Source organism: Schistocerca americana, chromosome X (assembly GCF_021461395.2).
Source record: "Schistocerca americana isolate TAMUIC-IGC-003095 chromosome X, iqSchAmer2.1, whole genome shotgun sequence".
In the NCBI taxonomy this organism is placed as follows: domain Eukaryota; kingdom Metazoa; phylum Arthropoda; class Insecta; order Orthoptera; family Acrididae; genus Schistocerca; species Schistocerca americana.
This window is the reverse complement of record NC_060130.1, coordinates 194,098,336-194,242,514: the sequence shown is the minus strand read 5'-3', so window position 1 is coordinate 194,242,514 and position 144,179 is coordinate 194,098,336. Positions and strand designations below refer to the sequence as shown.

The window sequence follows — 144,179 nt, the reverse complement described above, 5'->3', positions numbered from 1 at the left end:
TGGTGCTGGGGGAGCTGTAGAGCGAATTCCTACCTAAATGACAGACAGCAGATTGTATCAGTGCAAGGAGTAGACTCAATTGAAAAGAAGTTGAAATGGAGTGCACCATAGGAACCTGTAATAGGGTCTCTGTTGTTCCTGATTTTTGTTAGTGACATAAGCATCAATGGGCACACCTTGCAGTTTGCAGATAATAACATTTGTTCTCAAAAAGGGAGAGTGTCGCTCAGGCTTTTCAACCAGCAGAAGTCCTATTAAGCAAAGCCAAGGCCTAGTTTATTATGAACAAGATGAAAATTAGTGAATACAAAACACAGAATGACATGGAGCCTTATTGAATGAAACTGGAGCCCTGTGTGACACAGCAGCCACGGGCTTTTTCATTGATTCTATGCTAACATGGCAACAGCCAACAAAATGGTATATTCCAAACTTTCCTGGGTCCTGTATCTCCTGGGGAAATTACAAGGTGTAATATCGGACAAGTAGCAACCAACAGTCTACCATGTAATTTTCCAAAGTTGCATGAGACATGGGCTGCTGCTGTGGAGGCACTCTGCAGGCTGCAAGAATATACTTTGTTTTAGCCAATCTTTATTCAACTGCCTTGCTCATATGGAGGTAAATCATGCACGCTACAGAAAGAGAAATAAATTTCATCACCACAGCACTGACAATAGACAGTATAGAAAGCCCTGAATGTTGATTAACAAAAGCACAAAGGGTGTCCATAGGGCGGCTCTCGAACTGTTGAATGCACTACCTAAGGGTATCCTGTCATTACCAATGGACCAATTTAGGACTAAAATTTTGTCTGAACTGTGCACTATGTTCTAGAACTGATTTCATAGTTGTACTGTCATTGTACATTAGATTATAATCAAGTTGTTCTCTTCATTATATATTTTATAGCATCATAGTTTAAACTGCAGTCTTTCATTCATTTTATTGTTGTAATACTACTGTAATCTTGATGCAGTCTGTCCAGCTATGGCTGGTTAACAACACAGAGCTGGTAATAAATGGACAAGATGTCAGACTGGTTTTTGAAGATAATAAGCAATATTATCCTAACCACAGGATTATTCATTAGGCTTTGTGTTATAATACTGCAAATTTCAGTAGGTGTGAGCGGGCAAGGAAAAAGTTATCTTGGGAGCAGCACAAAGCTTGTACAGTGACTGAGTACAGATGGATTGATAAAAGAAGAAAGTTTGTCATCAATGTTTATAAAGGGATTGTTGAATATTTCACATACATTTTTTGATCAGAGGAAACACCATCTTCATTCTTAATGCATGTTATTGATTGACATCTTTCCTTTTCACCACCCGTCTCACTGATGACTTTCCATATAGCTTTCAATTTATTACTTGAATTGAGTATAAACTGCCAGTTGTACATTCTCTTGGCTTCACAACAAACTTGTTCACTTTGAAATAGTTATTGAATAACTTGTTGTATGTAGTTTTACTGTAAGCATAGAGTAGTCTTTTGTTTGTACAAGAGATTTGTGTTCCTGACACCAGCAATTTATTACTAGACATTTTCCATATAGTTTGCTTAGCTCTAAGTTTGGTTGGAAATGCTACATCTTCATGGTTGTACAGAATACTCAAATTCTGGTACCTTACAGTCAACATCACTATCACAATGTACACCCTTCCAGTCAGCTTCATGGAGCACATGTGTGAAGGTGAATAGGCTATATTATTTTCTTCAAACTTTCCTAACGGTCTGTCAACATCTTGAGAGGTCAGGTACAGCCCAAGCCTTTGCAGCACCTGTGCTGAATGTCTATCTTCCAGCTGTTCTTTTTGCCCTCCCTTGGGAAATATGTCTGGGTAGTTTTGGGAATTCGTTCTGAAGCTTTAGTATCCTGACATCAGAACAGTCCCTCAACTGTTTTTCTTTCTTTCTTCATTTGCCATCTCCTGCCCTTCCTCTGCTTCAACATTTGAGGTTCCTCTTTGTTTCTTCTTCCTTCCTGTTTGCTCCTGATGGCTGGCCTGTATGTTTGACATGTAACAGCTGACTGGTAATGTGTTATTCCTAGCCCCGGGTCAACAGGTAGTGTTTGCACGTAACCCCTGCTACAGGCCAGGCACGGGGAGGGATGCTTGCCTGAGCTGTTACCTTCCCCAACTGCCAATATGTCACTCTATCAGGAGTTTGGGAGGTGTGACGTGAGGTGTGAACAATCACGTAAGGCAGGTGAGGCCCCCTTGGTAGGACCCCAGTTGGAAGGAAAGCACCATCGAAGGCACTGTCAATCATGGGGGATTTTCTCACAATGAGCCAATCATCATTTCTGTCTACATCTACTAAATGTAAACAGAGTGAGGCTAAAGATTCAAAGAATCTCCCAGTGGCACCTCAGTCCCTCATGGTATCAAATACTGAAGAAGGTCAGTCCTTTGCTACTGTTAATGTGTTTATTATTCAAAAAGGTTTTGCTGCAATTGCAGGTCCTGTGAAATATTGCTACCATTTATGTAATGGAACTTTGTATTTGGAGTATAATTGTGATTTTCAGGCCCAATCATGTTGAGGCCCACTGAATACTGAATTATTTGTATGGTGTTATTTACACTAGACTGCTTGGAGGTCTGACCGAGGGAGAAATCCAAACTTACCTCTCTGATCAGGACATCACTGCAGTCCATCAGGTAATGAAAAAGGTTGATGCAACTTTAGTGCCTACACACTCTCTTTTTCTCACGTTTGATCAAGCAGTGCTCCCACTGAAGATCAAAGTAGATTATGAAGTGATTACAATCCAACTGTACATTCCAAACTGGATGTGTTGCCATCAGTGGCAACATTACAACCAAATTCACATGTCCTGTTGAAACAAAACCAAATGAGTTATTTGTGGTAGGGTTGCTCACAAGGACAATTGCCACCTCCTCCTCCATGCTGTATCAATTGCAACAGCGACCATGCAGCCTCCAGCAGAAGGTCCACAGCATTAGATCCAAATAGGAGGAATTATGGCTGCTCTTTGAATCATAGCATCCACTCTTTCTCTGCCTCCAAGAAACAAAACTGCATCCTTGAGATTGCTATGACCTCTCATATTTCCTTCTGGTCTGCTTTGACCTTCCTGCAGAAGACAGCATTCCATCTCATGGGGGAGTCATATTGCTCATCTGGGATGACATTCATAGCCAGACCACCTTACTGAAAACTTGGCTGCCAGCTGTTGCAGTTGACATTATCCTTCCTTGCTTAACCTTTGCTCTTTGCAGTGTATACGTCCCTCCATCATTTGGTGTCGCCAGGGCAGGCTTCCTCCAGCTTATTGATCAATTGCCTCACCTCTGCTCAGTGACTTTAATGCACACCATCGCATTTGGGGCTCTTCCAGAACCTGTCAGAGAGGTGCTCTCTTGGCTTACCTCAATCAACTCAACCTCTCTATCTTAATAATGGAGCACCGACATTCCTCTCAGACTCCACATACACCTATTCCCATTTGGACCTCTTGTTCTCCAGTGCCCACTTTTCCTGTCATCCCGAATGGTCCATTCTCTCTGATATGTACTAGAGTGACACTCTGCCATGCGCTATCTGTTTGCTGACTCCTATCCCACCTATGTGTAAAGCCAATTGGAAGCTTTCTGAGGCTGTCTGGAGCCTTCAGTCCTCCCTGGAGACCTTCAAAAAACATTTCCCCAGTTGTGATGACCAGTCATAGTTCCTCACAAACAGTATCCTTACCATCATAGAACATTCCATACCTCACACTTCATCTCTACCATGCTGTGTACTGGTCCCCAGGAGAACTGAGGCATACTGTGATGTGAGTCACATGCGAAGACCTGTTCTCTGCATTTATAACCATCATCCTTTGATGGCAAGCTCTATTTGCTGTAAACAGTTGCAAGTGCAGTGTAATTGCATTCTTCGCTATATCAAAACAGCTAGCTGGATTTCATTTACTAGTTCTTTTAACAGTTCCACTTCCTCTCCCGTCATGTGGGGGGCAACCTCCATCGTCTGTTTGGGACTAAGGTCTATTACCTGATTTCCAGTATGACTGTAGCAGGTGATGTCATTGTGGACCTGGTAGCTATCTCCAACACCTTGGGCTGCTATTCTGTGGAGATTTTGAGCTCCACCCAATATCACCCCACCTTCCTCCCTCGGAAACGAGTGGAGGAGGCTTAGATGATACCCTCCTCCTCTCAGAAGAGTGAATGCTACAATTCTGTCTTTACCATGGGGGAAATAGATCATGTTCTCACTTCATCCTGATCTTCCACCCCAGGGCCAGATAATGGGTCAAATGGCTCTGAGCACTATGGGACTCAACTGCTTAGGTCATTAGTCCCCTAGAACTTAGAACTAGTTAAACCTAACTAACCTAAGGACATCACAAACATCCATGCCCGAGGCAGGATTCGAACCTGCGACCGTAGCGGCCTTGCGGTTCCAGACTGCAGCGCCTTTAACCGCACGGCCACTTCGGCCGGCAGTTTTCCAGTGGGTGTGAACCCTTCACTACCTTGGCATTGCGCGGCGGCCTGTGTTTATCTTGGACTTTATTTACTCCCTAAGTAAACTACTCCCAATTTGATCTATTGCAGTAAGTTTCTCGACCTCCGCACACAACGTAGTGACAGCACCTTTGTGCACAGTAATGGTTCTAAAACTGACTGTGGTGTCTAGTGTGTCTTCGTCATTGACATGGACCATTTCCGGTACTGGATTCCAGAACACCACCCAATATTTACAGCAGAGCTCTTCGCCCTCTATCAGGCTACCTAATACATGCAGCTGGAGAGGCTTCTTAATTGAGTCATATTTTGGTCTCTCAGTGCCCTTCAGAACCTCTGTGTGCTGTACACAGTCCATCCCTTAGTGCAATGGGTCCAAGAAAGCTACCATTTGCTGTCTGTTGAGGGAGACACTGTGATGGTCATGCAGGATTACATGATTGAAGTATGTGTTGCAACGATAACTCCTATCTGTATTTCAGGAAATCTGGTGTTGGAGGGGACGGATCCAGATGACAATGGTTAGGAAACGCTAGTACATTAATAATCAGGTAATCAGGTAATGACCATTCATTCCTCTGGGCTGCTTGTAGGCGATCATGTCAAAATAAAATGCTCTGCAGAAATTGTGGCAGCACTGTGACTGCCAGAAGTAAGATTCCACCTATTTTCTAACTCCTCCACCCACAATCTGTACCATAGTGATTCCCTCCCAGAAGCACAACATAACCTTCAATTCCTACTCAAATTCATATGCCTATCCCAGAGTCTGTTCCCTGAATCCATCTCCCTCCTCCCTCCAACAACCCCCCCCCCCCCCCCCCCCCGCACACACATATTTTACAAGCTTTCTAAAATCTATAAACCCAACAATGCTGGATGTCCAATTGTAGGTGGTTACTATGCTCCCAGTGGAAGATCGCCACTCTTGTTGACCAGCACCTCCAACCAGTTGCCTGTAGCTTAGCCTCTCATATCAAACATACAAGCCACTCCACTTAGCAATTCTCAGCCATCCCCACTCCATAGCCACCTGGATCCTTATTTGTCACAGTTGATGACACCTCCCTACACACCAACATTCCTCAGGCCAATGGCCTGCCATCCAACACTACCACTCTCAATGTCCTTCTGACATCAACCCACTACCTCACTCCTTCTAAACCTTACTGATTACATCCTCCTTTGAGAGGAAGATACATTGCCAGGAAAAAAAAATCACAACGCCAAAAATAATTAATGTGGAGTATTGAAATTTCAGGAATACATTGGTCTAGGTAACATATTTAAATGATTGACATTGCAGGATCACAGGTCAATGTAAGCACAAGATAAACTAATGCAAATGTGAAATGCTGGTACATTAATAATCAGTTTACCTGCCAGAATTCTGAATGCGAGCATGCAGACATGCATGCATTGTGTTGTACAACTGCTGAATGTCTCTTTGTGGGATGGAGCCTCTTGCAACTGATCAGTCAATACAAGGACGGTTAATGCTCTTTGTGGATGACACTGGAGATGTCATCTGATGGTGTCCCATAGTGCTCGATTGAATATAGATCTCATGATTGAGTAGGCCAATGCAACATTTCATCACTCTGTAGAGCTTGTGGGATTACAACAGCAGTACGTGGGCGAGCTTGATCCTGTTCAAAAATACTCCCTGTAATGCTTTTGCAGAATGGCAGCACAACAGGTTGAATCACTAGATTGACATACAAATTTACAGTCAGGATGCGTGGACTAATCCCGTGATTGCTCCTGGTGTCATACAAAATCATATTCCAGACCATAACTCCAGATGTAGGTCCTGTGTGTCTAGCACATGAACTGGTTGGTTGCAGGCCCTCAACTGGCCTCCTTATAACCCACACACAGCCATCACTGGCACTGAGGTAGAACCAGCTTTCATTTAAAAACACAACAGTCGTCGACCCTGGCCTCCAATGACCCACTTGACACCACTGAAGTCACAAATGACAGTGGTTTGGGGTCAGTGGAAGGCACACTACAGGGCATCTGTTTCAGAGCTGCCCTTGAAGCAACCAATTGGTAAAAATTCATTGTGTCACTGTGTGCTAATTGCTACTGCAGATGCAGCACAATTCGCCAGAGCCTCACGCCAGACATGATGGTCTTCCCTCTCAGTAGTGTCATGTGAGTGTCCAGACCCCCCATCTTCTTGTGACTGTACTTTCTCGTGACCACCCCTGCCAATGATCATCTATAGTGGTTACATTTCTGCCAAGTCTTACTGCAATATCACGGAAGGAACATACAGTTTCTCATAGCTCTATTACATGACTTCGCTCAAACTCAGTGAGGTGCTGATAATGGCATTTTTGTTGCCTTAAAGTGATTCTTGACTAATATCAAGTCGTTATGTTCAGTCCCAAATTCAACCAACACTATAGTCGTTACAGCATGTATTTAAAGCAAGCCTCATTTGCATCCTCATAGTGGCGCTACTACCAGCACTCTTATGCGACTAGCATGAAATTTTAATAGACATCAGAAACACACATACCAACTTTCATTTGTTTTGCACAACTCCCTCTTGGTACTGCAATATTTTTTAGTCAGTGTATTTAAGCAAATCCACAGCACAGCCATGGGCACCTGCATGGCACCCTTCTATGCCAATCTCTTTACAGACCTTCTAGAGGAATCCTTCCTAGAACCCCAAAACTCCAAACACCTTGTCTGGTTCTGATTTGTTATCGATATTTTCATGATCAGGACCTAGGGTCAAGATATCCTATCTTCATTCATCCACAACCTTAACGCCTTCTCTCCCATCTTCTTCATCTGGTCCTTCTCAGCCCTATGTATCATCTTCTTGGCATTGTCCTCCATCTCATTGATGGCTTCATCCATATCCAGCTGTGTGGCTGGATTGAAGAGTTGTTAGCAAACAGAACACAGGATGTTGTTCTCAATGGAGAGACATCTACAGACATTAAAGTAACCTCTGGCATGCCACAGAGGAGTGTTATGGGACCATTGCTTTTCACAATATATATAAATGACATAGTAGATAGTGTCAGAAGTTCCTTGTGGATTTTTGCGGGTGATGCTGTAGTATACAGAGAAGTTGCAGCATTAGAAAAATGCAGTGAAATGCAGGAAGATCTGCAGTGGATAGGCACTTGGTGCAGGGAGTGGCAACTGACCCTTAGCATAGACAAATGTAATGTATTGCGAATACATAGAAAGAAGGATCCTTTATTGTATGATTATGTGATAGCAGAACAAACGCTGGTAGCATTTACTTCTGTAAAATAACTGGGAGTAGGCGTATGGAACAATTTGAAGTGGAATGATCATATAAAATTAATTGTTGATAAGGTGGGTGCCAAGTTGAGATTCATTGGGAGAGTCCTTAGAAAATGTAGTCCATCAACAAAGAAGGTGGCTTACAAAACACTTGTTCGACCTATACTTGAGTATTGCTCATCAGTGTGGGATCCATACCAGGTCGGGTTGACAGAGGAGATAGAGAAGGTCCAAAGAAGAGCGGCGTGTTTTGTCACAGTGTTATTTGGTAAGCGTGATAGTGTTACGGAGATGTTTAGCAAACTCAAGTGGCAGACACTGCAAGAGAGGCACATTGTATTGTGATGTAGCTTGCTGTCCAGGTTTTGAGAGGGTGTGTTTTTGAATGAGGTATCGAATATATTGTGTCCCCCTACTTATACCTCCCGAGGAGATCACAAATGTAAAATTGGCGAGATCTGAGCGCGCACAGAGGCTTTCTGGCATTCGTTCTTCCCGCAAACCATACGCGACTGGAACAGGAAAGGGAGGTAATGACAGTGGCACGTAAAGTGCCCTCCGCCACACACTGTTGGGTGGCTTGCGCAGTATAAATGTAGATGTAGATCTCTGTCCATGTCAAACTCACTAATCACCAACAATACCTATTTTTTGAGCACTGTCACCCTTGAGACATCAAAAAATTGTTTCCATTTAGCATGGCTACTTGTGGACAGCATATCTGCTGTGACGATGATTTGTGACATATCCATAACCTGTTGATGCACTTGGCTCCATGTATCTCAAAGTCTCAAATTTCAGGGTTTTGAAATAATATGCTGAATACCAATTCTATAAAGCATAGTGCAAAATTATGTAGACCACACAATAGTTAAATTTCGAAGTGAATTCTCCTACTTTATTTGCACTATAGCATTGTTGATTGTCAGTTCAAGTTTTACATATTACAGTTTAAACAAGTGAGGAGACATGCACCTCCTCCTTCGTAAATGTATCCAGATGAGAATTAATTCAACCACTAATCAGAGTCACAATGTTTATTGAATTTCATGGTGGTATAACATGCAGTGACAGAAATATGTAGTTAACAGTGCACATTATATAACTTGCTACACAATCACCAACATGAATTATACTGTCCAGTAAATAATAGTGATTGAACATTAACACTTTGAGTTTACATATGTGACATATGTGTCATGCAGATGATGTCAAATCACAAATTTTCACATGAGATATTAGGCCTTTGATACTTAGTCTGGGACTTTCACGCAGAATGATATAGCATGTTTCTGAGTGCTAGCGTGTCACAGAACTTTCTGATGCATTGACGTTGTTCGTTTGGTAGTGCACCCATGAGTCTAACTCAACTCGACATAGAGATGTTACCTGGTTGCTGACCATTCACAGACTTTCACTTTAATCGACACTAGTTGGACACAACCCAGTGATTTTGGGGGAGGGGTGGCTATTTAAAGAAAGGCACAAGAACTTTATGTGATTTATGAAATTACTTAATTTTTTAAAATTTGGCTAGGTTAGATTTTACTATTTTGTGTGGACTCAAGGACTTTACTATTATCTAGCTTATGAAAAATGTTTCAGGTTAATGAACCATAAAATCATGTGGAACATCATTATGTTTTCGTAGTCTGAAATCCCATATCTACAAGTAGGGCATCTGTCCTGAAATCCATATACTGTGATCCTCAGTTATCCAAAATCTTAATTAATGACTGAATTAATTAGTGAGAGTTGTTATGTGATTCAGAAAAAAATATAGCAAAAAAATAATTATACCATCACAGGCCAAAATCCCACTGACATTAAAGCAAAATAGATTATTGAAATTATGAGGGTCCAAACTTTTAATGTCACTTATCCCATATGTTAATTAATTTCAGATAATTTAAAATATGGTCATGAAAAATTGGGAATGTCTGTTTTTGAATGAGTGGTAATAATACTTCCTATCCTGCCCATTAGCTCAATATGTTTTCCCATTAAGTGTTGTTGCAGGAAATTTAATTAACCACAACTTTTAATTTCTGAATATTCTAGTAAAACTACATCATTTTAATCAGGAAGATAAATACAGACAATTGAACCACAAATTTAAATAAAATTTCACATAAATAACAAATTTACACATTCCTGTATATCTTACATATTACACTCCTGGAAATTGAAATAAGAACACCGTGAATTCATTGTCCCAGGAAGGGGAAACTTTATTGACACATTCCTGGGGTCAGGTACATCACATGATCACACTGACAGAACCACAGGCACATAGACACAGGCAACAGAGCATGCACAATGTCGGCACTAGTACAGTGTATATCCACATTTCGCAGCAATGTAGGCTGCTATTCTCCCATGGAGACGATCGTAGAGATGCTGGATGTAGTCCTGTGGAACGGCTTGCCATGCCATTTCCACCTGGCACCTCAGTTGGACCAGTGTTCGTGCTGGACGTGCAGACCGCGTGAGACGACGCTTCATCCAGTCCCAAACATGCTCAATGGGGGACAGATCCGGAGATCTTGCTGGCCAGGGTAGTTGACTTACACCTTCTAGAGCACGTTGGGTGGCACGGGATACATGCGGACGTGCATTGTCCTGTTGGAACAGCAAGTTCCCTTTCCAGTCTAGGAATGGTAGAACGATGGGGTCGATGACGGTTTGGATGTACCGTGCACTATTCAGTGTCCCCTCAACGATCACCAGTGGTGTACGGCCAGTGTAGGAGATTGCTCCCCACACCATGATGCCGGGTGTTGGCCCTGTGTGCCTCGGTCGTATGCAGGCCTGATTGTGGCGTTCACCTGCACGGCGCCAAACACGCATACGACCATCATTGGCACCAAGGCAGAAGCGACTCTCATCGCTGAAGACGACACGTCTCCATTCGTCCCTCCATTCACGCCTGTCGCGACACCACTGGAGGTGGGCTGCACGATGTTGGGGCGTGAGCGGAAGACGGCCTAACGGTGTGCGGGACCGTAGCCCAGCTTCATGGAGACGGTTGCGAATGGTCCTCGCCGATACCCCAGGAGCAACAGTGTCCCTAATTTGCTGGGAAGTGGCGGTGCGGTCCCCTACGGCACTGCGTAGGATCCTACGGTCTTGGCGTGCATCCGTGCGTCGCTGCGGTACGGTCCCAGGTCGACGGGCACGTGCACCTTCCGCCGACCACTGGCGACAACATCGATGTACTGTGGAGACCTCACGCTCCACGTGTTGAGCAATTCGGCGGTACGTCCACCCGGCCTCCCGCATGCCCACTATACGCCCTCGCTCAAAGTCCGTCAACTGCACATACGGTTCACGTCCACGCTGTCGCGGCATGCTACCAGTGTTAAGGACTGCGATGGAGCTCCGTATGCCACGGCAAACTGGCTGACACTGACGGCGGCGGTGCACAAATGCTGCGCAGCTAGCGCCATTCGACGGCCAACACCGCGGTTCCTGGTGTGTCCGCTGTGCTGTGCGTGTGATCATTGCTTGTACAGCCCTCTCGCAGTGTCCGAAGCAAGTATGGTGGGTCTGACACACCGGTGTCAATGTGTTCTTTTTTCCATTTCCAGGAGTGTATGTGTGTGATAGCATTAGATACAGGATGAAAAAGTGAAAGAATTTTAGTTATTCATATGAGCAGAAAACACAACAGTTGCAGTAATTTACAACTTCCTATATCTGTTCACCCTCCAACTGAATTAAACAGACACTTATGACAATTAGCTTACTGGATAATTCAGTGTTCTATAAGAGTCTTACATGTATCAAAATACATAAAAAAGAAACAATGTTATCATAATACTTTAAACTAATTTTCAAATCAGGTAACCTAACTAAATGTTACCTAACAGCCTTCCCTGACCATCTTATGACATAAAATTTTAAAAAATTTCGAAACATACAAGCGTGTAACTACAATATTTCAAAACACATTTATGTCAGAGAACTTCATGGGTCATAACTTATTCTTGATATTTCCCAAATTTTTCACCATGTTAACACAGTTCATTACTCATCATTGGCACCACCTTCACAAAAACCACACTCATGGTTTGCTGTAGGTTCTTTCTGGGATTTCTCCTTCAAATTTTCACTCACATCCGATATATTGTATTGTATAGTGTTGTATTGTATTGTATTGTTCCAAAGTGGTGTTCGGCATTTACAAACATGAAAAGACAAACAAATTTTCTAAATTGGTGCACTAATAATTCCTATCTGTATATCTCCAATATGAATGATTACTCATTAATTGGACATTTACGTGTTATAAAATAACACAGCTATCAGTATAATGTCATACAGAGAATTTACAACAAAGATCTCCTCTGACTATGACTTAACTTTCTTGAAATGAAGATTGAGTTAGTGAAATTCATTGCATTTTAAATTTCTGTTAGAAAATGATATGAAATAGGTGGTGAACAGTACAGTATCATAGAAATGAACTTTGTAACAATTTATATTCAACAAGTCATTAAATAAATTAGTACTTCACTTAGCTTCATTAAATAATTTTCAGTATTATTATCATTTTTTTTTTTTTCATGAAAGCATCACTCTGTTTCTGAATACAGTGCTGTAATGTCCAGCAGGTCCTCAACAAGTTATGTCGTATTACTTAGGCATGCCATCACAACAAAAGAATATTATTCTCTTGTGTATCATTTCACTTTCCAGTTTATCAATGCTCATTATACCACTTATTTATTCTGTTTCAGACATGTTGACTGAAGAGGTACTTTTGCAAAAGAAGCTGTTACAAAGGCAGGGTCCCTAATCATTACTGTTTCATATATACTTCAAAGCACTTAATTCAGTTTGCCACTTCATATTCACTTTCTATTTCATCAATTCATTATAATATACTTCTCAATTACATAATACATTGCTACTTCATATACTTCATTCTGTTTGGCTTTATACACAAAAAATGACTCTACTGCATAATTCTCAACAGCAACCACCCATATTAATGACAAGACATTACTCTCTATCACATAGCAGAGAAAAATGTGTTCAAATAATCACTTTATTTTCCTCATATTTGAAGAGCAAGTCTATGACACACTTTGTTCTCACTAAAATTTTGTGTATGCAACAGTTATTATTACTGCAATATTCTTTATTTTGGCCTGAAAGACTTATAATATGGCACATATGCACTGAAAAGATGAACTTTCATACAGACAACTGAACTTAATTAAATTTTACTTTGGGGCAATGACTTTCTGAATTTCATATACTTAGGAAAAGTTGGGTTAACTGATTCTCAAAGCTAATTCAACCATCACATTTATAAACAATTCAAGAGGGAAAATTGTTTTTTCATACCACAAATATGTTCCCTTAGGTGGGCTGTACTGTGTGAGCTAATATGGATGTTGTCTGTTAGCTACATTTGCAGATATAGATTAAAAAAACTGAAATCCATGGGTAAGAGTAATTTATTTTTGCATTTAACAATATCTCCTACAGTTTTACTTTTTTGAGTTAGATTAATTGTTTATTGCTTTATGATACTCCATGAAATATGAACTGTGCATGGAGTCATTTTCCCTTCATGCTGAAGATTGTTGATAAAGTGAAGGTGGGGTTAACTGTACCAGTAAAATTTGTCATTAAGTGGATTGGTGCAGTTAACCCCAGACAGTTGCAAAACATCTAATAAATTACATAAATGTAAGGTTTGCACGTTCAAGTAAAAACCATTTTTCATGCAGTTTCATTTCCTTGCTGTCAGAAATTGCCTGCATTTCCTTGCTGTCAGAAATTGCCTGGAAATTCAACTTTATGTTGACCTCTAAAGGCTCTGATCTCATGAGTAATTTCAAAGAAACACATTCTAGTGCCCAAGAAAAATACCATATATAACACAGCCCTTGTTGGTGTTGCATTTCCTGACATTTGGAAAGGCTTTCATGTTAGTAGTATCAAACGTATCAGTTCTCTCGTATTTTATGCCTACAATTTTTTATCGTCTTACATATTGGGCAGACCTTTCCCAGTCTGACAACAAATAACAAATGATTCACTGGGAGAACATGCAAGCATATCTGCAGATGACAATGTTCAGAATCTTGGACACCAGCCAGAAGATAAGCAAACAGAAATTACACATACATTATAAGTTTGGCCATGTACTAAAGCTGGTACAAGTAAAAAAATGAGACACAGAAGGAAAGGAAAATAAACTGTCCTTAACAGTACAACAGTTAAACAATGGACAGAGGCAGCAGCAAAAGACAGAAGAGCAAAGCTATTGCCAAATAAGCATAAATTAAATTAAGTATGCCAAATACTAGCAGAAAGGAGCAGTAGCTCTGATGATTCTGATCACGTCCAATACACTGATTCATCTGATGCTAACTTGTACACAAGTGTTGAAAATATTGAAACAGTGCAGAAAGGTGACTTTATTGTAGTTAAGGTACAAGGTAAAACTGTCACAAGTAGTCACAATTATTTGCTAGAGTGATTAAAATGTATGGTGATGACTGAAGTAAAAATATATAAGACAGTTGTTTATACTACAAAATTTGCAGCTACAGAAGAAGAAGATAATTTTTTTGCATTAAATGAAATAATTGCCAAACCACTCAATGCACTATGTCTCACTATGCAGGTAATTTGGTGTGACATCTCTAAGGCACTGACTTCTTAATAACAATGTCGGGTATTCACAAGAGCTACAGAAAAAGTTCGCTATTTACATTGTTCAGAGTGGTATTGAGAGTGACAGGTTCAAGTGTTCACACATTGCACAAGTTCGCCGAGTGACTCAGTCGCGGAAGCAGCAGAGCACTCGAACCGACCTCAACGTTTGAGACAATGGAGGTCTGGAGAACATGCACGAGTATGGTACTATCATGACTCGAAAGCGGGTCCGGGAGCTGATACGGACAAGCCGGGCGGTGCGGAGCGCGATATCTGCAGCCCGACGGTGATGCGAATCGGTAAACTGGCACGGATGTCAATCCGGCCTCAACGCCCAATGTGACAGAGGCACAGGGACACAAACGCGCATCCAGGAGCTGCGACAGACACAGGAGGCATTGTCTGGGGTTACCAGCAGAAAGCGTGGTAAGCTGGAGACTAGGTCTCTACAGCAGGTGGCGGCAGGTGCACGCCTGATTCTGACGGGTTCGGCAGCTCGGGCGCTTTTTTTCTGCTGTGGGTGGTGTGGCGCATTGGTGATGCAGCACTGCTGTTTGAATCGGAGACGGTGGCTGGCGAGCGGGACGTAGTCCACTGGCGGCTGTGGTGGGAGCGCCCGGTGCACCAGTGGTGGGCGCGGTCTGAGTGGCCGTGCCAGCTGCCTGGGTGGGGTGGTGTTACGCACACGTGGTGGCGTGATGACAGAAGGCTGCCGCTGTGCATCACCGGCGGCTATGGGTGCGGGCTCCGTCTGGCTACTGGCAGAGGGAGTGTCGTCTGTGATCAGGTCTTCTGCTGGGTCGAAGAAAAGCGTGGCTGCTGGAGTGGGCAAGACGTAGGCTGGCTTGACGCGGTCAATTGACACTGTAGATGGCTTCCCGTTGCATTTGATGACGAGCATTTAGTCACCTCGGCGATCACTTGGTGCAGTCTGCAGTAGGGCGGCCAGAGAGATGATTGTACTGCATTGATACGCAACATGACATGCGTGCAGCACTGTAGGCCAGTGTGCACGAATAGCTTCCTGATGCCTTGCTGCATCGGTGCGTCCGCTCGGAGGCTGGCCGTGTGAGTGCACAGATGTTCTGCCAGAGTGGGTGCCACGGTGTCGTGTGGGAGTGATACTTCGTCAATGAAATCGCCCAGGATCGTCAGACGTTGACCGTAAACGAGGTCGGCAGGTGACGCACCGAACTCCTCTTTCGGCGTTACTTGCAGGCCGAGCAGCACCAGTGGGAGTGCCTTTGGCCATGAGGTGTCGTGGCAAGTTAGGGTGGCTTACAAAGTCCTGTGGAACCATTCGACCATGCCATTCAACGCCGGGTGGTAGCTTGTTGTCCTGTGTAGCCGGATGCCACACAATCTGGTGACGTGCGTGAACAATGCACAGTCAAACTGGCGGCCGCGGACAGTTATCACATGACTGGGACATCTAAAGCATTCCACCCAGCTGTCCACGAATATGGTGGCGATGGTCTCGGTGGTGATGTCCGCAACAGGCATTGCTTCCGGCCAGCGAGTGAAGCGGTCCACCACGTTTAAGAGATACCGCTTGCCTCGAGAGACAGGAAGCGTGCCGATGAGGTCCACGTGAACATGCGCAATTCGGCGTGTCGCATCAGGGAAGGTGCTCACGGGTGCGTGGGTGTGCCTCCCGACTTTGCCGCACCGACATGCCGTGCAGGTGCGCGCCCATTCACGGCAGTCCTTCCAAAGCCCGGGCCAGATGAAACGCGTGGCCACAAACATCGCAGTGGTGTTGGTGCTGGGGTGTGAATGTCTGTGGGCACAGTCGAAGGCACTGCTCCGGAAGGAACGGTCGGTGCATGCCAGTTGAGATGTCACACCAAATCTTCTGTGCAGAGCCGGGGACAGGCACCAGCTCCAGTTGCAGGCCGCTGGAAGTGTCGTGCCGGAAGCGGTGCAGTTCATCACCACTCTCCTGTACTTGGGCGATGTCCTCAAAGTTCAAAGAGGGTGAGATAGCGGCACACGCTCGAGACAAATAATCGGCGACAATATTTTCTATCCCCTAAGTGTGTCGAATGTATGTTGTAAATTGCGACACGAACTCTAATTGCTTGAGTTGGCGCGGTGAACACTTTGTGTGGTTGTTATGGAACGCGTGCATAATCAGTTTATTGCCGGTGAAAATGACAAATTGTCGTGCTCCTAAGGACAATTGGAAGTATTTCACCGCCACATACACCGCAAGCAACTCTCGGTCATAAGTGCTCCAAGCGTGTTGCGATTTGTATAGCTTCTTAGAGAAAAAACCGAGAGGCTGTCAGCTCCCGCCGACGCACTGCTCTAACGCCGCACCAGTGGCGGCCTGGCTGGAGTCCAAGACTACAGCTAAGTATGCGTCATCTACTGGGTGAGCGATCAGTGTCGCTTCTGTGAGATTCTGTTTTGAGTCCGTGTAGCTCTGCTCCATTTCGTTGTCCAATTCACAGGGGTCTTTCCCTTTGAGGTAGGACCGTGTAACGCCTTAGTCAACGGCTCTTGCTCGGCGGCAGCGTTGGGCAGGTGTCAGCGATAAAAGTTCAACTTGCCAAGGTAACGACGTAGTTTTTTGTGTGTCTGCGGTCGCGGCATGATCAGTATCGATTGCACTTTCTCCAGTAGTGGCGTCGATCCGGTGGGGGTAATTAAATGGCCGAGGCACTCGATTTCCGTCACACCGAATTCGCATTTTGCTGCATTAATAACGATGTCGGCTTCACTCAGGCACTGAAAGACAGTCATTATGTGGCGGCAGTGGAGCTCGGTCGTGTTGGAAGACACCAAGATGTCGTCGAGGTACGCGAAACAAAATGGCAAGCCTCACAAGACGCCATCCAGGAACCGCTGCCAAGTCTGGGCAGTATTCCGAAGACCAAAAGTCACAAATAGGCTTTCGGATAGCCCAAAGGGCGTTACAATAGCTGTTTTTTCAATGTCTTCGGGCGCCAACGGAATTTGGGTGTATGCCTTTGCGCACTCTATCTTGCTAAACACCACACAGCCCGCCAAAGCATAACTGAAGTCTTGAAGGTGTGGGACTGGGTATCAGTCCGACACCGTTCGCAAATTAAGGGCGCGGTAGTCCCCACATGCACGCCACGAATTGTCTTTTTTGGGTACCAAATGTAACACCAATGGCCATGGGCTGCTCGATGGTCGAATGAGGCCTTGCTGCAGCATGGCTTGAACTCTGCCTTTGCTGCTGCAAGTCTATCAGGCGCGAGTCGACGTGGGCGCCACAATGTGGGTGGTCCGGGCGTGGTTATTATGTGGTGCACCATCGAATGTTTAATGTCTCTCGGTGCGTTGGCTGGGCGGGTGAGGTCGGGGAATGTTTCAAGGATGTCACCGTAAGGACTGGGGCACTTCACAGGTTTAACACTGTAGAATGCGGCCTGCCGGAGCTGTCCCACTGTCTTTAAATTTGTTGTCACGTCGATGAGCTGGCCATTTGTGATATCGGCTAGCAGCCTGTAGTGGCCGAGAAAGTCCTCACCCAGAATCGGCTCATTGATGCCGGCCACAGTAAAAGTCCATGATAATGTGTGGCATAGACCTAGATCTAAATTGCGGCTGTGTGTGCTGTAACTTTTAATTGCTGAATTGTTTGCCGCTGTGAGGGAGAGTGCCTCGACCCGCCTGCAGTCTCGTATCATAGAACAGGGGAATATCGGAAGGTCCGAACCGGTGTCGACAAGGTACCTCACTCCTGCACCCCGTTCCATGACAAATAGACGCTTCGATATCACACTGCAGCCGGGTGTGCCTAGGTCCGATCGTAGCTGGCATTTGGGTTCGAGCAAGGAGCCTGGCACGTGGTTGCTTCATTGCCGAAACGGGCATGGTACCAGCAGAAGCCGATTTGTGCGTGATCTGACATCTACAGGGTACAGTTGGAGCGGCTGTTGCTGCATTGCCAGCTGCGCCGCCTGTAGCCCGGTCTGCTGCTGCTGCGATGCGTGCTGCCCTCTTGCCGCGAGCGCGGCAACCAGTCGACTTGCGTGGAGAGAGTTGCCACCTAATCGGCCAAGTTTTGCACTTGCTTGTGCAGGTCAGCATCCAATGTGGGTGTGGGAGGCGCATGCCACCACCGAGGTGGCGGGGGCGGTGTCGTAAGCTTCCACACTGTTGTCAGCGCATCGTGCACGTGGATGTCCAAGTTAGCGACAGTGTCCAGCTGCATCTCCATCTGTGCTGTTATCACTGCCTGCACCTCAGCTGGGTGGCTGCGCACCCAGATAGTGCACAACAGCGAATCTGGCACCATGTTGGACTGTGTGAGACTCAGTAAGTGACGCAGGAACTGCGAGGGCCTCTAGTCGCCGCATTCCTCTTGCCGCAGCAGTTGGTGCACTCGTTGTTCTTCAGATGATGAGATCCGCCGGATCAGCTCTTCCTTGAGCCGTCTGTAGGATGACTGCGTCAGCGGGGCATCTTGCACTTCGGCCGCGTAATTCTGGTCGAGCTGGCTCACTACGTGTCCAAATTTTGCCAGGTTGCAGGTTATGTGGTTGCTCATAAAGACTGCCTCCACTTGGCTGAACCACATTACAGGATCGCGCGGCCAAAAGGGAGGCAGCCTGATCAACATCCGACCAGTGCTTTTTGGCGTTCCAGTGATCATAGGAGGCATCACTGTGGCAGGGATTTGCGCGCCAAAATTGTCCTGGGCTGTCTGTGGCTGTGCAGCATTCGCACGTGTAGTCCATGCTTGTAGCTCACTCTCCAGCCCCTTGTTGCATGCGAATGGGTCTTCAACAGACTTTTGCAACTCTTCCAATGTCGCTATCTTAGCTCAGAGTGGAATCCTCACTAAAGAGTAAAGCACACAAAATAACACGACAAAGGAAATCACACAAAAAAGAATAACACTAGACAGCTCACGAACGAAACATATGCGCACAAAAACAATACAAAAAAAGAGTTCATACACAAAAAATGTTTATCACTAAGGAGCACTGTTCAGCCTACTCACGGTTCCACATTACTCATACCGACAAACGTTCGTCACCATGTGTTTTTAGCCTTGGATCACGTCAGGGTCACCAGTGAAGTGGGGACATGTAGTATCACTGTCATGATGTGCAGCAAACCAGCTTTATTGCCATGTCAATGCACTGTGTTCAAGGGAGAGGCTTGGTGACAGAAACAACTAGGGCAGTTTTTGGTCGTGACACATTTATTCTTCACTAGTTTTACCATAAGTAACAAATACCATTCATCAGTAATGTCCATCCATACAGGTGTGTTGAGCTAGCTGTACAGCTTGATCACCAATCCTGGAGGGTGTACACTCCAGTGATGAACCTTGGCGCGACAGTGTGGACTGAATGAGACAAAAGCCGTGTCACCAAAAGTTTAGCTCCTGGCACGACCGGAGGCGCCGTGATATCTGTGATGGGGTGAAAGGCACTGCCAATGGAAGAGTGTACACCACTAAACGGGCGACTACATTTAGGACTGCGCACATGCATTTGCGGTGGAGTCGCTTTCACTCGATGCATGTGGTCCACGGCATGAGAAGTCAGAGACATGTGTTGCGTCGCATTGATAAGCTCGCACTGTCTGTCTGCTTTGTCCTGTATGATCTGGAGTGGGATGCACCAATGCCAAAACTTGGTATAACGGTATAGCTGCACTCGTGAATGCCGAGCGTCGCTTACTTGTGTCGTCTGTGCAATAGTTCAGCCCTTTGCGGTTTTGAATGGTGTGGCCGCCACAAGCCTATCCTCAATTCATCCCAGTGGCTCGGGGAAGTGGTGTAGCCTGCTGGCCTCGGCTGTGGGATGCAACCAGAGATGGCAAATTGCAGCATTGTTTCCTCAACCATTATCTTTGGCTCTGTGATGATCTTGGATGCAGATTTCTAGGGCTACATTATTGAGTGGAAAGTCGTAGGACCCCTGTTGACAGGTCACGGGTGTAATACACAAAGGAAGGAGCTACTCATGTAGCAGGGGTATTTGTGGAGTGCTCAAGGGTTTTTTTAAAGCCTATGTGATACTTTGTATTCATCTCATAACATACATTTACAGATTATCTGATCATGCTGTACAGAATACACGTCAAATTTAGCCTTATGATATACATAATTACATAACAGTATTTTTACCATTACTGGTTGATACTGGACACAGCACTATTATTAAATTGTTTTTCTTATGATGTGACGGTACATTACTTTTATATATGTGTACAATATTATACACAATTCTATAATATTAAACAGTCACACTGTAGAAATGATGGCCATAGTAATTATATAAAATTGTTTTTCTTATGATGTAACAGTACATTATCTTTATATATGTATCCAATAATATACCCAATGCTATAATATTAAACAGTCACACTATTCAAATGACAATTTCATTGTTGATAAATTCCTCAATTGAATAGTAGCATTTTTCCAAGAGGATATTATATAGTTTTCTCTTCAATGAACCTATCTCCATGCTCAGTACATTTCTACCCTTGAGTTTATTGTAAATTTTCATTCCCATGGACTGACGTGTCCGTTGGTAGAGTTTTAAGTGATGTGGAAGCATGAAATTTTCTTTGTGTCTAGTGTTGTACGTATGTTTAAAATGGTTTTCTTCTGTCAGCTCAGGTTTACTATTTAAAAAGATGATAATTTAAAATCTGTACAATGCAGGGATAGGTAATATTTTTAGGTTCTTGAATAATTGTTGGCAGGATGTTCTTGGAGGGGCAGCACAGATTTTTCTAATAATTATTTTTTGAAGTAGCAGGATTCATGACATGTAGCTTGAATCCCCCTCCCCCCAAATTAAACCATATCTAATTACAGGTTCAAAGTAACTGTGGTTCACCGTTTTTCTGCAGCTTATGTCTAGTATACCACTGCAAAGGCAAGGCTGTTTAATTTTGGAGTTAAATAATCTATATGTGCTTGCCAGCTTAGATTTTTGTCCAAGTTTATTTCCAAGAATTTAATGGACAGAGCTTCGACCATAACTTGATTTTTGCGTACAATACTGAAGTCACTGATTTTTTATTGTTTGGTTCTAAATTGTGTAAAGAAGGTCTTTGAAAAGTTAAGTTTACGTCCATTTTCTTGAAACCATGTATCTAGGTTGTTTAGTGTGTTTATAACACCATCTGGAATTTCTCCCACATTTTGTTTTTGAAGGAGTACTGAAGTATCATCAGCAAACATGACTGGCTCAGCAGTGATATTAAGAGGTAAATCATTTATGTAAAAGAGAAACAATATTGGCCCTAAGATTGAGCCTTGATGGACTCATTGTGATAATGTACCCCCATGGCGTTAGTTGTTATGATTAGCATTTGCTACCTGTTTGTCAGAAAACGCCTGAGCCACTGCAGAGCATTTTGCCTGATGCCATATCTGTCTAGTTTATGAAGCAGCATGGAGTGCTTCACAGAATCGAATGCCTTTGTAAGGTCACAGTAGACATGTGACATGTGACCATAATAAACTTTATGTCCTCCTTAGCTGAAGAGCATTTCGTTACCAGCTTGTGGACTGCAATATACAACTACAGAATGGATCGTGTGTTTGACGCTGTGTATGACTGTTTAAGTGGTTTAAACTCTAACAAACATAATTTACAATATGCTCCTCTGTCCTCTCTACCATCTACATCTACATCTACATCCATACTCTGCAAGCCACCTGACGCTGTGTGGCAGAGGGTACATTGAGTACCTCTATTGGTTTCCCTTCTATTCCAGTCTCGTACTGTTCGTGGAAAGAAAGATTGTTGGTGTGCCTCTGTGTGGGCTCTAATCTCTCTGATTTTATCCTCATGGTCTCTTCGTGATATATACGTAGGAGGGAGCAATATACTGCTTGACTTCTCGGTGAAGGTATGTTCTCGAAACTTCAACAAAAGCCCGTACTGAGCTACTGAGCGTCTCTCTTGCAGAGAGTTTATCTATCATCTCCGTAACACTTTCGCAATTACTAAATGATCCTGCAACGAAGTGCGATGCTCTCTGTTGGATCTTCTCTATCTGTTCTATCAACCCTATCTGGTATGGATCCCACACCAGTGAACAGTATACAAGCAGTGGGTGAACAAGTGTACTCCAACCTACTACCTTTGTTTTCGGGCTGCATTTCCTTAGGATTCTTCCAATGAATCTCAGTCTGGCATCTGATTTACCAACAATTAAATTTATTTGGTCATTCCATTTTAAATCACTCCTAATGCACACAATTGCTCTGATAGTCCATATTCTCTTACTTTGTTCATCAAACGCCCATAGGGAACTGTATCAAACGCCTTGCGGAAGTCAAGAAACACGGCATCTGCCTGGGAACCCGTGTCTATGGCCCTCTGAGTCTCGTGGACAAATAGCGCAAGCCGGGTTTCACATGATCGTGTTTTTCGAAACCCATGCTGATTCCTACAGAGTAGATTTCTAGTCTCCAGAAAAGCCATTATACTCAAACATAATACGTGTTCCAGAATTCTACAACTGATCGACGTTAGAGATATATGTCTATAGTTCTGCACATCTCTTCGACGTTCCTTCATGAAAATGGGGATGACTTCTGCCCCTTTCCAATCTTTTGGAATGCTATGCTCTTCTAGAAACCTACGGTACACTGCTGCAAGAAGGGGGGCAAGTTCCTTCGTGTACTCTGTGTAAAATCGAACTGGTATTCTATCAGGTCCAGCGGCCTTTCCTCTTTTGAGCAATTTTAATTGCTTTTCTATCCCTCTGTCATCTATTTCGATATCTACCATTTTGTCATCTGTGCGACAATCTAGAGAAGGAACTACAGTGCAGTCTTCCTCTGTGAAACAGCTTTGGAAAATGACATTTAGTATTTCGGCCTTTAGTCTGTCATCCTCTGTTCAGTACCATTTTGGTCACAGAATGTCTGGACATTTTGTTTTGATCCACCTACCGCTTTGACATAAGACCAAAATTTCTTTCGTAGCAGTTTTCTAACTCGGTTGTTGTACCACGGTGGCTCTTTTCCATCTCTTATGATCTTGCTTGGCACATACTCATCTAAAGCATATTGTACGATGGTTTTGAACGTTGTCCACTAATCCTCAGCACTATCTGTACTTGAGATAAAACTTTTGTGTTGAGCCGTCCAGTACTCTGTAATCTGCTTTTTGTCACTTTTGCTAAACAAAAAAATCTACCTACCTTTTTTAATAATTCTATTTACGGCTGAAATCACCTATGCTGTAACAGCTATATGATCGCATGATCGCTGATTCCCTGTTCTGCGTTAACTGTTTCAAATAGTTCGGGTCTGTTTGTCATCAGAAGGTCTAATATGTTATCGCCACAAGTCGGTTCTCTGTTTAACTGCTCAAGGTAGTTTTCAGATAATGCACTTAAAAAAATTTCACTGGATTCCTTGCCCCTGCCACCCATTATAAACGTTTGAGTCTCCCAATCTATATCTGGTAAATTAAAATCTCCACCAAAAACAATAGCATGGTCGGGAAATCTACTAGAGATATTTTCCAGATTTTCCTTCAGGTGTTCTGCCACAACAGCTGCTGAGCCAGGGACCTATAGAGACATCCAATTACCATGTTTGAGCCTGCTTTAACCGTGACCATCCCTCAAATTATTTCACATTCCAGATCTTCATCAATTTCCTTCAATACTATTGCACTTTTTATCGCTATAAACACGCCTCCCCCTTCACTGTCCAGCCTGTCTCTGCAGTATACATTCCAATCTGAGTTTAGAATTTCATTACTGTTTACATCTGGTTTCAGCCAACTTTCCGTTCCTCGTACCATGTGGGCATTGTGACTGTTTATTAATGAGAGCAGTTGTGGGACCTTTCTATAGATGCTCCTGCAGTTTACTATTACCACACTAATATTGTCATGCACTGTTGCGTTTTGCCTACTGCTACCTTGTCGCGTCCTAGGAGGCGTCTTGTTGGGCCAAGGGAGGGAATTCTCTAACCCAAAAAAACCCACATGCACACTCCACACGTACTCCGCTAACTTGTAGCCGCCTCCTGGGTGTAGCGCATGCATGACCTATTCATGGGGACACTACAATTCTCCACCCGATAGCAGAGCTCGAGAAATTTGCACCCCAGATCTCTGCAGAATCGTCTGAGCCTCTGGTTTAAGCCTCCCACTCGGCTCCAAACCAGAGGCCCGTGATCGGTTCTGGGAATGACATTCAAAATAGTTAGCTCCGTTTCCACCCTGCGATCTAGGCAGTCACCTTCACCAACTCCGCCAACCGTCTGTATGAACTGAGGATGACCTCTGAACCCAGACGGCAGGAGTCATTGGTGCCAACATGAGCAACAATTTGCAGTCGGGTGCACCCAGTGCTCCCTATCGCCGCCGGCAGAGCCTCCTCCACATCTCAGATGAGACCCCATGGCAAGCAGAGTGAACACTGGCCTTCTTCCCTGACCTTTCCGCTATTTCCCTAAGGGGATCCATCACCTGCCTAACATTGGAGCTCCCAATCACTAATAAACCCCTCCCCCCATGTGCCTGCTCGGACCTTGCTGAAGGAGTGGCCACATGTCCACTCACAGGTTGAGCGGGCGATGCCACACGGTCAGCCTCCACATTGACCCTCCGCCTCATGCGACGCGAACATCGTTGAACCCGCCACTCCCCTTGGGAAGAGGGTGGCCCAACTGTGCCCGGTACCCACGAAGATGTCTCGACTGCAGGGACTGTGGGTGAAGCATGTAACACCTGGGGTGTACCATGCGATGCATCAGACTCCCCACTGCCCCTACACTCCGAGGCAGCAGCCTGAAGATGGCTGACTGTGGCCATCAGCATGTTCAGCTGTTCGCAAACAGTGGCCAGCTCCTCCTGCATCCGTACACAGCAGTCACACATCCTGTCCATCCCAAGGAATCAACAATTTACTGTAGAGCATTAAGTAATCAGTTTTGAACTAGACTGCTAATTCAGTAAAGGCGGCTAATAGCTGACTAAACTGTGGTTACTAGACGCTTCTTGTTGGAAACAATGAGACTAAGCACTAACTGTCTCTGGACTGTATTCGAAACAAACACAAAATCTATGGAACACTATTACTAGTGCTCGAAAATTAAAGTTTCCTAAAAGCAAAAACACATGGAAAAAGAAGTGACAAGTAAGATAAACACAGTTAATAGTTAAATTTACGTTGCTTGCTGCACAGGAGATGTGTAGCAGACGGCAGTTACCACTGACAATCATGTGGTGTCAGCTAACAGATACCTTTCAGAACATTTCCAGAATGCTTTTTAACGACATTCTGCAGTATGTCTACTGATATAATAGAGATATATGCAAGTTCACTGCACTACTAGAAAAGAAAACCCTCTGCATCTAAATTGACATTGATCTGTGCTAAAGATGATAAAAAGTAGGTGGATTAATCAGCTGAGAGGGGCTGTAATGAGTTATGATTTAATGGTAGACTGATGATGCATTCTAGAGACAGCGAGAAGTTGTGGCAGGTCATGTATTGCACTTTCAACCATTTTTTTCTGATGTTTTCTCATAGTGTATCAGTTGTGTGGTATAACTTTCATTCAACTCATATATATATAATTGTATGTTCTACATGTGATTTAGAGAGCTATGTACCTGCGATCATTAACAGGAAACCCCTCCATACCACAGCCAGCGGAGCACTTCCAACGCATGTGCGATGAGCCATGTCTACCAAACCGATGGAAAACCTATTTCAGCATCCTCCTCTAAACAAATGAAGATGTATGCAAAGTACTCCATTCCCCTGCCACATCTTGAACATAAATTGAGGCAGGGGTTTGTGAGGTACTGTAATCCCTGCGTATACATTTGCTTCACAGTTATTGTGTTTGGAAGAGATTGTGTTCTGTTCTCATAGATAGTGCAGCATTGGTGTAGTCTGACATGTCAAACACCACTGCTATGCGTTTGTCTTTTTCCTCATAAGATGTGGTAGTTTCATGAATTTTCCATTGCTGACAGTCATTTTATATGACTGATGCGAGCGTAGAATAATTTTTGAACCATATTTGGACATGAACAGTGTGTGCTGTACACCTCCAGAAAGCTATATAGTGCATGTTTCACAAAGAATCTATTTTTTCCTCTTGGTGTAGAAGGTAGTAGTTTTATCATCTTAAAGCTTCTCACCATAGTAAGTAGGATAGAAATCTTAGAGTGTGAGTATATGTCAGGTGTTGGACATATATTTACTCCATTGGAGTATTAATAGCATCGCATTCCATGTGACTAACATATTGGAACCACACTGCTTTTACATTATAGCATGTTTAAGTGTTGAATCGTGTAGTCTTACGAGTGTATGTTCATGTTCTGCGACAATTTATCTTTTTCCAATACTACAGAATTGCTAGCACAAGTGATTTATGTACAATTTTTTAAACTCCTTCCTCCTGGAGTTCCATCATGCATAAACCATACGTTTCTTCTTCTTAATCATCTGTTATATCACCGTAACAGTCTCAAATGTATCAGGCTCGTATTCGCTACACACGAGTAAAGGGTGCTAACCTCCTCAGCATGGATGCATCTAGAGAGATCGTGTGTAATTGGATGAGTGATGTAAGATTGGTATCAAACAGTCTTCACAGAACAGCAGCTACAGTAGTGGAATGTGCATACTGGTCTGTATCGCTAGTACCAGTCGGTTGTGCAAGTTTGGAAGTCGTGTTATGCTCTTTCTGAAAGCACAATATCGAAATATATTGATTACGTGGTCTGGAAGTCAAGTAATTGGGAAAATTGCCTTATGGGAAACCTGGCAAATTTACGAAAATTAATGGAAAATACGTAAAACTGAGGTAAATGCGACAGAAATGTGGAGGAATAAGGGTACTTACATGATCGCCTGGGTGTACAAAAATCATTCCATTCCTCCACCAGTGTAATTGACAACTGATTCTGCATACTATCCATGCTCTATGGGTTTAAGTCCTACAGAATACCCCCATGTTCCACATGTGGTTATGCATTGCAAGCCATAAAAATGAAAGACGCAGTGTCCAAAGATTCAGAGATCATGATGACGACTACCTAGGCCACCAAAACAGTAACCCCACATGTGAGTGCAATAAGCACCACCAGTATGAGGAATAAATGCTTTTGGACTCTTAAAAAATGGAACACTGAGACATCTGCTACCAAATCACTGTGGAACATGAGTTTAAATGCAGACGTCATCACCTTTAGATATCTGTTTGGAAATGCTCTACATTACTGCAAAATTTACCAGTTTCCATATGTTGCAGTCTCATCCACATTTTCGTCAATAAGAAACACCACCTCTGTCTTTTATTTCAACCATCCTGTGTGTTTTGGGAGCAGCTTAGTTTACGCCATGGGATGTCCAAGTTTCTGTGAGAGCTCAAGGATCGAAAAGTGTTAATGTCAGTTTAGCACCTGACACAGACCTCAAAGTCAAGGTAGAAAACCAAAATGTATGGTGGTGTACAAAGCTGTAGCCACACACTGTTTCGATGCATTAAAAAAAATCAGTGTATCAAACTGCTTATGAAACATCAACACAGGAACCCTCTATTGTGACTGATGGTCTGTAGGATATGGTCCTTCCTCCAGCACAGACGAAAAAACTTTGCACTGCTCTGTGCAAGCAACTTTAACCACTGGCCACCTGATTCAGTATGCCAATACCTACATATTTAATAGGATCGCCAGATATGACAGCATGCAGAAAATATTTGTTTTCGACATATTGGAAATGAGAGGCATGTTAAAACCTTACCACCGTTCTCTACCAGGTGGCGTTGGTGAAGTTTTAATAGTTCATTGGATATTATAAAAGCAAATTGTGTGTGTGTGTGTGTGTGTGTGTGTGTGTGTGTGTGAGAGAGAGAGAGAGAGAGAGAAGAATAAGAAAAAGAAGAAGAAGAGAGAGTGGTTGGTTGGTTGTTTGGAGAAGGAGACCAGGCAGCGTGGTCATCGGTCTTATCGGATTAGGGAAGGATGGGAAGGAAGTCGGCCGCGCCCTTTCAGAGGAACCATCCCGGCATTTGCTTGGAGTGATTTAGGGAAATCACGGAAAACCTAAATCAGGATGTCCGGACGCGGGAGAGGAAGAGAGACTTTGCCATTAACAAAGGATCTGACGATCTGACGCTATTACGCTGTTGTATATCTAGCGTAGTAATCATAGGAATATGATAAAGATTAGGACATGTACAGGGGGATATTTATAGACAGTCATTCGATATCGATGAATTGTAGGTGTAGTGCTTCCGAATTTCTTTGTACCATCCATGTATACCCTGCATAGTTGAGAATTTCCTTCTGCATGTTAGTGTTCTATTTTTCTCGTTGCGATATCTCTCTGACCAATCAGTGATGGGTGGAGGAATAGACAGTCTTCTAACTAATAGAATGGTGGTGTCAGGACGTAATGGGATTTCGAGAGAATGAACTGGGATTTGGGACTTGCCAGGGGACATCTCTTTCTCGTCGGAATCAGGTGGATACAAATGCTATACCGTGGAACCTCACTTAACGAGCACTGCTGATAATGTGCAATTTGCATAACGAGCATAACAAATGGTAAAAAATGACTCGATTAACGAGCAATGTTATACATATTGAGTGACGATGGCTAGTGTGATGTCACCAGCCTTTTGTGCATAGCAGGAGAAACGTTCAAGAACATGAACACCTTTCATTGTCTGCAGCTACCATCTTAGTGCAGATTACGATCATACATTTTTCTAAATTTGTGTTCACATAGTGTTTTTCTGTGTGCAAACGTTAATAACTTTCATACAAATGTCCCTTAGATAAAGCCATTAGGAGACGACAATAAGAGAGAGAAAGTGGCCTTAGAAATGAAACGTAAAATCATTGAAAAACGCAAATGTGGTGTGAGTATTGCTGATTTAGCTTCCATGTACACTATGTGATCAAAAGTATTTGGACAGCTGGCTGAAAATCACTTACAAGTTTGCAGCGCCCTCCATCAGTAATGCTGGTTTGCACCATGACAAATGGGGATACTTTCACGAATACCAAACCTTTATTCTTTGCAGAACACATTGAAGACAAGTTTGGTGAAGTGGACTCCCTGAGAAAGATGCGGTGGGGTTCGTTGTTGATCAAAACTGCTTCAGCTGCCCGGTCTGTGGCCCTTCGTGCTTGTAACCATCTTGGCACAATTCCTGATTCCTGTGTCAATTACCCCCCCCCCCCCCCCCAAGTCTCTAAATATGGTTCAAGGTGTGAATTTTCACAGGGGCCTCATCCTTCAAACTGATGAGGAGCATCGGGACAATCTCAGATGGTGGGGTGTTCACTTTGTTCGGCGTGTTCAGAAGGGTCTGAAGTACAATCGCATTGATCCTGATGTCTTTATCCTGGCTTTTGAAGGGGGATTCCCTCCCTGAGAAAGTAAAGATTATGTTTTATCAATGTGATGTGATGCCGTATATCCCACCTCCTATGAGGTGTTTTAAGTCTTCCCGCTGTTCACGGGCCCCTCTCTGTGGTGACTGTGCACGTCCACTCCATGAGAGGAGTTCCTGTGTTCCCCATCCTGTGTGTGTTAATTCTCATGCCAATCACTCTCCACGTTCACCAGATTGCCCAGTTTATAAGAAGGAAAAGAAGACACAGGAGTATAAGTCCCTTGATCGTTTAACCTACACTGAGGCTCGTAAGAGGTATGCATGTCTTCCCCTGTGTCCATGACGTCTAGTTATGCTTTAGTTACATTTTCACCCCTTCCTCCCCCTTCCTTACCCCAGTCCCGGACGGCTCTTCTCCCCCCTCCCCTGCGGCTCCCACACCTTCTCCTCCAGGCGCTGCTCCCTCTCCCAAGCCACTTCTTCAGCGTCTGCCAGTCAAGGGCGCCCCTCCCGGGGTGCCCCTTCCTGGCACCTTCCAAGCCAAAGCTCTACTGCCATGCGACGACCGTGAGAACCGTGGTCTGTTGGGCCCCAGGTCACCCGATCTCTTTATGTTCCCAATCTTGTTGCAGCTGGCTCCATTATGCCGCACAGCCCTCCTCGATCTCAAACAGAAAAGAAGAAGAAACATAAGTCCTGGGACAAGGAGCCTCTTGTGTCACCAGAGGTCCCATCCCCAGCTTCACAGCCAGATTCTGACCTGCTGTTCATGGATGTCACCCCTTTCTTGTCGGTGATGGGTGGTGACCCGGTGGTATGACTGGCTTTAGCCTGTTCAACCCCCATTTGAATCATCGTTCTGTGGTTATCCAGTGGAATTCTAATGGTTATTACCGTCACCTTACAGAGTTGAAATCAGTTATTTCGTCTTACTGTGCAGCTTGTGTAGTTCTACAGGAATCTCATTTTACTGATAATCATTCACCGACCCTCTGTGGGTTCAGTGTTTTCTGTCGAAATCGGGTCTGACACCTGCGGGCTTCTGGTGGCGTTTGTACGTTGGTCCGTACAGATGTTGCTTGCACGTGACTTCCTCTTCAAACTACATTGGAAGCGGTTGCTGTTAGGTTCCACCTGGACTCTGAGGTCACGCTTCACAATCTTTATCTCCCTCCTGACAGGACTCTTACACCTGCTGCCGTAACTACCCTTCTTCAGCAGCTTCCTCCTCCCTTCAGCCTTCCCAGGGATTTTAATGCTCATCATTCCTTGTGGGGCAGTGCTTTTCCATCTAGACGAGGTCTTCTCATAGACCAGTTTATTACAGACCTCGACTTCTGCCTTCTTAATGATGGCTCCCCTACTCATTTCTTGCTGGTCATGGTAACTTTTCTGCCATTGATCTTTCTCTTTCTTCTCCCTCCCTCCTCCCTTCATTACACTGGTCGCCACATGACGACCTTTATGATAGTGACCATTTCCCGTTGATTCTCTCGCTCACTTCCCGCTCCCCAATGGACAGGTTACCTCGTTGGTCTTTCCAATGCACCGATTGGCCTCTATATACTACAAAGGTCATGTTTTCTCCCTCTTTGTCGGGTTGTATTGATGACGTCCTACGTGACATGTCTGACGCGATTGTTTGCGCTGCTAGCGTTGCTGTACTGCGCTCATCTGGACCATTTCATCGCCGGCAAGTCCCATGATGGAGTACTGCCATTGCCATTGCCATCCGTGATCGCTGTCAAGCTTTGCAACACCTTAAGAGACACCTATCCGTTGCCAACCATATTACCTTTAAACGCCTTCGCAGTAAAGCCCTTTATTTAATCAAACAGAGCAAACGGATATGTTGGGAGCGCTTTGTTTCTTCCCTCGGTTCTACTGTCCGTATGTCACAGGTATGGGCTACACTTCACTCTCTCCAAGGTTGCCATCGGCAGTCCACCCTCCCAGGCCTTCACCTTTGTACGGACCCGTTGATTCTTGCAGAACATCTTGCGACCCATTTTGCATCAGCATCAGCCTCCTATCCAGCTTCTTTCCTTCACTGGAAACAGCTGGCCGAATCTTCCGCCTTATGTTTTACCCCTTGTCAGTCAGAATCTTAAAACAAACCTCTTACTGAATGGGAATTTCTTTCCACACTTTCTTCTTCTCATTATACGGCCCCTGGCCCAGACTCCATTCATGACCAACTGCTTCAACATCTCAGTGCTCCACAACGGCAACATTTTCTCCGGGTGTTTAACTGTATTTGGCTCCAGAGTGACTTCCCTTCTCAGTGGAGGGATAGCATCATGGTTCCTGGCCTTAAGCCTGGTAAGAACCCCCTATTTGTTGAAAGCTGTCGTCCAATTAGTCTGACAAATGTTGTTTGCAAGTTACTTGAATGGATGCTAGCCTGTAGGCTCAATTGGGTCCTCGAATCTCAGGATCTATTGTCCCCCTACCAGTGTGGCTTTCAAGAGGGACGATCTCCGATCATTTACTTAGCTTGGAATCCGCAGTTTGGCAGGCTTATTCCCAGCGCCCTATTTGGTTGCAGTATTTTTTGACAATCGCTAGGCCTATGACACAGCTTGGCGCCATCACATCTTACTTACACTTCATCAATGGGGTCTTCGGGGCCCACTCCCAATTTTTATCTGCCAGTTCCTGTTCCATCGGTCATTCATGGTTCGGGTTGGTACTGTTTTTAGTTCTCCACGGACCCAGGAGACGGGCATCCCACAGGGTTCTGTATTGAGTGTACTTCTTTTCCTCATTGCTATCGATGGACTTGTGGGTTTGGTGGGTCCTTTGGTCACCCCTGCTCTGTATGTGGATGATTTCTGCATCTGGGTTAGTTCCTTTTTGATGGCCTCTGCAGATTGGCAGCTCCAGAGAGCTATACGGTGTGCCTCTGCATGGTCCCTCTCACACGGTTTTCAATTCTCTCCTTTAAAATCGTGGGTGGTCCACTTCTGTCACCGTACTACGATCCACCCTGATCCAGAGCTCTATCTTGATGCACAACAATTGCCTGTGGTCCCACAGTTTCGTTTCCTGGGTCTTCTTTTCGACAACAAGCTCACTTGGCTGCCTCATATAAGACTTCTGAAGGTAGGATGTTTCCGTAAACTCAATGTCCTTCGCTTCCTTGCCCACACCTCTTGGGGTGTGGACCGCTCCCTCCTTCTTTGCCTTTATCGTGCTTCAGTTCTGTCTTGCTTGGACTATGGTTGTCAAGTTTATGGCTAGGCTGCTCCTTCCATACTGCACGTGCTGGATCCAGTCCACCATCATGGTATCCATTTGGCAACCGGTGCCTTCCCTAGTAGTCCTGTTGATAGTCTCCTGGTTGAAGCAGGGATACCCACCCTTTCTGTTCGGCGGTCCCAGCTTCTGGTGTCTTATGCAATCGCTGTCCGTTCCTCTCCCATACTTCCTATTCTGTCCTGTTCCAAAACCATGGACGCCACCCACCTGATTCCCGCCCTCGGACAGGTTTACCGGTTGGGCTCTGCTTTGCATCTCTTCACCGTGATTTTCAGCTTCCTTCTTTGTCCTGTCTTCCACGCTCCCTCCACCCACCTCCACCCCTGCTTGGTTAGTTCCTCAGCCCTGAATTCAGATGGATCTCCGCCAAGGTCCGAAAGATTCCATTTTATGGGAGTTTCGGGATGCTGCTGTTTTTTACACCGATGGCTCTAAATCTACAGATCATGTGGGATATGCCTTCACATCCTCTGTTGGAATGGAAAATCATCTGCTGCCACCTACATGTGGGGTGTTTATTGCGGAATTGATGGCAATTTCCCAGGCCCTTACCTTTATTAAACAGTGCCAACAAACAGTCCCAACACAACCGCATTATGTTATGTATGGACTCAATGAGTGCCCTTCTGGCTATTGACCCGTGATTTTCGCGCCATCCCTTGGTCTCTGCCATCCATGACCATCTCGCTGATATTCGCCATGCTGCTTGTTCCGTTGACTTCCTTTGTGTCCCTGGCCATGTGGGTATCCCAGGTAATGAGCTTGCTGATCGTTTGGCTGGGGGAGCAGTCACTTACCCCCCATTTTCTGTAACCCCTCCTGTAGCGGATTTACAGCTTGAAATCAAATCCCACTCCGCACAATAAGGGGCAACTCTTGGGAAGCTACCTCCCTGTCTAATAAACTTCATGCGATTAAGGTGACACGAGGCCCATGTCATTCTTTCTTTCGCCTCTCCCGAAAAGACTCGACCACACTGTGTCATCTCCGCATTGGCCATACAAGGCTGACCCAGTTTTCTTTTGCGTGATGAGCCAACCCCACTTTGTGATTGTGGAGCCTTCCAGTCAGTAGCCCACATTTTGGTTGAATGCCCCCTTCTTCTGGCTCTGCGTGCTAAGTACAGACTCCTCTGCACTTTACCTTTGATGTTGGCTGACGATTCCTGGATGGTCGAACTGGTTCTCGGTTTCCTCTGGGAAAGTGGTTTTTATTTTCAGTTTTAAGGTTTTTAATCTTTCTCTGGTGTTGGGGCAGGGCGGTGAGTTGGGGTATCTCCCACTGTAAGCCGTGTTTGGAGATTCCCGACTCCCCTCCCTGGTTGAGATCCTCTTTTCTTCCCCTTTAACTCTGTTTTTATCACTGTTTAGGATTGGTTAGTCTCCTTTTCCCATACGCACTTCTACATTCTAGCGGTTGCACACTTTTAAGTCGCAGGTGGTCTTGCCTCTACCGCTTCAGAGGTGGGATATTTCCTGCCTCTAGCATAGCGTTGGGTTTGCTCTCTTGCTGACTTGCTGTTTTTACCATTGACGACGTGACTGCACTTTTACATTTTTTAGCCTTTTCCCTTTTATCTTTCTGACTTTTCTGAGATGTCACACTATCGGGATCGACCACATTTGAAACAAGGGACTGATGACCTTGCTGTTTGGTCCCACCAACCCCAATCAACCAACCAACCATCCTCCCGGATAAATGGACACAACCTCCACAAAAATTTGGCAAGTCAGGTGTTTGGTATCAACTTGTTTCTAATCCACCATGATTTCAGCTGTCATAGATATGGAGTAACACATAGATGATAGATGTAACAGTGGAGATGGGGTCCAGCAGAGGGTGAACGCCAATCAGGGATACTTCGAACCACAAATAAACAGAAAGTTGAAAGAAACTCAGATTTCGTGAGGTTACACCATAAGAGGTAAAACTAAATGTGCAAATTTTTCAAGTGATCTTCTGCAGAACAAAAAAATGCTTCAAATGGCTCTGAGCACTATGGGACTTAATATCTGAGGTCATCAGTCCCCTAGAACTTAGAACTACTTAAACCTAACCAACCTAAGGACATCACACACATCCATGCCCAAGGAAGGAGTCGAACCTGCGACCGTAGCAGTCGCGCAGTTCCGGACTAAAGTGCCTAGAACCACTCGGCCAAACCAGGCAGTGCTGCAGAGCAGCTCATGACATCATCATCCAGATAATTAAAGCAAACTGGGACAGGCATAGTCAATTGCTCTAAAAATTCTTGGAAAATAGCAGGAATGCTAGCCACACCAATAGGAGGGTGCAAATATTGATATAAACCAAAAGGAGTATTCAATACCAGAACTCACCAAGACACTTTGTCCACAGTAACCAGCAGATATGCTTTTGACAAATCAATTTTAGAAAAGTACTGGTCACCCAATATTTTTGACAACGGTTCCCCCTTGCATGGGAGAGCATATGTATCCACAATCGACTGTGCATTGACAGTAGTACTGAAGTCGCCACAGAGGCGAAGTTTCCCTGACAGCTTCTGAACTACAGTCAGCAGAGATGATCATTCACTATCTATAACACATTGCACCAACCCTAGAGATTGAATTCTATCCAATTCTGCTTTCGCTTGAACTTTCAGGGCAACAGGAATAGGACGCGCATGACAAAAATGAGGCAGATACATGAATTTCAACAAAATATGAGCAGAAAATTTTCAGCATATGCTACACCTTCCAAAAACAAGCCTAAAAACTCCTCACACAGTTTTTCCGATAGAGAACACTGTACCTGATTGGATATAAGGTGAACTGTGCCAGTGATAGAAAATTTAAATGCTTGAAATGTGAAATGTGTCCATCCTGAACAAGTTCTCAACACCAGCATCATCAACCACCAAAAATTTAATGGAACTCCAGTACATTTTGTGGTGCATACTTGTATGTGGGAATGTGTTGTTTTATTAGTTTATGTTGTATGGCAAGTTGTTGATGTATTATTTTTGCTACATTGTCATGTCTTCTGGGGTATTCTGTATTTGCTAGTATTGTACATCCACTTGTGATGTGATCTACTGTTTCTGTTTGTTGTTTGCAAAGTCTGCATTTATCTGCTGTGGTATTGGGATCTTTAATAATATGCTTGCTGTAATATCTGGTGTTTATTGTTTGATCCTGTATTGCTATAATGAATTGTTCCATCTCACTGTGTATATTGCCTTTTGTTAGCCATGTGTTGGATGCGTCTTGATCGATGTGTGGCTGTGTTAGATGATACGGGTGCTTGCCATGTAGTGGTTTCTTTTTCCAATTTACTTTCTTTTTATGTGTTGGTATGCGATCTAAAGGGTTGTAGAAGTGGTTATGAAATTGCAGTGGTGTAGCCAATGTATTCATATGACCGACTGCTTTGTGTATTTTGCTAGTTTCTGCTCGTTCTATAAAGAATTTTCTTAAATTATCTACATGTCCATAATGTAGGTTTTTTTATGTCGATAAATCCACTTCCTCCTTCCTTTCTGCTTAATTCAATCTTTCTATTGCTGAATGTATGTGATGTATTCTATATTTGTGGCATTGTGATCGTGTAAGTGTATTGAGTGCTTCTAGGTCCGTGTTACTCCATTTCGCTATTCCAAATGAGTAGGTCAATATTGGTATAGCATAAGTATTTATAGCTTTCGTCTTGTTTCTTGCTATCAATTCTGTTTTCAGAATTTATGTTAGTCTTTGTCTGTATTCTTCTTTTAGTTCTTCTTTAATATTTGTATTATCTATTCCTATTTTTTGTCTGTATCCTAGATATTTATAGGCATCTGTTTTTTCCATTACTTCTATGCAGTCACTGTGGTTATCCAATATGTAATCTTCTTGTTTAGTGTGTTTCCCCTTGACTATGCTATTTTTTCTTACATTTGTCTGTTCCAAAAGCCATATTTATGTCATTGCTGAATATTTCTGTTATCTTTAGTAATTGGTTGAGTTGTTGATTTGTTGCTGCCAGTAATTTTAGATCATCCACGTATAGCAGATGTGTGATTTTGTGTGGGTATGTTCCAGTAATATTGTATCCATAATTTGTATTATTTAGCATGTTGGATAGTGGGTCCAGAGCGAGGCAGAACCAGAAAGGACTTATTGAATCTCCTTGGTATATTCCACACTTAATCTGTATTGGCTGTGATGTGACATTATTTGAATTTGTTTGGATATTAAGTGTGGTTTTCCAATTTTTCATTTCTATGTTTAGGAACTGTATCAATTTAGGATCTACTTTGTATATTTCCAATATTTGTAGTAACCATGAGTGGGGTGCACTATCAAAAGCTTTTTGGTAATCAATGTATGCGTAGTGTAGTGACCTTTGTTTAGTTTTAGCTTGATATGTCACCTCTGCATCCATTATCAATTACTCTTTACATCCTCGTGCTCCTTTGCAACAGCGTTTTTGTTCTTTATTATTATTATTATTATTTATTTGTATAACATTTTTTATCAAACCCATACCCTGTTTAGCTAAGTAATCCTTGAATGTATAAAATGTATTGCATAACAGGTACTTTTCAGCTGTATTTTTGCAAATTCTTTAATCTCGTTTGGTAATTTATTGTACAGTTTTATTCTTGGGTAGAAAGTGCTGTTTTGAGTTTTATGTTTATTTTTTCTTGGTAAATGTAAGTTGAGTCTATCTCTTGTTGGATGGTCATGGACAGAGCTGTTTGTGCAGTAATTACCAATGTTATTTTTGATGTGTACAACTGACGGCTAAATGTATTCACATGGAGCAGTTAAAATCCCCAATGTTCTGAACAGATCTTCACAATGTGCTTGACTACTATTTTTGGTTATTATTCTTATGGTTCTTTTCTGGGGTTTGAAAATTGTGTTCATATTTTGTGCATTTGTTCCCCAATAAAGAATGTCATAGCTAAGAATTGAGTGTACATATGAATAATATGTAACTAAAAGACACTGCATGTTACACAGTAATGATAGGATTCTAAGGGCATAACATGCTGATGACATTTTGTTTGCAAGTACCTTTGTGTGTTCACACCACTACAACTGAGAATAAATAGCCATTCCCAAAAATTTTGCACTTGTTACACAGCCTAGAGAGGTAAAATCTACATTTAATTTAACATGGTCTTTTTTCCTCTCCAAACTGAAATTCATGACATTAGTTTTCTTCATGTTCAGTGTCACCTTATTGCTTATTGACCAATCATAAACTTCCTTGAGAGTTTCATTTGCTTTCTCAGCAAGGAGTTCTCTTGCTTTCTCAGTGACTATAATATTGCTGTCATCAGGGAAGAGCCCCCCTGCGGGTCCGGGGTAAGAATAGGCCTGAGGTATTCCTGCCTGTCGTAAGAGGTGACTAAAAAGAGTCTCAACCATTTCGGCCTTCAACGTGATGGTCCCTATTGGGGTTTGACCCCCATTTTTCAAAATTCTACAGAAGTACGAGCCTTTTGGGGAAGGACACCTTACGTGGTGTATCACCGGTCCTCAGTGCATTAAGACCTTGACACTCATCATCATAACGGCGTCGTAACTGCACCCACTGTTCATCAATTTGGGCCTAAACACCTGATGGGTTGCACAGGTTATGCCCGTAGTGTGTCCCCATCTGCACCTTCAATCATGATGGACTTTCCATGGCACGCGAAATCCAGCACAGTAGCTAGCCCATTGTGGTGGGGTCGTCATGTACCCTCTAGGTTGTAGCCCCTTGACAACACAGGGATTGTACTACCGGTACCTGAGCTGCACCCTCCCCACGTAAGACAAGGAGTAGATGCCCATCTACCTGGGGCATCAGGAATCCCGGCAATGGTCATCCTGCCAGGTGGCCCTTGCTGAGGCTGGGTGGTGCCTGTGGGGAGAGCCCCTTGTCGGAGTGGATGGTATTGGGGTGGACGTTTCGCAGATGAAACGTCAACATGAATCGGGGCACTCTGCGACCGCGTCTTCTAAGAGGAAAGGTTCTGTCTCTGGGTCTGGTCTTTCTGCCTTTCCCCTCTTGGCCACTCCCTGGGAAGAAGGACAGACCCACCGGCTTGGGGCGAAATACTTCCCCCGCTATTTAGTCTGTTCTCGGACCAATGGGGGATGTTCACCACCTCCAACCCCATGTTCTTTGTACAGCATATCAAGGATATCTTCGGAGAAATTGATGCTCTTAGTAAAATGTGTTCGGGGTCCATTCTCATAAAGACCACCTCCGCTACACAGTCGGTGGCGCTCCAGGCATGTGACCAACTAGGGGACATCCCAGTGTCCATTGTCCCACATCTGGAGCTCAATAGGACGCAGGGGATTATTTTCCATCGGGACCTCCTGCTGCAATCTGATGAGGAGCTCAGGGCCAACCTGGAGCGCCGTAGCATGCATTTCATCTGGCGAGTCCAGCTCGGCCCCAAAGATCATTGCGTCGACATTGGGGCCTTTATGCTCACCTTCGAGGGGGATGTTGTCCCGGAGAAGGTAAAGGTGATGTGCTACCAGTGCGATGTTCGACCTTACGTCCCACCTCCTATGCAATGCTTTCGATGTTTGCGCTTCAGGCACATGTTGTCCCGGTGTGAAGCTGAGCCCCTTTGTGGTGATTGTGGACGTCGTCTTCGCGAGGGACATACATGCACCCCACCACCTCAGTGCGTCAATTGTCCTGGCCTCCACTCGCCTAGGTCTTTCAACTGCCCCGCCTATCAGAAGGAGAAGAAGATACAAGAATTGAAAACCTTGGACCGTCTGTCTTACTCTGAGGCCAGGAAGAAATATGACCGCCTCCATCCCGTGATGTTGATGTCGTTTGTTTCGGTCGTTCCACTCCTTCTGCAGTATCCTCACCCCTATCCTGTCCCCCCTCCACCTCCTCACCCCATCCAGGGTCTATGCCTCCGCCTCCCACATCCCTCCCTTCCAAATCCTCCTCCCTCATGGCCCCTGCCCCCTCTGCCCCAGGGGCCACCCTTCCTCCTCATCCTCATCCTCGTCTTCGTAGTCCTGAGAAGCGATCCTCTTCTCAGGTGTCCATCGGGGAAACGTTACGGACCCCAGCTTCCGAGGTCCGGCGTTCAAAAAAGGACCCGGAGCGTGAGGACTTTCTTCGGGTCCAGACCCCACAGCTCACCATACCTGTGACTCATCGGTCTTCCAGGAAGACCTCCAAGAAGAAGTCTTTATCCCCCTCTCCACCCCGGTACATTTCGTCTGATGTTCCATCTGACAGCCGCTGCTCCCGGCCGTCTTCAGTTTCGCCAGGACGCTCGGCTGCCAGGCGCTTAGCAGGCCTGTTGCCAGCAGACAATGCTGCCCGTCCTGTGCAACCCAATAATGTGGCCGCAGCTGGCGACGACTCGATGGAACAGGATCCGCCTCCCGACGGTTGTAGTGATGTTCCCTCGAAACCTGGCCCTCCGCGGCCATCGAGGTGACCGGCTCTGCCCCCGTTTCGTTGCCCCTTTCTCTGACTTGTGATGGCTCTGTTACATTGGAACATAAGAGGTATTCGATCTAATTGGGAGGAATTAAAACTGCTCCTCCGCCTGCACTGTCCGCTCGTCATTGATCTCCAGGAAACGAAGTTACGCCCAACTGACCGTATTGCTTTTTCCCACTATACCTCCAAACGATCTGACCTAACCCCTGTGGACTGTATTCCAGCTCATTGTGGGGTCATGTTGCTCGTTTGGGACGATGTCTATTACCATCCCATCCCATTGACCACCCCACTCCAAGCAATAGCTGTCTGTATTACTCTTTCTGCCTTTACTTTTTCTGTTTGTACTGTCTACACTCCATCGGCATCCGCAGTTAGTCGGGCTGACATGATGCACCTGTTTGCTCGGCGTCCTCCGCCGTTTTTATCGTTTGCTAACTTCAATGCCCATCATCCTGCCCATCATCCCCTTTGGGGTTCTCCTGCATTCTGTCAGAGAGGCTCCCTCTTGGTGGATGTTTTCAACCATCTCAATCTTGTCTGCCTCAATACTGGCACCCCGACTTTCCTCTCGGACTCTACTCATACCTACTCCCACTTGGACCTCTCGATCTGTTCTACCAATCTTGCCCATCGGTTCGAGTGGTATGTCTTTTCTGACACCTATTTGAGCGACCAATTCCCCTGTGTTGTTTGTCTCCTGCACCACACCCCATCCCCACTTCCCTCGAGCTGGAACATACCAAAAGCTGACTGGGGACTTTACTCCTTCCTGGCGACCTTTCCAAACCAAGATTTTCTCAGCTGTGCCAGTCGGGTTGAATACCTCACGGCTGTTATCATCAATGCTGCCAAACGTTCCATTCCTCGTACTACCGCTCTTCACGTCACGTTTCAGTCCCCTGGTGGAATGAGGCTTACAGAGATGCTATCTATAATCTACGACCTGCTTTACACACTTTTTGCCGCCATCCTACGCTGGCGAATTGTATTAATTACAAACGACTCTAAGCGCAATGTCGTCGAGTCATCAAAGACGGCAAAAAAGCTTGTTGGGCCTCTTTCACAAGCTCCTTTAACAGTTTCACTCCCTCTTCTGTCGTCTGGGGTGGCCTACGCCGGCTGTGGGGCATTAAGGCCCACTCCTTGATACCTGGCCTGACTTCAGGTAATGAGGTACTTGTAGACCCTGTGGATGTCTCCAACGCCTTCGGCCGCTTTTTTGCGGAGGTTTCAAGCTCCGCCCATTACCGCCCTGCCTTCCTTCCCAGGAAAGAGGCAGAAGAGGCTCGGCGACCTTCCTTCCGCTCGCTGAATCTGGAGGATTATAGTTCCCCCTTTACCATGCGGTAACTCGAACGTGCACTTGCACTGTCCCGGTCCTCTGCTCCAGGGCTAGATGCCATTCACGTTCAGATGCTGACACACCTTTCTCTGGCAGGCAAATGCTTTCTTCTTCGTACCTGTAACCGCGTCTGGACCAAAGGTCAGGTCCCCACGCATTGACATGAGGCCGTCGTTCCCATACCCAAGCCCGGGAACGATAGACACCTTCCTTCTAGTTACTGCCCCATTTCTCTTACAAGCTGTGTCTGTAAGGTGATGGAGCGCATGGTTAACGCTCGGTTGGTTTGGATTCTTGAATCTCGACAACTACTTACTAATGTTCAATGCAGCTTTCGTCAACGCCGCTCCGCTGTTGACCACCTTGTGACCTTGTTGACATTCATCATGAACAACGTTTTGCAAAAGCGCCTAATGGTAGCTGTGTTCTTCGATTTGGAGAAGGCTTATGATACCTGTTGGAGAGGAGGTATCCTCCGCACTATGCACAGGTGGGGCCTACGTGGTCACCTGCCCCTTTTTATTGATTCACTTTTAACAGATCGAATGTTTAGGCTACGTGTGGGTTCCATATTGTCCGTCTTCCTCCAGGAGAACGGAGTGCCTCAGGGCCCCGTTTTGAGCATAGCCCTTTTTGCCATAGCGATCAATCCCGTTATGGATTGCATTCCACCGAACGTCTCCGGCTCTCTATTCGTCGATGACTTCGCGATCTACTGCAGTGCCCAGAGAACATGCCTCCTGGAGCACTGCCTTCAGCGTTGTCTTGACAGCCTACATTCATGGAGTGCGGCTAATGGCTTCCGGTTCTCTGAAGAGAAGACGGTTTGCATCAACTTTTGGTGATATAAAGCATTCCTTCCACCATCCTTACATCTCAGTCCTGTTGTTCTCCCCTTCATGGAGTCAACAAAGGTTTTAGGGCTCACACTGGACAGGAAACTTTGTTGGTCTCCGCATGTCTCTTATTTGGCGGCCCGTTGTACATGTTCTCTGAATATCCTACGTGTTCTTAGTGGTTCATCTTGGGGAGTGGATCACACTGTCCTGCTTCACTTATATCGGTCCATAGTCCGATCAAAGCTGGATTATGGGAGCCTCATCTACTCGTCTGCTCGGCCATACCTCTTACGCCGTCTCAACTCCATCCGTCATTGGGGGTTACGTCTTGCAACCGGAGCTCTCTATACCAGTCCCGTCGAGAGTCTTTATGCTGAAGCTGCCGAATTACCATTGACCTACCTGCACGACATACTGCTTTGTTGGTATGCCTGCCACTGTTGTCAATTCCCGACCACCCCTCTTATCAGTCCTTCTTCGACGATTCTCTCGACCGTCAGTGTGGGTTGCATGTGTCTGCCCTGCTGCCCCCTGGAGTCCGCTTTCGTCGCCTGCTTCGACAATTGGATTTCGCCCTCCCTACCACCTTCAGAGAGGGTGAGAGCCCAACACCACCTTGGCTCCAGGCTCCGGTTCACATTCATTTTGACCTCAGCTCACTCCCAAAGGAGGGTACTCCGGATCCAGTGTATTGCTCGGGGTTTGTCGAACTTCATGCGCGACTCACCGGTAACACTTTTATTTACACTGATGGCTCCAAAACTGATGATGCTGTCGGCTGTGCCTTTGTCGTCGGGGACATCACCTTTAAATACCGGCTCTTCGACCAGTTTTCCAGCTTCACGGCTAAGCTTTTTGCTCTCTCTCAGGCCGTTCAGTACGTCCGCCGCCACCGCCATTCTCCATATGTACTTTGCTCTGATTCACTCAGTGCTCTTCAGAGCCTTGGAGCTCCATATCCAGTCCATCCCTTGGTGCATCGGATCCAGCAATCCCTCCATTCTTTGCTGATGATGGCTCTCCTGTTAGCTTTATGTGGGTTCCAGGCCATGTAGGACTGCCTGGGAATGAGGCTGCTGATGCTGTGGCCAAGGCTGCAGTCCTCCTGCCTCGGCCATCCTCCCTTTGTGTCCAATCATCTGACATTAGTGGGGTTGTTAGAAAGAGGTTTGTGTCATTATGGTGGGATACTTGGTAGTCACTTCAAGAAAATAAGCTCTGGGCCATAAAACCGTTCCCAACAGCTTGGACAACCTCCTCCCGACCATCTCGGCGAGAGGAAGTCATTTTGGCCAGGTTTGTGGATTGGGCATTGCCAGTTTAGCCACCGCTACCTGCTATCTGGTGACCCCGCCCTGCAGTGCCCTTGTGGTAATGCATTGACAGTGCGCCATGTTTTATTGTTGTGTCCCCATTTTACTCAATCTCGTGTTGTCCTGTCTCTGCCCTCTACCCTACAGAAAATTTTAGCTGATGACGCTTGAACAGCTGCTCGTGTTCTTTGTTTTATTACTTTGACGGACTTATCCAAAGAAATCTAACTCTTTTAATTATTTTATCTGCGTCTTTGTAAGAACTTTCTTGTGTCCCCCCTCCCCTTGAGTTGTACCGAATTATGTGTGCACTTACATTTGTGACTCGGCACTAATGACCTCAGTAGTTGAACGCCCTAAAACCCTACAAAAAATAAAAAAAAATTAAAAAAAAGATTCAGGGAAGGTGATTTCTTCACCGTGAGTAACACTACTGGAAAAGTCATTGATGTATATCAGGAACAATATTGGTCCTAATATGCTACCTTGCGGAACCCCTATTTTAATGTATTTTGGTTCTGATAAGTGTTTTACTAAATGCTTAGATCTATTTGAAGTATGTGTTATCTCTACTCTTTTTACCGTATCTGTTAGGTATGATCGAAACCAGTCATTAGCTACTCCTCTTATTTCTGATGCTTCTAAATTATTTAATAGAATCTTGTGGTCGACAGTATCAGACACCTTAGAAAGATCCAAAAATATGCCAGTGGCACACTCATCTTTATCAAGGGCTTCAAGTACAACTTTTGTGGATTCTAATGTGGCCGACTCCGTATTTTTTGCCACTTCGGAAACCAAACTGAAAAGATTGTATTTATTCAGGTAATTCATTAATCTGTCTTTCATAATTGCTTCTATTATTTTTGAGAATGCCGACAGCAGGTAAATGGGCTGGTGATTGTCTATGTCTTCTGCATTACCTTTCTTAAGCAAAGGTACATTTCTTGCCTGTTTTAACTGCTCTGGAAATGCCCCTGATGTGAAGGATTCATTCATTATATTTTTTAAGGGGCCTTGTATAATCCCTATCCATTGTTTCAGTACACACATTGGTACTTCATCTAAGCCTACTGACTTTTTATTTTTTAGTTTCTGAATTGTTTTACTGACTTCACTCTCTGTGGTTGGAAGTAACATCGCCGTGTTTAGTGCAACATTATTTACAGGTGTTATGTTTATTTGGGGGAATTTTTGTCTCTGCAATACTTCAAATATGCTAGTTTACATAGTTTGCTAAGTGCTGTCAGTCATTTATTACTTTATCCCCCTCCCTTAGCAGTATGTTATTCTGCATTCCTATTTTTATAACATCCCAGACTGATTTGCGTTTATTCTCTGCATTATATATTATTTTATCATTAAATGACTTTTCTGCAGCAATCAGCCCATTCTTATAGATCTTTTTGTATCTATGACAGAAATTTAAGAATTCTGGATCATTGCGAATCTTTTTCATGGAACTGAGGTGTTTAAGTGTTTGGGAGCACTTCTTTCTTAATACTTGCTGTTATCCATCTGTTTTTGTGAGATGTTGATACAGACATGCATACTTTTGGAAATTCCTTTTCAAAGTTAAATTTAAACAATGTGGAGAATTTAGAGAATTTCATATTCACATTGGTTTCCGTATACACTTCATCCCATCTTTGTTTTTCTAGTTTTTTTGAAAAATCTTTTATTTTTATTTCTGATAGATGTCATTTGTAGGCATGTAGTTTAGGGAATGATTCGATGCCTGACATTACCTAGTAATACATGAAACACATCAAAGTAACACAAATAAATGTTTTATTCATAAACCTCTGAACAGTAACAGAAATAGGCCTCTCACGAATCCACACAATACGAGACACAGAACAATGAATGTAAAAAGTACAACTGGATAAACAGAGAGAGTCAGCTCTGCTCCATGCATAACGCCTCCCAGGGGCAGTCACCAGTCAGTAGTAGATAGACACGATAAAAAAGAAACACACACACACACACACACACACACACACACACAGACACACACACACTCACACTCACACAAATTTCAAGCTTTTGCAACCCAAGGTTGCTTCATCAGGAAAGACGGAAGGAGTGGGAAAGACGAAAGGATGTGGGTTTTAAGGTGAGTGCATACCTGTCCTTTTTTTCCCCCTAAGGTCAGTTTTTTCACTCCCGGGATTGGAATGACTCCTTACCCTCTCCCTTAGAACCCACATCCTTTTGTTTTTCCCTCTCCTTCCGTCTTTCCTGATCAAGCAACCTTGGGTTGCGAAAGCTTGAAATTTGTGTGAGTGTTCATGTGTTTTTTATTGTGTCTATCTACCAGCGCTTGGTAAATCACAGCATCTTTGTTTCTTATATAAAATTTTCCCACGTGGAATGTTTCCCTCTATTATATATGTCACATGCACTGGCAGCAGGATACAGCATTGTCACAGAGCTTCTCTCAGTGAAATCCTGTATCAACAACTAGCTGCTCTTTGTTGTGGTTCTTTACCTGGTTTTGCAAAATGTTATGACTGTTTCTGTATTATAGCTTGAATTTCATTTATTTGTAACTCAGTTAAAATGGCATCTGAAGGTAGGATTTCTTTTCACATTCATTATATTATGCGTGTTCCTGGATGTGAGGTCATATTGATGGCCAGTAATGCAGATGATACCAATTTGTTATTGAAAATTGATTGTTTACAATTTGTTTGCAGGTTAGAGAGAACAATGCTTTAAGGATGGCACAGATAGAATTACTCAAAATGAAACGAAAGTTTGATGCCTTGAGAGTTGTGGAGACAGAGAAAAAAATGATGGTTGCCTTGTTGCAGAGAAAGGATGATGACTTAAAAACTCTGAAAATCTTGCTTGAAAATGAAAGGAAAGAAAAAACGACTATAATTAATGAAAAGGAATATTTTGAAAAAGAAAAGCAGAAGAAGTAGAAAGAATTAATAAAGAAAATCTTAGATTAAAAGCTGAGCTTGACAAATTAAATGAGAGAATAAAATCTAATCAGTTTGGAGCAGCAGGTAAACCAGTAGCACATTAAACATATGTCATTCATAAATACCAAAGTTTCACCAACTTTATTTTACTTTGTTTCTACTTTGATTTATTTATTTAAATTTGAAAGTTATTTGATCAGTTAAATTTTGTAGATCTGTAATATTGACATACAGCTTGCAGATGAGATTACTTACTTGGGATCATCAGCACTTAATACCTCTTTTCTATGGTTTATCTCCTTCATTTGCGCCCCTTTGTTTCCTTCCTCTCTTTTACTTTTTATGCTGTCACTCTGTCCATGCCACTTGCTGTACCCTTCCCCCACCTCCCCACCCACCCCCACCCCCAGGAGGCTCATAACTCTTTCATTATTACATGCATGGTGAGCACGGCCCCCCAATCTATTGTAGTATCTCCATGCTTTCTCGTGCTGCAGTCTCCCATCTCCAACTATACTCATCTTACTTTCTCATGGAGGCAACCTTTAATGTTGACCTGGCTGTTGCCTAGGTTCTGCTTTATTTCCCTGATATCTTAATTTAATTATATTGCACCAATTTTAGTTCCCTTCTAGGTTTAATCTTCATTTTTAATTTTCTTCTGTAATGTGGAATAACTGGAGAACAACACTGTCAGTAGCATCCACTACATACAGTGTTAAAGATAATCTGTGCATAATAACTGCTTAGACTCATACATGTGCTTAAAAGCCAATGTGGTAGCCAATCTGACATGGTGGGGTCATTACATACCCTTTCAGTGGAGCCCTCTGACAACACAGGGATCACACTTCTGATACTAACTTTCCATGCATGCCAAGTAGTAGATTCCCAACTTCATGGGGCATCAAAACTCCCGGCAATAGTCATTGTGCCAGATGGCCTCTGCTGTGGATGAGTTTTGTCCATAGGGAGAGCCCTAGACTGGAGTAGGTGGCATCAGGCAGACACTTTGCACATCAGACATAGAAAATTAAATTGTCACAATGGCTGTTCTGATCTGGTTGTCTCATCAGAGAGGTCTAGAAATTTCAATGCAGACAGTTCCAGTTCCGCTGGCGAGAAATGTACTAAAGCCCATAAATAATAGTCAAAGTAGGTATGGTATCCACTGGAATATAAATGGTTTAAACACTGATGCTTCTAACAACAAAAGCTCCAAAATAGATGAATTGGAAATCATTCGGTCAGAATGTGCAAATGTTACAGATGCTTGTTTAAATGAGCACTGGTTTACAGAGGACGCAATTAAAATTCTAAACAATATAGGAAACTTCAGATTAGCAAGTAACTTTTGCAGAAGAAACAAGTCACGTGGAGGCTCATGTATACTTCTACATAGTGATACAAATTTTATGAGATGAGAAACTGTTTTTAATTATTTAAATGAAGAATGTGTGTTTGAGAGCTGTTTTGTAGAAATAGTGGACTCACTGACAAATATCATAATAATCTCAATATACAGAATTCCAGGGGCACCAACAACAGAACTATTTATATCTAAGCTTAAAATTATGCTAGAAGACCTTTGTAGATGAAAAAAAGAAAAAAATTGTAATATCTGCTGATTTTAGTATTGATATCATGTGTAATGGTAGCCACACTTTGATTCAATGACTTAGTAAAAAAATACGGTTTCAGATTGAATTTCCTTGAATCTACCAGAGACAATTGGAAATCAGCAACATGTATTGACAATGTTCTAACTAATTATGTATATGAAGATGTGTACAAATTTTGTCTAGATCAAGGTATTTCAGATCATTGTGCATTGTTCATTGAGCTGCCAAAGACAGACAGGAACATTTCACGTGTGAGAACCCATACAAGGAGGAACTTTAGCAAAGAAAACTTGCAAACATTTAGTGAGAAGCTAAAAGAGAAAACATGGCCTTTTGATCATTGTAACTCAAGTGATGAAAACTTTGAGAAATTCCTAAATAGCTGTCTTGGTGTGTCTAATGAAACATTTCCACCTAGACTATGCAGCAATAAAATAAAAAAATAAAGTGAATTACCCAGGGCATAAACATTTCCAGTGTAAAGAAAAGGCAACTGCACGGAGAAGATTTCACTAAATATGTTAGATTCTATAAAACCATATTTAGGAGTTGTCAGGGCAGCAAAACAACTGGCAGATAACAGGCTAATATTAAACCATAAAAATAAGACAAAGGCTGTGTGGTCAGTCATTAAATCAGAGTTAGGTGTTTAATCCTGTAACCAAGCAATTTCAAATATTGACATTGAAGGAAATACTATTGTAAAAAAATCCAACTCAAATAGCAGAGTACTGTAATTAATTCCTTATAAATGAAGCAAAGTCTGATGTAGATGTAATATATTGCCACAACAAAGTAAATCCCTTTGTCCTAGGTGAAACCTCTGAAAACTTTACAAAATTCTTAAAAGTTTCTGTGGAGGATGTAGAAAATGCTATTCTAACATTGAGAAAAAAATAAAAAAATATGCAGGTTGGGATGGAATACCCACCAAAGTTATTGAAGTGGTACACAATAAAATTGCAAACCAACTACCTCAAATAATGAATCAATGTTTTGAAGAGGGCTGTTTCCGAGAGGAACTAAAATATGCTGAAGTCAAACCACTCTTCAAGAAGGGATCAAGAGAGATCACAGGAAATTATCATCCTATCTCAATTCTCCCAGTCCTATCTAAAATATTTTATTTGAAAAACTTTCTGTTGAACAAATCCAAAACTTCATTGCAAAATATTCTGTTATTCTAAACAATCAGTTTGGTTTTCAGCAGGGGGAAAATGCTGTAGATGGAGGAAACAGTTTCATTGAGAAAATAAGTACATCATTAGACAAGAGAAATAAGATGGCAGGAATTTTCTGCGACCTCACTAAGGTGTTTGATTCTGTAAACCATACATTGCTTGTTTACAAACTTGAAAAATATGGCATTAGCGGCAGTGCCCTACACTGGCTTAAATCCTACTCATCCAACAGAAAGCAAAGAGTTAGTATTTCTTCAAATGGCATATATTATTTTTCTGACTGGAAAAAAAAAAAAAAAATTTCAGGTTGTTCCACAAGGCTCCATATTATGCTCAGTCCTATTTCTCTTTTATGTTAATCACTTACCATTAAATATCAGCTCCCCATCAGTTCTGTTTGCAGTTGATACTTCTGTCGTAGTTGAAGATCAGGATTCAGAAAAAAATGCCCAAATCTGTGATCAGTACCCTCAGTGCCCTAGAAACTTAGTTTCAGCTAAATGGGTGGAATCTAAACATATCTAAGACTCGCGTGATGCAGTTCAAAACCAAACAGTCAAAATGTGAGCATGCTAAGATTGTACACAACAACCAAGGTATAGAAGAAGTTGACTCAGTCAAATTCTTAGGTTTAAATGTAGATAAAAATTTGAGCTGGCAGGCACACATTGAATACCTGGCAAACAAACTGAGCAGCTTCGCATTTGCAATGCAAATATTATCAACTGCAACTGACATGGACACACAAAAAGTAGCATATACAAGCTACTTCAAATCCATTATTAGGTACAGTATTTTTTTGGGGGGTAACTTGACAAATAGTGCAGATACTAAAAAGACAGGAGAACAAATCATACAAAATATGTGCACTGCAAATCACAAACAACCACAATGACCAGTATTTAGAAAACTTAAAATATTAACTCTGCCATCCTTATACATTTATGAGATTATTATATTTCTGTACACCAGACATGAATTATTTGAGAGAAACCATTATGTCCATTCACGTGATACTAGAAACGAGAAAATTTTATGCTCCCCACTCACCACCTCAGACTGTATGCCCAGGGCCCTCAATACATGGGAATGAAAATTTGTAATAAATTAAAAGGGAACAAGTTAATGCAGATGAATTTAGACTCACTTAAAAGAAAGCCATATGAGGTACTGACACTGAAGTGTTAGTACTCAGTGGATGAATTCATGCAGGACAAACTGGAAATTTTTGAGCTGGACAATGTGTTACACGTTACAAGAAATATCCTTATAGTGTTATTATTTATTATAGTGCTATTATTTATTAATGTAACTGTTTTATAAATTTTTGACATGTCTCCTATATGCAAACCAAATGGATTGCAAATGTACATCATGAGATGAATAAAACACAAAACACAATTCCCCACATTGTCTACCTAATGGGCTAGACAGTTGGGAGCAAAACAATTTATTCAGTACCTGGTATGTACTATAGTAAATGGGAATACTGCTACAGTTAAAACACCATAATTTTTGTGTAGAACAAATTGAAGATAAATTTGTAGTTGACTCCCTCTGAGAAATGCACAATGGATCACTTTTAAGGCCACCTCTGCTGCACAATCTCAAGCTATTTAAACATGTGGACGACTGGGTAGCTTATCAATGACTATTCACTAAGCTGAACTCTGTCCTTGAGCTCTGGCAGGCTCATCAGTACTGACTTACTGCTGTGTCATCCTCAGTCAATGGGACTATTGGATGTGCAAAGGAGGGGTGTCAGGCCAGCACATGGCTGACCCAACTGTCAATTTTCATAACCTGGAACCGCTACTTCTAGGTCAAGTAGCTCCTCAGTTGGCATCACGAGGCTGAGTGAACATTGTTCCAGTCCTCCCACCGAGGAAAAATCCCAGCAGTACCGGAAATTTAACCCAGGTCCACTGCGTGGCAATCAGTACTCCTGACTACTCTCTATAGCCCCATGTAAATCTCTAATCTGGTCCAAGGAAACCTTACACTGTAGATAGTCAAGAAGCTATAGGTTACTCTCAAATGGCACGGTTTCCATTTTTTTGCATGTTCAAAAATGTCCAAAGAATAACCGAACAGATACAGCTGCTTTCATCTTAGTATTTGGAGCAAATCTCCTCCCAGAGGAAGTTAATCATGGTTTACAGGTGTGAAATGAAACATTATGTCCTATCACCCATGAGGTCCTTCCAATGCATATGCTTTGGTCATATGTCATCCCGCCACATACCTTAAAATGTGGCAACTTTAGATGGCCATTCCATGAAGAGCCCTTTAAACAACCACCTTTGTAAAAGGTTTTTAGTTGTGCTGAGTCACAGTCATGCAGTATTTTTTAAAAGGATAAACCGCCATTTGACTGTGTATTACTGTATTTTTCTTCTGTACTATCTATATTTCAGATATTATGCCATTATCAAGTGGAATGCTAAAAGTTCTTAGACAATTAACACATTATATATGGTGAAAAACCAGATATAAATAGATATGTTGACTGATGACCTCAGATGTTAAGTCCCATAGTGCTCAGAGCCATTTGAACTAGATATGATGCGTTAATGGTCTAAGAGCTTTTAGCATTGTACTCAATAATTATGCAAAATGTGAAATATAGGTAGTACAGAAGAAAAATATAGTAATTTACAGTCAAATGGTGGTTTATTCTTTGTGCTTCACGTGAAAAAAAAAAAAAAAAAAAAAAAAAAAAAAAACACTATCCTCCACATTCACTGGCTTGCCCAGATTTAAAAAAGTACAAAATATAAATAAATTGAGCACCAGTCATACATTGATGCTAAAAAAAAAAAAACATGAATACTTACATCCTGCCCTGCCCTTCTCTCATGGTTTCCATGGCCCCATCTTTGGGAACCACATCCTGTTCCCATACAAAGAAGCAGCTCCCTCCTCTAGCAGGGCTCCCTCTTGGGACCCCTTTCCCCAGAAACCCCAACATCAGAGGTTTGACACCAACTATTGGCTGGAGTTGCCACATCCTGGGGGTGCCAGAGTTGTCTGCCCTTCATCCTTATCCACAACTGCTGTGGATAAGTCCTCGTTGGCCGTTGTGGCCAAGCGCTTCTAGGCGCTACAGTCTGGAACCGCTATGGTCACAGGTTCGAATCCTGCCTCGGGCATGGATGTGTGTGATGTCCTTAGGTTAGTTAGGTTTAAGTAGTTATAAGTTCTAGGGGACTGATGACCACAGAAGTTAAGTCTCATAGTGCTCAGAGCCATTTGAACCATTTTTGATAAGTCCTCACAAGATTGTTAGTGACCAACGGTTGTGAAACAGAAGGGAAATATCAGGAGAAGGCCATTCTAGTGACTCCAGAGGCATCAGATCTCTCCACTCATATTGATATGGAGCAAATGTTAATCGATATGATTCCATCCCCACTGGTGACAGATAGTGATTCTGGGGCATAACTGATCATTCTGGCCCTTCTAGCCTAATCAGGACACCCAGCACATGATGATCTAATGAAACTGTAATGGATATTACTGTCACCTGCCAGAACTACATCATCTCATTTACTCATCTTCTGCAATTCGTGTTGCTCTATAACAAACATGCTTCACTGATGACTATTTCCCAATGCTGCATTGTTATCATGCCATCAATGAGTGAATTTCTGTTTGTACTACAGTGGAAGCAATTGCAGTGCATGTGAGAATGACCTCAGCAATCACTACCATCTCCAAGGCAGGCTATTATTTACCTTGAGATGACCAACTTAATCCAATAACTCCCCTCCCCCTCCCACCCTTTCCACCCTAAGGGGCTCATGGTTCTTTTGTGAGTTCGTGTGTGGTGCACATGAGGCCCCGAGCTATTGCAGCTCATTTTTGATTCCCTCGCTGCTTTTCTTTCTCCCTGCCCCCTCCCTCCCTATCACTGCTACTTCCCTGTGGCCACCTCCCTCCCCTCTCTTGGTGTTCTGCTTCATGTTGACCTGGGTGTTCCCCTGGTTTCCTGTATTGGTTGCAATTTTGTTCATTTTGCCTGTTCTTTAACACTTTTGACGTTACAGTCCCCCCTTGAGGTTTGACCCCCACTTCAAAATTTCCTGTTTTTATTGTGAGCATATAGGGAAAAACTCCCTCCCTAGCATCTACGGTGTGGATTCCTCTCCCCTCTCAGTTCCCCTCTCCCTTCCCCACTCTAGCCCCCTTCCACCCTGCTAGGTCACCAATACGTGTAGCCAGTCCGTGTGGTGGGGTTGTAATGTACTCATATGGCTGAGCCCCCTGACATCACAGGGATCACACTGCTGATACCTCAGCTGTTCCCTCCCCATGTGTGCCAAGGAGTAGTTGCTTGTCTTCTTGGAGCATTGGAACTCCTGGCAATGGCCACTGTGCCAGGCGGCCCTTGCTATGGCTGGGTGGCGCCCATGGGGAGAGCCTCTGATCGGAGTGGGTGGTATCAGGGCGGATGCTTGGCGCATGAAGTGTATCAAGCTGCAAAAATCTGGCCATTCTCACACAGCCGTCTCTTCAAATGTTGAAGGATCCTTAAATGCTGTCTTGTATGACCTGGCAACCTTCCTCTACCAGGCTACACCATGGGAGGAGGGCCAGGATCCCCGTCTTGCGCTGAAACCTTTTCCCCGTTACCTCAGCTGTACTAGGACAGATGGGGATACATTCACCACCGCAAAGCCTTTATTTTTGTGGAAAATATAGAGGACAAGTTTGGTGAAGTGGAGTCCATTAGTAATATGTGGTCAGTCTACCTGTTGATCAAAGCAGCTTCATTCATACTGGCTTTTGAGTGGGATACCCTCCCAGAGAAGGTCAAGGTTATGTGCTACAGATGTGATGTGAAGCTGTACATCCCTCCACCTATGCGGGGCTTTTGGGGCATATGCCTTCCCGCTGTACGGCGGACCCCTTGTGTGGTGACTGTGGCCACCTCGTCCATGAGGGAAGCCCTTGTGTTCTGCCGCCTGTTTGTGGTAATTGTGCTGACTGCCACTCCCCTCACTCACCGGATTGCCCGGCCTACAAGAGAGAAAAGACAACACAAAAATATAAGCCCCTGGATCGCATGTCTTACACTGAGACTCGCCAAAAGTATGAGAGACTCCATCCGGTGTCACTATCTTCAACTTTTGCCTCTGTTACTTCCTTTCCTCTTCCTCCTCCTCCTCCTCCTCCTCCTCCTTTCCCCAGCCCTGCCCCACTCTCACCTCCACCTACCCTGCCATTCCCATGACCTCTCGTCAGGGAGTCACCCCCACCACACCACTCCAGCTGAAGAAGTGCCCCCCTTCTTCGGCATCTGCTGGTGATCGGGCTCCCTCCCGGGAACACTCTCCCCGGCATCTCTCAGTCCAGAAGACTGTTACCACCACTCAGCCACAAGGCCCACCATCTGTGGGCCCCAGGGTCTTTTGGTACCTGTACTGCCCCTCTGTTCTGCCCTCCTCCACCTGAGGAGGAAGAAGAAGAAGAAGAAGAACAACAACAACAACAACATAAATACCGAAACAAGGCGTCCCTGGTGGCACAGAGGTGCCAACTCCCCTTTCGCAACCTTAATCTGACGTCTTATTTTTGGATGTGACCCCATTCTTGTCAGTGACAACTACTGACAAAGTGACCTGACATCCTCCTCGGCTCCTTCATGCCTACCTTGGACTTGTGCCACACGATCATCCAGTGGAATGGCAATGGCTACTATTGTCACCTACCAGAAATGCAACATCTTGTCTCCTCTTATTCTGCATTCTGTCTTGTTCTCCATGAAACACATCTCCATGGTGACCACTCTCCCACTTTACGTGGTTATCGGGCGTTCTGTCAGAACCGTGCTGGACCTGGGATAGTATGTGATGGGGTCTGCACTTTGGTTCACTCCGATGTCCTTAGTGACTGGATCCCCCTATGTACCACCTTGGAAGTGATAGCGGTTAGAGTGCAAACGACTCTGGCAATCACCATTTGCAATGTCTACCTCCCTCCTGGTAGGCCACTTGCTTATGTTGCACTATCCACTTTAATTCAGCAACTCCCGCCTCCGTTCTCCTCCTTGGGGTTTCAATGCCCACCATCCACTGTGGGGGAGTGTCACATCAACGGGTCAGGGTATCCTAATTGACCAACTTATCACGGACTTCGATTTGTGTCTTCTCAGCGATGGTTCTCCTACACACGTCAGTGCCACTCATGACACCTTATCTGCTATCGATCTCGCGATCTCCTCCCCTGCCCTTGTGGCTTCCCTATATTGGTGATGCCATGATGACCAATGATCTTTGTGACAGTGACCATTTCCCACTGGCACTATCGTTCCCCTGCTGCCGCCAGGCAGACAGGCCCCCATGTTGGGCATTCCGCAGGGCCAATTGGCGTTTATACATGTCTACTGCCTGATTTGACACCTCCCTCTCAAATTCCATTGATGTAGTCGGGCAAGGCATCTCTGCCGCTCTTCTTCATGCTGCTGGCACTGCTATCCTCCTATCCACAGGGCCCCCTCATCATTGGCTGCTACCATGGTGGACAAAGGACATCGCAGTCACTGTCCAGGCCCGCCGACGGGCACTGCAGTGATTTAAGCAATACCCCTCCCAGACCAACCTCCTCCCTTTTAAGCATATTTGTGCTAAGGCTCATTACATTATTAAGCAGAATAAAAAGGAATGCTGGGAGCATTGCGTTTCCTCTCTGGGGACGTATACCTCTTTATCACAGGTTTGGTCGAAGGTCCGTAGTGCTCTGGGCTACCAGCAACAGTCAACTGTCCAGGGTCTGTACATCAAAGGAGCTCTGTACACTGATCCATTGGTCCTCGCAGAACACCTTGCGACACACTTTGCGATGCCATCATCGTCCGCTTCCTACCCTCCTGCCTTTCTCCAGCAGAAACACAGAGTTGAACAGACCCCCCTCCATTTCATCCCGCACCATGTTGAGCCCTACAATGGTCCTTTCGCTGAATGGGAATTGGTGGAGACTCTTAGCTCTTCACAAGACACAGCCACAGGGCCAGACTCCATTCACAATCAGATGACTCAACACTTGGACTTTCCCCAGAGGCAACAGCTCCTAAGGGTCTTCAATCAAATCTGGCTCAATGGTGCTTTTCCATCACAATGGCAAGACAGTATAGTTATCCCCGTCCTTAAGCCAGGGAAAACCCCAACATCTCTCGACAGCTACCGCCCCATTAGCCTTACAAATGAGCTTTGTAAACTGCTTGAAAAGATGATAAACTCCAGATTATGCTGCATACTCGAATCTTGGGGCCTTTTGTCTCCACATCAGTGTGGCTTCCGGGGCAGGGCTATCTCCAACTGACTACTTACTCTGATTGGAATCAGCCATCTGACAGGCTTTTACTCACTGCCAGCACCTTGTCGCAGTGTTCTGTTACCTACATAAGGTGTATGGCATGGCTTAGTGCCATCACATTTTAGTTACCCTCCATGACTGGGGCTTCTGTGGTTACCCTCCGATTTTTATCTGCAAGGTTCAAGTTGACACTTCACCACAGGGTTCTGTGCTAAATGTCATGCTCTTCCTCACTGCCATTAATGGGCTTGTGACCTCTGTTGGGCCTCTGGTTACCCTGGCATTGTACGTTGACGATTTTTGCACCTGGCGCATCCAATGGGCCTCTATGTGGGCCACCACCCATGGCTTCCAGTTTTCCTCCTCCAGAATGCGGGTTATACATTTTTGTCGTCAACTCACAGTACACCCTGATCCAGAACTTTACTTAGGCAACCAGCTCCTTGATGTTGTAACACAGTCCCGTTTCTTGGGCCTTATTTTTGATAACAAGCTGACATGGCTGCCCCACATTTGCCACCTAAAGACCACATGCATGCGGAAGCTTAATGCTCTCCACCTCCTGGCCCACACATCTTGGGGTGCAGACCGTTCCACTCTTCCACTCTTCTCCTTCTTTACCATGGTCTGGTTTTGTCCAGACTCTATTATGGTAGTCAGGTTTATAGCTCAGCAGCTCCTTCCACTTTGAAACTTCTTGACACTGTCCATCATTGTAGGGTGCATCTCGCTATTGGTGCCTTTCGCACTAGTCCTGTTGATAGTCTCCTCACAGAAGCAGAGATTCCCCCTCCCCCCATACACACCCAACGGAGCCAACCCCTGGTTTCTTACGCAGTCACCATTCGCCAATTCCCTGGCCATCCTGTATACACTGTGCTCTTTGCCAATGAGGAATGTGTCCCTCCTAACACCTGCCCAGGGGTGGGATTGCCGGTTGCCATGCATCTCACTACCCTCTGCCGGGATCTCCATCTGCACTCACTGGACTGCACCCCATGTCTTTCCTCCCCCCCCCTTCCCCTCCCCTTGGATGGTACCTAGACCACGGATTAGGACCACTCTCTTCCAGGGTCCTACGATCTCTCTTGCTCCTATGGTTTACTGGCAACTTGTAAGTGCCATCCTTGCAGAGTTCCAGGGTGCCACCGACTTTTACTCTAATGGTTCTAAGACTACTGATAAGGTGGGATACGCTTTCACATCTCCTACCAGCATTGGGCACTATTTGTTGCCAGGATCATGTAGTGTATTTACAGCGGAGCTTCTAGCCATTTACAGGGCCCTCCTTTTTGTTTCTCAAGCCTCCCTCCATAGTGTTTTAATTTGTTCAGACTCCATGAGCAACCTTCAGGCTATCGATCGATGTTACTCTCATCATCCCTTGGTCTCTGCCATCCATGACCCTCTCTCTGCCCTTGAGCATGCTGCCTGTTCAGTCATCTTTCTCTGGGTCCCAAGTCATGTGGGAATCCCAGGGAATGAATTGTCTGACCGTTTGGCTAGAGAAGCAGATACTTACCCCCGTTTTCCTTTCACAATTCCAGCTGAGGCTATGCGAATCTATGTCAAATCTCTATTTGCCCAACAGTGGAATGTCATCTGGAGCGCTACTGCTCATAGTAATAAACTCCGCACAATCAAGGAGTCTACTGCAGTTTGGGGTACTTCTTTCTGCCCCTTTCGGAAGGAGTCCACTGTTTTATGTTGCTTACGCATTGGCCATGTGATGCCAGACTGGCGATATCTCACATATTGGCGCCATATTCCTTCTTTCGACCCTTCGCGCCAAGTATAGTCTTTCTGATTCCTTAAATTTAATATTAGAGGATTATTCACAGGTGATTGACCTGGTCCTCACATTCCTCCATGAAAGTGGTTTTTATTTCCAGGTATGACGTTCTCCTTTAGTCTTGGAGCATGGGCGGGTTGGTTGTGATTGGGACTTCTTTTGGAGTCTTCACGGTCTGTGATCCCATGACTGCCTCCCCCCCCCCTTTTTTCCAGTTTTTAGATTTAGTCTCACCTTTTATGCTTATATGGTGTGTGTTTAACGTTCATTCTTTTATAATTTTACTCCTCTGATTGAATCTGTTCATTTTTAGCATACTCTCTTTCTTATGTAACCCCCTTTGGAATCGCAGGACTGATGACTTCTCCGTTTGGTCCCATACTCTCTTAATTAATTAATTAATTAATTAATCAATCAGTCCCACCCTTTCCTCTTACTTTACAATTACAGTGCACACCACCACACCCTGGGGAAGTTCCATTTCTTCTGGTAGGCCTTCTGATTAGCCAACTTCTTTCCAATCTTGGTCTGTCTCCTCTCAATGACAATACTCCTACCCACTTTGTTGCTGCCCATAGCATCTATTCAGCTGCTGACCTTATGATCTCTTTCCCCTAAGTTCATGGCTTCGCTACAATGGCCTTTACACAATGATCTTCATAAGTGACCATTTTCAGTGTCCTATCACTTGTCACAGCCCTATGGACCAATAACCATGTTTGGCACTTAACAGAGCCAATGATAGTTGTATGCTTTTGCTATCATCTTTGTCCCCTGTCTGTCAGATTGCTTCAACAAGGTTGTGGGAGATGTCTTTGATACAATCTCCCATGCTGCTGGAACTGCTATTCTTCTTTCTGAAGGTTGCCTCAACCATTTTATGTGCTGTGGTGGACCAAAGACACTGCAATGCCCATTCAGGACTGCTGAAGAGCTATTAAACACCTTAAACAACATCCTTCACAGACAACCATCCTCCCTTTCAGGCAAATGAATGTAGGGAGCACTGTGAACATTTAACTGCATTGGAACTACTTCAGGCACTTTCCTCATCTCACAGTATGGTCCCAGGCCTTGATTAAATTCATTATCAAATGATCCAACATCTGAATGAATATTACTCAGTTGCTCCATCTACTGAGGATCTTTAACCATATTCCTCTTCACAATGGTTGGGTAGCATTATCATACCCGTTCTTAAGCTAGACAAAAACCCTTTGTCCAGTGACAGATACGTCAGTTAGCCTCAACATTGACTTGGCTGCATGATATTTGTCAACTAAAGACTATCTGCCTGCAGAAGCTTAACTGTCTCTGCTTTCTTGCCCGCACCTCTTCAGGTGCTGATTACACTACTCTTCTCTGTATTTATCAGGCCCTGCTATTGCCACAGTAGGATTACGGTTGCCAGGTTTGTGTTTTGGCACCCTCTTACATTTTGAAACCGTTAGACCCAGTTAATCATCATGGGGTTAAGACTGGCCACTGGCACCTTCCTGACTAGTCCCCTAGACAGACTTCTTGCTGAAGCAAGAATCTTTCCTCTTTATTTCTGACTATACCAACTGTTGCTCACTTATGCTGTTACCATCAGACAATTCCCTAATCATCCAACTGATCACACATTTTTGACCGAGCGAAGTCGCGCAGTGGTTAGCACACTGGACCCGCATTTGGGAGGACGACTGTTCAATCCCATGTCCGGCCATCCTGATTTAGGTTTCCTGTGATGTCCCTAAATCAGTTCAGGCAAATGCTGGGATGGTTCACTTCCTTCCCCATCCTTCCCTAATCCGATGACACCAAACCCCAGATAGGATTACCAGTTGGCGTATGTCTCACAGCCCACTTAACTTCTTGAGAACGTACTCCCTGCATCCTCCCCTTTGGTCAATACCCAAGCTATGAATTAAGACCAATCTGTTTCAAGGTTCTAGAGTTTACAGTGCCACCATGACTTTTCAGCATCTGTTACTTTGAGTTTTAGTATCAGGGTGTTACCTGTCATTTATGCTCAGAAACCACAGACAGGATGACATGTGCTTTTACATCTCTCACCAGTCAGGAGAAACATTCAGCCCCAGGAACATGTAGTGTTCACACAGTGGAGCTGATAGCCATTAACAGAGCAGTAAGTTTTCTTAAACTGGCCTCCATTAATAGCTTTTTAATTTGTGGTTCAAGGAGCAATTTTCTGGGCATTTATCTAATGCTATTCTTGTAATCCTGTAATATCTGATACTTATAACCTCTCTCACCTTAGTCATACTGCTTGCATAGTTGTCATTCTCTGACCTCTAAGTCATGTGGCTATCCAGTGGAATGAAAACAATTGGCAAACAGTAAATATATAGCTAATGCCTCAAATAAATCAAAAGCAGTATGGCAGGTTGTCAAGAAAGAAACAGGTACTGAAGAAACAAAACATTTTAATTTCAAACTAGAAATTGGTGGGAATACTGTTACTAACACTCAGCACATCTGTGAAGAATTTAATGAGTACTTCATAACCACAAACAAAATTCGTAACTTCTTACTTCCACAAATAAGACCTGATGCAATACTGCAGAAATCGAGAGAGTTTAAATTTACTGCAGTATCGTGTCATGAAGTGGCTAACATCATACAATCCCTAAAAGATCTTAAATCTGTGGGCTGGGATGAAATTCCAACAAATATCATAAAGGCAGGAAGTGACAGCATTGCACCTCAACTCTGTAAAATAATAAACCAATCATTTGATGAGGGCTGCTTTCCAGACAGACTGAAATATGCTGAAGTCTGTCCAGTCTACAAAAAGGGAAAACATGATGATTTAGTAAATTTCCGCCCAGTGTCTATACTCCCAGTTTTCTCTAAAATAGTTGAACGAATAGTATGTAATCAATTAGAAAAGTACAATAAGGAAGGTAATATTATTCTCAATAACCAATATGGGTTTAGGAAGGGACGAAACACTTTACAAGCTGTAAATGAACTAATCTCCAAAGTAAGTAAATGCCTTGACAACAAACAAAGTGTATCTGGTATTTTTTGCGACCTCTCAAAGGCGTTTGACACAGTAAACCATAAGCTACTGCTCCAAAAATTGGGTACCTATGGCTTCCATGGAAAATCTGTAAGATGGTTTTCATCTTATCTCAAAAACAGATACCAAAGGTTGATGATACATCAAAAGGGAGAGAAAACTTGCTCTAGCTGGAAAGAAATTCAAGCAGGCGTGCCCCAGGGCTCGATATTAGGACCACTTCTGTTCTTATATTACATAAATGACATGCCTAGCAAAGTAAATACAGATACAATACTTTATGCAGATGACTCAACTGCTGTAGTCTGCTGCAAAAACACTGACGAATTAGTAAGGACCACGAAACAAACTCTACAAGAACTTGAACAATGGATAAAAGATAGCCGGCCGAAGTGGCCGTGCGGTTAAAGGCGCTGCAGTCTGGAACCGCAAGACCGCTACGGTCGCAGGTTCGAATCCTGCCTCGGGCATGGATGTTTGTGATGTCCTTAGGTTAGTTAGGTTTAACTAGTTCTAAGTTCTAGGGGACTAATGACCTCAGCAGTTGAGTCCCATAGTGCTCAGAGCCATTTCAATTTTTTGATAAAAGATAATGCTATGTAATTAAATTTTGAAAAAACCCAAATCATACACTTCAGGACCAAACAAACTACTGAATGTATATCACAAATAGAATATTCAGGTAAAGAACTGACCACAGTTGATTCTGTAAAATTTCTTGGGATAACTTTAAATAAAAACTTGCAATGGACCGACCATGTGGACAGTTTACTGAAGAGATTAAATAGTTTATTTTATGCAGTGAGGGTACTACACAAAGTAACGGATTTAACAGTGAAGAAAACTGTATACCACATGTATTTCATAACACTTATAAGATACAGAATAATATTTTGGGGTACTGAAAAGACAAACCTCCTTCGAATCTTCAAACTAAAAAAAAAAAAAAAAAAAAATAGACATTCATGCAAACCACTATTCAAAAGCCTGGACTTCATGACAATCCCTTCCGTCTTCATATATGAAATACTTCTCTTTGAACAGAAAAACTCGCATCTGTTTGAAGGAAATACATTCACACATGCCTATGAAACTAGACATAAATTGAAATACATGCTACCTTGTCACCGACTCACAGTATATGAAAATACTGCATATTACATGGCTCTGAAGATCAGAAATAAGATAAGGTCAATATTTGGGGAATCTACATTGGAGACCATTGGCACATACCTAAAAAGCAAATGTTATTATAGTCTAGAAGAATTTCTAAATGAATAAAAAGCAATGTTATAGTTTAGAAGAATTTATAAATAGGAATAGGTAGTAAAGATGCAAGTACAAATGGTATACTTTCAAAGCCGTATAGATCCAAAGTATACATGTTCACTTTATATTCATGTTTATATATAGAATTATATGGTGGTTTGTGTCCCGTTCAGTACATTCATACTTCATATAGGCGTGTGAAGGCTATAGTAATGATTTGATGAGTTACAAAAAGATTTAAAATATAATGTTGTATTTTTATTATAATAAGCAATGCACGTATGACGTATTTCCTGTAGTATACAAAATACTGTAACAACTTGGGTTAAAGACTGACGAGTCACCAATGTTCTCACTCGAATGATTGTATAAAAACATGTTATGTGACAATAAAGTATCTTATCTTATCTTACCTTATCTTATCAACTGGCTGACCATTTGACTAGAAAAGCAATTAAATGCCCACATATACTTTGATCACCCCAGATGGACATTTGCCTGTGCAAATAGTCTTTGCTCAGACTGAGGTGGAACATCTGGTCTGCTACTGCCCCTTCTAATAAACTCCACACTATCAGGGAGACTACTGCTACATGCCACTCCTCCTTCCATCCCTCCCAGAGGGAATCTACTGTTCTATGTCACTTCCTTATCACTCATACCAGACTAACTCACAGCTTTACTTCATGTAACAAGCTACCTCCACATTGTGGTTATGGGACCTTACAGACAGTAGTACACACAGCCCGGTCGAGTGCCTCCTCCTGGCTTTAATTCTTTGCCTCTAATATTGACAATTGACTCATGGGCAGTTGGACTGGTTTCCTGTTGTTCTCCATGAATTTTTTTTTGTCAGATATGATGATTTTCCCACATGAACCATGGACCTTGCCATGGGTGGGAAAGTTTACATGCCTCAATGACATGGATAGCCGCAATGGAGGTGCACCCACAATGGAGGGGTGTCTGTCAAGAGGCCAGGCAAACATGTTGTTCCTGAAGAGGGGCAACAGCTTTTTCTGTAGTTGCAGGGGCAACAGTCTGGGTGATTGACTGATCTGGCTTTGTGAAATCAACCACAATGGCCTCACTGTGCTGCTACTGTGAACGGTTGAAAGCAAGAGAAAACTAAAACAGTAATTTTTTTACAAGAGCATGCAGCTCTACTACATGGTTACATGATGATGACCTCATCTTGAGTAAAATATTCTGGAGATAAAATAGTCCCCCGTGCAGATCGCTGGGCGGGGAATACTCAGGAGGATGTCATTATCAGGAGAAACAAAACTGGCATTCTGCATTTCAGTGTGTGGAATGTTAGACTCCTTAATCAGGCAAGTAGGCTAGAAAATTCGAAAAGGGAGTGTATAGATTAAAGCTAGATATACTGGGAATTAGTGAAGTTCGGTGGCAAGAGGAACAGGATGACTTCTGGTCAGGTGAATACAGGGTTATAAATTCAAAATCAAATAGGGGCTTTGTAGGAGTTGGTTTAATAATTAATAACAAAATACGAACACAAGTAAGCTACTATGAACAGCATAGTGAATGCCTTATTGTAGCAAAGTTAGACACAAAGCCCACACCCACCATGGTAGTACAAGTTTATTTGCCAACTAGCTCTGCAGATGAAGAGGAGATTAAGGAAATGTATGGTGAGGAAAAAGAAATTTGTCAGATAGTTAAGGGAGATGAAAATTTAGTAGTCATGGGAGACTGGAATTTGACTGTAGGAAAAGGAAGAGAAAGAAAAGTAATAGGTGAATGGGGACTGGAGGGAAAAGAATGAAAGAGGAAGCTGCCTGGTAGAACTTCGCACAGGGCATAATTTAATCGTAACTAACACTTGGTTTAAGAATTGTGAAAGAAGGTTGTATACGTGAAAGAGATCTGGAGATACCAGAAGGTTTCAGATTGTTATACAATGGCAAGACAGATTTCTGAACCAGTTTTAAACTGTAAGACATTTACAGGGGGCAGATATGGACTCTGACCACAATTTATTGGTTATGACCTGTAGATTAATACTGAAGAAACTGCAAAAAGGCAGGAATTTAAGGAGATGGGACCTCAACAAACTGAAAGAACCAGAGGTTGTAGAGCATTTCAGGAGGAGCATTATAGAATGACTGACAAGAACAGGGGAAAGGGATGCAGTAGAAGAAGAATGAGTAGCTTTGAGAGATGAAATAGTGAAGGCAGAAGAGTTCCAAGTAGGTAAAAAGATGTAGTAGAAATCATTGGGTAACATAAAAGATATTGAATTTAATCAGTGAAATGAGAAAATGTAAATATGCAATAAATGAGGTAGGTGAAAGGGAATACAAATGTTTAAAAAATGAGATCAACAGAAAGTGCAAAATGGCTAAGCAAGAATGGCTAGAGGACAAATGTAAAGAAGTAGAAGCATATATTACTAATGGCAAGTTTGATGTTGCATACAGGAAAATTAGAGAGACCTTTGGAGAAAAGAGAACCACCTGTATGAATATCAAGAGCTCAGGTGGAAAACCAGTCCTAAGCAAAGAAAGGAAAGCAGAAAGGTGGAAGGAGCATGTAGAGGGTCTATACAAGGGAGATGTACTTCAGGGCAACATTATGGAAATGGATGAGGACATAGATGAAGATGAGAAGGGAGATATGATACTGCATGGAGAATTTGACAAAGCACTATAAGATTTAAGTCAAAATAAGCCCCAGGAGTAGACAACATTCTGTTAGGGCTATTGATAGCCTTGGGAGAGCCATCCATGACAAAACACTTCCATCTGGTGAGCAAGATATATGAGACAGATGAAATAACTGCAGACATCAAGAGGAATGTAGTAATTCCAATTCCAATGAGGGCAGGAGGTGAGAGGTGTGAAAATTACTGAACTATCAGCTTAATAAGTCACGGTTGCAGAATATTAACATGAATCCTTTACAGAATAATGGAAAAGTTGGTGGAGGCCAACTTGGGGAGGATCAGTTTGGTTTCCATAGAAATGTAGGAACACATGAGGCAATATGACAACTTGTCATAGAGATAGGTTAAGAAAAGATAAGCCTACATTTATGGCATTTGTAGACGTAGAGAAAGCTTTTGACAATATTGACTGGAATACACTCTTTCAAATTCTAAAGGTGGTAGGGGTAAGATACAGAGAGCAAAGGGCTATTTATAATTTGTGCAGAAACCAGATGGCAGTTGTAAGAGTCAAGGTGCCCGAAAGGGAAGCAGTGATTGAGAAGGGAGTAAGATGGGCTTGTAGCCTATCCCTGATGTTATTCATTCTGTGTATTGAGGAAGCTGTAAGAGAAACAAAAGAAAAATTTGGAGTAGGAATTAGAAGCCCAGGGAGAAGAAATAAAAGCTTTGATGTTTGCCAATGACATTGTAATCTGCCAGAGGCAGCAAAGGACTTGGAAGAACAGTTGAACATAATGGATAGATAGATAGTGTCTTGATAGGAGGATATAAGATGCAAAATGAGGATAATGGAATGTAATAGAATTAAATCAGGTGATGCTCAAAGAATTAGATTGGGAAATGAGTTTTGCTGTTTGGTTAGCAAAATAACTGATGATGGTCGAAGTAGGGAGGATATAAAATGTAGACTGGTAATGGCAAGAAAAACATTTCTGAAGGGGAGAAATTTGTTAACATTGAGTATAGAGTGAATGGAATTAGGGAGATTAGAATTTTGTGGTGCAACTGAATTAAAGAAGGGATTGGTTGGTAGTACACATCAAGGGATTACAAATTTAGTACTGGAGGGGAGAGTGTGGAGTAAAATTCATATAGGGAGACTGAGAGATAGATGCTGTAAGCAAATTCAGAAGGATGTAGGTTACAGTAGTTACACAGAGATGAAGAGGCTTGCACAGGATAGAGTAGCACAGAGAACTGCATCACACCAGTCTTTGTACTGAAGACCACAACAACAACATAATGTTTTCAACTACTTTTGTGGTGGGGGTGGGTGGCTGTGGTTGAGGTGTCTCCCACCTTATGCTAGGTTTGGGAGACCATCAACCATACCCATCCCTCCCATTTGTTCCATACTTGTCTCCAACAACACGATGTGACACCATTGCTTATCAGTTATCCACAGAATCACAGAATGTAGATGCACACTTTCACTGAGATGTTATTTAGGAGAGCATATGGAATTTATGATACCCCTAGCCTGATATAGGCTCATATCTTTAGAGTATGCTAAACACATTGGTATCTTTTTGTTGTGACAGTGCCACGACATTCAAAAGTGCCGCTACGTTAGTACGCGAACACGGCGATAGAGGCGCTCCGCAGCTCGGCCGAGCGCGGGAGCGCCACCTGGTTATGAACGGCGCCGGCCGCATGTCACGGCCCGGCAGTCGAGTGACAGATACGGAGTTTGTAACATGTAACCCGCGAGTGTTTCTACTTTTGTATCTCCACGCACTTTATTAGTGATTAAAGGTTATAACACTTTTTGGCGACGAGGTCGGATATTTTTTTTTCCCCTGCGTTGTGGACTTGTGTGTTCGTGTCGGGGCAGACATGGAACAGCTTATGCAAGCGCTTATTGAACAACAAACACAGCTGACGGCTGCTATTCAGGCGCAACAAACACAGCTAACGGCTGCTATTCAGGCGTTGTCGACGTCGCTTACTCATCGTCTGTCTTCCTCTTCTCCGCCTCCGTTTCCTCCTTATGACGAGGCCGCTGAAGACTGGGAGGATTATGAGAAGCGTTTGCGGCAACACTTCTTGGCTTTCGGTGTTGTCGACGCTCCTATGTGTAAGTCGTTATTTCTATCTTGGATTTCCCCACGGATCTATCAGCTGTTATCTCAGTTAGCCCCTCTGCGGGAACCTGCCTCTCTGTCCTTCCAAGAAATGTGTGACTTATTGTCTAACTATTACCGAAAAAACACCCATGTCGTTGCCGCCCGCGTGGCTTTCTACCGGTGTCGTAAACAGCCCCATCAATCTTACCGGGCTTGGGCGGCGGAACTACACGGTCTGAGTCGGAAATGTCAGTTTGTCACGGACACTCATCATGAGTCTTACGCTGATTCAATGGTTCGGGACGCTATTTTACGGCTTGCTCCTGATAAAGAAGTTCGGCAACGTGCCTTACAATTGCCAAACCCGTCGTTGTCGGAAGTTCTCAGCATCGCTCAATCGTTTGAAGTGTCTCACGCTGCTGGTGCGCAAATAGACGCGTGGTGTGATGTAGGCGCTGTACACACCACTTTCGACGCAGACAATGTGCCTGTTTCACAGGAAAACGACGATGTGGCGGCGGTGCACTCGCGTCAACAACGTCGCGTTGGGCCGCCACGCTCGCAGCGAAAACAGCAACCACAGAAGCAGGCTCGTTCCGCCCTTCCTTCTTGTCCACGTTGTTTCGTACAGCATGACAGAGCCGCGTGTCCAAAACGTTGGGCCACGTGTAATTCATGTAGGAAAAAAGGCCACATTGCTTCTGTGTGTCAGTCCCCTAAAGTTCCTGTCGACGAGGACGAGGCATCGGACATGGATGTTAACTGTGTGCTTTCTCAAACGAATAAGTTGTTTGTTACTGTTCGTGTTCTGGATAAAGACATTCGCATGCAAGTGGACACTGGCTCTGCAGTAACTCTCATTAATTCTCGCACGTATTTGGAGTTAGGCTCCCCTTCCTTGTCTCCAGTTACGCGAAATCTACGAACTTATAATAAGCAGAAAATTCCTATCGTTGGCCAGTTTGATGCTTCCACTGCCTACAAGTCTGTTGTTCGGCCCCTCACGTTTTATGTGGTGGATCACGCGGGCACTGACAACCTGTTCGGTTATGATGCTTTCCAGTTGTTCGGGTTTTCCATTGATGATGATGTGCACCTCATATCTGAGGACATTCCGTATCAACAGCTGGATGGCTTGTGTTCTGAATTCTCGTCCGTGTTCTCTGCGGGTCTGGGTCGGGCCAAGGATTTTGAAGCCCACATTACTCTTAAACCTACGGCTCGCCCTAAGTTTTTCCGGGCACGCCCTATTCCGATGGCGTTGCGTGCGCCTGTCAAAGCTGAGATAGACAGGTTAACAGCTTCGGGGATTCTCCTTCCTGTTACCTCCAGCGAATGGGCATCGCCCGTCGTGGTGGTTTCTAAACCAAACGGGAGTCTGCGATTGTGTGGTGATTTTAAAGCCACTGTCAATCTCAAAGCCTCATTGACACTTATCCTCTTCCCCGTCCTGAGGAGTTATTTACCAAGCTCGCTGGGGGCCAGTTCTTTTCCAAACTTGACTTATCGGAGGCGTACCATCAGTTGCCGCTGGATGCATCTTCCAAGGAATTTCTCGTCATCAACACTCCTTGTGGGTTGTATCAGTACCAGCGGTTACCATTTGGCGTCGCTAGCGCGCCGGCCATTTTTCAGCGGTTTTTGGAACAGCTCACGGCTTCCGTTCCCGGCTGCATCAACTACCTGGATGACATTGTTGTCACGGGGGCCTCCACTGAGGAGCACCTTCGCAATTTGCGTTCACTGTTTCGGGTTCTGCATTCAGCAGGGTTGAAGTGCAATCTGGACAAGTCTCAGTTCTTCCAACCCTCCATTGTGTATCTTGGTTTCCACTTGTCCCGTGAGGGTATACGTCCTCTACGACAGCACGTTGCGGCCATTACCGCTCTACCCCGGCCGTCTACGGTCAAAGAACTTCAGGCGTTTCTAGGCAAGGTTGCTTATTATCACAAATTCATTCCCTCCGCGGCGGCGGTGGCTCATCCTCTGCATCAGCTGTTACGCAAAAACGTTCCTTTCTGTTGGTCCGCCGAGTGTGAGCAGGCTTTTGTCCGCCTGAAGGCTCATTTGCAGTCGGCGCCTTGTCTTGCCACATTCCGTCCGGGTCAGCACTTGGTTCTGGCGACTGACGCGTCACAGTATGGCCTAGGGGCTGTTCTCGCCCATCGGTATGAGGATGGGTCGGAACGACCCATCGCCTACGCTTCCAAGACCCTCAACGATGCCCAACGGCGTTACTCTCAAATAGAAAAGGAGGCGCTCGCTATCGTTTATGCTCTGAAAAAGTTCAGCGTTTTTTTGTATGGTTCTAAGTTTCACCTCATCACCGACCACAAGCCGCTGGTCTCTCTGTTCAGCCCCTCGGCGTCGCTTCCGGATAAGGCAGCTCACCGCCTGCAACGTTGGGCCTTATACTTGTCTCGTTTTCACTATGAGATTCACTATCGCCCCACGGCCCAGCACGCCAACGCTGACGCGTTGTCGCGTTTGCCGATGGGCCCCGACCCGGTTTTCGATCGCGATGAACTCCTCTGTTTCCACATTGATGAGGAAGAACGTCGTGCGGTCGAGGGTTTTCCACTTACAGGTTCGCAGGTCGCGTCGGCTACTGCGCGGGATCCGGTCCTGCGTCAGGTGATTGGTTTTGTTCAGCGGGGTTGGCCGGACAGGACCAAGGGCCGGGCGTCGGATCCCCTTCGCAACTACCATGCCTTGCGCCTTTGTCTGTCTGTTCGTGAGGGTGTTGTTCTTCTGGCCACGGATGGCGCATCTCCACGGGTTGTGGTGCCCGCCTCTCTTCGCAAAGCTGTTCTCAAACTACTGCATGAGGGCCATTGGGGGATTTCTCGGACTAAGTCCCTGGCCCGCAGGCACGTTTATTGCCCCGGTATCGATTCGGACATCGCCCACATGGTCGCTGCGTGTGCTCAGTGTGTTCAACAACTGGCTGCGCCTCGTACTCTGCCCTCTCCGTGGCCTGATCCGGCGCAGCCGTGGGAACGGGTTGCACGCTGACTTTGCCGGCCCCTTCCTCGGCCCTTATTGGCTACTGTTGATTGACGCCTTCTCGAAGTTTCCGTTTGTTGTTCGCTGTCCGTCGCCCACCACTGCGGCGACGACGCTGGCTTTGTCAAAAATCTTTGCGCTAGAAGGTCTTCCATCCACGATTGTCACGGACAATGGCCCTCAGTTCTCTTCGCAGGCCTTCCGTGATTTTTGTACTGGACAAGGGATTCATCATGTTACAGCACTGCGCTTCCATCCGCAATCGAATGGGGAGGTCGAGCGCCTTGTCCGCACTTTCAAAAGCCAAATGAAAAAATTCCTTAGTGATTTTTCCACAGATGACGCTCTGTTGCAATTTCTGAGTTCTTATCGCTTCATGCCTCTGGGTGATCGCAGCCCTGCTGAACTCTTGCATGGCCGCCAACCGCGCACCCTACTGCATCTGCTTCACCCTGTCAGGCCTTGTACTGTGTCCCCTAGTGCGGGAAAATACCCGGTGGGCGCCGACGTGTGGGCACGGGGGTATGGATCTCGCCCTAAATGGATTCCAGGGGTGGTCCAGGCTCTTCGCGGCCGCCGGCTTTGTGAAATACGTACGGACGGCGGCATGGTTGTTCGCCATTACGACCAGATGCGCCCACGAGTGGTGGCCACGCCGGTACCACCGCCCCTTCTTTCGTCTCCACCAGTCCAAGAAGCCAGTCCTGTCGCTGCTGCCGATCTTCCGGGCGTGTTGTTGCCGCCGCCGTCGCTACCGCTTCCGAGTACGCCGGAACCGGCCCCAGTCGCGACGCCGCCTTCTCCGGGACCCATCTCGCTGGAGCACACCCCCAGGTCCACGACACCTATGGATGCTGCTCCGGAGTTTTCACCCATCATCTCGTCCAGGAGGCACGTTCCACGCGCCAGCTTCCGTCCTGGACATTTTCGACCATACTCTCGTGTTTCTCCGCGGGATCTTCTCGGGACCTCCCAAGAGGGCATGGATGTCTCCGCACTGTCCGTGTCTCCACGAAAGTGAGCGTTTTTTTTTCCAGGGGGGAAAAGTGTTGTGACAGTGCCACGACATTCAAAAGTGCCGCTACGTTAGTACGCGAACACGGCGATAGAGGCGCTCCGCAGCTCGGCCGAGCGCGGGAGCGCCACCTGGTTATGAACGGCGCCGGCCGCATGTGACGGCCCAACAGTCGAGTGACAGATACGGAGTTTGTAACATGTAACCCGCGAGTGTTTCTACTTTTGTATCTCCACGCACTTTATTAGTGATTAAAGGTTATAACACTTTTCCTCAGCTGTATGTGTATAAAGTTATCTTTGGTAGTGAATGCCTCTGTATGTTTGGACCAACTTTCATATCAAGGTGTATTTATTCACGTAATTGTTAATTCTTAATTGTAATTGTTAATTCATTGTAATATTGCAGGACCATATTGATGGGAGAAGAAAAGCCCTTAGATGCCAAATATAATCATTCTTATAACAATTTATTCTGCCACTCACATTTTAAAAAATCCACAGGAAAGCTTGTGATTGAACTACCTAGCTGACATCAAGCAGCTACTTTGTGGAAAGTGACACTAAGAAATACTTTCATCTCTTCTATTCTCACACCTTGTTGAATATTGAAACAACATTCTTTGAAAAGTGACATTGCATTTAAACTCATTTGAGAACTTCATTCTGGCCATTATTTTTCATTATTGAGCCTGTAATATTCAAAATTGATAATACTTTGTGTGTAATTTTTAACTGTCAGTATCCCGTGTTAAAAAGTCCTTTGAATACAAAAGAAGCACCTTGTACTATGTATTCAGGAGTGTAAAATTACACAGTAGAGCAACAGCTTTTTCAGTTGGTGACTTATGCTTGTTTTCAGTTAATCATTTACTATCTGATTATAGTTGAGCTTAAATTTATCAGAATGATTCATGTTTGTATTATTATTCTATGACACTAAAAAAAAATTTATTCACGTATTTTGTTGTCACTCAGATTTGTATATCCAATAATGCTTCTTTTGATGCTATCAACATTTATTGAGACTAGTATATTATGTATGGTAAAATGAAAACACCCTTTTAAGGATATACTGTAGTTAATTTTTCTACTGGACATGCTACCCTAAATGGTATATATTTTAGTGATGTTACACAATAATTTTCTTTAATTTTAGTAGAGAATCTACAGGCCTGTGTTGAGCTAAAAAGGCTGATGCTGAGCAAAGATAGAGATGGATATCAGAAACTCCTGGAAGAGCACAACCTATTGAAAAAACAAAATAAAAGCTTGAAGAATGAAATGGGTCACCTGCAATGGCATGGGCATTCTAAAACTACTCATCAGTGTTCTTTTTATAGTCCAATCACTGTTAGTGCACAAGATAAAACTATAAGTAGTGTATCTGAGCATGGGGAAGATGTAAGTTTTTATTCCTTTATTATCACCACTGTGTTTTTCTTGTGTTTGCAATGTCTGTATACTATGGGATTTACTTGTAGGTGAAATGCATTTTGGGGTAATGTAGAATCAGATAACTTACACAGATTAAACAGTTTTGTCTTCACATATTTTTCAAATTCAAAATAATAATTAAAACTTCAGGCTTATCTCATGTGAATGTTAAAAGGAAGAAGGGAATTCCAGCAATAGAAAAATCGGTACTCAAGTTCCACAGCTTGCTGAAGTAGATGGAACAGTATCAATATTTTGCTCTGTTGATTTGAATATATCCACCTGATGATGAATGTATGATCACTTTGGTTATTCCAGCACTTGTAAAATGAACCATAAACAGGGTTATAATTTGAATATCTTCTTCTGTAGCAAAGTATCTAGCAATGAGTCAATTTGTTTCTATGTTAAAGTACATACCATGGCCTTTTGGCCTTTGTACTGGTGACCCAAGAGAAATGGTCAATATTCAGGGATATGACAAGAAGGACTATTCCAAGGAAAAAAGTCTAGTAAGCATGGGCTCTAAAATTCATTCCTTAAGCTCTATGAGAATATGTGCATCTTCGCTACTGGGAAATGTATCTCTTCTATTGAATAAGTGCTCACAGATCTTAAGGTATGCATTTCAGAGCCCAAGTTTACTAGATTATTATTATTAATTCCCCCCCTTCCTCAAATGATCATTCTTGTCATATTCCTGAATGGTGTCCCAGTAGAGTGCACGCAGAGTACCATTCCTCGAGTTACTGCGAGAACTGTCAGCCATTTGATGCTTCCAAAATAAATTTCATTATAGAGTATATGGTCAAAAAAGTATGTGCAAACATGTTTATAATTTTATTCATTGTTACCACTTTGTAGAAAATATAAAATGTAATGAATTTACCTGGAAACAGATGGAAAAAGTAAACAAACTGTTCATTATTTTGAAAGTAATCACCATAACTGTTGATAAACTTAACCCACTATGTGATACACAGCCAATACCATCATGGAAACATGTTTGTGGTTGCCTACCAAGCCATGGTTGTACCCAGACATGCACCTCTTCATCCAAAGCAAATCTGTGGCCACAAACATCTTTCTTCAGGTGTCCAGAGAGGTGACTTATAATTAGTCTGATGAATTCCATTTCCATATTCTTCTGGAAACTTCATCTTGGGACACCAGCATAAAGGCCATGTTATGTACTTTAATATGAAAAGAAAATTGACTCTGTGTGTGTTGTGTGTGTGTGTGTGTGTGTGTGTGTGTGTGTGTGTGTGTGTGTGTAGCTCTCTAACCAGTCTCAAACTCTGCATTCGACTGTTTGCTGATATTCTTGAAAACCAGGCTTTACACCTCAAAAATACAAGATATGGAAGTAAAACTCTACCAGTAAGGAAGCTTTATTGTTGATTCATGTGTTTGTCATGCTTTTTGGTGCTTTATTTTTTTTCAGACTGAAGGTGTTCAATTGGTTCTCAGGCTCCACCAGAAGGTAAACGAAATGGAAAAAGAAAGAATCGAGTTGCAGAAACAAGTGGAAGAGGTAGAGAAAGAAAAAGATAGTCCATGTGGTGATACAGCATTTACACATGTTGGTTTTAGTGTATGACTTGAAGTGATGATTTAACTTTCAATTCTGTGTACTATAGTTCAATAATCTGTTTGATAGTATATTGGAATTTGATATCAAAAATAATATTGATTAGGGGGTTATTTTTTCTGTGTCTGTTTTTTGTAAGAATATGATGTGTGTAACTCATCTACGATGGTTTGAGCATGTTTTACGGGCTGGTGATGACTCTATTGCCAAGGTGGATTACATGCTTGAAGTTGTTGGCAGTAGACCCTAAGGATGACCTAAGCAATGATAGGCTGATACAATTCATAAGGACCTTAAATGTTTGAACATCCACCTAGATGCAGCCCTTGATAGAGCAAAATGGAGACAACGGACCCATATAATGGACCCTGCAGGCACATGGGACAAATGCTGAAGGGAAGAAGAAGAAGAAGAAGAAGAAGAAGAAGAGTATTAGATGAGGACTTGAAATGCAATAAAGAACCATTTTGAATCATGGATGCTGTGCTGCTTTGATCTATACGATGGTTTTTTTTATGTATATTGACATAAGTTGCTTGCATTAATTTTGTTATGTTTCTTCAAACTTTCTTGCCTGACCAGTTCTGGACATTAACACTAGCTAACAACACATAGATGAATTTTGTAACCTACAATTTGAATGATACATTAGGATAGTACAAACTTTCTCACAAAACATACATACAGCTTATACAGTAAATGGATATTAAAATGCATCATCTCTGTGGTCAACTCCATTGTCATCTCTTGCTTCAAATTTCAGAAACAACATCCAAATGTTTCAAGGCTTTTTGTGGAGTGGGAACATATTGCTACTGAAATAGGGTTACAGTTGGTGGTTTTTGTAATTGACATCAAGAGGTGGTTTTATTGAGCCATCTCAAGCAGGGAAATCAACATTCACGAAGGTAGCTCATTGATGGTCAGATGAAGCAGGTTTTCAGGTTTTGGAGATGATGATGATGCGATGATGATGATGATGATGATGATGATGATGATAAAGCAAATTGAAAAAAAGTCATGAAGATCATGAAGATGATGTCAATTAATTTAAACCAAACAAGGGCTGTTAGGGGTCAAACAGGTATGGATTATTTGTTTAGGTTGCCCACAAACAGGTTATCATTTAATGCAAAACTGATACTGATCACAATTCCATGGAGTTTTTGTAGATTTAGGCTTCAAAAGAGAGAATTATAGGTCAGAATGTTACTGACTGAAAGGATTAGGATTTAAGTGGTGGATTCATATTGGGAGGTTACTGGGAAACGTTGTGTTCGTGGCAATAAGGCTATGAGGATAGGGGATGATGTGTCAGGAAATAGCATCCACAGTGCAAAGCACAGGAGGAAGTGATTTAGTCTTTGATGTAAGAAGGCAGGCTGTGGACAATTGATTGGAGATGATGCTCAACAAAGGCTGGAGGATCTTTCTATGAGTGTGCTATATCCAGCTACAGTGAGGTGAATTGTAAGGGGATTAGTGGTATTAGTTTTGTGAAATTTGGGGTGTAAGTGAAGATAAGGGTTCAAGTGACTGACAATGTGTGCTCACATGGATTAAGGTAAGAGCTTTGGAAAGAGCTGCTGATGGTTGTGTAGGGATAGCATCCTACATCTACATGATTATTCTGCAATTCACATTTAAGTGGTTGGCAGAGGGTTCATCGAAACACAATCATACTATCTCTCTACCGTACCACTCCCGAACAGTGCGCGGGAAAAACGAACACCTAAACCTTTCTGTTCGAGCTCTGATTTCTATTGTTTTATTTTGATGATCATTCCTACCTATGTTGGTTGGGCTCAACAAAGTATTTTCGTATTCGGAAGAGAAAGTTGGTGACTGAAATTTCGTAAATAGATCTCGCTGCGATGAAAAAGTCTTTGTTTTAATGACTTCCATCCCAACTCGCTTATCATATCTGCCACACTCTCTCCCCTATTACGTGATAATGCAAAACGATCTGCCCTTTTTCGCACTCTTTCGATGTCCTCCGTCAATCCCACCTGGTAAGGGTCCCACACCGCGCAGCAATATTCTAACAGAGGACAAACGAGTGTAGTGTAAGCTGTCTCTTTAGTGGACTTGTTGCATCTTCTAAGTGTCCTACCAATGAAACGCAACCTTTGACTCGCCTTCCCCGCAATATTATCTATGTGGTCTTTCCAACTGAAGTTGTTCGTAATTTTAACACCCAGGTACTTAGTTGAATTGACAGCCTTGAGAATTGTACTATTTATCAAGTAATCGAATTCCAACAGATTTCTTTTGGTACTCATGTGGATCACCTCACATTTTTCGTTATTTAGCGTCAACTGCCACCTGCCACACCATACAGCAATCTTTTCTAAATCGCTTTGCAACTGATACTGGTCTTCGGATGACCTTACTAGACAGTAAATTACAGCATCATCTGCGAACAACCTAAGAGAACTGCTCAGATTGTCACCCAGGTCATTTATATAGATCAGGAACAGCAGAGGTCCCAGGATGCTTCCCTGGGGAACACCTGATATCACTTCAGTTTTACTCGATGATTTGCCGTCTATTACTACGAACTGCTACCTTCCTGACAGGAAATCACGAATCCAGTCGCACAACGGAGATGATACCCTATAGGCCCGCAGCTTGATTAGAAGTCGCTTGTGAGGAACGGTGTCAAAAGCTTTCCGGAAATCTAGAAATACAGAATCAACTTGAGATCCCCTGTCAATAGCAGCCATTACTTCATGTGAATAAAGAGCTAGCTGCATTGCACAAGAACAATGTATTCTGAAACCATGCTGATTACGTATCAATAGATCATTCCCTTCGAGGTGATGCATAATGTTTGAATACAGTATATGCTCCAAAACCCTACTGCAAACCAACGTCAATGATATAGGTCTGTAGTTTGATGGATTACTCCTACTACCCTTCTTAAACACTGGTGCGACCTGCCGAATTTTCTAACCTGTAGGTACAGATCTATCGGTGAGCGAGCAGTTGTATATGATTGCTAAGTAGGGAGCTATTGTATCAGCATAGTCTGAAAGGAACCTAATCGGTATACAATTTGGACCTGAAGACTTGCCCATATCAAGCGATTTGAGATGCTTCACAACCCCTAAGGTATCTACTTCTACGAAACTCATGCTAGCAGCTGTTCATGTTTCAAATTCTGGAATACTCCATTCGTCTTCCCTGGTGAAGGAATTTCGGAAAACTGCGTCCAATAACTCCGCTTTAGCAGCACAGTCGTCTGTAATAGTACCATCGGCACTGCGCAGCGAAGGTATTGACTGCGTCTTCCTGCTTGTGTACTTTACATACGACCAGAATTTCTTTGGATTTTCAACCAAATTTCGAGACAATGTTTCATTGTGGAACCTATTAAAGGCATCTCGCATCGAAGTCCGTGCCAAATTTCGCGCATCTGTAAATTTTAGCCAATCTTCGGGATTTTGCATTCTTCTGAACTTTGCATGCTTTTTCCGTTGCATCTGCAACAGCGTTCAGACCTGTGTACCATGGGGGATCAGTTCCAATTCTTAGCAATTTATGGGGTATGAATCTCTCAAGTGGTGTTGCTACTATATCTTTGAATTTGAGCCACATCTCGTCTACATATGCATAGTCAGTTCGGAAGGAATGGAGATTGTCTCTTAGGAAGGCTTCTAGTGACACTTTATCCTCTTTTTTAATTAAATTTATTTTGCGTTTCCAGAATGAGATTTTCACTCTGCAGCGGAGTGTGTACTGATATGAAACTTCCCGGCAGATTAAAACTGTGTGTCCGACCGAAACTCGAACTCGGGACCTTTGCCTTTCGCGGGCAAGTGCTCTACCAACTGAGCTACCGAAGCACGACTCACGCCCGGTACTCACAGCTTTACTTCTGCCAGTACCTCGTCTCCTACCTTCCAAACTTTACAGAAGCTCTCCTGCGAACCTTGCAGAACTAGCACTCCTGAAAGAAAGGATATTGCGGAGACATGGCTTAGCCACAGCCTGGGGGATGTTTCCAGAATGAGATTTTCACTCTGCAGCGGAGTGTGCGCTGATATGAAACTTCCTGGCAGATTAAAACTGTGTGCCCGACCGAGACTCAAACTCGGGACCTTTGCCTTTTGCGGGCAAGTGCTCTACCATCTGAGCTACAGAAGCACGACTCACTCCCGGTACTCACAGCTTTACTTCTGCCAGTACCTCGTCTTCTACCTTCCAAACTTTACAGAAGCTCTCCTGCGAACCTTGCAGAACTAGCACTCCTGAAAGAAAGGATATTGCGGAGACAAGGCTTAGCCACAGCGTAGGGGATGGTTCCAGAATGAGATTTTCACTTTGCAGCGGAGTGTGCGCTGATATGAAACTTCCTGGCAGATTAAAACTGTGTGCCCGACCGAGACTCGAACTCGGGACCTTTGCCTTTCGCAGGCACACAGTCGTTTTTTGTTTTGCGTTTGTTTCTGGTGGATTTGGAAGAAATGGTATTGAGCCTAGCTACAACAACCTTGTGATCACTAATCCCTGTATCACTCATGATGCTCTCTATTAGCTCTGGATTGTTTGTGGCTAAGAGGTCAAGTGTGTTTTCGGAACCATTTACAATTCACGTGGGTTGGTGTACTAACTGCTCGAAATAATTTTCGGAGAAAGCATTTAGGATAATCTCGGAAGATGTTTTCTGCCTACCACCAGTTTTGAACAAGTATTTTTGCCAACATATCGAGGGAAGGTTGAAGTCCCCACCAACTATAACCGTATGAGTGGGGGTATTTATTTGTTAAGAGACTCAAGTTTTCTCTGAAGTGTTCAGCAACTATATCATCAGAGTCTGGGGGTCGGTAGAGCGAGCCAATTATTAACTTAGTTCGGCTGTTAAGTATAACCTCCTCCTATACGAATTCGCACGGAGTATCTACTTTGACTTCACTACAAGATAAACCACTACTGACAGACACAAACACTCCACCACCAATTCTGCCTAATCCATCTTTCCTGAACACCGTCTGAGACTTCGTAAAAATTTCTGCATAACTTATTTCAGGCTTTAGCCAGCTTTCTGTACCTATAACGATTTCAGCTTCTGTGCTTTTTATTAGTGCTTGAAGCTCAGGGACTTTCCCAGTACAACTACAACAATTTACAACTACAATTCCGACTGATCCTTCATCCAAGCACTTCCTGTATTTGCCATGCACCCTTTGAGATTGCAGCCAACCCCGTACTTCCCTGAGGCCTTCTAACCTAAAAAACTGCCCAGTCCATGCCACACAGCCTCCACTACCCGTGTAGCTGCCAGCTTAGTGTAGTGAACTCCTGACCTATTCAGCGGAACCCGAAACCCCACCACCCTATGGCGCAAATCAAGGAATCTGCAGCCAACATGGTCGCAAAACTGTCTGAGCCTCTGATTCAGACCCTCCACCCGGCTCTGCACCAATGGTCCACAGTCAGTTCTGTCAATGTTGCTGCAGATGGTGAACTCTGCCTTCATCTCGTAAGCAAGACCGGCAGCCTTCACCAAATCAGATAGCCGCTGGAATCCAGAGAGAATTTCCTCAGATCCAAAGCGACACATGTCATTAGTGCCAACATGTGCCACCACCTGCAGCTGGCTGCACTCTGTGGTCTTCATGGCATCCGGAAGGACCCTTTCCACATCAGGAATGACTCCACCCGGAATGCACATGGAGTGCACACTGGATTTCTTCCCCTCCTTAGCCGCCATATCCCTAAGGGGCCCCCTTACGCACCTATCATTGGAGCTCCCAACTACCAATAAGTCCACCCTCTGCGATTGCCCGGACCTTGAAGGCTGAGAATCATCCTCTGAAACAGGGCAGGCAGCTGCATCTGACTCAGCCAGAGACAGTACCTGAAACCTGTTTGTCAGAAGCACCGGGGAGGCTTTCTGATCAGCCTCCAGGGACGTCTTTCATTGCCTGCCACGCCCTGAAACGACCTCCCAATCAACCACAGGTGAGGGCTCAGCCCCACTTCGGACAGGGGCAGCAACTGGGGCAACCACAGCGGCAGACAGATCTGGGGACAGACGGGACAAGGTTGACATCCCTGTGATACCCAAGTCCGGCTCCCCACAGTGGTAAAGTATGTAAGCAGTGGTGTTGAAAACATGAGGAGAGTTCCCTCTGCCTTGTGGTTACTTTGATCCATGACTATGCTTCTGGAGCCCTTTTCTGAAGGGGGCTGAAGTTCATTTTAAGGCTGAGGTTGTTTTGTAAGTGTGCAGTTCACCTTATTGGAAAGAGATCTGAGGCAGGAAGGTAATGTTAAGTTGGATGTGAGGAGTTCCTGGAAAGTTATCAGGAATGGCTGCTTAGAATGGATTGAGGACCACAATTAGTAGTGTTTGAGACAAGCTGCTGTGTGATTTTTTGCTGGCTGAGCTCAGTTGTGCAGATGATAAACAAACGAGTTGACTGAAGGGAACAAATAAAGGAAAGCAGGGCCTTGGCTATTCCATCATTCTTAAACTGGATTTGGAGCTAAATGAGAGGCATTTTGAAAGTACTGTAATGTTGCAGGGGCCATGTTCTTGCAAGACAATATATTGACAGTATTTATGTAGAAAGGGGTTAGGTGAAGGTGATTTCTCTACCTTAATGAATAAGTGACATATAAAACTATCTCTAGAAACATACTGCACCAGCCTTGCAATAGTTGTAGCAGCAATAGTTCACATGATCTCCAAAAGTAACAGTGTCACACTACCCTTAGGTCTATCAACAACTGTATCTTTCAGCCTAAGTAGGATCCAAGATGGGCCAGTTTCTCTCAACAGAATTCCAGGTGGCCACACTAAATAAAATTGTGTTCAGATGATCTTGAGGAAACAAAGCATGTGTAATGGAGTCAGGATGATTTTAGTGCTATTAATCTCACAATGGATGAGAATGATAGACTGAAAAGTAGGTTAGAAGAACCAGTTTCTCAGCTGTCATAGAATTGTAAAGACAGTGAAGGTAACATTATTATTTATATAGCCAAAGTCACGCAAGTCAAGTAGTCAGTGTCCCAGTGACGCGTGTTGACCCTGGGCTGTGGTATTTCCTTTGCTTGACACATGGCAGTGGGAGATTCCACTAGTGCAAAGAAGTCAGGCTGGGCAAGTGGCCACAGAAGTACTGAAGTCAGCACATTGTCTGGTGTGGAGCTGTGTCATGCCTGCCAACATCAGACACACAATGACAGAAAACTCTGGTGTAGGCTGGCTATGCTATCAGGTGCCAATGCAGCAGGCCAGGAGCTCGCATTGGACATGGTGCAGAAAATATGCAAGGATGGGCAATGAACCAAGGACACCAGAAGGTGCCCCAGAGTCAGTTGATGACAGCCAGCAGTATGCCTCTAGCTGGCAGGCAACAGTTTGGCTACTGGCAGCATTGAGATTACATGTGGGTCATAGATGCATAGGTAGAGGAGGTAGCACCTTGTTGTAGTTGAGATGACCCACTTTGGGTCGACGATCACCATGGAGTACTTTTCAGTGTATGGTGCAGTTGACAACAGTTGGATGAGGCATGTGATATTTGGGGCCGCTCGATCTGGCTCTGTTATGACAGTATGTCACTTTTGGCCACTTAGACCACAGAAGCAGCAGAGTGCCATGCCCTGGCAGGATGTAATCCAGGTAGTCACTGCAATAGCCTGGATCTCACACCATGCTGTGTGAACAGTGTTCCAGCCCCAGCAGCAGCTGGCAGGGCCTGGTATGTGGCAAATGTACACACTTCAGTGCTGGAGCAGAGGTTTCCTTCATGTCAGCTCCGTGTGTGTCCAGTACAGGCACCATAATTTGGTAAGGTACCTGGTGGTTCATCTGGGTGCAGGTTGCAGACATTGATTTGGAAATGTAGTGCCATAACACATGATTAGTTCACATTTTCGTGTTTAAATGTGTAAGTACTACCACTAGCCTGAACTGAATCTTGCTGCTAAGAGTGATCCATCATTTACTGTGGTTTTTATGGGCTTCTACCTTGCCACTGCTGTGTAGCAATGTGTAATGTGACTCACCAGTCAAAGAGGAATCTTTCATGCTTCAGATATGCAGTGGCTGGTGTTTATGCTCAGAACTCTCCTTCCACCCTATTACATGCATTTAGCAGAGTTACTTCAGGGCAGTGACTTCAGTACATGATAAAAACTGGATGATATTGGAAGATACATTTGCTCGCACATGATGTTGTTGGACAATTTTCTGCACTGTGCCCAGTGTGTATACTGCTACAATCAAAACTGAACAATGGTGCATTTGTCATTTATTTTGTATTGGACACACCAGTTTACACTTCCAGCAGAAATGTTACGTAACTGACGTACTGCCAGTATATTTCGCATGTTGTCCCATAAGTGGCTTAGCTTCAGTGAGGAAGAGCTGTATGTTTTTGTGACTGAATCTTCCATTATCATATATACTGAGGTTTAGTCTTCTCTATTCCAAGCACAAATGTCAGATTTATTAACACATGTATATGTTTTACAAGGAAATAATTTTCTAGAACGTTAAAATATGGACACAAGAAATGGTGAATTTGGCTCCTCATAAACTTTATAATCATTAATGGGTTGTCTACATATATTAACACTACAATCATTTCTCTTTGAACTGTGCACATACTTTTTATGAAAATCTGTCTGGATCTTTGTATTTTTCCTATTAGACATATTGCTGTATTATAACTGGCATTTTTGCCTACAACCTATCCTTTTTAAAAGATCTTCACCTTTTCCAATTCTCCAGTTTTACTGGCTGGTCTGTATTATTATTATTTTCCCTTTCTCAGACGTTATGTCTGGCTAAAAATGGAAAGTGACGCGGACCTTGATCAAGCGTGACTTCCTTTTAACTGTACGGTATATGTTACATTGCATTTAGGAACTTTCGGGTAATTGAACATGTATCAATAATTACAGATTTCTGTAGTTGTGGTCCGCAGCTCGTGGTCGTGCGGCAGCATTCTCGCTTCCCACTCCCGGGGTTCCCAGGTTTGATTCCCGGCGGGGTCAGGGATTTTCTCTGCCTCGTGATGACTGGGTGTTGTGTGATGTCCTTAGGTTAGTTAGGTTTAAGTAGTTCTACGTTCTAGGGGACTGATGACCATAGATGTTAAGTCCCATAGTGCTCAGAGCCAACATCTGTAGTTGTATATATATGTTTGGATGTAGCTGTATTGTGTTGATGTACTGGTGGATATTGTGTGGTATAACTCCTGTAGTTGATAGTACAATTGGTATAAAGTCAGCTTTATCATGATGCCACATGTCCTTGACTTCCTAAGCCAGTTGGATGTATTTTTCAATTGTTCTCCTGTTTTTTTCTGTATATTTGTTGTATTGGGTGTGGATATTTCGATTAGTTGTGTCAATTTCTTCTTTTTATTGGTGAGTATGATGCCAGGTTTGTTATGTGGTGGTGTTTTATCTGTTATAATGGTTCTGTTCCAGTATAATTTGTATTAATCATTCTCCAGTACATTTTGTGGTGCATTTATTTATTTATTTATTTATCCATCTTTAAGCATTTACATGCAATCGATATTGTCATGAGTAATGTACAATTTACATATTAAGAAATATAACTATTGTGAGGTATCACACAAAGCTAAAGTATACATTTTAAAAGAACATACATAATAAAGGAATACATTTGATACATAAAGATAGCCCACATAACTAAAGTGTGCATTTTAAAGAATGTGCATAATAAAAGAATACATTTCATACATAAGGATTTCTCCACATGTTTAACAGTTAAATGTGGAACTACACAGACAAAAAAAGCTTAGGGAGAGGTACAAACAGAGTTGCAAGTTGTTTCATAAGTCAGGTCTATTTTTGAAGAGTTTTCAAATTCTTTAACACTGAAAAAAGCTTTGTCTATCAGCCATTTTTTAGTCTTACTTTTGAACATATTAAGAGAGACACTTATTCCCATGTATTCATAACTCTCTTGTGTTTTCTTGAGTCGAGTTGTTGGTATGTCTATCTTAAATGTTTGACGAGTGTTATGATTATGAACGGACTGCCTAAGGTTTTAACTGTTAAAGTTTTCTTTTATGTACAAAAGGCAGCTGTATATATAAAGAGAAGGGACTGTCATTATCTGTAATTCTTTGAAGTATGACCCACATGATATGTTATTTTTGGTAATCCCAGAGATGATCCTGATGGTTTTCTTCTGCCAAATAAAAATTTTCCTGGACCATGGAGAATTACCCCATAGAAGAATACCATAGCTAATATGGCAATGAAAGAATGCATAATAGGAATTAATCAGCAGGCTTTCAGAAACACATGTGCGTAATTTTTTCTGTAGATAGATAACTCGCGAAAGCTTTCGAGATATGTTGTCTATGTGACTCTGCCAGGTTAATTTCGTATGTATATGAAAAGAAGTTTGGTAGAAGTGTACTCAGTATCAGCATTGGATTAGCTGAAGGATATATTTACAGTCATTTCATAGTTAATAGCTAACTCATTGGCTTCGAACCAAATATTGGATAATCTGAGAATATCTTTACTTTGCTCCTTCAGTTTATTTATGTCCTTCCCTGAATTGATGAAAGTTGTATCATCTGCGTAAAGCACAGATTTGCATGGCATATTGCTGGTCAGGTCATTTATAAATATTATAAACAGTAATGGCCCAAGCACTGATCCTTGGGGTACACCTCTAGTGACGTTCAGTAACTGTGACTTTTGACCGTTGTAGCTTACAGTTTGCTTTCTGTTACTGAGATATGATTTAATGAGGGAGAGTTCCAGATCCCAAATGCCATAAAACCATAGTTTCTCCAGCAGTATTGTTTGGTTTACAGAATCAAATGCTTTGCTTAAGTCCACTAGTGCGGCTTCAGCATATAATTCACATTCAAAAGAAGATTGCACAATAGAAACAACATTTTCAACAGCATTAATTGTTGATAACTGGGCCTTAAAACCACATTGAGACTTAGTCAGTACACGGTTTTTTGACAAATGCATGTTAATTTGCTTTTGTATGCAATATTCGATTAATTTTGGAAGAATAGGTATCAGAGAAATTGGACGATAATTATTAGTGCAGTTTTTATCACCCTTTTAGCGTAATGGAATTACTACTGTCTTCTTTAGACATTCTGGAGAAATACCACAGTCAAATATCCAGTTTATGAGTGTGAAGAGGGGGAATGATATCAAATTGATTATTTTTTTAAATCACAAAATTTGAGAGGCCATAAAGATCTTCTGATCTGGAATCACTTTACTTTGCCACTGAATTAATTACATCGTGTATTTCCACATGTCCCCAATTACAGGTTGGCACAGTATCAGCAAAGTTTTGTAAAAACTGGTTTATATAAGTGGATTGTGAATTTGATTTTGAACTCTTCTTATGAGGAGATGAGGGATTAGGGTTTGCTGCATTGATAAAAAATGTGTTAAATTCATCTGGGGTGACATTAACACCAGTTGTAACTTTTACACTATGACTACCTGTACCTAATTCTGCTTTAATGACCCTCCACGCAGCCTTACACTTATTATTGGAGTTTTTAAGGAAGATATCATTTGCTCTACATTTTGCTACTCTGATTTGTGATCTATAGTGTCTCTTGAAGCTAACATATGTTTCATTCTCAACACTACCATTTTTTACCTTATCATAGCATACCAAGACCATTAATCTTAGCTTCTGTAAATATGGTGTGAACCACCTATGTGGAGTAATTCTACCATGCTTTCTTGCCATAGTTTTGTTTTGTTTGGTAACGATTGGACAGGAGGTATTGAAAATTTCAGTTAAAGTACTAACAAACCTGCTACAAGCCTCCTCAACATTGTTGGAAGCATATATTATATTATTCCAGTTTAGTACCTTCAGCTTATCCCTGAAGTTATTTATGCCTTTATCATTTAATAACCTGACAAACCGGGTTGGTTCACTATCCCCCATTGTTTCATTAATTGTTAGTTTTGCCCATATACCTTTGTGATCTGTCAGATGGTCAACATCAAGGAGTCCCAATTCAAAATCATCTTTATGTATATTAGTGATAAAACTGTCGAGACAAGAAAGTTGCCTTGTGGGACTATAATTTGCACAGAAGAGATTATGGGATCCTAGCATGATAGGCAAATTAGTATTTTTGTGTGTGTGTTTTTTTTTTCCTTACATCAAAATTTAAATCTCCTAAAAATACTGTCTTGTGTTTGGTATATTTTTCTGTATGGTGAATAAGTTTATCTAAACACTCTACAAATTGATCGGCATCACTATCAGGAGAATGGTATATTGAAATATTGTTGGTAGTAGCATGACAGCCGCTTCAAGAATGCCTTTAACACATATGTCCTTAACATCAACCACAGTATATCTTAACCCTAGGTTGTCACTTATATATATTGAGGAACCCCCATAACCTTCATTGGGTCTGCAGTAACTTGTAATTAAATTAAAACATGGTGGTACATACAGTTTTATCACTTCTTCTCTTAAACAGTGTTCATTAATACATAATACTATTCTATTGTTCCCATTCAATACAACACCAAGTTCATCAGCTTTATATTTCAGAGATCTAATATTTATGTGCATGAATAATATTGATTTTTCACAGCAAGAGGAAAGATGCATGATGTCTTGGGCCCAACGGGATGCACACATGGTGGTTTGCCTTTCACTGGTCCTCATGTTTGGTGTGGTGATGGTATTATGTTTCGGTAGTGGCTGGACTTCCTTGTGGCAGGCCATAAAAAATCATTACTTCTCTGTGGTATTTTTTTTGGTTCTGTTTGAGGCTCGGGTGGCAGACTTTTTTATTTCACTTCCTTCATAAATTATCTGGCATGGGGGATTTGATATAGGCCTACTTGATAACATATTTGTAAGTGATGGCTGATTTGATGCACTAGATAACACTTCACTATGGGATGGAGATGATCAAATACTTACTTAGGTTTCTGTCTTCTTATCCACTTAACAAGGTGACATTTTTGTTGTCTGTTTCTCAAGGTTCTTATTTGTCTCACATTTTACATAGTTTATGTGGGCAGGCTGAGTGGAGGCACTTGATAACACTTTGGCATAGGATGGTGGTGGTGATACAATACTCACTGTGGTTTCCTTCCTCTTTTCTACCAGTGACTGCAGTGGAACTGCTACAGTTGTTGTTGACACCATTTCTGCTTCTGTTGCTTGTGCTGCTGCTGTTATTGGTCTTGTTGCTCGAGCTGGTTCAGATGTTGCTGGTTTTGATGGTGCTGCCGTTGTTACTGAATTTCATCATGATGCTGTAACAATTTGTGGTTCTGCAGCTGCTTTAGTTGTTGTCTCCAGGACATATTCACTTCCTACATGGTTGCTTTCAGTAATGTATCAGTAGTTCATTGCAATAGTTGGTACTGACTCATACATACTCTGTTTTTCATATGTTTCTAATGTTTCATAAATTGCTTTGCACAGAGATGACTTGCCTCTTCTATTCAGGTGCATGCCATGTTTTGTAAAGCTGCATCTATCCAGGAAATCAACTGATAGAAATCTTATGTTTGGGTACACTTGACATACTGTTTGTATCTGTTTATTTGCTTCCTTAATTTCGGCTTTCACACATGAAGCAGATATGAGGTCATGCCTATGAGGTATATCAATAACAGTTGCTTTTTGGTTTTCTATTGAACTGAAGGCACTTTTGAGACTGATAATAGCGTTAGCTAACTCATTACAATACACGTCATTTGCTCCTCCAATTAATACAACATGATGATTTTTGTTGTCTTGTTGGTCCCGTAAAACGTCCCTAATAATTTCCCACATTGGTGCTCCTGGTTTCACATGACTGCATACTTTGTGTGTTTTCCCTTGACTATGCTATTATTCTTACATTTGTCTGTTCCGAAAGCCATATTTATATCATTGCTGAATACTTCTGTTATCTTTAGTAATTGGTTGAGTTGTTGATTTGTTGCTGCCAGTAGTTTTAGATCATCCATGTATAGCAAATGTGTGATTTTGTGTTGGTATGTACCAGTAATATTATATCCATAATTTGTATTATTTAGCATGTTGGATAGTGGGTTTAGAGCAAGGCAGAAACAGAAAGGACTTAATGAATCCCCTTGGTATATTCCACACTTAATCTGTTTTGTCTGTGACATGATATTATTTGAATTTGCTTGGATATTAAGTGCGGTTTTCCAATTTTTCATTACTATGTTTACGAACTGTATCAATTTAGGATCTACTTTGTATATTTCCAATATTTGTAGTAACCATGAGTGGGGTACGCTATCAAAAGCTTTTTGGTAATCAATGTATGCGTAATGTAGTGACCTTTGTTTGGTTTTAGCTTGATATGTCACCTCTGCATCTATTATCAGTTGCTCTTTACATCCTCGTGCTCCTTTGCAGCAGCCTGTTTGTTCTTCATTTATAATTTTGTTCTGTGTTGCATGTGTCATTAATTTCTGTGTAATGATTGAAGTTAATATTTTGTATGTTGTTGGTAGGCATGTTATGGGGCGATATTTAGCTGGGTTTGCTGTGTCTACTTGATCTTTAGGTTCCAGATAGGTTATTCCATGTGTAAGTGTATCAGGGAATGTGTATGGGTCTGCAATGTAACTTAAATAATTTAGTTAGATGTGAATGTGTTGAGGTGAACTTCTTTAGCCAGAAATTTGCTATTTTATCTTTTCCAGGGGCTTTCCAATTGTGCATAGAATTAATTGCTCAGGTGACTTCATGTTGCAAAATTATCACTTCAGGCATTTGTGGTATTATCTCGTATGTGTCTGTTTCTGCTTGTATCCACCGTGCACGTCTGTTACGTTGTTCCGGGTTTGACCATATGTTGCTCCAGAAGTGTTCCATGTCTGTTATGTTTGGTGGGTTGTCTATTTTAATGTGTGTGTTATCTATTGTTTGGTAAAATCTCTTTTGGTTTGTGTTGAATGTTTGGTTTTGTTTCTTTCTATTTTTACTTTTTTTGTACCTTCTAAGTCATTTGGCCAATGCTTGTAATTTCTGCTTCTTTTCATTTAATTGCTCTATCGGCTCTTGTTGTGAGATTTTACCTAACCTTTTTCGTTTTTTGTCTAATATTTCATTTCTTATAAATTGTGTTAGCTGTCCGATGTCTCTTCTCAGTTTTTCTATTCTAATCTGTAGCCTGTGTTGCCATGCTGGTTTTGGGGTTTCTTCTGTGTGTTGGTTGGTTCTGATCTCTGCCTAGTGTGTATATTTAGTATAGTGAGTGCTCCTATATAAACCAGTAGTTGTAACTCTTCCATAGTTGTATTTTCATTTATTTTGTTGTGTATGATTGTGTTGATAGTTGTTGTTGTTGTTTCGACTTGTGGGTTGTTTGGTGGTCTATGCAAGAATGGTCTACTGTCTGTGTTTGTGTCTTTGTATTCTATATATATATATGTCAGCTGAAATTTTTCTTCTATATCTAACATGTGTGTCACTTCGTGTTCTATTTGTGCTTGTTCTGGTGGCTGTCTTAAGATTTCGTTTTCCTCTGATTGTTTAATTGATGCGTGGTGTTCTTTGTTTGTTTGCTCTGGGATGTTTGAGTCCATTACTGTATTTTATTCTTCTTCTGATTGCATATTATTTTGTTCCAGTATTTGTTGTACTTGCTGTTTGATGTTTTCTGATTCTGACTGAGGTATCCTGTTATTTTTGATTATTACACAGATCTGATCAGCTAGTCATTGTTCTGTTAAAAATTTTAATTCTGGATACCTGGTAATAAATGTTGTGTATACTTGTGATCTGTATCCAGTTGTGTTGGTTCCTAAGTTTGTTGCTTGGTAATAACAGAACATGAGGTATCAGTTAACTTCATCAGACCATCTCATCCTCTGTCTTTGTTCTCCTTCTAGGGTCGTTGCAGGATGCATATCCTGCAAAACACCTCTATTTGGATTTAAATCATTTTCCATGTGGCAACAGTGTCGTTACCATTGGGGACAGGCATAGGGTTCAAGCGTCATCCCCGACCATGACAGCACTTGTCCGAGGCTTCATTAGTTCTGTCCTGAACCAACTAATCACACTAAAAGGGGGGTTAGCCCTGTTAGTGGTTTGTTCTTTTCGTTGTCTTTTATGACTGGTGTATTATTATTATTATTATTATTATTATTTCTATTTTTCTCAGACCTTATGTCTGGTTAAAAATGGAAAGTGACGCGGACCTTCATCAAACGTGACATCCTTTTAACTGTATGGTATATGTTACATTGTATTTAGGAACTTTCGGGTTATTGAACACGTATCAATAATTACGGATTTCTGTAGTTGTATATATAAGTTTGGATGTAGCTGTATTGCATTGATGTACTGGTGGATATTGTGTGGTATGACTCCTGTAGTTGATAGTATAATTGGTATAATGTCAACTTCATCCTGATGCCACATGTCCTTGACTTCCTCAGCCAGTTGGATGTATTTTTCAATTTTTTCTCCTGCTTTCTTCTGTATATTTGTTGTATTGGGTATGGATATTTCGATTAGTTGTGTTAATTTCTTATTTTTATTGGTGAGTATGATGTCATGTTTGTTATGTGGTGTTGTTTTATCTGTTATAATGGTTCTGTTCCAGTATAATTTGTATTCATCATTCTCCAGTACATTTTGTGGTGCATACTTGTATGTGGGAACGTGTTGTTTTATTAGTTTATGTTTTATGGCAAGTTGTTGATGTATTATTCTTGCTACATTGTCATGTCTTCTGGGGTATTCTGTATTTGCTAGTATTGTACATCCACTTGTGATGTGATCTACTGTTTCTATTTGTTGTTTGCAAAGTCTGCATTTATCTGTTGTGGTATTGGGATCTTTAATAATATGCTTGCTGTAATATCTGGTGTTTATTGTTTGATCCTGTATTGCAATCATGAATCTTTCCATCTCACTGTATATATTGCCTTTTCTTAGCCATGTGTTGGATGCGTCTTGATCGATGTGTGGCTGTGTTAGATGATATGGGTGCTTGCCATGTAGTGTTTTCTTTTTCCAATTTACTTTCTTCATATCTGTTGATGTTATGTGATCTAAAGGGTTGTAGAAGTGGTTATGAAATTGCAGTGGTGTAGCCGATGTATTTATATGAGTGATTGCTTTGTGTATTTTGCTAGTTTCTGCTCGTTCTAGAAAGAATTTTCTTAAATTGTCTACCTGTCCATAATGTAGGTTTTTTATGTCGATGAATCCCCTTCCTCCTTCCTTTCTGCTTAATGTGAATCTTTCTGTTGCTGAATGTATGTGATGTATTCTATATTTGTGGCATTGTAATCGTGTAAGTGTATTGAGTGCTTCTAGGTCTGTGTTCCTCCATTTCACTACTCCAAATGAGTAGGTCAATATTGGTATAGCATAAGTATTTATAGCTTTTGTCTTGTTTTGTGCTGTCAATTCTGTTTTCAGTATTTTTGTTAGTCTTTGTCTATATTTTTCTTTTAGTTCTTCTATAATATTTGTATTATCTATTCCTATTTTTTGTCTGTATCCTAGATATTTATAGGCATCTGGTTTTTTCATTGCTGCTATGGAAACACTGTGGTTATTCAATGTAATCTACTTGTTTAGTGTGTTTACCCTTGACTATGCTATTTTTCTTACATTTGTCTGTTCCAAAAGCTATATTTATACCATTGCTGAGTACTTCTGTTATCTTTAGTAATTGGTTGAGTTGTTGATTTGTTGCTGCCAGTTGTTTTAGATCATCCATGTATAGCAAATGTGTGATTTTGTGTGGGTATGTTCCATTAATATTATATCCATAATTTTATTATTTAGCATGTTGGATAGTGGGTTCAGAGCAAGACAGAACCAGAAAGGACTTAATGAGTATCCTTGGTGTATTCCACACTTAATCTGTATTGGCTGTGATGTGATATTATCTGAATTTGTTTGGATATTAAGTGTGGTTTTCAAGTTTTTCATTACTATGACTAGGAACTGTATCAATTTAGGATCTACTTTGTATATTTCCAATATCTGTAGTAACCATGAGTGGGGTACACTATCAAAAGCTTTTTGGTAATCAATGTATGTGTAGTGTAGTGACCTTTGTTTAGTTTTAGCTTGATATGTCACCTATGCATCTATTATCAGTTGCTCTTTACATCCTCGTGCTCCTTTGCAACAACCTTCTTGTTCTTCATTTATAATTTTGTTCTGTGTTGTATGTGTCATTAATTTCTGTGTAATGACTGATGTTAATATATTGTAGATTGTTGGTAGGCATGTTATGGGGCGATATTTTGCTGGGTTTGCTGTGTCTGCTTGATCTTTAGGTTTCAGATAAGTTTTTCCATGTGTAAGTGTATCAGGGAATGTGTATGGGACTGCAATGTAACTGTTAAATAATTTAATTGTTGGGTTCAAATTAATGATATGAATATAATAGAAGGTAACATTCCATGTGGGAGAAAAAATATATCTTAAAAACAAAGATGATGTGACTTACCAAACGAAAGCGCTGGCACGTCGATAGACACACAAACATACACACAAAATTCTGGCTTTTGCAACCAATGGTTGCCTCATCAGGAAAGAGGGAAGGAGAGGGAAAGACGAAAGGATTTGGGTTTTAAGGGAGAGGGTAAGGAGTCATTCCAATCCCGGGAGCGGAAAGACTTACCTTAGGGGGAAAAAGGCCGGGTATACACTCGCACATACACACATATCCATCCACACATATACAGACACCAGCAGACATATACAGAGGCAAAGAGTCGATTAACTTCATCTGACCATCTCATCCTCTGTCTTTGTTTTCCTTCTAGGGTGGTTGCAAGAAGCATATCCTGCAAAACACCTCTATTTGGATTTAAATCATTTTCCCCCCCTCTGAATTTTTTGCTTGGTAATAACAGAACATGAGGTGTCGATTAACTTCATCTGACCATCACATCCTCTGTGTTTGTTTTCCTTCTAGTGTGGTTGCAGGAAGCATATCCTGCAAAACACCTCTATTTGGATTTAAATCATACAAGTAACACAGAGTAGTCACAACCATGGTGATACCAGACACCAGGACATTGTGTCATGTTTTTTTATGAATAACTGATCATGGTATTGCCACACATGCTGGAGCACCTGCTCTGCAGTAATGCATGATTTCTGTGTAGCTGTAAGCTTAACCAGTGAAAGGAAGTCAGGTTTTAAGCGTTGCTTACGTAAGTTTAAGTCTGGATTGGTAGTAGTTTCAGTAGTTTTTTTTTTTTTTTCAGCTAATACAACAATGGCTGTATCATTTTCATTACAGTGGTTCCATTGATATTAGCTGTAAGGCAGTTCCTGCTATGCCACAAGTTGTACCATTTACCAGTAGCACACTACCTCATAATTTTAGCCTCATCCTTTCTTTCTGTCATCCTTGCTCATAGCAGTTTATAACAACTATTTTGGTTGTAAATATGGATTAGATATAATACATTCCAGCCCTTTGAAAGTAAGGATACAGTGCCATGACATCCCTTTGGCATCCTAAGGCATCTTTTATCCCTAAAAATAACACCCCCCCCCCCCATGGGCCTCACGGTCCTTCTGTGAGTACGTGCATGGCGAGCATGGGGCCCCGAGCTATTGCAGCCTTCCTTCTTTCCAGGGCTGCATTTCCTTGCCCTTTCCTTCCTTTCCTCTCCTTGTTCCTTCCCCTTCCCCCTCTCCTCTCCCTCTCTTGGTGTCCTTTTTTAAGTTGGCCCTGTTATCCTCCTGGTTCTGTTGGCTTTGCAATTTGGTTTTGTTGCGTAATCACCTCATCCTTTTGGCGTTCCCTGGTTCCCCTCTGGGGTTTGACCTCTATTACTAAACTTCTGTTCCGTAGTGTGAGCAATTTGGGGAAGAGTGCCTTACCTAGTGTCTCCGACATGTGCCCTCCTAGTTCATTCCACCTTTTCTTTCACATCCTTGTCTGATGCTAGGATGCATAGCCTGCACAGTAGGCAGCCCGTGTGGTGGGGTCGCTATGTACCCTTTTGGTTGAGCCCCCTGAACACACAGGGATCACACTTCTGATACCTGAGCTGTGACCTCCTCGTGTAAGCCTAGGAGTGGTTGCTTGTTGCTCTGGAGCATCAGAACTCCTGGCAATGGCCACCGTGCCAGACAGCCCTTGTTGTGGCTGGGTGGCGCCCATGGGGAGAGCCCCTGATTGGAGTGGGTGGTATCAGGGCGGACGCTATGCAAATGAAACGCATACAGGTCCAGAACTCTGGCCATTCTTCTGCGGCCATCTCTCTGCGTGGAACTGATTCTTTTAGTGCTGCTTCTCCTGCTCCTTCGGCCTTCCTATCCATGGCTACCCCCTGGGAGGAGGGTCAGGCTCATCAGGTAGGAGCAAAACCTTTCCCCGACTATCTAGTTTGCACCAGGACTGATGGGGATACTGTCACCGATACCAAACCTTTCCTTTTTGTGGTACACATTGAAGACACGTTTGACGAAGTGGACCCTCTGAGAAAGATGCAGTCATGTTCGTTGTTGATCAAAACTGCTTCAGCTGCCCAGTCTGTGGCCCTTCGTGCCTGTACCCATCTTGGCACAATTCCTGTGTCCATTACCCCCCAACAGTCTCTAAACATGGTTCAAGGTGTGATTTTTCACAGGGACCTCATCCTTGAAACTTATGAGAAACTACGGGACAATCTCAGCTGGCAGGGTGTTCACTTTGTTTGGCGTGTTCAGAAGGGTCCGAAGGACAATTGCATTGATACTGGTGTCTTTATCCTGGCCTTCGAAGGGTATAAGCTCCCTGAAAAAGTAAAGATCATTATTTATCAATGTGATGTGAAGCCATACATCCCACCACCTATGAGATGTTTTAGGTGCTTGCGTTTTGGGCAGTCGTCTTCCCGCTGTTCGCAGGCCCCTCTCTGTGGTGACTGTGGACGTCCACTCCCTGAGAGGAGTTCCTGTGTTCCCCCTCCTGTGTGTGTTAATTGTCATGCCAATCATTCCCCACGTTCACCAGATTGCCCAGTTCATAAGAAGATACAAGAGTAGAAGTCCCTTGACCATTTAACCTACACCGAGGCTCGTAAGAAGTATGCACATCTTCACCCTGTGTCCATGACGTCTAGCTATGCTTTAGTTAAATCTTCAGCCCTTCCTCCACCTCCCTTACCCCAGTCCCGAACCCCTCTCCTCCCCCCTCCCCTGCGGCTCCCACACCTTCTCCTCTGGGCGCTGCTCCCCCTCACCAGCCGATAAGTGTCCCATTTCTTCGGCGTTTGCCGGTCAAGGGCGCCCCTCCTGGGATGCCCCTTACCGGCACCTTCCAGGTCAAAGGTCTGCTGCCACGAGATGACCACGAAAACCATGGTCTGTGGGCCCCCAGGTCGCCTGATCTCTTTCTGTTCCCGATCTTGCTGCAGCTGGCTCCTTTATGCCACACAGCCCTCCATGATCTAAAACAGAAAAGAAGAAGAGACATAAGTTCCGGGACAAGGAGCCTCTGGTGTCACCAGAGGTCCCATCCCCACCTTTGCATCCTGATTCTGATCTGTTGTTCGTGGGTGTCGCCCCTTCTTGTCGGTGACAAGTGGTGACCCGGTGGCATGACTGGCTTTAGCCTGTTCAACCCCCATTTGAATCATCATTCTGCGGTTAGCCAGTGGAATTGTAATGGATACCACCATCACCTTCCAGAATTGAAATCCCTTGTTTCGTCTTACTCTACAGCTTTTGTGCTTCTACAGGAATCTCAATTTACTGATGATCACTCACTGACCATCTGTGGGTTCCATGTTTTCTGTTGAAATGGGGTCGGCCCCCTGTGGGCCTCTGGTGGTGTTTGTACGTTGGTCCGTACGGACGTTGTGGATTCCTCTTCAAACTACATTGGAAGCGGTTGCTGTTAGGGTTCACCTGGACTCTGAGGTCACGGTTTGCAATCTTTAGCTCCCTCCTGACAGGACTCTTACGCCTGCTGCCTTAACTGCCCTTCTTCAGCAACTTCCTCCTCCCTTCCTCTTTCTCGGGGTTGCTCATCATCCCTTGTGAGGCAGTGCATTTCCATCTAGATAGGGTCTTCTCATAGACCAGTTTCTTGCAGACCATCTATCTTTCTATCTATCTTTCTATCTATCTATGTATCTAGGTTGGTCTTTCCAATGTGCCGATTGGCCTCTATATACTGCACAGGTCGTTTTTTCTCCATGTTTGTCAGGTTGTATTGATGAAGTCCTATGTTACGTGTCTGACGCAATTGTTCGCGCTGCTAGCCTTGCTGTACTGCGCTCAAGTGGACCATCATGCCCCCGGCAAGTCCCATGGTGGAGTACGGCCATTGCCATTGACATTTGTGATCACTGTCAAGCAAGTCCTGTGGTGGAGTATGGCAATTGCCATTGCCATCCGTGATCGCAGTCAAGCTTTGCAACACCTTAAGAGGCACTCATCTGTTGCCAATCTTATTACCTTTAAATGCCTTCGTGCTAAAGCCCCTTTACTTAATCAAAAAGAGCAAATGGATGTGTTGGGAAAGCTTTGTTCCTTCCCTCTGTTCTACTGTCTTTATGTCATGGGTATGGGCTACACTTCGCTCTCTCCAAGGTTGCTGTCCAACCTCCCAGGCCTTCACCTCCTGGATGGTCTTTGCACAGACCCGTTGATTCTAGTGGAACATCTTGTGACCAATTTTGCAACAGCATCAGCAGCAGCCTCCTATCCGTCTGCTTTCCTTCACCAGAAACAGCGGGCCGAAGCTTCCACATTATGTTTTACCCCTTGTCAGTCAGAATCGTACAACAAACCTTTTACTGAATGGGAACTTCCTTCCACACTTTCTTCTTCTCATTATATGGCCTCTGGCCCAGACTCCATTCATAACCAACTGCTTCAACATCTCAGCGCTCCTCAATGGCAACATCTACTCTGGGTGTTTAAGGGGCTCCGGAACGCCCCTATACTTGCAATGTTAAAATAACGCTTATAAATTACATATTTCCTCACAAAGTATTTGAGGTAGGAAGTTGAACTTTTTACAGATTATTTATTGGAATATGGGCTACAACTTAACACAGGGATTTTACAAAATTTTAGTTCAGTTATTAAAGATGATTTTTTTTCAATTGTAATGAAAATTCACAACATTTTTTTGCAATTTTTTATTTATATATTCAAAAATATACAGTTTTTGGGAAAAAGGCTGTGTTAAATTATGCAGAAGGTACTGTGTAACATTTACTGAAAGTTTGAAACAAATATGTTTGGAAGATCCTTAGAAAACATGTAATTAGTATGAGAAAATAAAAGTTTTGGGAATCGAGCGACAAAGATTGGATTAACTTTTTAGTGCGTTCCAGGTCCATAGCATGGATTATCTTCATCCTCTGCAAACTCCTCCTCCAGCTTCCTCTTGTTCCTCCTCCTGTTTACTCTTGCTTGTATTTCTAGACTCTTTACAGCCCTGTCTGCAGCCCGAAGGTGTTCCTTGTCTAAAGCAAGCATCACTCGTACCATGTTAGAATCTATCTTCATTCCCATATTTCTAAATACCTTGCACCTTACAATGTTGCCATCATTGAAAGTCGCAACAGCATCATACACACCAAAGTGAAGTGTTTCTATTCCAACTGATACAGTCTTGGGGATTCTCGACCATATAACACTATTTACACTTTCATTGGGGTTTTGAGTTTTTCCGTGAATACACTTTTTCAACAGTTCAGGTGCTGCTAAGTCTCTGAAAATAGGTTTTATCACCTCCATTATTGCATGAGGCAGACTATGCTTATGAGTGTACACTTCACCAGTTAGCAATCCTTTGTTATATTTACACCAACTGTCTTCTTCTTTGGGACACAAGCTATGTTGGGGATTTTCATCGGTTGAAGAAGTATGAAAAAAAAGAGCCCAAACAGCCTTCTTCATTTCGTCGACACTTTGTGTATTTTGCCTAATAGCCATTCCATAATAGTTCTATATTTTGTCAATTACACTGTCAGTTAACCTTCCCTTCCCATCCAACCCTTTACCATCACTGAGTTTTTTGTTTTTAGTACGAAGCTTTCAGTCGCCAAAGTCTTGTTCCCATTCGCTTCTGTACGTGTCCAACACACTCAAATTTCTGCACTACAACATCATCACCATAGGGCTTCAGTCCTTGAACATGTTTGAAACTTTTAGAATCACTGTCACCAAGGTAATTGACATATCGCACTTTATCACACGCCTCAGAACGCTGGAATATACTGGCAACACCAGCCACTTCCATTCCTCCACTACTGCCACTATAGTTAGCTTTGCAATTATTTTCATGTGTACCTTTATATTTTTGTGGACATCTACAATACTTTGATATTACTGCTACATCTAAAACTTTCCCTGTATACATACTGGTGGCAGATACTACACCATGAAGAGATGTGTGTCCCCGTTTATGCCAGGTACCATCGAACGCTGCAGTCAAATCTCTGTTACCATTATTTTCCATTACTGCCTCTTCCACAGCGTTCTTCATAGATTCTATACAGACATCTTCTACTTTAGACCCTATTAATTTATTATAGGTCGTAAACTTGGTTGGGGGATTTGGAAGATTCATGATGCCACAGAAAATTGCACCTGCAGTAGGACCCTTACCAACTGAACGCAAGGAATAAACAAACCTAATGTTGTGTTTGTAGATTTTGCTACCATTTTCTTCAGTTGCAGTTACTGCAACACTGTTCCAAAAGGTGGTCATGTATGAACACTTATCACATTTCAGTTGTATTTCACTAGCAAGTCCTACATGCTTTATTATAGAGAGTTCCAGACCAGCTTCACTGCAATGAATACATCTTACACAGTTTGAAAAAATTCGTTTGAGAACAAACATATCAAATATTTCATTCACATCCGATTTGCCCATAAAACATTCATAGTTTTCACTCATTGAACCAAGCTTCTTCTGTGAAATATTTTCTTTCCCACTTTGACTGCTATGGGCAGGTGTACTTGAGAGGTTAGGTTCACTCACTTGGTTATCATCTTTATTGTTTACATTAATAACACATACCTTTGGCTTTCCAACATTTCTCCTTTTCTAAAAAGCCTTCAGAGGATTTCTAATAACTTTACTTTTACTCATTATTATACTTCAACAAAACAGAGACTCAAGAAACAGAATTAATTACGAATATTTTTGAGATAACGACAGATTAAATAAACATGAAAAAATCGACAATCACACCAGCGATATATATTGAACCATCACAGATTAGCCACAACACATACTTTATCTCACATCACTAAAATGTACCTGATGAACACGGACGTTAATAATAACACCATTTGACAGCAGTTTAACAGCGCCACAGTGGGTCACGCCCATGTAGAACACATTTCAAAAAAAATAGTTGTAGTCTTCGGAATTGAATAAATTATATGTCTATTAAAAGGTAATAGTCTACAGATTCAGAAAACGCAAAAAAGTAAAAATTGAACTTTTCATGATTTTGAGCCTTTCCGGAGCCCCTTAACTGTATTTGGCTCCAGGGTGACTTCCCTTCTCAGTGGAGGTATAGCATCATGGTTCCTGTCCTTAAGACTGGTAAGAACCCCCCTTTGTCGAAAGCTACCGGCCAATTAGCCTGACAAATGTTGTTTGCAAGTTACTTGAATGGATGGTAGCCCGTCGGCTCACTTGGATCCTCGAATCTCGGGGTCTATTGTCCCCTTACCAGTGTGGTTTCCAAGAGGGGCGGTCTCTGATTGATCATTTACTTCACTTGGAATCCACAGTTTTGCAGGCTTTTTCCCAGCACCCCATTTGGTTGCAGTATTTTTCAACTTTCGCAAGGCCTATGACACGGCTTGGTGCGATCACATTTTACTTACACGTCATCAGTGGGGTCTTCCAGGCCCACTCTCGATTTTTATCTGCCAGTTTCTGTTCCATCAGTCGTTCAGGGTTTGGGTTGGTACCGTTTTTTGTTCTCCACAGACCCAGGAGAATGGCATCCCACAGGGTTCCGTATTGAGTGTAGAACTTTTCCTCATTGCTATTGATGGCCTTGTGGCCTCTGTCAGTTCTTTGGTCACCCCCTGCTCTGTATGTGGATGATTTCTGCATTTGGGTTAGTTCCTCTTCGATGGCCTCTGCAGAGCGGCAGCTCCAGGGAGCTATACGGCGTGCCTCTGCATGGACCCCTCACACGGGTTTCAATTCTCTCATTTAAAACCATGGGTGGTCCACTTCTGTCGCCGTACTACAATCTACACTGATCTGGAGCTCTATCATGACGCACAACAATTGCCTGTGGTCCCACAGTTTCATTTCCTGGGTCTTCTTTTCGACAGCAAGCTCACTTGGCTGCCCCATATCAGACTCCTGAAGGTAGGATGTTTCCGTGAACTCAATGTCCTTCGCTTCCTTGACCACACCTCTTGGGGTGCAGACTGCTTCATCCTTCTCCGCCTTTATCAGGCTTTAGTGCTGTCTCACTTTGACTATGGTTGTCAAGTTTATGGTTCGGCTGCTCCTTCCACACTGTACCTCCTGGATCCGGTCCACCATTGTGGTATCAGTTTGGCCACTGGTGCCATCCATATTAGCCCTGTTGATAAACTCCTGGTGGAAGTTGGGATCCCCCCCCCCCCCTTCAGCCCTTTCCGTTTGGCGGTCCCAGCTTTTGGTTTCTTATGCAATCACTGTCCATTCCTCTCTCACTCATCCTTCCTATTCTATCTTGTTCCCAGACCGTGGACATCACCCACCTGCTGCTTCGAGGTCCGAAAGATTCCACTCCCCCGATGGTGTTCCGTTGTTTTTTCCGCCAAATTTTATGGGAGTTTCAGGATGCTATTGTTTTTTACACTGATGGCTCTAAATCTGCTGATCATGTGGGATATGCCTTCACATTCTCTGTTGACATGGAAAATCATCTACTCCCACTTACATGTGGGGGTGTTTACTGCAGAATTGATGGCAGTTTCCCAGGCCCTTACCTTTATTAAACAGTCCCAACGCAACCATGTTTTGTTATGTACGGACTTAATGAGTGGCCTTCTGGCTATTGACCAGTGTTTTTCCTGCCATCCCTTGGTCTCAGAATTTTGGTGGAATGCTGCCTTCCTTTGGCTCTGCGTACTAAGTACAGACTTCCCCACACTTTACCTTTAATGTTGGCTGACAGGTCCCAGATGGTCGAACTGGTTCTCAGTTTCCTCCGTGAAAGTGGTTTTTATTCTCAGTTTTAAGGTTTTTAACCTCACTCTGGTGTTGGGGCAGGGCCAAGATCCTCTTTTCTTTCCCTTTTACTCTGTTTTTATCACTTTTTAGAATTAGTTAGTCTCCTTTTCCAGTACACACGTCTACATTCTAGTGGTTGATGCAGTAGAGGCAAGACCACCTGCTATTTAAAAGCATTCAGAGGTGGGATATTTCCTGCTTCTAGCTTAGCCTTGGAGTTGCTCTCTTGCTGACTTCCCTCATTTTGTTTTTACCGTTGACGGCACGACTGCACTTTTACATTTTTTAGCCTTTTCCTTTCATCGTTCTGACTTTTCTGAGATGTCAGACTGTCTGAATGGACCACATTTGAAACAAGGGACTGATGACCTTGCTGTTTAGTCCCTTCAACCCCAACCAACCAACCAACCAACCAACTGACCAACCAAAAATTACTCTCACACACCTTTGTGTCAGTCTGGAGCATCTGAGTTAGGCATATTGTAACCCATCCTCTCTGCCATTGACAAATCTCATCCACTAACATTAACACATAGCATCCCCCTCGTTTGGAGATCAGCATCACCTCGTGTGTCCTTAGTTGTGTGTATTTCTCCAGAGCTTTCCACTATTTAGAACAAACAAACATAATTTTGGATACACCCTCAAACTGAATACACAACCCATAGCTCACTACATAAACAGTACAAATAACAATAAAAAGTGCACAAAAAATACTACAGTTTGGAATGGTTCCCATAATCCAAGCATACTCTTCTTGACATGAAACCACAAGAAATGAACACCCTATCCCAAGAAAAATTCATGCACAAGTAAAATAATATTGCAAGTAACCAAAATTCCTTGCAAAGACTGCACTCATGCCCATTTTTGGTGGCAACACCACCTGGGGAAATGGAATCTGCATCACCCTACGTCCCCCACATGAGAACACTGCCCATGGTCCATTGTTATACACCAGACATGATATAACTCATTCTGTTTTGCTGATATACATGTGTTCCACTCCTGTATTGCACTTCATACCAAGCCTATTACTAGAAAACAGATCAAAGTGAAAACACTAACAGAAAAATAAGAGAACTATACAAACACAACAGAATCTACCATGAAGTTTATCATGTACTCCATATCTCCCATACAATAAATCATACAAAAAATATTCATGAAATATGCATACAAACCACTTATGTGCGTGACCTGAGAGCATATGGTATCTTGTGTGCAGCCTGCATGCGAGTTTGATTCTTTACTCCCCTTTACTCTTGCCATCTATCTTCTTTCCAAGTAGTGGTGCTGGCAATTGTAGTAGTATCTGAAGCGCCTTTAAAAGATTAACTGTGCTCCACCTGAGCAATGGTTTGTGTGTCAGAAACTGCAATGGAATGTTTACTAGTGATGTCATTTCCACAGCTTGATATGGCCCATAATATTGCGTAATAAATTTCTTCAGTTTACTCTTTGGTTATAGGGGCCAGTTAACATTACCCTTCACTTGGCTCTGTACTCTGGCAGTTTAACTTTATACTGTCCCATTTTCTCTTGCCAATCGAATGCCTTATTGCTTGCCTTTTGCATTTGCTTTCTTATATCTTTTAATGCTTTGCGATAATTCCATATGTTTCCCATTTTTTCCCTATCATAGGTTTAATACCTCAAAAAGTTATGGCATCTTTCTTCCATGTGTCACCTTATATGGTTACAACCCAACACTAATGTGCGCCTTTCAATTATACACAGCCATTACACAGGGTAATTAAACATCCTAGTCATTATGGTGACTGTTGAAGTAATAGCTCAGCACCTTATCTATGGTTTGGTGAATGTGTTCAGTCCTCTCTTTAGACTGCAGGTGCAAGGACTGGTTCTTTGTTTCCAGATGTGTGATGGATGTAATGGCTGTTTCATTATCTCTGACATAATGATGGTGCCCTGTTCAGTGATTATCATGTTGGGGATGCCAAACTTCAGTAACCAGTTATTCACAATTGCTTGTGCTACTGTAATTGCTAGCTGATTTGTAATCTTTGCAAGGTAACACAAAAAGTGGTCTATGATAGTCAAAAAGGAGTGGTTTCCCATCATTTTTGGCTCAATGGACCCTAAACTGTTCATTCCAACCATCTAAAATGGCCTGGGTGATCCTGGTAATCATTGAATTGTGTAATCTTACCCTCCCTTGCATCACCAGTTGATTTTCACTCTTGTAAATAATTGACCGGCTTTGAGAGAAGTAAGATTTACGAATAAACTTTTTTACATATCTTCTTTCCTTATTGTTGGCTCTAGTTTGTCACATCTAGGGGTTGATTCTTGAAGCTTAAATTTTTTTGACTCTGTAGGTTTCAAATTACATGCTAACTATTAAGTAAGTCTGCTGTGTAATTTCTATTTTTGTGCTTTTTTGATATCACACTGTCTTTACAATTTCCATTTCCATAAAGCCAAGAATTGCATTGTTATTGCCAAAATTAAAATCTCATTCAATTCCATCAGATCCATACCCACTACTACTTCATTCTGCAGTACTAAAAATATTCAAGAGATTTTACAAAACAAAAAGAGTTTACAAACTTTCTTGACAAAAGAGGGATCTTTACCAAGCTATATCATTTTATAGATGAGACCAGAAATAAATATTGTCAGATTGTGCAATTAACAATAGGAATTTTAAGTATGCCAGATATTTTGTAATTTAAAATATTTCTAAAAGAAAAGTAATTGTAACTGTACATAGAGTGTCAATACATATAGATTGTGATAAAGTAATAAAATAATTTCTCCTTGTGCATTTTAGTCTGAAATATAATCATCGTCGTCGGCTGATACTCGTATCCGAGTTTTCATTTCTCTCCTGAGATTTCCTTTGTCACGGTTCAGGCGTGGAAGTGTCGTTGATGGCTTAGCAATCCAATCCTAGCGTGGAACAGGCGGCCACAGACATTACAGCTGATGGAAGGTGGAGGACGTGGCTGAGCCTGTAGGAGTTTACGTCTCTGGCGTTTGTCGTTCTCCATTCTTCGACGTTCCAGCTCAAAGTTTTGAAGAGCATTTGAGGTAACTGAGCGCCAGCGACTTCGGTCTTCTGCTATTGTGGACCAGTTACTCGGATCGATGTTCAAGTTTTTCAGATTTTTCTTGTACTGATCCTTATAACGTTTGAGAGGGGCACCTCGTGGCCTTTTACCTGTGCTCACTTTGCTGTACAGCATTTGGCGTGGAAGTCTGTCATTTTTCATCCGCTGGACATGTCCGACCCATCTGAGTTGATGCCCAATGATAAGAGCTTCCATGCTATGCATTTTTGCTTTCTCTAGAACAGCCGTGTTGGATATGAAGTCATCCCATTTCAGGTTCATGATATATCTTAGCTTCTGTTGGTTGAAGCGTTCTAGTTTCTTCAGATCGCAGCGATACAACGTCCAGGTTTCGCAACCATATAGCAGGGTGGAAATGACTACAGCTTTGTACACCATCAGTTTGGTGTACAGTGTTAGGTCTTTATTCAGGAAGACACGCTTTGTAAGACGACCAAATGCTACATGTGCAGCACGTACTCTATTCTCCACATCTTTTCCAGATGAGCAGTTGGATGACAGTATACTTCCCAGGTAGAGGAAATGGTCCACTTGTTCCAGGAGTGTATCATAAATGGATATGCTGAAGTCAGGAACAGAGGAGCCAGGAGTTGGCGGCGCCATCACCTTTGTCTTTGAAATATTGATGGAGAGACCAAATCGTTTGTACGCCCTGCTGAAGGAATCAACTGACAGCTGCAACTCTGCAGGTGAATGAGCTGGAGAGGCATTGTCATCAGCATACTGCAGCTCTGTCACACGAGTGGTACTGGTGAACCTTTTTGAATGGAGTCTGGACTGGTTGAATAATCCTCCATCAAACCTGTACTTTAGTTCTATTCCTGCATTGTTTACGGTTGTCTCGTAAAGCATAGCTGCCAGATACAATGCAAATAATGTAGGTGCAAGAACGCATCCTTGTTTAAGCCCACTTGTTATTGGGAATTCACCAGTCATTTCATTCTGGCAGAGGACCTGTCCAGTCATATCAACGTGGAGAGCTTCAATCAGATCAACAAAATGTTCAGGGCAGCCGAAGCGTTTTAAGACCATCCACATGGCTTCTCTGGGAACTGTATCAAAGGCCTTTTCTAGATCGTAGAAAACAAGTAGTAAAGGCTTTTGCTGTTCTCTGCACTTCTCCTGTAGTTGTCGTGCACAGAAGATCATGTCAATTGTCCCTCTTGAAGGTCGAAACCCGTATTGAGACTCAGGTAGTATAGTCTCTGAAAGTGTCTGGAGGCGATTTAAAAGGATTCTTGCAAAAAATTTTCCAGTGACAGAGAGTAGAGATATTCCCCGGTAGTTACCACAGACGCTTCTGTCGCCCTTTTTGAAGATGGTGACAATTGTGGAGTTCTTCAAGTCAGCTGGTACCTTGCGGGTTTCCCACATTAATATAATAAGTGAGAAGAGTCTAGTTTTTAGAGGCAAGCCGCCACCCTCAATAAGCTCCATCGGGATGCTGTCAGGTCCAGGAGCCTTCCCAGGTTTCACACTCTTGAGTGCCTTGCCAAATTCTTGAAAAGTTGGAGGATCAGCCAGCCAGGGTTTTGGAGGGTGCTGTGGGACATTTTTGAGAAAATCTCCAGCGGCAGTAGAAGGGCTCTTTAACAGTGAGCTAAAGTGCTCTTTCCAACGATTTAAGATGTCCTGACTTTCAGTAAGAATGGTGGAGTTGTCAGCAGCTTTAAGTGCTCCTGATGATGAGCAGATAGGTCCATACAGCTCTTTAATACCAGCGTAAAAGCCACGCAGGTTCCTTGCATCAGAAAGATTTTGGAGTTCTGTGGCTTTCTGTTGCCACTATTTGTTCTTGATTACTCGTATTTCACTTTGACATTTCTGCTTGAGTTCTAGAAAGTGTGCTTTCTTTTCTGCGCAGGATGGATCTTGAGCAAGGGATAGGTAAGCATCCCGCTTTGCATTGATGATGGCTTGGATTTCTCCGTGGTTGTCATCAAACCAGTCACTTCTTTTCCGTGCACTACAACCAACAACATTCTCAGCAGTTTCTTTGATGATGTTCTTTAATGTGGTCCATTCTTGTTCGACGTCATCTGTGGTTGCTGGAGCTTTGTTAAGTTGTTCGGACAGTATGTCTTGGAAGTGTGAGCGAACATTTTTGTTGTTCAGGTTGCTTATGTTGAATTTTCTGCGTGGTGGGTTTGAAAAGTGGGATCGTGGCCTGCGATACTTTGGTACTCTCAAATGGCTGACTAAAAGTCTATGGTCCATCCAGCACTCATCGATGTTTAGTGCTGCTTTTGTGATGAGAATGTCTTTCTTGTCACGCTGTCGCGTAATAACGTAGTCTATAAGATGCCAATGTTTGGAGCGTGGGTGCATCCATGTGGTCTTATAACAGTTACGCAAACGGAATTGGGTATTGGAGATGAAAAGCTCGTGCTCAGCACATAGACCAAGAAGTAGCAACCCATTTGCATTGCAGTTTCCCACCCCTTGTTTACCCATGACATCTCTCCAAAAACGGTTGTCCCTTCCCACTCTGGCATTGAAATCACCAAGTAAAATTAATTTATCTTGAATGGGTATTTTAGAGAGAGTACTGTTCAGTTGGTGGTAGAACTGATTCTTTGTGTCTTCATCACTGTCTAAAGTAGGAGCATATGCAGAGACGAAGGTGATGAATCTGTCTGAACCAATGGGTACTCTAAGAGTCATCAGTCTTTCATTAATTGAGACAGGTGTAAGTCGAAGATCTTTCACTATTTTCGTTTTTACGGCAAATCCTGCACCATGGATGCGTGGTTCTCCTGCATCCTTTCCCTTCCAGAAGATGGTGTACCCTGAACGTACCTCACTAATGTGTCCCTCACCTGAGAGTCTTGTCTCACTCAAGGCAGCTATGTCTATATCTAGACGGGCTAGTTCTTGGGTGATAAGAGCGGTTCTTCTCTCTGGTCTGTAATTGTTCACGTCCAGGAGGGTCCTGACATTCCATGTCCCTATTGTCATAATCATTTCATTCTTCTTTTATTTACGTCTGCAGTATAAGGAGTGACCTACTGGGTGCGGATTCCCAGCCCGGTTCAAGTGTGACTTCCGATGTTTAGCCCACATTTTCTAGGGCCCTCCCCATTCAGGGTGGGCAGCGGTCATCCTAAATAGGCCTGCCCAGTCGCATATGCAGGACCGGATTCCCGAGTAGTCACACGGGTTCTCAGGAAGGCGACCATCACACACCTGCCGCCAGTGTGCAGGTCCAGACTAGTAGCTTCCAGCCTCACTCGGAGCCTGCTACCATCGTCCTTATCCCATCGCCATTGGTCTTTAGAGAAAATGACAGGAGAAATTGCCATTTGCGTGAATTTCTTTAAGGTGGATTACAGCTTGCGAGGAAGTGACCCACACACTATAATTCTGGAACAATTCATCACGGCACATATGTATGTGACATGTGACTTCAGGTACCAGAACTGCAACGAACTGCCGCGAGCTCTATGATGGCTGAGCGGCGCCTTTACAGCCAGTTCATCTGGCATGACCTCTTCCGCCTCCACGTTCTTTGAGAACCTGGGATATAAGATTCTTCTTCCGCTCGCTTCGCCGTTGGGTCGGAGGGTAGATAATAGATACTAGAGAGGAAAGTGAAAGACACCCTTGGGCCTCGGAAACCTAATACCGTTGGGGTCGAAGAAACCAAGAGTTGGCCGAGGGGGGCCGGATAGGAAAGGAAACAGGAGAAGCCTGACACAAGTAAGTGGAAGTAATGCCAGGCTTAGCTAAGGGTCCGTGTGGTTGCCACCCACATACTCCCAAGACGGGAGCCCCCTGCGGACCTGAAATATAATACATCATATACAACATCATATGAAATCTTTCAGTTAAATAGCTGAGACAATATTAACCTGTTCAAAAGGTAGAAAGTATTTTTTGTATCTATAACTTCTGTTGAATAAAGGTAATGTTAGAGGATGGTGTCCCTTTACAGTATCCCCTTCACAAAATTTTGAAACTGTTTGTTTACAATATTTTGTGACAGACTATAAAGTTTGACAATCGGTGTACAAAATGATGCCAAAAGGTTGAATACTGATGTATAGAAGAATCTGGTACATAACATATTACAGAAAACAGAAAAATATCTGCTATACAAGTCATAATCTATACATATGTCAGGGCATGGCATTCAGCTTTTCAGATCTGTGGAGCATACTGTTAAAAGACAAATAATACAAAGTCAAAACATTATAACACTACACTATGGAAATAAGTACAGAGACTATAATTACAAATTGTAAGTACACATCCATAAAATCACACCTTCAAAGCCTTAAAAAGAGACGAGAAAAAATTCAGAGCCTAAGTGTACGATGAGTGAACCGACTCTAAAAATACGACGATGGGTACAGACCAGAGGAATATACTCAATTATGAGTAGGAATATAGTACAAAATCAATCAGCTACATAAACCAGAGTATTTGAGGATATGTTGATTCATGAAAGGAGGGAGAGTCATAAATAGCTTTAAATGATGACATAATAAAGTAGCTTGAGGACAAAAATCGGTGTATGGAAGTAGACATGTATACATCTTGTTATATTGACCATTCTAGCAAATAGTATGGAAGACATACAAACTAACCTACATACATAAAGGTCTAGAAGACTCATTTACAACTGATAAAAAAAAAAAATATACATACTGATTCAAAGTTACATAATGTATTGGGAATTTAATCCCCCTACTTAAAAAAAAACTTACATTTATGTGAAATAACACTGTCTTTGGTAGTCTTGGTTAACAATTTACAAATCTCAGTCACAACACTGATGTAGTTGGCAGGTGCTTGAGTACATTACCCAGCACCTATGATTTCTTGTAAGTTGACTGGTCCAGCCAGGTACAGCCATACAGCAGTGTGGGAGTGAATCTACCCACAGCTTTCAGTTTCCTCCCTAGAGTTCTCAAACTTTCAGTCTAGCATTCAACCAAATCCTGAAACATTGTTTTATGTACTAATTATGCTGTTCAATACCTTCTTTACATCACACGGAGTATGCTCTCCCTATTAAGTTTCCAAAAGCAGTTACTTATGTGAGATGAGATTTAAAAATGGTTCACATATGAAACTTTGATAAACGGAGTTAACTGCAATGGAAAGAATAAACTAACAAGGTGATACACACAGATATACTAACATACTATTCATATTTTTTACAGTACAAATTATGTATATTATCCCATTTCAAAATTGCAAAAGGATCTACTCATGTAGTCTCATAGCATATATGTATCATATTCTAAAGCACAAATCTATTACAAAACATCATTATATAGTGCATCATAAATTTGAACAGCCTATAGATAAGACAAAACTCTAGGAATGACATTATCTTACATACTACATCCTTGATAAACACACCACAATTATGTAGTCCTATGAATCTGCAAACGTAGTGTGTATTTTCTTCTAGATAATTAAGCATCCATGGTCATAGGTCTTGTCCTCTATACTACAAGTTAACAGTACTTTAACATTTTACATACTTGCTTTACTTACCACTAGTTCCTCCTATCTTTACACGTGCAATGGACATTTCCACAAAACTCTTATTATGCTGGATCTTGTCTCTAAACAGTTCAGATATACCACAAATTGGTACCTGTCTCAAACAAACAGTTCCCTTCCCACTGATCAATCTTAATGTTAATGTATGGACATCCAAAACCTGAATCATCATCTCTGATAATAGACACTTCATGTAAAATATCACTTTCAATTTTGTCAAATGCTACATCCACACTGTTTTTACAGGGTTTAATCAACTTTACTGATATCATATAATCACTTTGGTTATTCATTTTGTCAGGTATAGATTAAAGACAAGGAATGGATTCCATAGTGCAACTGACCTCACTTATTACAGAAGGAACACAAAAAATATATTACTGTCAAAATTACACTTCCTGCTCAGATCTTCTTTGACTTCATTCCACCAATTTGGATATAAATTTTGACTAACTACAGCTAACTTATTCCAGAATGCGCATTTATCTATGTTACCATCAGTCTCGTCCAAAACAAACTTAAAAAGGTTTTGACCTTTTTCTCTTGGCTTACAGATAACTCATTACTCTGTGTGATATTAATGAAAAACTGCTTTGACTGGACTGGTATTCCAAGACTCTCACTTACATCAACACATACATCACCTTACCTTTATTCACAAATAACTCTGAAACTTCATTATTCTTAAACTCCACAACTACACGATAATCATCATAATCATAATCCCTGATGATGATTATGACTGATGATTATGATTGATGAGTATGATTGATGAGTATGATTCATGAGTATGATTGATGAGTATGATTGATGAGTATGATTGATGAGTATGATTGTTGATTATGATTGATGATCATACATTCATTCTGAATAAGCTACCAGTCTCAGACATACCAACTTCAGTCATTTCACGGCTCTCATTCGCATCTACATAAAAAATACTATCTAGTTCAGATCCAGTGGAGTCATCACCTGACTGGTATACATCAATAACTCTGTTTTCTGACCAAAAGAAGAAATCCTTAGTACATACTGCATCAAAACTCCCATTAGTGTCACATTCTGGTTTGTAATTGGTACTGACAACACTATAATTAAATATAGTATCTCAAAACTTTTTATCAAAATATAAGTGATAAATTAAAAGTGTAAATTGAAGGTCCCATGCTTTTTGTGTTTCCATGCCCCAAAACTATGGACCTTCATTGAGGCGGATTGCTGTTTCCTGAGTAGTTACATCTACGATTGTTTTTTCTATTAAATTGCCCTAGGTTATCCCCATTATTCCTATCCTGCTGATGTTAAAAATTTCTGTCTCTATTAACATTTTGATCCTGATAGAAGCTACCATTATCTCTGTTTCTGTAGTTATTACCGTTGTAATATCTCTCATTTCGATTATTGTGGTACTTGCTTCTTTCTACTGCCCTATCCAGCCTGTCAACATATTGTAAAAATTGTTCAAGGCAATCATCAGGTCTGTGCACTAAATCCCACTGCAACCTTTCTGGTAATCTCCTTTCGAGTGCATCAGTCATTGCCATTTCATCAAATGGTTTATCAAGGTGCATAAATTTCTGAAGTTGATTCTTACAAAACTCTTTCAGGGTATTGCCCAATTCCTATAATTAGGACTATTCAAAAGTTCACTTTTAATTCTCCCCTGTTCAGCTTCTGACTATAATTTATTTAAAAAACTTTTTTTGAAACTTTGAGATGTTTCCCACTGACTTAAATTTAGATTTACCCAAGACAGAGCTTCGCCTTCAAGACATCTTTTAACAAATTTAATTTTTTGACTGTCACTCATGCCTGACACACAACTCTCTTTACAGTGGTGCATAAGATCTACTGGATGTGAATTGTCTTACAGAAAAAATTTTGATTGGAATGTTGCACCATGCAACACTATTGTTTGAATGCAGATTTTTGTAAATACAGTTTTCCTGAACTGCTGAAATTTTTTGATCTAAAACATTTACATTAGTTTGCATATTGTTTTCAACATTTAAAATTCTTTGATTTAAACTACTAAAGTTCTGTTCCATTTTTTCTGCTATGACCTTCTGTTCAACTCTGATGTCATTAACATTCTTCATCTGTCTTGCAGACTCGGCAACTAACTCATTTTCCAAAACAATAAATATATTTTCTAAGACATCAACTTTTTTGTTCACACTTCTTAATCCCTCGGACAACCCATTTTTTAGCTCTGAAACGTGATTACTAAGTTGGTCTGTTTGGTATTGTACCTTATCCATTTTACTATTGTTTTCAACTTTTAGGTCATTTAATTGTCCTTGTAGTGAAGTAAATTTTCTATCATTGTCCGTGCTTATTTCAGTTGACTGCTCATTAATGCACTAAATTTACTGTTATTATCTGTCTTCATTTCCTCTAGCTTTGCTCAAATTAACTGCAAAATATCAGTTTTTATTGTTTCTTTGCTGACTACATTTTCACTTGGCTCATACATGTCCTGACTGGGTCCCACAGCTTTCACTTCTACGTCACACCTGCCCTCATCTCTATTCATTTTGTTAACAATCACACAAGTACACAAACAAATTAATTTCACAAATACTTTGTACTTAGCTTTCCTTTTTGATGTCCCTCATTGTAGTTGTAAAGTCCTCTTTCAATTGATCCGGTCCATCATTATGGGAAATATCTCATCACTGTTGTTATAACTTGGCTGTGCAGCTCTCGGTCTTCTTTCTCTGAGTGATGGGAAATTCAATATAAACTGCAAATGGCACAAAGCACTGTCCCTTCTCTAACAGACAAAACTTCACTATCAGTCAATTGATCACGCCACCAATTGTAAAATTACCCTCCCTCACATCAACAGTTGATTTTCACTCTTCTAAATAATTGACTTGTTTCATAAGCTTTGAGAGGAGTAAGATTGACAAATAAACTTTTTTACTTACCTTCTTTTATCATCATTGGCTCCAGTTTGTCACATCTTGGGGTTGATTCTGGAGGCTTCCATTTTTTGACTTTGTAGGTTTTCAGATGACATGATAACTGTTAAGTGAGTCTGTTGTGTAATTTCTGTTTTTGTACTTTTTTTATTGTATCACATTTCTCTATATCACACTGTCTTTACAATTTACACTTCCATAAAACCAAAAATTTTATTTTTATTGCCAAAATTAAAAACATGTCCAATTCCATCAGAGTTGTGCCCACTATTACTTCATTCTGTGGTACTAACAACAGTCCAAAGAGTTTACAAAACAGGGTTTACAAACTTTCTTGACAAAAGAAGAATTTTCACAAAGCTATATAATTATTTTATAAATGAGACCAGAAATATATTTAATAAATATTATCAGATTGTGCAATTAATAATAGGAATTTTAAGTGAGCCAGATATTTCGTGATTTTATTTTGTGATTTCAAATATTTCCAAAAGAAAATTAATTTTAACTGTAAATATACAGTTAATACATATCAATTGTAATAAAATAATGTCTTTTTATACATTTTAGAGTGAAGTATAATACATCATTCACAAAATCATATGAAATTCTTTTAGTTAAACCGATGAGATAATATTAACCTGTTTATAAGGTAGGAAGTTTTTTTTTTGCTATCGATAACTTCTGTTGAATAAAGGTAATGTTAGAGGAGGGTGTCCCTTTACCAGTGGTACTTGCTGATGAAGCACACTATGCACCTAGCACACAATTTCTCACATACTTTTCAACATCCTGTCTTCACACTCTTCACCAATATTGTTGAGCAACCTTACAATCTATTGTTCTTTGACCTCTGTGCCCAGTTAGAACGTGGTTGTGAACTTCTTTCAATACTTCTTCCCATAATGCAGCAGACATCATGATGCATGGCTCAAGCTTCAGTGCCCTACCTAGCATTCCATTGTGCATGGCAGATTGTGGCTATGTTTTGAATAGCTTGAAGTCAGCATCAGCAGTTAGCAGCTTCTATCATTCTGTATGGTTACAGCCAATGTCCATATGACACCAAACTTTCTGCTTAATCCGTCTGCATTTTATGTGCTTTCTGCCTGACTTATAAATCTCCTCCAGTCAAATTTGTTTAATTTCAATTCCCACCAAGTCCACCTGCTTGGAGCCTCCTTCAAGCTTAATAGCCATTTTGACACTGTGTGATCATCTAAGACTTTCAATTTCCTAGCATAAATATAGCGCCTGAAGTACATGATACCACACATCAAACTCAACATTTCCTTTTCCACACTCAAGTAATATTGCAGCTTCATTTAACTGTTTTGATGCGTAGGCTGCAAGATGCTCTTTCCCATTCACATCTTTGCTTATAGTACAGCCTCCTGGCTAGCTATTTGCATCACAGGACAGAAAAAATTCCTTCTCATAATTCAGAAATATTAACACTACGTTGTCTGGTGATACAACAGTGGTGTCGTGCACAAAATAGCGGTCAATGGCCGGTGACGCCACAGTGGTGTCATCTGCATAGTATCGCTCAGTGGTCGGTGACACCACAGTGGTGTCATGAGCATAGTATGATGCAGGGGCCAGCGCCAGCACTTCAGTATCTTTTGCATTCTGTTGGTGTTTTGTTTAGGTAACAATAAGTTACACACATCAATAAGTTTTTTGTTTTTATAAGTACTTGCACCCTTTCATCATGGCAGATGAAAGAGAAAATAGGATTATTTACAATGAAGGTGCAGACGTCTTGTCTGACATTTTGAATGACTTGGCTGATTAGGAAGAAGACATAGAATATCAAAAAAATTAAAGTGAAGCAGAATCGTAGGAAGATAGTAAAATACGTCCAAGAAGAATTCAGTGAAGGCTACGGTTTCCAACTGATTCGGCTGAATCAGATGAAGAAGACAGTGCACAGGGGTCAGACTTTGAATTACCAAGGACCAATAATAAATTTTAAGGATCCTCAGGTCCAAACATATTTCCCAAAAATACACAGAGCATTGAGGATATCGTAGAATTAGATGTCGGGAACGATCTATTTGAATATATGAGCAACGTATCCAACAAGTACTATAGTCAAAATTGCAAGAGAAGGAAACTGGATTTAAAAAATGCCAAATTTGTCAACGTTATGGGACCCAAGCATACAAATTGGTTTGGGCTGCTATACTTATGAGAATTATAGATACAGCAAGGATTGATTATTATTGGTCAACAAATCCATTGATAGACACACTGATATTTTGCAAAATGATGTCCTACAACCGATTCAGACAAATATTATCATTTTTACATTTTTCCAACAGCAACAGTAAACTGGATAATGCCGACCGGCTAGTCAAAGTGCAATTCGTAATAGATTATTTTTCCAAAAAGTTTGAAGAAATGTTTAATCCAAGTCAGAACATCTCAACTGATGAAGGAATGACACCACTGGGTGGACAGTAAAATTTTAAAGTTTATAATCCATCAAAAATTATGAAATACAGCATACTCATTCGGATGCTGTGTGATTTGAGTACAGGATACATTTCTTCATTCGAGATATATTCCGGTGCTGGACAGCCTTTAGCAAAAACAGTGATGGAACTATTGACGCCTACTGAGGGAAAGTGGCACCACTTCTGCATGGCTGATTATTATAACAGTGTAGAACTTGCAAAGAAGTTACTTGAAAAGAAAATTTTAGTTTGTGGAATGACATGGCAAGATAGAGGATTTCTGGAAAATTAAAGCTCACAAAAGTCAATGTTTTAGAAGCTTGTCATCTATGGAAAGGTGACAAGTGGCCAGTGACAAGCCAAGTAATCTGAATTAGTGCTGCCGGCACCAAGTGTATAAATTTGTACGAGATGTGAGGACGGCAAAGTGCTAACATGAGGCTAGTTGTTAGTGCTCCTTTTATCTTTTTTGAATATGAAATTGGGAAGATCTTAGCTGTAAGTTGGTTAGTTTTAGTGATGTACAAATCAGTGAAGTTGGCCATACATAAATATAACATTTCTGAACCTCATTCCATGTTGATTAAGTATGATGTGGAGTCATTTAAAATATTATGGAGGATTTATATTAATGCATGGTTTTGCAGTGATATGTACCACTAAAACTCTCTTGAACTTCCAGCTGCAGCAAGTGGTTTAAAACTCACAAGCTTTCAGTCAAGTACTCCTTGGCAACTGTCAAGTAGTGACTGTCTTTTGGTTGCCGCTAACATCCTTTACTGCTGCACTGCCTTACATGACGTCACTGGTGCTCACTCCAGCACCATATAGGGTAATGTTTGCATTGCGCCCCTGCTGCACCTGCTTCAGCTTTCTGATGGCTGTGTTACAATCCTTGCTCAACGGTAGGCTACCACCTTTGCTGAGGGTGTTTTCACAAACTTTTATCTATCACTTCTTTAATTATGCTATCCCAGAAGCAACTAGTCCATGTAATAAATGATGTCTCTTTGAATGCAGTATAATGTGAATATTCTAGAGCATGCTCTACTATCACTGATTTCTTATGACACGACAGGGGAAAGCATCTCTTGTGTTCTGTCTGACAGAAAACTGTCAATGCTCACACAGTATTTTATATACTCCTGGCATTCTGAGGCCTACATCACTTTTACAGGTCTCGTGAGTTGTCAAATTTTTGTTGGAGGCCTGTAGACTGAATCTGTTTCATACCCCTTTAAGAAGTGGCTAAAATTTCTGATTAATGAACCACAGAACGGAAAAAAACATAAGCTTCATTGAGTTTTATTCAGGGTCCTTCTGCTCCTGTGTTTTCAGGAAGGTGGTTTGTGAAATCTGGTAACTAGTGTATCTGTTTTCCTTGAATACTTTCTGTATGTGGCTCAGTTCCTTCAGCAGGTTTTCAGCATCTGAGACACCTTCCACACAATGCACTAAGATCCTCAGAACAGAATATTTTTGTGACAGATAGTGATAGCTGTTAATGTGCAGGTATCTGCAGTCTGCAGTATGTGTGGGTGGGTTTCCAGTAAACACTGTGGCTGACACACAAATTGCTTTATGGCAGATGAGGACATCAAGGAAGTGCAAGGCACTACCAGTCTCTACCTCCATTGTGAATTTGATGGTGTCATGGATATTGTTGATGTGGTCCAAGAATTCCCCAAGCTTTTTACATTCATGAGACCAGATGATGAATGTATTGTCAATGTAATGATAAAAGCAACTAGGCTTTGCAGGAGCCACATCCAGTGAAAAGCATTTGTCTGATTAAAACATTCTATATTCTCCATCATACAAAATCAGATGGACGGCCTCACATTGGAAAGTCCATTAGCTCTAGTTATACCCAACTTGTTTATGGAGAACATCATGCTGGACATGCCTCCTGCAAAGTCTGATTGCTTTTATCATTACATCAATGACACATTCATCATCTGGTCTCATTGATGTGAAAAAACTGGGGTAATTCTTGGATCACATCAACAATATCCATGATAAAATAATGTTCACAATTGAGGTGGAGACCTATAGTGCCTTGCTGTTCCTTGATGTCCTCATCTGCTGTAAGGCAATGTGTGTCTCAGTCACAGTGTTTACTGGAAATCCACCCACACACATCGGGATCTGCAAGCTAACAGCTATCACAATCTGTCACAGAAATGTTTTGTTCTGAGGACCTTGGTGCATCAATAGAAAGCTCTCTCATACACTGGAAGGTTGCCAAAGGAACTGAGTCACTTACAGAAAGTATTCAAGGAAAACAGCTACAACAATCGCCAGATTTCAAAAGCCGTCTTCCCAGAAACATAGAAGCAGAAGGGCCACGAGAAGAAATATAAGCTTGTGTTTTTTCCATTCTATGGCTCAATAATGGGAAAGATCAGCCATTTCCTAAAGAGGCATGAAATAGATTCGGTCATCAGGGCTCCAACAAAAGTTTCACAACTCATCAGTCCTTTGAAAGATGGTATAGGTGTTTGAATGCCAGAAGTACATAAAATACTGTGTGGGTGTGGATATTTTTATGTTGGACAGACTGTGCATACTAATGAACAGTGCTGAGTAGAACACAAGATACTTTCACTTTTGTTACCCTGAGGGATCCATGGTAGCAGAGCATGCTCTGGAAAACAGACATCACATTTCATTCAAAAAGACATCAGTTATTACACAGATGTGTTGTTTCTAGGATATCATAATTAAAAAAGCAATAGAGATAAAAATTTGTAACAACACTCTCAATGAAGTTGATGGCCTATATTTAAGCAAGCCTTGGGACCCTACCATCAGAAAATTGAAGTGGGTGCTGTGGGTGTGCAATGAAAGTATTACACTATATGGCAGTGGAGCAAACACCAGTGACATCAAAGAAGGAAGCACTGCTGTATAAGTATGATGGCAGCAACCAAAAGATAGTCACCACTTGACAATGGCAGAGGAGTACTTGGCCCAAGGGCTTGATGATTTTACACCATTTGATGTTATTGTGAGGTCAAGAGAATTTTATCATAATGGTTAATTGTTTATCAGATCACTGTTGATGTTAACCTACAGCACTATCACAATTACAGTAAGCTGTGATCAGCAAGCCCGACCTCATGCACTTGCATGGCAGGTCTTAATTTTTTGTGGAGATAAAGTTGCCTATTTTTCCCAGGTTTCAAACACATGTTTTTTATTTTTCCTAAATCAGTTATGGTGAATGATGAGATATTACTGTTGAGGAGGACATGGTTGATTTGTCATTACCAGAAGGATGTTGAGCTAATCTTCCTCAATACTTTATTAAATTGTACGCAGCTCATGTCACCCACATAAAACAAATGTCAGTTTCTAATCTGCAATTATCCTATATCAGTATCACAGAACCAGTATTGATTAAGAAGTGAAACTTTTTGCTCTCCACTCAGTCCTCTTGTTACAGGCTCATAACAGTTATCTACACTGCCTGTAGTTAATAGCTGTGATTTATGGGAACATTTCCTATTGTAAAGATTCAATTCAGTAATGACTTTCAAGAGGAGTACTTGGCCCAAGGGCTTGATGATTTTACACCATTTGATGTTATTGTGAGGTCAAGAGAATTTTATCATAATGGTTAATTGTTTATCAGATCACTGTTGATGTTAACCTACAGCACTATCACAATTACAGTAAGCTGTGATCAGCAAGCCCGACCTCATGCACTTGCATGGCAGGTCTTAATTTTTTGTGGAGATAAAGTTGCCTATTTTTCCCAGGTTTCAAACACATGTTTTTTATTTTTCCTAAATCAGTTATGGTGAATGATGAGATATTACTGTTGAGGAGGACATGGTTGATTTGTCATTACCAGAAGGATGTTGAGCTAATCTTCCTCAATACTTTATTAAATTGTACGCAGCTCATGTCACCCACATAAAACAAATGTCAGTTTCTAATCTGCAATTATCCTATATCAGTATCACAGAACCAGTATTGATTAAGAAGTGAAACTTTTTGCTCTCCACTCAGTCCTCTTGTTACAGGCTCATAACAGTTATCTACACTGCCTGTAGTTAATAGCTGTGATTTATGGGAACATTTCCTATTGTAAAGATTCAATTCAGTAATGACTTTCAATATAGTAGTAAGAAAGATTTGTTAGGAGGGATATTCTTAATGTAAACATATATTTAGAGGACTATACCATGACATGAAAGAATCCAGTTAGAGAACTATACCATGATAAATCAGAAAACTTAGACAGGCTGCAAATGACACTTTCTTAAAAGGGTACTTTTTCTAACTGTTGCTAATTAACTTTGTCTAATTATCAGAAATTGTTATTCGCTTAGCAAATAAGATGGATAAATGGTACAAACTTGGATCCTCTTTGCAACTATTATTGAGAAATATTTCAAACAGTTGATTATACACTTTTTAGCGAGCTTCTGTGCAATGTATTTCTATCAGTGGAAGCAAAAGTTTCAGCATGGCATACTCCTATTTTTATGAGAATGTTTTATAGCTGTGTTATCATAAGACTTCTGTATCAAATGAGCAGCAGCAGGAGGCCACTTTTGTAATCATAATGTGGATGTGCCAGTTTCTACCCTTTGTATAGGTTTTTTTTCTGTGGCTGTGCAGTATGAAATAAGTGAAATGATTGGATGTAGATGTAGATATGAAGTGGAATGAATACCTCAGAATGGCAGTAGGGAAGGTGAATGGTAGACTTCATTTTAGTTGAAGAATTTTGGCAAAGTGCAGCTCATCCATAAAGGAGATGGTGTATAGAATGCTAGTGCTATTCATTCATTCAAGTATTTGGCATCCCCATCAGGTTGGATTAAAGGAAGACATTAAGCAGTTCAGAGTGGGCAGCTGGATATGTTACCAATAGATTCAATCTGCAATTTGTCCCATGGGTAGATGCTTGATAAGAAATAGTAAGATACAGCTAAACAAGAACAAGGGTCTATTACAACCACAATAGAGAGATTTAATAACAAAGGAAAACTCTTCTCAATGAAATACAATATAACTTCTCTGACACTAACAGGCACACACCTGGAACACTCAGTGAATAAACATTGTGGGGCATGAAGCCCATGCCACAGATAGTCCCTAATGACAGAGGTTGAGTGCTCAACATAGCTGGTTGACAGGTATGTCTCAGGATATCACTGGAAAGTTATAAGTGCTGCTGTGGTGGCTTCTGATCAGGCCCTGACTGATTAGCTGCTTAGAGGTTGTGTGTGAATTGGCCCAGAACCATGGTGTGGTGAACCGTCAAATCGTATTGGCTTGCACTGTCCTGTATAGATGGGACATGGAGGAATTCATGCCAATCCAGTTCTGCACACAACCCAGTTGAGGAAATAGGTCCCTGACGTGGAGGACCTCTGGTGGTGCTTGTCCTGCTGTCTGTCATCCTTTATGTGATCAGTTCAATGCAGTGAGGCAATACCTTGTACCTATGCAAGCCCATGATGGTTCAGTGTCTGAGGGGTTGCTGATCCCTTTAGGTGAATGAGGGGTACATGGCACCATCAGCACGCAAGTGTTATGAAGATGCTTTATGAACTTAAATGAGAATCCCTTGAGGAAAGATAATGCTCTTTCTGCAAGGCATTATTCCTGAAATTTAGAGAACCGACATTTGAGGCTGACTACATAATGAATCTGCTGCTACCAACATGCATTTCACATAAGGATCATGAAGATAAGATGTAAGAAATTAGGGCCTGTATGGAGGCTTTTAGATATTCATTTCTTCATTGCTCCATTTGCAAGTCAAACAGGAGAGGAAGTGATTAATAGTGGCACAAAGTACCCTCTGCTGTGCACTATATGGTGGTCTGCAGTGTATGTATGTTGATTTGTTATTAGTAGTCAACCTGCTTAGCTGAGTGGCAATGTGTTTGCCTGCCACGCAGTGGGCCCAGGTTCGATTTCCGGCCGTGTTGTGTCACCACCACCACCACCACCACCACCACCACTGACATGCAAGCCACCCAGCGTTGCGTCACCTGAAATAAGACTTGCAACCCGGGGCTGAACTTTCCTGGATGGGGCCTCCCAGGCAACGAGGCTACAATGTCATAATTTTTGTTTTTTAAAAAGTGCTCATTCATAGTTAGCATTAGAGTATTTTAAACATGTTTATTATGGCATTTAGACATGGTGTTGAAACTGAAATAAAACTTGGATGTAGATTTTAGTCCATAACATAAAACAACTATTTCTTTAGGCAACATTTGATGTTGCAGGCTACACATGACACTGTTATACATTTGGTATGTGCAGTGGCTGTGGGTGTTTATTATTGGTATGATGAAACTGATTATAAAATAAACAGAGCTGCAAAAGACCCAACTATTAATATGAACAATCCCATTCACCAGTAGTGTTAAAAAGTATAAATAGCTCCATTTTCAACTAACTGTTAGGGAAGAGGACCAGAGAAAATTGACATTTTTACGGCATGTTTGTTTAACAAATACTCTGTTGAGAAATAGACTCCAATGTAGACACAGTTAAGAGACAAGGTTCTTCATACTTATAGATGTGTGACAGACTCTGAGGTAATCTCAAGTATGCAATACTACAAAGACCACTGCATATTAAGGTACCTCAAATTGTACATAAAAAATGATAAGTGACATCATTACATAAAATTCTTTTTTGAGCCAGGAACATAAACTGAGCAGTGTTGAGTCAGTTTAATTCTGTTTTAAGTATCTGTTACCTCTGAGGCATCATTCTTGAGACACCTTTTATATGTCAATTTCAGTTGCAGCAACTGGAAGTGGAAAATCGAAGATTACATGCAAATATGACTAAACTTCAGCTATCATTCAATGATTGCTGTTCTAATCAAACATTAGATGATGGTCCAGGACGAGAAGAATTGCTAAGTAAGATCAAATTGTTCCTTCATCATAGTAAGGATCTTTCTTGTTGCTGTTGTTCCCAAATGGCCACGTTCATGGTTTTCATTCTGAAAAACAGTTTTTTTTTCCTCCATAGATGCTCTTTCTAATAATTGAGGACTTCTGTAAGTGCAGGTTTTTACAAATACTGCCAGTTCTAGACAGAAATAATTATTCTATCATACTACATGCTAAAGGTATAAAATTGCTATAACACTAAAACAAATATAATAGATATAATATTTGAGAATGTGTTCCTGATGTGCATTTTAAGTCTGTGTATCCAAATACTCTAGGGATGGTAACTTGACATTCACAGGTGACTGTTCAGCAGCATAACATCTGATTTTCTACACGACTGGTGTTATTTTGTTATACTTGAATTAGTATTAATTTTATTTATTTATGACAGTGTTATAAATTTGTTCTCATTCAGAGCAGTACAATCAGCTGCAACTTGAAGTTGACAGATGGCGAGAGGAATGCATTCAGTTACACAGTATTCTAGCAAAGCAAATTGAAGGTTTGAAGAATGTTGCTAGTATCAACTATGGAAGTCATGTACACTTAATAAATGAGGTTGTGGAGCTAGTACTGGCATTTGAAGCACAGAAGAAGATAAACAGGTATGTGCAAAAATGCAGTACCATATCTTATTTTTGTTAGTTAAGTCTGGGAATCATTAACTCTTTAAACTGTAAATTCATGTAGGCAGCTGGAAGACGAATTGCACCAAGAGAAAAATAAGTGGCAAGCAGAAAGAGAACAACTCCAACAAGAAAATGAGAAACTCAGAGAGGAGAATGATAATCAGCACAAGCTTTTGTCTCCAAGCTTAACTAAAAGCCCACAAACTCAAACTGAGGCTTTTATGCAACATGAAATTATAAGAGTGACTTCAGAAAAGCTGGTGAATATTAATTCAGATCATATTAATGTTTAAAAACTTCATTAAAACAGCTTATAGCATGTACAGGATGTCTTAGGAGGAAACACACATGCATGAAGAGGTGATAATACAGACTGCTGTAATGGGGAAACAATGTATTATTCTATGCTTTCTTCTCAGTAACAAAACTTAACAATAGGAGAATGCATAGAGGACTGAGACCAAATCAGCAATAACAGTTGTAGTTTTCTGTGGTCTTTTTAAGAGTTCATAATTATGGCAATTTTTTAGATGTTTCCAGTTAGTCCCTTACTTAATGCTGAACTTCATGGCTAAGCACAAATACCGTGCTGTTTTCTCTGTCAGGTACTAGTGGAAAATGTTTGTTGCTTTCATCTTGTGACCCAGCAGTGGAGTGTCCATTTCATTTTTCTTCTTTCTTTTTTTTCTTTTTTTCTCTTTTTTTTCTTGTGTAGTTGACTGTGCTGAGTGCTTTTGCAGTGCAGTTTTTTTCTGTCATTGCAGATTAGCGTGGAATGAAAGTAAACTCTCACTTCACATACTTCATTCTTCAAATCAAATCCTTGGAGGGTGTTTGTAAAACTTTACATTCACATTTGATTGAGGAATAACCAACAGTACAAAATGCCCTCTCATAGTGACTGAGTGACACACTTTAGGTATGTTACCCCACCTCTCTTCTCTGCTTCCACCTTTTCCCTGCCTCATCCCCTTGTCCAGATTCCTGTGATGAAACTTTCTTCCATCACCACCATTAAAGCTGGTATCCTCTGGGTGAGCACCTACGCACTAACATGAGATAATTACCTTTATTATTCAATTAAGCAAAACTCTGATAAATTGTCTTTCCAGCCAATAAAATTCATATTCTTGTTAATAAAAAAAACAGTTTATTTTCTATTGGAATCAATTTACACCTGCAGTTGTTACACAACTCATCTTTGGTCTTAATTTCTTCATGTTTGTTTTTTTTTCTGTGAAAAATTTCATTCTCTCTTTGTCAAACTAGTATTTGTATACTATGCTACTCCTAATTTCCTATAAACCATATTATAATTTTATCACTACTTTCATAACTTTTTATTCTATTTTAATAACAGCTTTTGAACCCCACTATATTACTAAAACAACAATCACCCTTATGGCTGCATTCATTACTATGCAATGTTGGGTTTGAAACATTCCTTTTGTCCATATGTCAGAGCTTCTGTGACATTGCATGCAATTCCATCCATGGCAGCATTTGGAATGCACTACTCTTAGCAATGACCAGTGTGCTACACAAATAATGTGATTTACTGCTCTGTAGATTTAATCTGAAGCATTATTAGTAGAACTGGATAACTTCTCGGCACTGCCACACTACCCAGTAAGTTGAAATAAGGGTTGCCAGCCTTGACTTGACCTGTGAGAGAGGGTTGAACTTCTCACTACTCCAGAGTCAATAATTGAAAGCCCTGAACTTACCAAACTACTTTCAGGACAGATTCAGAGATATGAGCTCTGGACTGGAAAATGATAAATGCTGTCTGTTGAATACATCACTTCCAGCTGGCTACTGGCAGCTGTTGTCAATAATAACTAAAAAGGAAGTTCAAAGTCGATGTAAATGGAGAAAGAATCACACAAAGACATTACGCTAAAAATTTCTATCGAAGCTAAACATTCCCACATTGATCTCACTGTCTCAAACACTACTTTCCAGCTAACTAATGTCACTCCAATGTGATGGAAGTGCTGTGCTTACCTAAGAAATGTACTTGCACTTAAAAACACACTTTCCTGGAGCACTGAAAAGTTCAAACTGAAATCCATACTCCTTCTGAGTCTGTTTCCTGTAGTATGAGAAGTAACTTGGTTTATCATGAAGCTCTGCAGCTGGAAACTGGCTGAGGCAACTAAGATAATGGACAGGACTAGTGCACATGAGTGGCTGAGAAACAATATGTTAAAAGTTGAACAACAGCAATGCACATTCACCCAACCTCATCACGATTCCACATAATGGTCACTCACCTACATTCCTATGTCAGTGGCATTCTTTCGTGAAGAGTAGAGTTGACTGGAACTGATGCTAAATTAACTTTCACATCTACTTTGCAGAATGTGGCAATAAGGCGTGTGTGAATATGTAAGTTATTAGATTACCAGTACATTTTTATTAGGTTAACAGCAACTTGATATGAAATATTCTTTACGCAGAAATAAAATGTTGTAATGTCAACATATCTGTAATGGTTTCACTTCTCACACAGGCATGTTGGAAGATATACATGTGTTACGAAAATTGTCATGAACATTAGATTGATTATGGAAATTTTGATTGAAAGCATTATATTTACAATGATATATGTTGCAGACATGTTGACTGTGTTGGGTACTAATCAAAGACTCAACTGGCTGTCATTTACCCTGTGCCAAGCTGCAGCTCATCTGAGAAAACTTTGCTGATACCATGAATAATTATGTAAATTCCAGTTGTTATATTTTAAAATATTATTATCCAATTTATTGCTGTTTTTGTAATGAGTTAGCAGTTCATTGCCACTATATGCAAGCAGTATAGTGAAACTTCCTGACAGGCACACACTCCGCTGCAGAGTGAAAATCTTATTCTGAAAGCAGTTTAGTTTCTCCCAGTATTGCATCATCTGCTTCATTTCTTTGATTATGGTATACAATCTACTGGTTTCAGCATAGAAAAATCCTGGCAGCTTTGCATCTGTCATTTAGCTGCAGATTTCATGCTCATAATGCAGTAAAGAACTGAGCCAGAAATGTTAAAGCATTGTACTCCTTTACATTACTTACTGAATGCTTCCTCTCAGGATACTCTTGGTATGCCCAGAGTTACAGATTTCACCCTCCTGATACGACTATAAGATTGTAAATGCTGTGATCATCTTCTGTAGCTTCCCAACCTGTGTAATATATCCTTGAACTATGAAGTCCCTATTTTAAGAATGCTGATGAACTGTATTTAGTTTCTTGTGTTTTGTTAAACTTCACCCAATGTACATGGACCAATAATTACAAATGATTTGTGAGGAAATAAGTATAAGGTTTAATTGACAGAGATACAATGAATATATCTTATGATTTTTTGTGGCCAGAGAATGTGACTCCTGAGGATAACCTTTCGTGGTACCTTCTCACTAGATAATAAGGAACTGTACATAAATCCTGCACATCCATCATTATTGAAAAAATCAGTATGGTCCAAGGAGAAATGCAAGATCTTTTTCATCTAACATCATCACTGGAATTTTTCTTGTAATGGTTTGCAAATAGATGCAATTTGTAGTGCAATCATTTCCCCAGCAGTTTTATAATTAATCCCACATTTATTATTCTTTGTTATTTTTTCCCAATCCATTGCCTGCAAATACAGTTTTGTTTCCTTATACTTTTACCACAATCAGTGCAAATGGCAAAACACATTTTGGATATATTAATTATTTCTAAATGTGTTGTGTACAAATTCCAGGTTCTTCAAGAAAAACTAGATTTAGCTAAAGAGGAACTTTCACAATGCAAGAACAGCTTAAAATTGCAAACTGAAGTGCTGAAGGATGCAGGGTGTAAGTATATTTTTAAGACCAATAAACAGGATGTTAAAATTATTCCATATTTTGAGAGGTGCTGTCATAATGATTGTGTAACTGCTTCAGAAACAATATTACATTTTTTCCCCTAGTGTTTTCCAGCAAATTAGATAACAATGCTGAAACAGCTGAAAACTCAATAGAGGAAATGCTAGTGAAGAGGCAAGGTCAAAGGAATAACAGAAGAGGGATAAGAAAGAAGGAAAGACATTACCAAGGAATTTTTGAGTTTCACAAAGAGGATATTAGACATATTGTTAGGCATGTGATATTTGGTCAGTATATATCCCTGAATAATTTTTCATTATGTTCACTCATGTGTTCTCTTTATTGAAGTGCTTCCATTGTTTATGAATTTTACATTCTTTTAATTGCAGAATTAAAGCCACATATTGCTGTAACATTACTGCCAGGATTGCCTGCATACATTTTGTTCATGTGCATTAGGCGTGCCGACTGTCAAAATGATTATGAGAAAGTATGATTACTCCTGACAGCAACTATCTACACCATCGAAAAAGTTACTAAGAAAGGCCATGATGATATTGATATAATGGTTTTGTGGCTTTCAAATACTGTGAGACTTCTGCATAATCTGAAACAGTATAGTGGAGACAAAACATTCCAAACTGAAAACACATCACTACAGAATGAACAGTGTCTACAGAATTTTGATCTCACTGAATACAGAGAAGTTCTTTCAGATACAGCTGTTGAAATCTACCAGGTATGCCTTATATTTACTGCAATTTTGTAGCTGTTGTACAAACAACAGATTCCAGATGATGATGATAATTGGTGGTGGTAATGTAATCAATAGACAAGACTTGCTGCATCGACTGCAGTCAAGAAGTGTAGCATGGCCTCCAATTGCTTCTAAAAAATACTCTGTGGAATTTCTCATTTCTCAGTCCTAAGACCACCTGCGCACCAATTTCTACTTTCTTCTGAAACTCGTAAGTCCAACCATTCAATACATCTCATTATGGCTTGCTGCTATGAACCCACTGAAGAAATCTTCACTCTTGCCTATCAACAGCTATAGTCTACTGCTTCCAGCCTAAAACACTACACCAGAGGTACTAATTACTTCTTCCATCAATTCTCGACATGTTAATCACTGTATCATCTCCATCTGCACTATTACACAAAGAGTAACTCCCCACTAATTCACCATAATTCTCCCTCAACAATCCTCTTACCCACCTTAATCCCTAATTTCTACACATTGAGAGATGACTGTCAAGAGAAGCAGTCATCAGCTGAGTTCTGTGATTCTCAGAAAGTCGTTTTGGAACACAACGAGCACAGAACCCGTTATAGCCTAATCATTTGGACGTGATCCCATACAAAATGCTTGAAGAAGTCTGTAAAAAGTTATGGCAGTGGAGATATGACAAAACTGATAGTTTTCATGAATTTCTTTAGTGATTTTCCTGCACCAGTTTGTTGCTGACTACTGATGGCAGTGTGGCTGTTGATCATGTTTTAACATGCTACAGCTCACTGTAAACATTGCACTAAAATTATACCATTTCTCATAAAATGTGTGCTGGTATGCAAATAAAATGGACGAAAAAATGTTTTGTAGTGCTCTCCATATGATAACCAGAAACAAGTGTCAAGTGCTGAAATGGTCATCCACACTATGCTCAACTCAAAAAAGCAATAAAACTGTCTGTTTTGATTGCACATGCTCTGGTGTGACATTATCCCTGGTGGCACTAAGGGCATGATGTCATTCACAAGTCAGTATTTTTCTTTGAAGATGTCTGTAAGGTGCTGTGAAAGCAATATGGTAAATTCAGTATATGTTCTACTGAAGAGGCCCTTTTCCAGTAGATTTTTGGAGAAGAAAGGAAGAATTAGAGTTAGGTACACCTATTCCAAATTTAAATCCTAACAAATCTGGATCAAACAGTGTGAGTAGAAATGGGTGGATGCCCCTTTGAACTTACTATCATATGTCACCTGCATGGGCCATAAAAAATGTAAAGTTCTCTCTAATAATTTGTGAGTAAAGTATGAGGGATTTGTGAGCAATACTTGACATATCAGTGCCATGGTGCACTGGTCAAGCATACCAGCTGGCAGTTTGTCAGCTCACATTTGATTCTTGTTGCTCTGTGCTTCTTTTCCCTCATCATAATGATAAAGTTTCAATTATAAAATTTTAAATACATTTAAACAGTTAAATTTATATTGGTAAAATTAATATATTCAATTTAGTTAAGATTACTACACTTGTAAGTCAAAAGGTTGTAGGTGGTGGTAAAAAAGTGAGTATATGAGGAGATTTAGTATGAAAGTGTATGAAGAGCATTGGATTTGTGTTTGTGATGTGTACAGTGTGTTATTTGCTTTCCATGTTTGTTATTCATGAACAGTAATGCGTGGGGTAGAAGGGGTGAAAGATCTAGGACATCAGTGCATTAACAAAAAAGAAACAATGGAAATCATAAACATATAGGGTGGGCAGCAATCTGTTTATTTACTGATAATAATGTGATGTACAGGAACTTTTCACTGTTGTGTGACTGTAATGGGATACAAGATGCCTTAGACAAGATTTCTACTTAAGATACAATATAGCACTGCTTGTTTTCATAAGAGGTGTGATGCAGTGGTCCTCTGGACATACATACATGTCAGACAGACCACTACATTGTACTTCTGAACAACACAGGCACTGCAATATCTTATTTAACTACCAACACTGGGCAAGTGACTTTCAATTAAAATGTCTCCCCTGTATGGGAATAGACATAATGGATGTACTAGTGTAGGTTATAGACACATGGTTAACAACATATAGAAGATCGAGTCTGCCCATGAGGCATGCTTGGATAGCTTAATGGTAAGATGACATCTTGCAATAAGCAGAAAATCAGGGTTTAAATCCCAGCCCAGCACAAATTTTCATTATCGTCATTCCATTATAGGGTTGCTTGTTGTCCATATTTCAACTACAAATTTATTTGAAGATTCCTAGTTGTCATGAATGGCAGCTAGCTCTTCATGTACAAAAATGTAAGTTAATGTGGATGAGTAGGGAAAGAAATTTGTTCTGTAACAGCATTAGTAGTGTGCCACTTGGCACAGTCAAATCATTTAAACATGTGAATGTAATGTTGCAAAGCAATATGAAATGGAATGTGCATGTGAGGATTGTGGTTGTGAAGGTGGATGATAACCAGTTTTGTGGTTACCTGTAAAGCAGATGTCATATAGGATACTAGTGATCTATTCTCGAATATTGATTGAGTATTTTGGATCTGCAGCAGATCATATTAAAGGAAGACATTGAAGCAGTTCAGAGGTGTGTTGCTAGACTTGTTACCAGTTGGTTTGAACAACACACGAGTATTATGGAGATACTTCAGCGACTCAAATGGGAAGACGATGTTTTTGAAGAAAACTATTAAGAAAATTTAGAGAAATGGTATTTGACTCTGACTACAGAATGATTCTACTGCCACCAAATATACTTTCCATATAAGTACCAAGAAGATAAGACATGAGAAATTAGGGCCCACACAAAGGTGGACAGTCATTTCTCCCATGCTATATTTTGAGTGGAGCAGGAAAGGGAATGACTACCACTGGTAAAGTGTCTCATTTCCTAATCTAATTCCCTCAGCATCACCCGACTTAATTCGACTACATTCCATTATCCTCGTTTTGCTTTTGTTGATGTTCATCTTATATCCTCCTTTCAAGACACTGTTCATTCCATTCAACTGCTCTTCCAAGTCCTTTGCTGTCTCTGACAGAATTACAATGTCATTGGCGAACCTCAAAGTTTTTATTTCTTCTCCATGGATTTTAATACATACTCTGAATTTTTCTTTTGTTTCCTTTACTGCTTGCTCAATATACAGATTGAATAACATTGAGGAGAGACTACAACCCTGTCTTGCTCCCTTCCCAACCACAGCTTCCCTTTCATGTCCCTCGACTCTTATAACTGCCATCTGGTTTCTGTAAAAATTGTAAATAGCCTGCCGCTCCCTCTATTTTGCCCCTGCCACCTTTAGAGTTTGAAAGAGAGTATTCCAGTCAACATTGTCAAAAGCTTTCTTTAAGTCTACAAATGCTAGAAACGTAGGTTTGCCTTTCCTTAATCTTTCTTCTAGGATAAGTCGTAAGGTCAGTATTGCCTCACGTGTTCCAGTGTTTCTACTTAATAATACTTAAATACTACTTAATACTTAATTCTTAAATAATAACAATAATAATAATAATAATAATAATAATAATAATAATCCCCGTGGAGGCCCGGGAAAAGAATAGGCCTCTGGTATGTTGTTCTGCCAGTTGTAAAAGACGACGAAAAGAACAAACCACTAATAGGGCTAACCCCCCTTTTAGTGTGATTAGTTGGTTCAGGACAGAACTAATGAGGCCTCGGGCAAGCGCTGTCATGGTCGGGGACGACGCTTGAACCCTATGCCCGTCCAAAATGGTAATGACACTGCTAGCCACACGGAAAATGATTTAAATCCAAATAGAGGTGTTTTGCAGGACATGCTTCCTGCAACCACCCTAGAAAGAAAACAAAGACAGAGGATGAGATGGTCTGATGAAGTTAACCGACACCTCATGTTCTGCTATTACCAAGCAAAAAACTTAGGAACCAACACAACTGGATACAGATCACAAGTATACACAACATTTATTACCAGATACCCAGAATTAAAATTTTTAACAGAACAATGACTAGCTGATCAGATCCGTGTAATAATCAAAAATAACAGGATACCCCAGTCAGAATCAGAGAACATCAAACAACAAGTACAACAAATACTGGAACAAAATAATATGCAATCAGAAGAAGAATAAAATACAGTAATGGACTCAAACATCCCAGAGCAAACAAATAATGAACACCACGCATCAATTAAACAATCAGAGGAAAACAAAATCTTAAGACAGCCACCAGAACAAGCACAAATAGAACACGAAGTGACACACATGTTAGATATAGAAGAAAAATTTCAGCTGACATATACAGAATACAAAGACACAAACACAGACATTAGACCATTCTTGCATAGACCACCAAATAACCCGCAAGTCGAAACAACAATAACAACTATCAACACAATCATACACAACAAAATAAATGAAAATACAACTATGGAAGAGTTACAACTACTGGTTTATATAGAAGCACTCACTACACTAAATATACACACTAGGCAGAGATCAGAACCAACCAGCATGGCAACACAGGCTACAGATCAGAATAGAAAAACTGAGAAAAGACATCGGACAGCTAACACAATTTATAAGAAATGAAATATCAGACAAAAAACAAAAAAGGTTAGGTAAAATCACACAACAAGAAGCGATAGAGCAATTAGATGGAAAGAAGCAAAAATTACAAGCATTGGCCAAATGACTTAGAAGATACAAAAAAAGTAAAAATAGAAGGAAACAAAACCAAACATTCAACACAAACCAAAAGAAATTTTACAAGACAGTAGATAACACACACATTAAAATAGACAATCCACCAAACATAACAGACATGGAACACTTCTGGAGCAACATATGGTCAAACCCGGTACAACATAACAGACATGCACGGTGGATACAAGCAGAAACAGACACATACAAGATGATACCACAAATGCCTGAAGTGGTAATTTTGCAACATGAAGTCACCCGAGCAATTAATTCTATGCACAATTGGAAAGCCCCTGGAAAAGATAAAATAGCAAATTTCTGGCTAAAGAAGTTCACCTCAACACATTCACATCTTACTAAATTATTTAACAGTTACATAGCAGACCCATACACATTCCCTGATACACTTACACATGGAATAACCTATCTGAAAACTAAAGATCAAGCAGACACAGCAAACCCAGCTAAATATCGCCCCATAACATGCCTACCAACAATATACAAAATATTAACTTCAGTCATTACACAGAAATTAATGACACATACAACACAGAACAAAATTATAAATGTAGAACAAAAAGGCTGTTGCAAAGGAGCGCGAGGATGTAAAGAGCAACTGATAATAGATGCAGAAGTGACATATCAAGCTAAAACTAAACAAAGGCCGCTACGCTACGCATACATTGATTACCATAAAGCTTTTGATAGTGTACCCCATTCATGGTTACTACAAATATTGGAAATATACAAAGTAGATCCGAAATTGATACAGTTCCTAAACATAGTAATGAAAAATTGGAAAACCACACTTAATATCCAAACAAATTCAAATAATATCACATCACAGCCAATACAGATTAAGTGTGGAATATACCAAGGAGACTCGTTAAGTCCTTTCTGGTTCTGCCTTGCTCTGAACCCACTATCCAACATGCTAAACAACACAAATTATGGATACAATATTACTGGAACATACCAACACAAAATCACACATTTGCTATACATGGATGATCTGAAACTACTGACAGCAACAAATCAACAGCTCAACCAATTACTAAAGATAACAGAAGTATTCAGCAATGACATAAATATGGCTTTTGGAACAGACAAATGTAAGAAAAATAGCATAGTTAAGGGAAAACACACTAAACAGGAAGATTACATATTGGATAACCACAGCGACTGCATAGAAGCGATGGAAAAAACCAGATGCCTATAAATATATAGGATACAGACAAAAAATAGGAATAGATAATACAAATATTAAAAAGAACTAAAAGAAAAATATAGACAAAGACTAACAAAAATACTGAAAACAGAATTGACAGCAAGAAACAAGACAAAAGCTATAAATACTTATGCTATACCAATATTGACCTACTCATTTGGAATAGTGAAATGGAGTAACACAGACCTAGATGCACTCAATACACTTACACGATCACAATGCCACAAATATAGAATACATCACATACATTCAGCAACAGAAAGATTCACATTAAGCAGAAAGGAAGGAGGAAGGGGATTTATCGACATTAAAAACCTACATTATGGACAGCAAAAATAATACATCAACAACTTGCCATACAACATAAACTAATAAAACAACATGTTCCCACATACTAGTATGCACCACAAAATGTACTGGAGAATGATGAATACAAATTATACTGGAACAGAACCATTATAACAGATAAAACACCACCACATAACAAAGCTGACTTCATACTCACCAATAAAAAGAAGAAATCAACACAACTAATCGAAATATCCATACCCAATACAACAAATATACAGAAGAAAACAGGAGAAAAAATTGAAAAATACATCCAACTGGCTGAGGAAGTCAAGGACGTGTGGCATCAGGATAAAGGTGACATTATACCAATTATACTGTTAACTACAGGAGTCATACCACACAATATCCACCAGTACATCAACGCAATACAGCTACATCCAAACTTATATATACAACTACAGATATCTGTAATTATTGATACATGTTCAATTACGTGAAAGTTCCTAAATGCAATGCAACATATACTGTACAGTTAAAAGGAAGTGACGCTTGACCAAGGTCCGCATCACTTTCCATTATTGACCAGACATAACGTCTGAGAAAAGAAAGAATAATAATAATAATAATAATGATAATAATCACCTACAAAAAATCACCTGCTTCATCCTGCACAATAGATAAACTTCACAAAATAACGTAATGTAATATAAGACATTAGATTAGATTTACTGTCATTCCTTTTGATTTGTAATCAGGAGGTCCTCTAGGATGTAGAACATGTCAGACAAACAATAATACATGACAAATAAAGTATTTACAACTAAAACACATAAGCTAATGTACCTTCCAAAGGTCCCAAGTGGAATGATTGTCATTTTTTTAATGTACACTATATAAAAGGATCATTTTACAACACTCATTTACTAAGGTCACATTAATACACAGATTTTAAAATTTTTAAAAATGTTTATTTTATTTATAAGGTAATAAACACATAACTACTACAGTACTTATTTACAGTGAACACATTATTGCACTGAAATGGTGCAGAAGTTTGATTGTAACACACACAAAAATCTGTTGGTTCGACTGAGAAATTCATGAATGGAGTAGGAGGAGTTGGCCACCAATAAATCCTTTAGGCTTCTCTTAAACTGAATTTCATTGGTTGTTATGTTTTTTATGGCTGTTGGCAAGTTATTGGAAATGTGTGTTCCTGAATAAGGCACACAATTTTTTACAAGAGTAAGTGACGTCAAATCCCTGTGAAGTTTATTCTTATTTCTAGAACTGATTCCGTTAACTGCGCTGTTTTTTTGAAAAAGTGATATATTTTTAATGACAAATTTCATTAATGAATGAATATATTGGGAAGCAGTAGTTAGTATCCCTAGTTCCCTAAACAGGCCTCTACAGGATGTTCTTGAGTTCATACCACATATAACTCTTATTGCACATTGCTTTAGCTTGGCTTGATGAATTACCCCAAAAAATAATCCCATATGACATGATGGAGTGAAAGTAATCATAGTATGCCAGGTTTTTCATTTTTATATCTCCTATGTCTGACAGAATTCGCATTGAAAATGGAGATTTGGTTAGACACGTCTGCAGTTCTGAAGTGTGCTCCTCCCAGTTGAAATTATTATCAAGTTGTAATCCTAAGAATTTAACACTGTCCACTTCTTCTATCTGCTTGTCATCATCTGTTAGGCATATACTCGTGGGACAATCCTTACAAGTTCTGAACTGCATTTAGTGTGTTTTTTTCAAAATTTAGTGACAATGAATTGGCTAGGAACCAGTGATTAATGTCCACAAATATTTTATTAGCCGGTCTTCCTAAGACTACACTTGATTTGCTATTTATTTCAATGTTTGTATCATCGGCAAAAAAAATGAACTTGGCATCTGGTAATGTTACTGATGAAAGGCCATTGATATACACAAGAAAAAGTAAGGACCCTAAGATGGAACCTTGTGGGACCCCACATGTAATTAGTTCCCAGTTGGCTGATGCCTAATAGCTCAATACATGTTTCTTTCTTAATAACACCCTTTGTTTCCTGCCAGAGATATTAGATTTGAACCATTTTGCAGCATTTCCTGTTACACCATAATACTGTAATTTACTTAAAAGGATATTGTGATTTACACAGTCAAATGCCTCTGACAGATCACAATATATACCAGTTACTTGCAATTTTTTGTCTAATGAATTAAGTACATTTTCACTGTAAGTGAAGATAGCCTTCTCAATATCAGAACCCTTTAGAAATCTGAACTGCAACTATGACAGTATGTTATTTGTGATAAGATTCCACTGATAAATGACTGGTTACACAGATAGCTTAATATGTTACTTAACTCAGAATCACATTCTTTAATTAACTGTGTTGATATTTCATCATACTTACCAGATGTTTTTGATTTTAAGGATTTTATGATGGACGTTGTATCGTATTGTATTGTGTGGAACTGGGAACCTAGAAATGATGGAGAGGCTTTTTCCATGCCAAGCCCTCAGTGGTTTACAACCCAACAACAGGCTACAGCAGTCCACTCACCCCACTACCGCCCCACACCAAACCCAGAGTTATTGTGCGGTTCGTCCCCCAGTGGACCCTCTTCCCTAGTAACGCTTCACACCAGAGTGTAGCCCCAATGTTTTATGTTTTTGTGGTAGACTAAATATGGTGTACACATACGCGGAGAAAATTTTTGCACAGCAATCGCTGACATAGCGTAACTGAGGCAGAATAAGGGGAACCAGCCCGCATTCGCTGAGGCAGATGGAAAACTGCCTTAAAAACCATCCATAGACTGGCCGGCATACCGGACTTCGACACTAATCCATCGGGCAGATTTGTGCCAGGGACTGGCAGTGACTAGCAGTGCGTTAGACGGCACAGCTAATGGTGTGGGCCAAGATGGACATTACTTCTGTTGGGGTAGTGAGGGTCAGATTCATATTATGGAAGTTACTTGAAATGTCTGGTCTAAGGTATCCCACGGCAGCATCTACAGAATCTGGCAACCCCATCTTTTCAGTAACAGTTGTAAAATGTTTGTTAAGAAGTTCTGCAACATTATACACATCTGTCACCAATGTATTATTTACTCTTAATGCTATTTGCCCCGCTTCATATCTGGTTCTACCAGTCTCCCACTTCACTATATCCCATGTTGTCTTTATTTTGTTATCTGATATGACTATCTTTTCCATGTAATATATTTGCTTTGATGTCCGTATTACAGTCTTTAATATTTTGCAGTTTCTCTTGTAACGTGCTATAGCGTCATCATCAGAACTGTTTTGGATTGACAGATACAGTTTTCTTTTTGTTTTACAAGACACCTCTATTCCTTGAATAATCCATGACTTCTTTGTAGACTGTGCTCTAACCTTGGCTAGTTTTGGGGGAAAAGTGTGTTCAAATAAGGTAAGCACTTTATTAGCAAAAGTGTTATATTTTTCATTCATGTCATGAGCACTGTAAACATCACTCCAGTGAATGTCTCTGAGGAGTGTCCTAAAATAATCAATTTTTGCCTTATTGATTACCCTCTTGAGTTCAGATTTAACATATTTTATATCCTGTTCAGTATTAACATTTAACAGAAGGAACTGCTTGCCATGCTCTGAGAGGCCATTGACTATTGGTTTTGTAATATAATTCTGCTGATTGTTAAAATTCTTAACCAGCAGCTGTTTATGCTGATGTAACAAGCTAGAATTATGTTTTTTTGGTTTCTTTCTCAAACTGAAGGTTTGTCTCAATCCTAACCTCTCTTAAAACTTGGTTTCTTTCTGTCCTCCCTACCCTAAAAAGAGTCTTCCCTGAACACTATAACCACTGGTATTTTATCACTCATGACAGTCCCTCCCCCCTTTAACTGTCCTGCTATTTGCTCAGCCAGTTTATCCTTCCCTTTTCTGTTGAGGTGAAGGCCATGCCTAGTATAATCCCACATATTGAGAGAACCAACAGGAACCACAGCAATGTGTGACCCTGCACCTGACATAAGCAGCCATTCCAACTCCAAATTCGGGAGGACGACGGTTCAATCCCGCATCCGGCCATCCTGATTTAGGTTTTCCGTGATTTCCCTAAATCACGCCGGGATGGTTCCTCTGAAAGGACACGGTCGACTTCCTTCCCCATCCTTCCCTAATCCGATGAGATCGATGACCACGCTGTCTGGTCTCCTTCCCCAAACCAACCAACCAACTCCAAATTAACTCTACTGACAGAAGAGTTCAAATTGGGTTGGTCATGGTGCCCAAGAGCATATACAAACTCAACACTAGTATGGTTCGATGCTGATGCAATCTTTGCCAGGTCACACTATGTACTGCACCCAGGAACTCTGTCAATATCTTACCTGGCCCACCCACTGTAACCACGGTGTCTTCCGTAGTGAAATCTTTGCAAAGTGATCCTAAATCCTCTGTCACCTGCTCCAGACCAGCACTAGATTTAAAAAAATTGGTGACCTGGTATTCTCATTCTAGTTCATCCTGCAAAACTTGGCCAACACCTCTTCCATGGGAACTACCTAACACCAACACTTTCTTTCTCTTTACTGATTTCCCTACATTCCTACTTTTCAATTTGCTGCTGAAAGTTTGTTGTGCCCTGTCTACACCTGCAACTGCTTGAGGCTCACCAGCTTCTAACCAAAGCAACAGGTCAAATCTATTTTCCACATTCACCACGAAGCTGTCAGACAAAGTTCTAGGCCTGTTCCTCCTGTTGCCACTTCTCGCCTCTTTTTGCCCTTCTCCCTCCTTAACGTGTCAAGATCCCCCCTGGCCTCATCTAACTCAGCCTGAAGGGTGCCAATTTTCCCCTCCTGTTCTAGTATCATCCTACCTCTACTACATATCCTATGAAACCACTGACGAGTATCATTTACTTCCCCCACTCCCACGCCACTACAGTCGCCCACATGGAAAAAACTACAGCACCCGTCACACCAAAGCACCGATCTAAGATTCTATGGCAAGTCAAGCACTTTTCACTCATGATAAACGTAATAGTTGATTAAGAATAAGTCAATTAAATTACAGGTAAACACGAAAATATGATTCCACAAATTTGGCCTATACGCAACTGTGTGTAAAGTGAAACAACAGCGTGAATTTTCTGAAACAACAACTTAAACTTTACACTACTTTCTGGAAATGTGAGTTAAATAATGAAAAGGTATGCTACAGTTAAATGGCTGGAGAGAGCAAATAACAATTGAATGAAATTCTATCACCTAGCTGCATTCAGAGAAGTATTTGAATTACTCATGTCAATCTGTGTCAGTAATTATACTGTCTGAATATACAACAGTGGATGAACAACTGGTTGCATTTAGAGGCAAATGCAGTTTCCGACAGTATATACCAAGCAAGCCTGCAAAATGTAGTTTGAAAATTTTCACCTTATGTGACGCTAAAACATGGTATACTTTGGGGATGGAAATCTATGTTGGGGAAACACTTAGAGGGTCCCTTTGCACTGTCAAACTCGCCTAAGGAGATAGTAAGTAGACTTGTACAGCCTATCGGAGGCACAGGACGCAATGTGACACTAGACAACTGGTTTTGTTCCATACCACTGACTGAAGAGCTCCTGCAAAAGAAACATACAATAGTAGGAACTTTTAGAAAGAATAAGAGGGAGATCCCTCCAGACTTTGTTTGCTCAAGAGGTCATGAACTTAGAAGCAGCCTTTTTGGATTCAGAAAGGATATCACCATGGTTTCATATGTGCCAAAGAAGAGCAAAAAATTATTCTTCTTTCACCTTTGCATCATGACTGTGCCATTGACACAAATACTGCAGAGGAAAAGAAACAAGAAATTATAACAATGTACAATAAGACCAAATCAGGTGTGGACACAATAGATGAAATGTGCGCTACTTATTCAACCTCAAGAAAAACTAGACGCCGGTCACTTGCCCTATTTTTTTGAATGATTGACATTGCTTACAGTAACGCCTTCATCATATATGCAAATAATAACAATGAGAGGATTTCCCGAAGAATGTTTTTACGTGATGTCAGAAGGTCATTAGTAAATCCCATAGTGTGTAAGAGAGCAGCCACTCACTCCCTGCCTAAACAAGTTAGACAGAAAGCCACAAAAATGGCAGGAATTGAAGACAGCAACAATGCACCACCTTCTGAGCAAAGGATACTTAAGCCCAGGTGCTGCACAGTTTGTCCTCGGGCTAAAGATATAAAAGTTAAATTGCACTGTGCTCGATGTTTGAAAGTTATGTGTGTAAAGCACATGAGAAATGTGTGGGAAAAGAGCTATGATAACGCACTCCTTGCAGCCAGTGATAGTGACTGATTTCATAAAATGTTTGTATGAATTGACTGAACAAACTTTTAATTATAAGTATAAAGTCTTACACCTGTAATACAGTATGAAGAATAACAGAAATAAATAATTAAACAAAATATTGTAAGAAAATGGGAATTATTGCATATGTTTCAAATAACCCAGTTTAGTACTAAAGTAACATTAAATAAAACGCTAATATACTGGGAGATAACATTCTAAATAGCCATTTGTGAAGTAAACATATTCATATCAGTGATATGCTGCACAACAGTGTCATTATAGCCACTATTATTTTGGGTGTTAGCAACACCCTACGCGACTATTAACGTTACGAAAAGCCACGTGACCACATAAGGGTTAAGGGTCAGAAAGGTAACACTCCCTACAATCACTTCATTACTTTCAAATACACTTCACTAGGCAACTGTACTTTCACTTATTACATTATACAAACCCTTTACAAGCTAGTGCATGACGCTAAATAGCTCTGGTGTATTCTTCTACTAATACCTATATATACCCTATACTTCCTCAATATTCCCCAAAAAATTGTGTACATACAGTGTACTAACCTCATTACTCCTGCCATTATATATCCTTTTACACTTTCATGTTTACTGGTTACTCAGGGCACTCAAAATAATTTGATACACTTGTACATTTTGTAAAATTCCATTACCTTACCTTTTTGCTATAATCAAAAAACTTTTTTCCCTATGAACAGAAAAACATCCTTCTGATTACTTTTGTACTCATAAAATAATCAAATAGTTGTTAACTCTCTGAATTTTACATAATCAGTGTTGTATAGGTTTTATGTTACTGTTTACTGTCAAAAATGACTGTTCACCAATGTTTCTGCCAACCGGGAGGGTTTCAGTTTAATCTATCACCTCTACTATCATTATCTCTCACATGTGTGGGGGACTAGTTACTATTTGTCCATTTTCCACCACTATTTTCAAAATTCCCATCACCATTTCTGTTCCCAGAATTTCTATTCTCATAAAACTGTTGGTCCCCATGGTTTGACGCTACATCCTGATAATTTCTAAAATTATTTGGATTCCTGTCATTCCTTGCCAGGATGTTGTTGTTATGTCCTTGGTTAAAACTGTCATTATTATTTGAATTTCTATTATTATTGTGATTACTCCAGTTAAGCCTCCTGGAATCTGTACTGTGGTGGCCAAACCTGTTACACACCCTGTCCAACGTTTCTACATATTTCAGGACTGGTCTACAGAATCATCTGGCCCATAGAGTAACCCCATTTCAATTATTTCTGGTAGCCTTCTCTTAAGTGCACCTATGTGAGTTAATTCATGAAAAGGTTGGTCTAAGTGAGAATGTTTCATGATCTGGTCTTCGCAAAACTCTTTCATATCCCCATTCTGCTCCCTGTACATCGGACCATTTAAAAACTCACTCTTTATCTGTGCCTGTTCAGTGTCAGACCAAAACTTTTTCAAAAAACACTTTTTGAATTCATCTATGGATAAATTGCTACAGTCACGTTGGATGGCCTATGACAGCCCTTCCCCTTCTAATGTTCTTTTAATAAACTTAATTTTTAATTCATCACTCAGACCAGGGAGAAAACTATCATGGCAATGTCATATAAAATCAACTGGATGGAAATGCTTGTCACCGAGGAAACATTTTAGTGGCATAGTAGGAAGGCTTGGGTGTCCTACATTGCAGATTTTTTTTAGATAAGCCCCATCTTGTTTTTTTTGGTAATAGTGACATCACTATGTAAGTCTAACACATTTGAGTCTGTTATCTCAGATATTTGCTGAACTTTTTTATCTATTTCTGAGGCAACACTGTCTATTTTTTCATTTTGCTTATTTATAAAGTTTACAGCTTGTTTACTAGTGTCTCCAACAGCATCTTTACGTCTAACTTCAAAAGCACCTATCTCAGATCTGAGACCCTTGTCTACTTCCTATGGTTTTGTCTCTAATGATTGAATTTTGGATTCTGAAGCCTCTAACTTCCCCTCTACTTTTTTCACATGTTCATCTGTAGCTTTCACTTGCGAAAAAACACCAACTAAGTCTTTTTTAATATCTGAAATTTGTGCATTAAGCTCTGCTCTAATGACATTACATTCTGAGACTATTGACTTTCAAGTTTTTCACTATTTTTCTCTGTCGATGACAGTTTTTTCACTATTTTTCTCTACCAATGACAGTTTTTCACTATTTTTTTCTATCAATGACAGTTTTTCACTCTTTGTTTCATTGATGACATCAATGCAGTAAACATGTCTTGTAAATTTAACTGTTTCGGTTTTTCACTCGCATTGTTTCACTTACGTGCAACTGTACTTGTTTCTCATGGTCTGGAATCAAATATAACACACTACTGTCTAAAAATTTCGATTCTGCATGGATTTCATTTAACTTTTTTGGTCAACTATTGCCTAATGCATCCTGAAACATGCCTTTATTGGCTATGTCTTTTTTAAAGTCATTAGTTGAAGCTGGTAGCTTCAGCATATTTATTTCATTGTTCTGATCATGATCCATTTGTTGTAAATTTGTTCATAAATTATCAGTGCTAGAAAAAATGCCAGTCAGAATGTCCACACAACATTGCACTGAGAAAGTACAAAAATAAATTTTTTAATTGGTACTTAGCTTATTATTGTCCTGGATTGGGTAGGTGGTGTCAACTTTCGTAATAATGATTCAACCTTTTAAAACCATGTATGTCCATAGTGTTGTGTCATTCCAAAACTTCTCAACATGTACTATGTCAAACAATATTTGGTTTAAAATCATTACACTTTGCAACACAATTACATGCTTTTTGATCACCTGAAACATAAACACTGTCAAAAATCCAAACGTATAAGTATCCTGGCCACAAGGGCACCACTTTAACGACCTCCTTTGTTATGCACATTGGATGACTGTTAATTGTAATAATTGTTCATTGAGTAGAAATACTGTTGGGCAGATCTAGTGGTAGATTTAAAGAAAAAATACTCTTCTTGTTTCCTTTTTTAAAGGATCTCCTTCAATCCATTCCTTGAATTTCTTCTGTGTGGAAGCCAGGTTCTCTTTTAGGTCTGGAAACCCTATAGATTGACATGCTTCTTGAAATGACATAGACTACAAACTGATTCATATGTAGTTTTAAATTTTAATAGTCCTATATGCCTTGCTGACGTCAACTACAATGATCACTCAGCGAAATACATTCCATTTGTCTGAAACTCCAGACAACTTTACATTTTTCCTTCCTTCCTTCCCGACAGACAACATACAACCAACTGGCACCCACTTCACATCATTTCATAGTACATCAGTAAAGATTTAG

At 41.5% G+C, this 144,179-nt stretch overlaps 1 protein-coding gene across 1 annotated transcript; it reads left to right on the top strand.

Moving 5' to 3' along the window:
- Nucleotides 1–46,903: 46,903 nt before the first annotated feature.
- Nucleotides 46,904–123,559, top strand: LOC124555905. Its single transcript, XM_047129963.1, has 4 exons — nt 46,904–47,008; nt 73,071–73,315; nt 74,793–74,882; nt 123,488–123,559. The coding sequence occupies exons 2-4, from the start codon at nt 73,109–73,111 to the stop codon at nt 123,557–123,559; spliced, it is 369 nt and encodes a 122-aa protein (XP_046985919.1). The 5' UTR covers nt 46,904–47,008; nt 73,071–73,108.
- Nucleotides 123,560–144,179: the final 20,620 nt, after the last annotated feature.

Coding starts and splice junctions, on each gene's coding strand:
- LOC124555905 (XM_047129963.1), top strand. CDS start 73,109: ATGCTGAGCAAAGATAGAGATGGATATCAGAAACTCCTGGAAGAGCAC. Junction 73,316..74,792: donor TATCTGAGCATGGGGAAGAT/GTAAGTTTTTAT, acceptor ATTTTTTTTCAG/ACTGAAGGTGTTCAATTGGT. Junction 74,883..123,487: donor TGCAGAAACAAGTGGAAGAG/GTAGAGAAAGAA, acceptor GTTCTCATTCAG/AGCAGTACAATCAGCTGCAA.